This window comes from Capra hircus, chromosome 3, assembly GCF_001704415.2.
Source record: "Capra hircus breed San Clemente chromosome 3, ASM170441v1, whole genome shotgun sequence".
In the NCBI taxonomy this organism is placed as follows: Eukaryota; Metazoa; Chordata; class Mammalia; order Artiodactyla; family Bovidae; genus Capra; species Capra hircus.
The window spans coordinates 85404202-85542405 of NC_030810.1; the positions used below are offsets into that span (position 1 = coordinate 85404202).

The following is a 138204-nucleotide window of genomic DNA, read 5'->3' on the forward strand; positions in this document are numbered from 1 at the left end:
ATGTTTCCTTATAAGAGGATCAAGAGAAATAAGGAAGAGTTTAGCACTATTGGAAAAACAGAAGGGATCTGGTACTCTGAAGGTCTTAACTGGGACAAATGGCCATAATTTAAAAATCATCCTGATGATCACCTAAGCCCCTCCTGTTGCAAGCATCCTATGAATGGGGATTCCATGCCCAAGGCCAAATGCTTTCCTCTTCTTCCTGGTATGTGAGGGTGGATCTCTTGCAGAAGGGTGGGGATAACCAGGAGATGGTTACAGTGGCAACTGCATGCCTGGTTGGGGATGGGTGTGTAAGGGGTGATTCACCAATAGAGTACAACCCAGCCCATCTGAAGGACTTGCCAGTACTAGAGGTGAGAGACTGGGGAGCGTCTGGATATTTTTCTCATCCTTATCCTGAGTGGAGATTCTGCCGAAAAATAGAAACTGTTTCCTCTCCTGAAGCTTTTGCAACTCGGACACTTAGTTTAATTCTTGGAAACTTTTGATTTAAAGACTCTTCAGTCCCCAGAGAATGGAGGAAGACACTGAGGAGGAAGACACAAGCAAGGAGTAAGGTTATGTCCTTCCTGAGTGTAATAGCATCAGTGTTGAGGGAAAGAGCATAAGATGGGTATAAGAAACTTGACTGAAAATAACATGATAGAGTGCTCTGCCTTCAGTTAACATTTGGTTACAGCCAGTGCTTAATGACATCATCTCAGGGGTAATCATACACTTCATTGTCCAGTCAGGATAATTTGAACATGAAAGGAAGCCCTAGTAATATTTACACCCAAATAATAGTTATAAAATTGGGTTTGCCTTAGACCAAGCAGAATGTGTGTGCATGTGTGTGTGTGTGTGTGTGTGTGTGCACGCGCGCGTACAGGCACCATCACTCAGCCATATTTGACTCTTTGCAACCTTATGGCATGGATTGTAGCCCACAAGGCTCCTCTGTCTATGGGAATTTCCAGACAAGAATACTGGAGTGGGTTGCCATTTCCTCCTCCAGGGGATCTTCCTGACCCAGGGATTGAACCTGTGTCTTTTGTGTCTCCTGCTTGGCAGGCAGATTCTTTACCACTGAGCCACCTGGGAAGCCTCTAGTATATCTTAAGTATTAATTTTATCCTAACCAGAATATATGGTCACCTAATTGTTTCTAAGTCCTGTAGTCCATATGGCCCTGTTGGGTGATTGCAGAAAACAAGAAAAAATTTAAAGGTAATATGAACTACAGCATTCTGAATAGATGTACTGAAATAGACCTGTGTACCAAAGCCATAAATTGAGGTTGCTCCAGACCAAATGCTAGGAAGCCAGTTGTTTTCAAGAACTGTTTTAAGAAGTGAGTGTTACCAAATGCATAGGACTTACCAGGATAAACAAAAAATAGTATTCTTTATCTCATAAGGGTCCAATTTAAAAACATGGCCCAAGGGATCTTGGGGCTACTGCTATTTTCTAGAAACTGATAATAAAATGATTAATAACATAAAACATATGAAAGTTTATTTATATGACCTAATTTTATTGGCAAAACCTTGGTGGTTCACGAACAGAACTGCTCTCCATCTGGGAGATATGAGCTTATAGTTACACCATGACAAATACTCGTCCTGCTGGGTCCTCAGTTTAAAAAAAATGTAGGGAATCATAGAGTTGCAGCGGTGATGAAAATAGTTCTGCCACTGCTGTCAGCCCAGGTTCATCAGTGATAGAGAATGAAAAACCTTCAAGTTCAGGGGTCTGAGAGGGAGCAATCAAATCATGACTGTGAGGGTACTGTGGAAAGACAGACAAAAGGAGCAGCCCAGGGACAGGAGCTCCCAGAGGAAACCTGCTGCCCCAGCCCTTCCAGAAGCATTGTGGGGAAAGATTTATGCACATGCATTCAAAGCCTCAGCAAAATTCTAAATCTGAGTTCATGAGCCAGCATTCGCTGACACACCCGCTCGCAAATCTTTTATTTTACACCCTAACTCTATCTTTGAGGGTTTGGAGCTGTGCTTTGTCCAGGTAATTTAAAGGAGAAGAAGCTCAAGGTTTTTACCAACCAGTCTAAGATTGAAACTCAATAGGATGATCATAAATTAACTTTCCTGCTGCCAAGGTGCAGCACAGCTGAGAGTCAGGAATGTGTTTATGGAGTGCTTCTCCGGATGTGGAATGACAACAATCCCCTAATGTCTGTGACCAGTGTCAAACTGGATATTACTGGAAGGTAATTGTGTTAGCCGATCCGTCACGTCCAACTCTTTGCGACTCCATGGACTGTAGCCCACTAGACTCCTCTGTCCATGGAATCCTCCAGGCAAGAATACTAGAATGGGTTGCCATTCCCTTCTCCAGGGGATCTTCCTGACTCAGGGATTGAACCCAGGTTTCCTGCATTACAGGCAGACTCTCTGCCATCTGAGCTTCCAGGGAAGCCCTTACTGGAAGGTGGTAGAGCACAAAAAGGGAAGGCAGAATCCTAAACCGGAGTTAGGACTCTGCTAAGAGTGTATAATGCCAAGTCAAGGAAGCAATTCTTTCCACTTTATGTAAATGGGATGAACTATTGCCTCATTGAGAACAAACGAATAACCTCAGCATAACAAAATACAAAGTGAGGCAGAGGCCGTGGGAGACTGCATCACATACAGAAGCAGGGAAGCATCTCCACAGGGCTTGCTGGTCAACTTCAGCTGAGCAGGTATATCCAGAGCAACAGCAGAAAATGGCACCGGGGATACTATAGACTGAATGTTGGTGACCTCCCAAAATTCCTGTGTTGAAACTTAATCCCGAAAGTGATGGTATTTGTGGGTGAGGCCTTTGGGAAATAATTAGGTTATGAGGGTGGTGCCCTCATGAAAGGGATTAGCCCTCTTACAAAAGAGACCCTAGAAAGCTCCCTTGTCCCTTCTGTTACATCAGGACCCAGTGAAAAGACAACCATCTATGGACAGACACTGAATCTGCCAGCACCTTGATCTTGGACTTCACAGACTCCTGATCTGTGAAAAATAAATTTCTGTTGTTTAAAAGCTACCCAGTATGTGGTACGTTGTTACAGCAGTCTCAAAGGACAAAGACGGAAAATGAGGCACCTGAGCTTGCTGGGTTCCCAAACACCTACCAGTTGTCCCAATGGCTCCATAAACAGATGTGTAAGCTTCTTTCAAGCAGTGGAAATTCAGAAAGAGCAAGAAGGATAAATTTTAAAATATTGTTCCGATGTAGCTTTGTCAATACTGGTTCTACAAATAAGACACTCTTTTCTTTCTTTTTCCTCCTACTTGTGTGATTTCGTAAATGATATTTTTAGTTATGATTTATATTCAAAATAACTCTGTTTTGATTACCCACTATTTCATCTGTTACCAAAACAAAAGCAGAATACAAGCAGTATGTGTGCTGTTAATGCAACAATCTAAAAATATGCAAGTGTAAGGACAAAAACTAAAAAGTAAGATAGACAGAAAGAATTGTTTTGAACACTTAGAGACATATGATATTTAAAACCAAAATTTGTTGTCTTTACACGTTTCTAATCATGAGTTCTGAGTCACTGATATTTCAGAGCAAGTTTTATTCAGAAATCTTTTATCAAAGAATTTAGAAATACTAAATCTTTAGAAAGATTACTTTCTCCAAAAAATGTTAGATTTGGCGAATGATTATATGCTAATATCTTAGTGAGTCCCACCACCCCATCCTCTAAATGTTGGATGCTAGCTTCAAATATGTCAGGAAATAGGATGTACATCTGAGTGAGAAAAAATGATTCTTAAAGGAAATGGGTTTTTTAAATGTGACTCAGTACAATTAATTATTAAATGAAGGGGCAAACCTGTAACTGTGGTCTCATGTCTCCCAGCTTAGCACCATTCCAAACCCCTCCACTGCTTTTCAGCACAACTAAACCCTCTCTTCTTGTGCTGTGGTGGTGTTGTTCAGTAGCTAACTCATGTCCGACTCTTTGAGACCCCATGGACTGCAGCACACCAGGCTTCCTTGTCCTTCACTCTTACTCCCAAAGATGTACAGATTCCTCATTGGACCATGCCAAACCTGATGGTCAGACAGTACATAGGAAGTACTTACGCCTTGCACGATAAGAGATTTCTAGAAATGAGAAATAGTCATTCAACCCTAGTAGACTAAATCAACTGAGAATGAATGAACCATTTTGGATATCCATATCCGTGTACTTAGACATACAGGAATCTTCCAGAGATGATGAACTGGCAAGAAGACTTTCCCTAGAAAAAGTTTGTAATATTTTTCATATTTACATCTATTCATAATATTAGGAACCCAGAGCACTGACCTTATGAGAAGCAACTTACACCATTTCTCACTTTAGCAAATAGTAAGGCATAGAGATTGGGTCAAGAAATAGGACTCCAAGGAATTGTTTTACATCAGTGCAAGCTCAGGGTCTTCAGAGAGCAAGTTATCAGCTGGATGCTGCACTTGGAAGTCTATTGTGAAAGCCAGCCTGAGTCCTAATTATCTTGCCAAATAGAACCACATACTCTTCCCCCAAGACTCTGGGTCCCTCTGCATCTGTTAGTATTTCATATTCAACAAGTTCCTCAAAATCAGGCGTCTAAGACAAATCAATAGATAAATGAACTGTATTTTATTGTATTCAATGCCTGCCACAAACATTTGCCCTTAGGGAAATAAATGAGTGCTCCTGTAGGAACAGAATGCAAGATCCAGTGAAATCAAAGCTGTTTTCCAGGATAGTGAGGGAAAGACCCTGCCTCCTTTCATCACGCAGATGAGGTGTGACCCAGAGAGGCAGCCAGAAGGATGAGGAAACCAAAATGTTTTTACGTTTATGTATAAGTCTACCCAACCTACCTCTCTATCTGAGTATTCTCTTCATCTTTCCTCCCACCCCTTGAAGGATATACCCACAATGTAAAAAGGGACAATGGAAAGAAGTTTGAAATTAATCTTTATTATACACCTATTAAGTGCCAGAAATTTTAATAAGTGCTTCATTCATTTATTCAAAAATATTTTAAAGCATGTTCTAAATGTGGGGCACAGTACTTGATATCAGAGATACCCAAGAAAAAGACACTCACTGGCCTCAAGAAGCCACATTAGAAGACAGACAAATATGCAATTACAGTACAATTAATGGCTGCTTTCTGGAGGTATACGTGAACTATGATGGAAGCATAGTAGGAAGGAAGTACCTATACTTACCCTGGGGAAGTCAGGGAAGACTTCATAAAGGAAGCAGCATTTGAAATGCTATTTAAAGGGTGAGTGGGAGTTTTGTTGAGAACATTGTTTATCAAAATTCTTAAACATCATTCTTACAACCCTGTAGAGTATGTATTTATCATCCCCATTCTTTGAGTGAGGGACCTGAGAAGCAGAGATGTTGTCTAAAGTCCCCCAACTACTAGGTAGCAGAGCTGGGTGAACAAAAAAGTGAAAGTCATGTCTGACTCTTTGCAACCCCATGGACTGTAGCCTGCCAGGCTCCTCTGTCCATGGAATTTCCCAGTCAAGGATACTGGAGTGGGTTGTCATTTCCTTCTCCAGAGGATCTTCCTGACCCGGGGATCAAACCCTGGTCACAGGCAGCCTGCAGAATTTTTACCATTGCAGGCAGATTCTTTACCATCTCAGCCACCAGGGAAGCCCCAGCAGAGTTGGAACTTGAAGCCAAATCCATCTGACATCAAAGTCTACGCTACTTTTAGGGAGAGCACTTCTCTTCAAAGCTATAGTGTCAATGATATGCCCCTGTTGCACTGTTTTTTGTGGGGTTTTTTTTTTTTTGTCATTATTTTCATTTTGCATTTTTTCTCTTTTATAACTGCTCTTGATGTTCATTTTAATCTAATTTTACTTTAAAAGAGTAGAGAAAAGGATGATCACGAGATGTGCTGTGTGGTATTGCTCATCTAAAGCCGATGCATCCTGAAGATGACTTGGGCCCCCTGTCAACCAACCTAGGAATGATCTGGAATGAAGCATCTCACCCAAAAAACTAAGAATATCTGATGGTGTCAAAGAAGGCTTTACTTACTCCATTTTTCTACCTGGGGACTCCCAGTCTGAAAGTTGACTTTATAAGACTACTCCATAAAAATCAAAGAAAATATAAGACATACCCTGTAGCCAGATAAATTTTTCCTACCCTCCCCAAAAATCAGCTTCAAATCTCTTACATAATAATGCAGGGTCTTTAATATAGCAGGCTTAAAAAAAAAAAAAGGCAGTGGTGATATCTGTCAAGTTCTTTCAGTAACTCTTTACATAACTTCTGCTTTGAGGCTAATGATGTCTTAATATCAGTTGCAAGTATTTTTCCAAGTCCAGAATCTTTTAGGATTTCTTTCTCACACTGAGCAGGAACTACTTCAGTAGTCTCTTGTTTTGGAAAATTAAGCTAACCAAATGATTGCAAGAGGCAAGCTTTATCTAAATTCTCATAGAACTATTAAAATAATGAATGCCAAGTCTGCCTCACATGACTGTTATTGAAACTTCAGCCAGAGTATTTCTTTTTTTTTTTTAATTTTTTTTTTTTAATTTTAAAATCTTTAATTCTTACATGCGTTCCCCAACATGAACCCCCCTCCCACCTCCCTCCCCACAACATCTCTCTGGGTCATCCCCATGCACCAGCCCCAAGCATGCTGCACCCTACGTCAGACATGGACTGGCGATTCAATTCTTACATGACAGTATACATGTTAGAATGTTTTCTAGTAGTATACATTTTCTTCATCCCTAATGTGAAAGTCCAACAGGTAGAAAGTAAAGAGAACACTTTCCTATTCATTTACCCAACATAGCTAACTACATGTTGAAGGGGTAATCAGAAGTAGGAATAGAGTGATAAGAGAAGAAATAAATAGCCTAAAGCTGGAGTTCCGCTCCCCCACCCCCTGCACCTCCTCTTCCTTCTCTGCCTCTTCCTCTTACTTCTCTTCCTCTCCTTCTCTTCATCCTCATTCTCTTTCTTCTAGCAACTCTCCTTCTCCTTCTCCTCTGTCTCTTCCTGTTCCTCCTTGAAGTGAAAGTGTTAGTTTCTCAGCTGTGCCCCACTCTCTGTGACCCCATGGACTACAGCCAACCAGGCTCTTCTGTCCATGGGATTTGTCAGGCAATGATGGAGTGGGTTGCTTATTCTCCTATTATTATTTTTCTTCCTCTCTTAATTCCAGCAGTCACATAAGATTGATGTCAACTTGGAGGGAGGACTCCTAGACTATGACTCAATATACAAACCCCTTCTACTTGTGTTAGTCACTCAGTCATGTCTAACTCTTTGCAACCCCATGGACTGTAGCCCACCAGGCTCCTCTGTCCATGGAATTCTCCATGGAGTGGAGAATTCTCTACTGGAGTGGGTTGCCATTCTATTCTCCAGGGTAACTTCCCGACCCAGGGATTGAACCCAGATCTCCCACATTGCAGGCAGATTCTTTATCATCTGAGCCATGTGAGAAGTCTAGTCTAGATATACTACACATAATATAGATGTACCTAGTATTGTATAAATAACGCAAAACTTTCAGTCCATTCTCATGCAGCCTCCAGTCAGCTCTCAGTTCTCATACTCAAGAGCACCCATACTCTGTTGCATCTGCTCCACACTTACTCACACACACTCAAACTCTTCTTATCACTTTGTCACTTAACCTCACAACCCATATTCCTTAGGACAATTTCTAGTTCTTCATTGCAACATTCATACCATATCCTCTCTGCCATCTTTCCCAAACTTTTTTCCAAGGATATATATGCCAGCTGCACTACATTCTGTCCCCCCACCTTGCTGTTATTTATTCATGGCCAGGATCACCAATTTTATTATTATCATGAACAACTTCAACATCCATATGATTATACATCCAACAATTCAGACTCAAAATTTATTAATATTCTTGGTCATCACTAATTCCACTCACATTCTACTTTAAGAACTCACTCTGAAAAATAAGGACACTCTAAACATTGATTCTGAAGCTCTATGGAAAATAAAGTGAACTCTTCTAGTCTATCTCTGTCCTGCCTTTTACAGAAATCAAATGGGATACAAGTTGTCAGAACCTTTATTCAAAGAGTCATGGCCTCAATAGCAATCTCTCTTCCATTAAATTACACAAATAATCACTCCAAGAAGACTCTTCCCTCTCAACAACACAATTTAATCAACCACCAAAGTCCTGCTGACTTTATCTCCTAAATATCTCTTTAGTGTTTTCCTTACTTACCACCCCTACTTTCATAAAATCAGTTTAAGACTTCAGTATCTGTTCACCTCACTATTTTAATAATCTCCTAGTTTGTCTCCTATCTCTAATTTTTCCCTTCAAATCTGTTCTCCAATTCATATGTATCTGAATTGTATATCTGACCATGTAAATCTTTGCCCAACCCTTGCACCAAGAGAAGGAAAAGAATTAAGAAGCATAAGTAATAGCAAGAAAAAGTTACTTATCATTACTTTCAGATGTTATAATTGTCTATCAAGAAAATAAAATCAACTGAAGAACTATTATAACTAATAAGAAAAGTCACAAATGTAAACAGTTTTAAGCATGGGCAGAAATTAATCACTTTCCTACATACTACTAATAGCCAGATAGAAAAATAATGAAAAATAATGGAAAGGAGATATTCACATTAGTAAAATAGATATTGAGACAAAAATGTTGAAAGATAGGTACATATTTATAATTTTTAATTTTTTAATTAAAATTATTTTTAGGATTCAAAATAGAACTACCATATGCTCTGTCAGACATGACTGAGAGACAACTACTGTACTATACTACTATACCATATGATCTAGCAATTCCTTTCCTGAGTATTTATCCAAAGGAAAAAAACACTAATTAGAAAAGATACATGCATCCCAATGTTCACTGCAACATTATTTACAATAGCCAAGATATATAAATAACACAAGTACCCATTAGTAGATGAATGGATAAAGAAGTGATTTATATGTATATTGGACTACTACTCAGCTATGATGAAGAATGAAATCTTGTCTCTTGTGACAATATGGATGGACCTAGAAGGCATTATGCTAAGTGAAATAAGTCACACAGAGAAAGAGGGGGAATTGAGTGAAGGCAGTCTTTAAAACTTTTGAAATAATTTTTTAATAAAAGACATTAGCATCATTTTTATGAAAAATAATTTTTATTTGTGCTACAAAATATAATTTTGACAAAACATGGTCCACTAGAGAAGGGAATGGCAAACCACTTCAGTATTCTTATCTTGAGAACCCCATGAACAGTATGTAAAGGCAAAGAGATTGGACATTGAAAGAGGAACTCCCCAGGTCAGTAGGTGCCCAATATGCCACTGGAGATCAGTGGAGAAATAGCTTCAGAAAGAATGAAGAGACAGAGCCAAAGTAAAAACAACACCCAGCTGTGGATGTGACTGGTGATGGAAGCAAGGTTCGAAGCTATAAGAGCAATATTGCATAGGAACCTGGAATGCTAGGTCCATGAATCAAAGCAAATTGAAAGTGGTCAAACAGGAGATGGTAAGAGTGAAAATCAACATTTTAGGAATTAGCGAACTAAAATGGACTGGAATGGGTGAATTTAACTCAGATGACCATTATATCTACTACTGTGGTCAAGAATCCCTTAGGAGAAATAGAGCAGCCATCACAGTCAACAAGAGTCCAAAATGCAGTTCATGGGTACAATCTCAAAAACAACAGATGATCTCTGTTCGTTTCCAAGGCAAACCATTCAATATCACAGTAATCCAAGTCTATGCCCTGACCTGTAAAGCTGAAGAGGCTGAAGTTGAAGCATTCTATGTAGACCTACAAGATCTTCATTATAGGGGACTGGAATGCAAAAGTAGGAAGTCAAGAAACACCTGGAGTAACAGACAAACTTGGCCTTAGAGTACAGAACGAAGCAGGGCAAAGGCTAATAGAGCTTCACCAAGAGAATGCACTGGTCATAGCAAATACCCCCTTCCAACAACATAAGAAAAGACTCTACACATGGACATCACCAGATGGTCAACACCGAAATCAGATTGATTATATTCTTTGCAGCCAAAGATGGAGAAGCTCTATACAGTCAGCAAAAACAAGACAGGGAGTTGACTGTGGCTCAGATCATGAAATCCTTACTGCCAAACTCAGGCTTAAATAAAAGAAAGTAGGGAAAACCACTAGACCATTTGGGTATTACCTAAATCAAATCCCTTACAATTATACAGTGGAAGTGAGAAATAGATTTAAGGGACAAGATCTGATAGATTGCCTAAGGAACTATGGACAGAGGTCCGTGACATTGTATAGGAGAGAGAGATCGAGATGATCCCCAAGAAAAAGAAATGCAAAAGAGCAAAATGGCTGTCTGAGGAGGCCTTAGAAATAGCTGTACAAACAAGAGAAGCAAACAGCAAAGGAGAAAAGGAAAGATATAACCATTTGAATGCAGAGTTCCAATGAATAGCAAGGAAAGATAAGAAAATCTTCCTCAGTGATTAGTGCAAAGAAATAGAGAAAAACAATAGAATGATAAAGTCTAGAGATCTCTTCAAGAAAATTAGATACCAAGGGAACGTTTCATGCAAAAGATGGACTAAATAAAGGACAGAAATGGTATGGACCTAACAGAAGCAGAAGATATTAAGAAGAGGTGGCAAGAATACACAGAAGAACTATCCAAAAAAGATCTTCATGACCCAAATAATCACAATGGTGTGATCACTCACCTAGAGCCAGACATCCTGGAATGTGAAGTCAAGGGGGCCTTAGGAAGCATCACTATGAACAAAGCTAGTGGAGGTGATGGAACTCCAGTTGAGCTATTTCAAATCCTAAAAGATGATGCTGTGAAAGTGATGCACTCAATATGCCTGGGACTGGAAAAAGGTCAGTTTTCATTCCAATCCCAAAGAAAGGCTATGCCAAAGAATGTTCAAACTACTGCACAATTGCACTCATCTCACATGCTAGTCCATGGGGTCGTGAAGAGTCGGAAACGACTGAGTGACTTCACTTTCAGTTTTCACTTTCATGCATTGAAGAAGGAAATGGCAACCCACTCCAGTGTTCTTGCCTGGAGAATCCCAGGGATGGGGCAGCCTGGTGGGCTGCCGTCTATGGGGTCACACAGAGTCAGACACGACTGAAGCGACTTAGCAGCAGCAGCACACGCTAGTAAAGTAATGCTCAAAATTCCCCAAGCTAGGCTTCAACAATATGTGAACCGTGAATTTCCAGATGTTCAAGTTGGTTTTAGAAAAGGCAGAGGAACCAGTGATCAAATTGCCAACATCTGCTGGATCATCAAAAAAGCAAGAGAGTTCCAGAAAAACGTCTATTTCTGTTTTATTGACATGCCAAAGCCTTTGACTGTGTGGATCACAACAAACTGTGGAAAATTCTGAAACAGATGGGAATGCCAGACCACCTGACCTGCCTCCTGAGAAATCTGTATACAGGTCAAGAAGCAACAGTTAGAACTGGACATGGAACAACAGACTGGTTCCAAATAGGAAAAGGAGTATATCAAGGCTGTATATTGTCACCCTGCTCATTTAACTTATATGCTGAGTACATCATGAGAAATGCTGGGCTGGAACAAAGCACAAGCTGGAATCAAGACTGCCTGGAGAAATATCAATAACCTCAGATATGCAGATGACATGACCCTTATGGCAGAAAGCAAAGGAGACTCTTGATGAAAGTGAAAGAGGAGAGTGAAAAAGCTGGCTTAAAGCTCAACATTCAGAAAACTAAGATCATGGCATCCGGTCCCATCACTTCATGACAAATAGATAGTGGAAACAGTGGCAGACTTTATTTTTGGGGGGCTCCAAAACCACTGCAGATGGTGACTGCAGCCATGAAATTAAAAGACGCTTACTCCTTGGAAGAAAAGTCATGACCAACCTAGACAGTAGAGTAAAAAACAGAGACATTACTTTGCCAACAAATGTCTGTCTAGTCAAAGCTATGGTTTTTCCAGTAGTCATGTATGGATGTGAGAGTTGGACTACAAAGAAAGCTGAGTGCCAAAGAATTGATGCTTTTGAACTGTGGTGTTGGAGAAGACTCTTGAGAGTCCCTTGGACTGCAAGAAGATCCAATGAGTCCATCCTAAAGGAAATCAGTCCAGAATGTTCATTGGAAAGACTGATATCAAAGCTGAAACTCCAAGACTTTGGCCACTTCATGCAAAGAACTGACTCATTTGAAAAGACCCTGATGCTGGGAAAGATTGAGGGCAGGAGGAGAAGGGGATGATGATGAGATGGCTGGATGGCATCACCGACTCAATGGAGATGAGTTTGAGTAAACTCCGGGAGTTGGTGATGGACAGGGAGGCCTGGCTTGCTGCAGTCCATGGGGTCACAAAGAGTCAGACATGACTGAGTGACTGAACTGAACTGAATGAAAAAACATAAATGAAGACCCCAATAGATGGAGATTCAGGTCATGATTCTGGTTAGTGACCTGTGATTTCGTAACAGTTGAATTTACCCCCAGCTTCATCCATAAGTTTAATATAATTCCATCAAAATCCCAATGGGACAGGATTTATATTGGAGATTGCTAGTTTCCCCCCCAACATATGTTCTTTGAACTCTCTTCCTCAGTAATAAAGACTCAAAATATAGGCTGGCACCTGGCCACATAGAACTTCCCAGATAGATCAGTGATAAAGAATCTGCCTGCAGTGCAGGAGACCTGGGTTTGACTCCTAGGTTGGGAAGATCCTCTGAGGAAGGAAATGGCAACTCACTCAAAAAACTAATACAATCCCTCCCTTCAGAAACCCATATCTAACAAGAGACAAACATACAAGCAAATATTTACAACACGGAGTAATAAGACCAAGAAATAAAAAGTATGCAGAGCATTCAAGGGTAGTACCAAGTAGTGGTTAACTCTACTGGGGATCTAGGCTGGGGAGAATTCAGGCAAAACTTGAAAACTTTACAGATATGGTGATGTTGGTTTGGGACACGGATAATTTATCCATTTCAATTACTCAGCCATAAATAGAAATGAATTTGAGCCAGTTCTAGTTGAGGTGGATGAACCTACAGCATATTATACAGAGTGAAGTAAGTCAGAAAGAGAAAAACAAATACCGTATATTAACATGTATACTTGGAATCTAGAAAAACGGTACTGATGAACCTATTTGCAGGACAGGAACAGAAATTCAAACAAAGAGAACAGACTTATGGACACAGCAGGGGAAGGAGAAGGTGAGACAAATTAAGAGAATAGCATTGAAACATATACATTCAGTTCAGTTCAGTTCAGTCGCTAAGTCTTGTCTGACTCCTTGCAACCCCATGTATCGCAGCATGCCAGGCCTCCCTGTCCATCACCACCTCCCTGAGTTCGCTCAGACTCATGCCCATCGAGTCAGTGATGCCATCCAGCCATCTCATCCTCGGTCGTCCCCTTCTCCTCCTGCCCCCAATCCCTCCCAGCATCAGAGTCTTTTCCAATGAGTCAACTCTTCGCATGAGGTGGCCAAAGTACTGGAGTTTCAGCTTTAGCATCATTCCTTCCAAAGAAATCCCAGGGTTTATCTCCTTCAGAATGGACTGGTTGGATCTCCTTGCAGTCCAAAGGACTCTCAAGAGTCTTCTCCCACACCACAGTTCAAAAGCATCAATTCTTCAGTGCTCAGCTTTCTTCACAGTCCAACTCTCATATCCGACTGCTGGAAAAACCATAGCCTTGACTAGATGGACCTTGGTTGGTAAAGTAATGTCTCTGCTTTTGAATATGCTATCTAGGTTGGTCATAACTTTTCTTCCAAGGAGTAAGCATCTTTCAATTTCATGGCTGCAATCACCATCTGCAGTGATTTTGGAGCCCCAAAAAATAAAGTCTGATACTCTTTCCACTGTTTCCCCATCTATTTCCCATGAAGTGATGGGACCAGATGCCATGATCTTAGTTTTCTGTGTGTAAAATAGACAGGTAATGGGAAATTGTTGTAATAGCGCAGGAAGCACAGTGTGGTTCTCTGTGACCCTAGAGGGATGAGATAGGGCTAGAGGGAGGTTCCAGATGGAGGGGACATGTGTATACCTATGGCTGACTCATGGCAGAAACCAATACAACTTTGTAAAGCAATTATCCTCCAATTAAAAGTTAATAACTTTTTTAAAAAAGAAATTTATCCATACCAAGATGAAGAAGTGAAAGTCAAAGTGTTAGTTGCTCAGTCATATCTGAGTCTTTGCAGTTCCATGGACTGTAACCTGCCAGTCTCCTCTGTCCATGGATTCTCCAAGCAAGAATACTGAAGAGGGTTGCCATTCCCTTCTCCAGGGGATCTTCCCAACCCAGGGATCGAACCCACATTTCTTGCATTGCAGGTAGATTCTTTACTGACGAGCCACCAGGGAAGCCTATACCCAGATGGGAAGCACTAAAGTTTTAAAAGGTAGAGCATGGTCAGATTAGAAAGGTCACCCTATGGGGCAAAGTGAAGAAGAAATTTGGGTAGAATATGTCTCACAAGCCAGACAGAAAGACAAATTGACAGACTGGCTTCTTTCTCCATTCCTCATGATGCTTTCTCTTTCCGTGCATACCTTCCACCCCTCACCCACTGGAAGTCCTGAGGGGACCACTGTATATCAGGTTTTTATGGGGAATAAGATTATTCATTTGTTTCTGTGCTTCTAGGTTGTGATTAAGACAAATGGTATAAGTGTGAGAGAAGATACAAGAACAAAAAAATCTTGTCTCGTTAGACAGAGCTATAATTATTGCAGCATTTTCCCAAACGTGACCTTAGTGAAGGGCAGTGGGCAGAGCAGTTCCATGGCCAAATATTTGGAAAATTCTGAATTAAACAAAATAGAAAATATTCACCATTAAGATTTTTGCAGAGCTCTTATTACACTACTTTACATGGTGCCTCTCCAAGAGGGGACAATTTTATAAAATGTTTCCCTAATGGATTTGACCTCAGAACTTTTTCCTGCAAATTATCACTTCCCAAAATAAAACACACTTTGAGAAATGTTGAGGTGAGTTGGAATTTTCTGATGAGGTAGTGATTACCCTTTTGCTGGCGTGTTTTAGAAGAGATTCGCCCTCTTACAGACGGTGTAAAAGGACATTTCTTCACTGAGCGGGGTATTAGATTAAACTACTTCTGAAGTCACTTTCAACTCAACATGCCATCATTCTGTGGCTATTGATGATTTCCTCATGCCTGAAATCTGATATGTTCTACCTCTAATATTTCATTTTATTATTGATTTTTAAAGAGTAAGACGTTTCACCCATTAATTAAATGGTAAATATAACTGGGCAATGATGATTGGATTTTTTTCCCTCAACCTACATAAGGTCATTCAGTCCCAGGATCAGACTACAAGAGTTTTCTTAGGCAAGAAACCTGATCCTCCTCCCACTCCACCCTGAAGAGCAGCCCAGTTCCAACACCATGCTCAATTGCGTGGCTTCCTCTCAGAAATGCATCTACATGACTCATGTAACCTAAGCTACGCCTGATTTTTTCCCCAGGGAAAATAAAAATCAAATACTTTACTGTTTCAAAGGAATGCTGTCACCAATAATGTAAGGAGGGTTGGGAAGGAACAAAGCCAGTCACTGTCTAAGGAGATGCTAGGAGGACACGCCTACCTGTTGCCACTGGAATAAGGAGAGAGGCCCTGTGGAATGGAGTCATTCAGAACGAAAGATGAGGGACAGGAAGAAGGGCAGGAAGAAATTGAGGAAGGAAAATCATTTCTCTGCTGATTGAAGAAACTGCTAGTCTTTCACAATCCTACTCAGTCCAATGATGCTTCAGTCCTTGACACTCTTCCCACTTAACTCAGTTCTGAGTTACACAAGTACATCTGCTTGGCAAAATCTAAATTACAGCCATAACCTTAAGGGAGTCTTTAAATTGTGCCTTTTAGCTTTCTAGCCTCTGCTGCACAGGAACGCATACTACGAGAACATTACAGTGGCCATGGAGAAGGCCAGCACACCCAGCCTCCTCCAGACTCAGAGACACAGCACACCCAGCATCCTCCAGACTCAGAGACACAGCAAACCCAGCATCCTCCAGACTCAGAGACACAGCACACCCAGCATCCTCCAGACTCAGAGACACAGAGACACAGCACACCCAGCATCCTCCAGACTCAGAGACACAGCACACCCAGCATCCTCCAGACTCAGAGACACAGCACACCCAGCATCCTCCAGACTCAGAGACACAGCACACCCAGCATCCTCCAGACTCAGAGACACAGCAAACCCAGCATCCTCCAGACTCAGAGACACAGCAAACCCAGCATCCTCCAGACACAGAGACACAGCAAACCCAGCATCCTCCAGACTCAGAGACACAGCAAACCCAGCATCCTCCAGACTCAGAGACACAGCACACCCAGCATCCTCCAGACTCAGAGACACAGCACACCCAGCATCCTCCAGACTCAGAGACACAGCAACCCAGCATCCTCCAGACTCAGAGACACAGCAAACCCAGCATCCTCCAGACTCAGAGACACAGCACCCAGCCCCAGACACAGGCACAGCCCCAGCATCCTCCAGACTCAGAGACACAGCAACCCACCCCCAGCCACACCCCAGCATCCTCCAGACACAGAGACACAGCAAACCCAGCATCCTCCAGACACAGAGACACAGCAAACCCAGCATCCTCCAGACACAGAGACACAGTACTTCCCTGGTGGCCCAGATGGTAAAGAGTCTGCAGTGCGGGAGACCCAGGCTTGATCCACGGGTTGGGAAGATACCCTGGCGAAGGGAATGGAAACCCAGCCCAGTATTTTTGCCTGGAGAACCCCATGGAAAGAGGAGCCTGGAGGGCTATGGTTCATGGGATCACAGAGAGTCGAACACGACTGAGTGACTAACAACACCCCAAATACAAATAGAGTGAGTTGAGTGGGGTTCAATGACAAGTTATAATCTACTTCAGAAAGCTCCTGGTGATCCATTTACCCTACCAGCCATGAACAGCCAGTCCCACTTAAGGTGAGTCTGAGTAAGGAGGGAAGATGTTTAGCATACATTCTTCCACTTTCCCCTCCCACTCCTGTGGCAGACATTAACAATCAATCCCATCACTTCTGTGTTAAATTTAGACTCAATTTCAAGTGTCTTTTCAGAACAATGCATCAGGCAACTAGTAACATCAATCAGAATTAACAAGAAAGTTGAAAACTGTCATACTTCATCCAATCTTTGTGACATTTTACTTTAAAAAATTTAGGAAACTCCTGATCTATCATCTATTGCCATAAAAATGGTAAGGAAACAAAACAAAAATCTCCCTCAAATCCAGAGATTTAAAGCAACACTCATTTACTCTTGTTAATGCATCTTCATGTTGACTAATCTAGATTAGGCATGATTGGGAAAGCTCTGCTCCCCAGGTCCCTATCCTCCTTGGAACAGTGAGCTAGTCCAGGCATGTTCTTCTCATGGCAATGACAAGGGTATAAGAAGTGCTATGGAAATTCCCTGCCTCGTTTTGGAATGGGTATACTACCACCTCTGTGCACAAGCCATTAAAACAACCAAGTTGAGCCCAAAGTCAGGAGTAGGGAAACAACTTTCAGCCACAATAAGGCTATGGCAAGGGTGTAGAAGCAAGAAGTGGTAAAGAATTGGGTATACAAATGGAATAAGTCACAGGTCCTCATCCAGGATCATTGTCAAAATTACATGTAATCTCTAATTTTTGTCGCCAAGAACTTTGAAAACTTCTTCCCTATGTTGTAAGACACTGGCCTTTGTCAATTAAGAATGTAGATCCACATAGAAGTGCAGATTGATCCTAGAAGCATTAAAGTGAGTGAAATCTACTGGTTGAAGAAGTGATACTCTTAGAACTCGAAGCTACAGTGAGTGATGGTCATATTAAAGTGACTGAGATAAGGGCCATACGTACTTGGAGTAGTTGTATTTGCTGTCAGCAAGGCAGTCACCATAACATCAGAAGCATGCAACAACAATCACTTTCACGTAAAGGCACCAATTTGCTACTATTACTCAGCACTATTTATGCAGGAAATTAATAAGCTTAAATTTGTCATTTTGATAGTCTTAAAAACCAAATAAAACTTACTGGTAATAATAAGTACTAGAGTATATAGGAAGCTGTAAAAAAAATTTTTTTTATGCCATAACTAAAAAAAAAGCTAACAAAAAATGTTTTAACCATATAATATTATGAAAATCATATATTTTAACTATAAGTCTTCATGATAAGCAACTGTATAATTTGATGTTATATATTGTATTTATAATCACTATTTTGATATCAATTAAAAGAAAAATATAAATACATTATGAGAAACCCTGTGGCTCAATGGTAAAGAATCTTCCTGACAGAGCAACAATCAGGAAACACGGTTCTATCCCTATGTTGGAAATATCCCCTGGAGAAGGAAATGACTACCCATTCCAGTATTCTTGGGCTTCCTGGGTGGCAATAATGGTAAAGAACCTGCCTGCCAATGCAGGAGACATAAGTAAATGTAGGTTCAATCCCTGGATCAGGAAAATTCCTTGGAGGAGGGCATGGTGACACACTCCAGTAGTCTTGCCTGGAGAATCGTCTGGACAGTAGAGCCTGGTGGGCTACAGTCCATGGGGTCACAAAGAGTTGAACACAACTGAAGTGACTTAGCAAGCAGGCATAAAAACATTTGTTGGATCCACCAATGGTATAAATGCCTTTGAATAATTTTGCCATCAGTGAGACTAAATTTCACAACACTTGGTGTTCCTAATTCCTTTCAAGACAGCTTAGTCTCAGTACTTTAATTACAGATTATTCTTTCTTCTCTCTTCTTTTATGCTCACATCTATAAGCACTAAAGCCCATGCAGGGTGGGGAGAAGGAGGAGAAAAGATGTTGGTTTTAAAAACTAGTGGCAGAATCCTTATAAGAGAAAAATATATTATATTTATAGCATCTTGATTGGCCTCTGGCTGTAGAAAGATATTCCTTATGAGTGCAGGATGGGCAATAAGTGAAGAAAAAGGATCAAATTGCCCTGTGTAATAAGAAGGTTTTGTGGAAGGGGGAGTTAGGGGTGGAATCTGAAAACAAGGTAGAAACTGAGGGAGAAGCTAAATGAAAATGGTATCAACCAAAAAATAATGCAAGAAGCTGCAAACAGGAAGAGTTTATTTGGGCTCTTACAAACTGCAATTCCAGAGACACAGATTTGGGTTGCCCCCAAAAGAGTGTTCTGAGGAAGAGAAAGACCCAGGGGCTCATAAAGACAAAAAGCCATGGGGATGTTAAGGTGCCCAGTGAGACTTGTGGTTGACTCTGACTTGAGTCAGAAAATATTCATTCCATGGTTGCAAGGATGGTTCAATGTATGCAAGTCAAAGTGAAATACCACATTCATAAAAGGAAAGACAAAACCACATGATCATCTCAATAGACTCAGATAAAGCATTTGACAAAATTCAACATCCATTCATGATAAAATCTCTCACCAAAGTGGGCATAGAGGGACATATGTCAACATAATGAAAGATATTTATGATCAATGCACACCTAAGGTATAATACTCAATCGTGAAAAGCTGAGAGCCTTCCCATGAAAATCTGGAACAAGACATAGATGCACTCTCTCACCACTTCCATTCAACATAGTATGGGAAATCCTAGCAACAGCAATCAAACAAGAAAAAGAAAAATATGGTATCAAAATTGAAAGGGAAGAGATAAAACTGCCAAGATTCATAGATGACATAATATTCTATCTAGAGAACCCTAAAATCTCCACACAAAAACCATTAGAATAGATTAATTCAGCAAGGTAGCAGGACACAAAATTAATATAAAGAAACCTGCTGCATTTCTATATACTAACAATGAAATATCAGAAAGAGAAAAAATTTTTTAAATCATGTTCAAAATTGTGCCAAAAAAAAAAACCTAGGAATAAATTCAACCAAGGAGAAGAAAGACCTATAAGCTGAAAACTGTAAAACACTGATAAAGGAAACTGAAGATGAGTCAAAGAAGTAGAAAGATATCCCATGCTCTTGGATTGGAAGAATGAATATTGCTAAAATGGCTATACCACCCAATGCGATCTACAGATTTAAAGATATCCCTATTAAAATACCCATGACCTTTTTCATATAACTAGAATAATCCTAAAATTTATATGGAATAACAACAACAACAACAACAAAACCAGAATTGCCAAAGCAATACTAGTGGAAAAGAACAAAACTGAAGAAGTAACGTCTCCATACATCAGACAATACCATAAAGCTACAGTAATCCAAAGTGTGGTATTGGCAAACAAACAAACAGATGTATAAATCAATGTAACAGAGCCCAGAAATAAACTCACACTTATGCTCAATTAATCTACAGCAAAGGAGGCAGGAATATGCAATGGAGAGAAGACAGTTTTTCAACAAGTGGTATTGGAAAAGCTGGACAGCTAAATGTAAACCAATGAAATTAGAACACTCCCTTACATCATACTCAAAATGGCTTAAAGATATAAATATGGCACTATACCATAAAGCTCCTAGAAAGGAACATTGGCAAAAAACATTTTCAGATATAAATCATAGCAACATTTTCTTAGATAAGAGTCTTCTAAGGGAAAAGAAATAAAAGCAAATACAAACAAATGGAATCTAGTCAAACCTAAAAGCTTTTGCACAACAAAGAAACCATTAACAAAGCAAAAAGACAAGCAAATGGTAGAAAATATTTGTGAATGATGCAACCACCAAGGGATTTGTTTCCAAAGTATACAAACAGCTCATATAACTCAGTATCAGAAAAATAAACAACTCAATCAAAAAATGGGCCAAAGAAGATATACAACTGGCTAATAAGCATATGAAAAGATGCTCAACATCACTAGTAATAGAGAAATGTAAATCAAAGCCACAATAAGCTATCATTTCACATGGGTCAGAATGACTATCATCAAAAAGGCTACAAATAATAAATGCTGCAGAGAATTCCTGGGTAGTCCAGGGGTTAGGATTCCATGCTTCTACTTCAGGGGGCATGAATTTGATCCCTGGTCTGGGAACTAAGATCCCTCACACCACATGGTGTGGCCAAAATAATAATAATAAATGCTAGAGAGGGTGTGGAGAAAAGGGAGCTCTCCTACACTATTGGTGGGAATGTAAATTGGTGCAGCCACTATGGAAAACAGTATGGAAGTTTCTAAAAAAACTAAAAATAGAGCAATCATTTGATCCAGCAATTTCACTTCTGGGCATGTATCCGTAAAAGACAGAAACTTGGATTTGAAAAGATAATGCACCCCAAAGTTTGTAAAAGCATTATTTACAATATCCAAGACATGACAACAACCCATGTGCCCATCAACAGATAACTGGCTTAAGAAGATGTGGTATACACCCACAGTGGAATATTACTCAGCCATAAAAAAGAATCAAATATTGCCATTTGCAGCAAGATGGATGGACCTAGACACTATTATACTAAGTGAAATAAGTCAGAGAAAGACAAATATGATATCACTTATATGTGTAATATAAAAAATAGTACAAACGAATTTACCTACAAAACAGATATAGACTCACAGACATAGAAAACAAACTTACGGTTACCAAAGGGGAAAGAGGGAAGATAAACTAAGAATATGAGATTAATAGACACAAACCACTCTACATAATAAACAGCAAGGATTTACTGTGTAGCACAAGGAATTATATTCAATATCTGGTAATAACTTGTAATGGAAAATGACCTGAAATAATTTTAATATATTGTTATATTATTTCAGAGTATATATATATATATATATATAACTTAATCACTTTGTCATATACCTGAAACTAATACAATATTGTAAATAACTATACTTCAATTTAAAATAAAAATAAAAATCAATATTTGCCCTTAAGGAATCACAAGTTGTTTTAGGGTAGGGGTCCGGTAAGTAGATAGACTGTCACAAATAAGTTTAGGGTAAGGATCTGATAAATGTCTTGAGTTTCTGGCAAATGTTCCAGATGACTTCATCAGGTCAAAGGTTTGATTCCATCCAGGCTGACACGAGCAAAATTGATGCTTCCTTAATGGCCTCCCAGCGCCATTTTAGATAGCACTCTTAGCAATACTAATTCCATTTTGATTTTCCTTTCATCATAGAGAGAGAAGGCTGGTAAAGTAACAAGAGCCCAGAGAACAGATGGCTGTGTATAAATTCAAGATTGTGGGCATAACTGTGGATCTTGAAGAACAAGTATAGCTAATATCTGTTTCAAAGTGCTTGATGAGCTCTGCTGCAATATCACACAAACCTGACACCAACCTCCACACATCATGAGTAAAACACCTACAATACGTTTCAAAGCAATCAGAGAACTGTTTCCTTCAGGTTAACCAGGAGCAAAGAAAAGGGAATATTCATGAAAGGTGAAACAGAAAGAGGAAGAATTTGTGAGCAGAATATATAAGCAAGAGGTGACTAGGAGAAATGCAAGCAGGGTAACTAGATAAAACAAAAGACACCCAGTCAAATTTTAATTTCAGATCACATTTTATTTTTTTGGTCTAAGGATATCTCAAATATTGCCTGAAACATGTTTATATTTTAAAAAGTAGTATATTGCTAAATGTAGCAAGCCTCTTCCACCCAAGAATCTTTTGATATGTTATAGCAAGCATGTGTTTCTCTCTTTAATTTGAGATGATTAAACATTTCTCCCAACATTCTAGGAGATAGGAGGACCTGAGAAACTCCAGACAAGTGACTAATACATAATGCATCCATTTATCTTACTAGCTAGTAATTGATACTAACCCAGTCGTCTATTTCTCCCGTCTTTTAAGAGTACTTTAAAATGCGGACCGTTGTCCCAGCAACCTCTGGTGCTACAGAGGGAATAAAATGTAAAGACTAGAAGTAGGCTTCCTTTGCTGGCATTATGGACAGATTAGATACTCTGAACAATCTCACAATTGAATTAACTAAAATACAGGATAAAATGTTTTTTAGAATACTTTGAATGCTTCTGAGTCACATTCACAGGAATCTATAGAATCCAGAAATGAAATGAGAGCAGGAACTCCGAGTGGTAAGCAAGTATGGAACTCTGCCTCGACGGTTTGCGCTAATTCTGGAGACACATTCAGTAAATCCGCAGGATGCATGGCAGAAAGGAAAACCCCAGATAATACCCAAGGTAGGGTAGCAAATAGAAGACCTCTGTACCAAGTTGAGATGGCAAATGTCCACACACCCAGGAAAAGAGTAATGAAACCAAACCTCTCTCTGCTGGAAGGAGCAATCTATCTCCACCTGTATGCTGGCTGGAAGAGGAAAAAATTCCACTTAAGATCTCATAACCAGAGGGCTCTCTCTCATGGGTTCACAGTGTAAGTTCACATCAACTCTGTGATCCAAAAATTCAAATTTAAAGTGGCCCCAGGGGAATTCCTGAAAAAGAATGATGGCAGCATCATGAAATTATTGATTCTCTCTGAAACTCACCCTGAAACTAAATTGGACAAGCTAAAGATGCTGGCAAATGCTCACCACCAAAGATTCCCCACCCAAGTGGAAAGCTGGGAAGCAGACCTGAGAATGAGTGTAACTATGAGGAACCCTCATGGGCTACGGATCTTGGTGCAAAAATGACACATTGGGGGTGGAAGAGGACAGTAGTCTCTGTCTTTCAGAATCTCAGATACCCAGGAATTGCCCTCTAGTGTCTCCCACTGACAAAGCCATGAGGAAGCCAGCCGACATGGGAACCCATGAAACAGGGCCTTAGGTGTCAGCTCCCTACATGACAGAGCAAAGCAGCGAAGGGGCAAAGAAAAGGGCCACAAGCAAACATGCAAGCGACCAGTGCAGCCATCCCTTCCCTTGCTGCTGTCATCCTGGCAGCGCCTGTCAAGCAGTGACCATGAGGTGGAAAACCTCTGCCTGTCTACACTGACCTCTCAAAGCTGTGTGCAGCCACCCAACATTTTGAAGTCATTTGGTACTATAGCACAACCCAGGCTTAGCTTGAAAGACACAGAAATTGGTATTCTACCACTTGGAAGGACTCTGCTAATAACAAAAAAACCCTCAATAGGGGACATTGGCTTAGTAATGTCGTTTCCTGAGTAATGTCCTTTTCCAATAGTCATGCATGGATGTGAGAGTTGGCCTAAAAAGAAAGCTGAGCACTGAAGAATTGATGCTTTTGAGCTGTGGTGTTGGAGAAGACTCTTGAGAGTCCCTTGGACTGCAAGGAGTCCATCCTAAAGGAAATCAGTCCTGGGTGTTCATTTGAAGGACTGATGTTGAAGCTGAAACTCCAATACTTTGGCCACCTGATACGAAGAGCTACTCATTTGAAAAGACCCTGATGCTGGGAAAGATTGAGGGCAGGAAGAGAAGGGGACAACAGAGGATGAGATGGTTGAATGGCATTACCGACTTGATGGACATGAGTTTGAGTGGACTCTGGGAGTTGGTGATGGACAGGGAGGCCTGGCGTGCTGCAGTCCATGGGGTGGCAAAGAGCTGGACACACTGAGTGACTGAACTGAACTGAGTAACAGGGAAAGTAATTAGAAACTAGAATGGCAGTCAGTTGCCTACAATAGGAAGCATTTGGTAGAACTGTCACTGAAGTAATCTGGAAGATGTATCTAGTGAATTTATAACCCTAGGGAAAGAGTTCAAAAACCAAAATGTTAGTCATATGTTTTAGTTACAATTGGCTGCATTCAACAAGTTGCCAGGGGGAAGACAGGAGCTCACAGAAATTTGGCAGGTTTGCAGAAAAGGGCAAGAAAGAACAGAGTCCACAAACTGAGGGATTTGTACAGTGTCTCTCAACCTTGGGGTAAGATAACATTCAGGAAGTTTTGGTACAACAAAGGCCAATTAAAACTCAGCTTTGGGGCAAATACCTAGTCAAGGTAGGGACATCTGAATTAGTCATCACTACCATCAAAATGATAGTAGAGGTTGTCAGTAGAGGTTGAATCAGCAGTGTAATAACCAATAAATCCTCTCATTGGAACAATGGCTCAGGGTAAAGATAATGTGCATATCTGGGATTTGGGTCTATTTTTTAAACACAGAATCCAAAAAGAAAATGTGATAAACCGCTTTTTGTAAATTTGAAAACCATATAGAACAAATCAGTTCCTAGGGGGGAAAGTCCTTACCAACAATAACTGAAGAAATAGTAAATCTGAATATTCTTACAATCACCAAATTCACTGGGTCACAAAGGGTAGAACATGACTGAGCGATTAACACAGACACAAAGAAAACTAGATTCAGAGAAATTCACAGTCAAATTCCATCAAATATTCTTATAAAAAGTAATTGTAATCTTACATTAATCCTTCCAAAGCACATTAAAAAAAAATTATTCCCCCTCCACAATTCATATTTGCAGGCTACCATAATTCCATACCTAACCCAGACAAAGACAGTACAAGAAAGGAAGCTGATAGCCAAGTTAAGCTCTACTTAAGAACAAAAGAATATCCTAGGGAAAATATTGTAACCCTGAATCCCAAAATTTATAAAATGATAATGTAACATAATCAAGTTAATTTTCTTCTCAGGAATGAAAGTTTGACCTAAGATTAAATATGATTAACCTAAATATTATTTCAGTAGATTTAAGAAAGGGCTTCCCAAGTAGCTCAAGTGGTCAAGAATTTGCCTGCAATGCCAGAAATCTGGGTTTGACCCCTGGTTCAGGAAGATCCAGCGCGGGCGGCTGCGACGTCCAAGGTCAGGGGCAGAAGCTGGGAGGACCCCATGCCCAAAGGGTGGTGGCCAAGAGGAGCTACCCCGCATCCGAGGCCAGGGGCGGCGGCCAGGAGGAGCAACCCCACATCCAAGGAGCGGTGGCTGTGCGGGCACGGGAGGGCCTAGAGGAGCTATCCCACATTGAAGGTCAGGAAGGGCGGTGGTGAGGAAATACCCTTCGTCCAAGGTAAGGAGCAGCGGCTGCACTTTGCTGGAGTAGCCGTGAAGAGATACCCCACGCCCAAGGTAAGAGAAACCCAAGTAAGACGGTAGGTATTGCAAGAGGGCATCAGAGGGCAGACACACTGAAACCATATTTACAGAAAACTAGTCAATCTAATCACACTAGGACCACAGCCTTGTCTAACTCAATAAAACTAAGCCATGCCCGTGGGGCCACCCAAGACGAGCGGGTCATGGTGGAGAGGTCTGACAGAATGTGTCCTACTGGAGAAGGGAATGGCAAATCACTTCAGTTTTCTTGCCTTGAGAACCCCATGAACAGTATGAAAAGGCAAAATGATAGGACACTGAAAGAGGAACTCCCCAGGTCGGTAGGTGCCCAACACATAACTGGAGATCAGTGGAGAAATAACTCCAGAAAGAATGAAGAGATGGAGCTAAAGCAAAAACAATACCCAGCTGTGGATGTGACTGGTGATAGAAGCAAGGTCCGATGCTGTAAAGAGCAATATTGCATAGGAACCTGGAATGTCAGGTCCATGCTGCTAAGTCGCTTCAGTTGTGTCCAACTCTGTGCGAACGCATAGATGGCAGCCCAACAGGCTCTCCCATCCCTGGGATTCTCCAGGCAAGAATACTGGAATGGGTACATGAATCAAGGCAAATTGGAAGTGGTCAAACAAGAGATGGCAAGAGTGAATGTCGACATTCTAGGAATCAGCAAACTAAAACAGACTGGAATGGGTGAATTTAACTCAGATGACTATTATATCTATTACTGCGGGCAGGAATCCCTTAGAAGAAATGGAGTAGCCATCATGGTCAACAAAAGAGTCCGAAATGCAGTACTTGAATGCAATCTCAAAAATGACAGAATGATCTCTGTTCATTTCCAAGGCAAACCATTCAATATCACGGTAATCCAAGTCTTTGCCCCAACCAGTAATGCTGAAGAAGCTGAAGTTGAACGGTTCTATGAAGATCTACAAGACCTCTTAGAACTAACACCCAAGAAAGATGTTCTTTTCATTATAGGGGACTGGAATGCAAAAGTAGGAAGTCAAGAAACACTTGGAGTAACAGGCAAATTTGGCCTTGGAATGAGGAATGAAGCAGAGCAAAGACTAATAGAGTTTTGCCAAGAAAATGCACTGGTCATAGCAAACACCCTCTTCCAACAACACAAGAGAAGACTCTACACATGGACATCACCAGATGGTCACACCGAAATCAGATTGATTATCTTCTTTGCAGCCAAAGATGGAGAAGCTCTATACAGTCAACAAAAACAAGATCAGGAGCTGACTGTGGCTCAGATCATGAACTCCTTATTGCCAAATTCAGACTGAAATTGAAGAAAGTAGGGAAAACCACTAGACCATTCAGGTATGACCTAAATCAAATCCCTTATGATTATACAGTGGAAGTGAAAAATAGATTTAAGGGCCTAGATCTGATAGATAGAGTGCCTGATGAACTATGGACACAGGTTTGTGACACTGTACAGGAGACAGGGATCAAGACCATCCCCATGGAAAAGAAATGCAAAAAAGCAAAATGGCTGTCTGGGGAGGCCTTACGAATAGCTGTGAAAAGAAGGGAGGTGGAAAACAAAGGAGAAAAGGAAAGATAGAAGCATCTGAATGCAGAGTTCCAAAGAATAGCAAGAAGAGATAAGAAAGCCTTCTTCAGTGATCAATGCAAAGAAATAGAGGAAAACAACAGAATGGGAAAGACTAGAGATCTCTTCAAGAAAATTAGAGATACCAAGGGAACATTTCATGCAAAGACGGGCTCAATAAAGGACAGAAATGGTCTGGACCTAACAGAAGCAGAAGATATTAAGAAGAGGTGGCAAGAATACACAGAAGAACTGTACAAAAAAGATCTTCACGACCCAGATAATCACGATGGTGTGAACACTCATCTAGAGCCAGACATTCTGGAATGTGAAGTCAAGTGGGCCTTAGGAAGCATCACTACGAACAAAGCTAGTGGAGGTGATGGAATTCCAGTTGAGCGATTTCAAATCCTGAAAGATGATGCTGTGAAAGTGCTGCACTCAATATGCCAGCAAATTTGGAAAACTCAGCAGTGGCCACAGGACTGGAAAAGATCAGTTTTCATTCCAATCCCAAAGAAAGGCAGTGCCAAAGAATGCTCAAACTACTGCACAATTGCACTCATTTCACATGCTAGTAAAGTCATGCTCAAAATTCTCCAAGCCAGGCTTCAGCAATACTTGAACAGCGAACTTCCAGATGTTCAAGCTGGTTTTAGAAAAGGCAGAGGAACCAGAGATCAAATTGGCAACATCTGCTGGATCATGGAAAAAGCAAGAGAGTTCCAGAAAAACATCTATTTCTGCTTTATTGACTATGCCAAAGCCTTTGACTGTGTGGATCACAATAAACTGTGGAAAATTCTGAAAGAGATGGGAATACCAGACCACCTGACTTGCCTCTTGAGAAATCTGTCTGCAGGTCAGGAAGCAACAGTTAGAACTGGACATGGAACAACAGACTGGTTCCAAATAGGAAAAAGGAGTCCATCAAGGCTGTATATTGTCACCCTGCTTATTTAACTTCTATGCAGAGTACATCATGAGAAACGCTGGACTGGAAGAAGCACAAGCTGGAATCAAGATTGCCAGGAGAAATCTCAATCACCTCAGATATGCAGATGACACCACCTTTATGGCAGAAAGTGAAGAGTAATTAAAAAGCCTCTTGATGAAAGTGAAAGAGGAGAGTGAAAAAGCTGGCTTAAAGCTCAACATTCAGAAAACGAAGATCATGGCATCCAGTTCCTCGCTTCACGGGAAATAGATGGGGAAACAGTGGAAACAGAGTCAGAGTTTATTTTTTGGGCTCCAAAATCACTGCAGATGGTGACTGCAGCCGTGAAATTAAAAGACGCTTAGTCTTTGGAAGAAAAGTTATGACCAACCTAGATAGCATATTCAAAAGCAGAGACATTACTTTGCCGACTGAGGTCCATCTAGTCAAGGCTATGGTTTTTCCTGTGGTCATGTATAGATGTGAGAGTTGGACTGTGAAGAAGGCTGAGCACCAAAGAATTGATGCTTTTGAAGTGTGGTGTTGGAGAAGACTCTTGAGAGTCCCTTGGACTGCAAGGAGATCCAACCAGTCCATTCTGAAGGAGATCAGCCCTGGGATTTCTTTGGAAGGAATGATGCTAAAGCTGAAACTCCAGTACTCTGGCCACCTCATGTGAAGAGTTGGCTCATTGGAAAAGACTGTGATGCTGGGAGGGATTGGGGGCAGGAGGAGAAGGGGACGACAGAGGATGAGATGTCTGGATGGCGTCACCGACTCGATGGATGTGAGTTTGAGTGAACTCCGGGAGTTGGTGATGGACAGGGAGGCCTGGTGTGCTGTGATTCATGGGGTCACAAAGAGTCGGACACGACTGAAAGACTGAACTGAACTCAGGAAGATCCCCTGGAGAAGGGCATGGCTACCCACACTCCAGTATTCTTGCCTGGAGAATCCCATGGACAGAAGAGCCTGGCAGGCTACAGTCCATGTGGTCACAAAGAGTCAGACACGACTAAGCAGCTTACACTTTTCACTTTCAGATATAAGAATATAATAAAATTCAATTATTTTTGAAAACCTTAAGAAAGTAGAAACAGTCTCTAACTTATTGAAAGGTATCTAAAAATAACCGATCGCCAACCATACTTAAAGCAGTGGTTTCAGGACAAATACTGGGACTTCCCTGGTGGTCCATTGGTTCAGATGCCACACTTCCAGTGGACAGGGCATGGGTTCAATCCCTGCTCAGGAAACTAAGATTCCACGTGCCATGTTGTATGGTCAAAAAAAAAATTTTTTTTAATTTTAAAGAAAGAACAAATACTTAAGATTTCACTTACATGCGAACTCTAAAAGCTAATAAACATAACAAAACAGGAAGAGACTCATAGATACAAAGAAGACATGTGGTCACCAGAGCAGGGATAGTATGGGGATGGACAAAACAGCTGGATTAAGATGTACAAACTTCCAGTTATAGATTAAATAAGTCATGGGGATATAATGCACAACACAGGGAATATGGTTAATAATATTATAACTTTGTATAGTAATAGATGGTAACTAAACTTATTATGGTGATCATTTTGTAATGTAAAGGGACATGAAGTCACTACGCTGTACACCTGAAACTCATACAGTATTGTAAGTCAATTATATGTTAATAAAAACAAATATATAAATAAAGAAAAAAATTTTTTAATGTACTGCTTTCAGCATTTCACTCTCAGTCACTGACTGGCCCAAGACACAGATGCCTATTTACCATAACTTCTATTTAACATTGTACTAGAGATCTTAGACTACAGGTAAGGTAAGAAAAATATTTTTTAAAGGATTTGAAAGCAATAAATAGGCCAATATCTGCATATCATATGACTGTCCACATACAAATTCAAAAACAGCTACAAATCAGTCAAAATCCCATGAAAATGTCAATCACATTGCTCTGCACCCTCAACAACCAGTCAGAAATCATAATTTTTAATAGATACATTTTAATATACTTTTTAAAAAAAATACATTTAGCTAGGGGAAAAACTTAACAAAAGATGTACATCTTTTCATAGAAAAAATGTAAAACTTTATTGCAAGAGCATGAATGATCTAAAGAAATGGAGAGACATACGCTATTCCTAGTGAGAAAGATTTAATATCATACTGAAGATAATTCTTATCAAAATGACCTTTAGAATCACGTATATACTTTACAGATTTCCAAAATATTGTTCACAGAAACATACAAAAGGAAAAGAACTAGGAAGAGTATACTTAAGACAAATTTTTGAGTATCTATGTTTAGGTGGGGCTGAGAAGAGAATTGAATTGGGAAGGTATTTTTCCCAAGGTATTGGAGGCTTCTGAGGTTTTAGTAATGTTCTGTTCCTTAATCCGGGCCATAGATCTGCAGGTATTTCTTATTTTTCATTAAAAGGTACATTTGTGTTTATGCACTTTGACTAAATGTTTCAGAATTCAAAAAAACAAGAATATTTGCTCAAATTGTCCACTAGCCTATCTAGTTCTCTTAAAAACTCCTGATAATGTTAGCCCATTAAACTATGTAAGTACTGAGATTCAGTTGGCTCTAAATCTTGTTCTTCATACCTTTTTCCTTATCTAGTACAGGACCTGGGATGGAAAAATAGCTCCACAAATTATTTTAAATGAGGGAATAAACAAAGCCTCATTAACTCTGTGTAATGGCATGCATCCATCCGAAAGTCAATTATTCTAATCCTGTCAACTATGCTTTGTGTTCACATGTCTCTAAGCCTTGCTGGTGTTCCTATAGTTTCCTGCCCACTGTCTACTGGATTTCCTCTGCTGAAATGCTTGACTCACTTCCTCATATAAGTTTAATGAAGTTGTCAGCAAAGCCCTTTTTCATCAGACAGCCTAACTTGTGTTTCACTTAAGGTCTTATTAGCATGCCTAATTCTACATCCTGAAACAGTTAAATTAACCTTCTAAATTTGTGCACATGGCCTGGCATCACATTTAGTTTGCATCTACACACCAAGGGAAGTTGGGGAACCCAAACCACTTCCTGGGACTTGAGTAGCATGGCAAGAGCACCTGGGGCTTTCCGGGGAGTTCACGAAGAATGGATTCAGGTGGTAGTTGGAGCAATGTAAATTGGGCTTAGCTTTCAGCAGCAAGGCAACCCACTCCAGTATTCTTGCCTGGAGAATCCCGTGGACAGAGGAGCCTGGAGGGCTACAGTCCACGGGGTCGTAAAGAGTGGGACACGACTGAGTAACAAACACACACTCAGCAGCAACAGTGATAAGAGCTCATCTGCTCCAGCCTGTGGCAGCAAACTCCTGAGTCCACCCTGACTGTGTTTCGGGGTTTAGTCCCCATGAAAAGCTTCCACAACACAGGTTATTTCTCCCCAGAAGATTACTACTTTCTTAAAAAGAGACTGATGGTCCTCTGCATACCTCTTAGGGGCTCATGCTCATTAGTGTCTCGAACATGGGGTTTCTTCTGATGACTTTGACAGAATAACACCAAACAACTTGAGGCAGTTGGTTTCATGCCAATATGGGAGAAATTGGGGGCCTGGGGAAGATGAAGCAGAGCTCAAGTATGTCCAGACTAGCCCACTCTCAGGCAGCCAGAGAGACCCCCTGACTCTATCAGAATCTCCTCCTCCTGCTTCTTCTCCCCTCCCTTCCCTGCAGGGTTAAGAACTACCAGTGTAAACTGAGTTCCTGCAATACAACCAAAGCTCCCCATGGAAGAGGTATGGATTAAACTCTAAATGTGATTCTGAGCTAATTCCATATATAAATATAACACATTCAGAGTAGGAAAATAAACTTAACAGAATTCTAGTTCTTGGGTCTCAATTGCTTCCCAAGGTACTTTATGCCCAGAATCACGAACCCGAGGCTACTTCCCACCTCTAACAGCATATCCTCTCAAAAGCACCAGCAGTTTTCAGCCCTAGGGATGGAATGCAGTGATACCATTTTATCTGGCAACCCAAGCTGCCTTCTGGACCTAGAAGATGCATAACTTTGAGCATGTCATGGAAACTTCTTCACTCTCCCTTTTCTCATCTGTAAAGTAAGGATCACACACTACCCTGCCCCCTTTTTGGGTTGTTGATAGGGCAAAGGTTACTACATTTATTAGGTGGTTTGAGAAGAGTGTGTACCCAGTAAACTGCAGCTACCTGACTTAATGGGCTTCCTCAGTGGCTCAAAGAGTAAACAATCAGCCTGCAATGCAGGAGACCCACGTTTGATCCCTGGGTCAGGAAAATCCCTTGGAGAAGGATGTGGCTACTCACTCAAGTATTCTTGTCTGGAAAGTCCTATGGACAGAGGAGTCTGGCAGGCTACAATCCATGGGGTTGCAAAGAGTCGGACACGACTCAGCAACTAACACACACACACACACACACACACACACACACACACCTGACTTAATACTATTATTATTGTTCCATCTCCCTCTTGTGTCGCAGAGATACTCTCTCCCTTCCTTCCCAGAAATGCTCCATGAGACAAAAGCATTGACTGAGTCAGATTGTCCTGGATTCTAGGACTTCTCTTGTGGTTCAGTGGCTAAGACTCTGCACTCCCACAGCAGGGGGTCTGAGTTTGTTCCCTGGTTAGGGAACTAAATCCCACATGCCACAGCTAAGACTTGGCATACCCAAATTAAAAAAAATGTTTTAATGTTCTGGGTTCTAATCACAACTATGCTGATTGACAGAAGTACAACCTTCAGCAAGACCCTTACCTTCTCAAAACCCATTGGGATAATCACCCCTCAAAAACCTCTTACCAGATAATTTCTGGAAATCAGTCAGTTCAATTCTCAGTAAACAATACTCTATTACTGCCTCAGTTTCTCAAAATTGCTAGTATCCCAATACAGATTACCTTAATTTATACAAAAAATTATTAACATATTTAATCTTTAGAATCAGTTATTTGTAAATCAGGAAAAATTTCTCATTTGTGGGAACACTGGAAAGATATTTTTCAATAAGAGGTCTCCCTGCATCTTTGGGGCCTCACTCCACACCCACGTGCTTTAAAGAACAACTTAAGAACTGCACCCAACTTCTAAGAGGAGGCTGACGCCTGCTCTGAACCAAAAAACATTCATGTTCCTGTTCTTAAAAGTGTAGGACAGCATGGGGTGATGAAGCAATTATTTTCTTGATGCAATGCTCTTTTCTTTTTGGTGGGTGTTCCCTCTTCTCTTAATTTGGCAATTTAACATCTTTAATTAAAGATACTTCTGTAACCTAGAACTACTATAACATGTGTATCTACCCTGGGGACACATACGGGTATTGCCAGGGCTCGCTTTGTCTGTTGCCCTCTGCCTAATGGGAAATGGGGTGTGGGAGGGTGTCTTTGAGGCTATGTGTGGGCAGACTGATCTGGCTGAGAACTAGTGACTCTTATAGCACTTTTCCTTCAAGTAAAATTCCTTAACAGTTGTCATAAACTAATTTATGGATTTCTCTCTTTCCTGACCTTACTCCCTATTACCACTCCCAACATACACACACACACACACACACACACATACACACACTGGTTATTACCTCTGTGATGCTTGATTTGCTCACCACAACATATCCAGCACCAAGCACCACACTGTACACATAGTATGAACTTATTAAGTATCTGTTGAATGAATGAGCAAATTTAAAGTTTCCTGTGGAAGTAGATGCTTTATGTACCTCTCTCTTTTGGGATAAATTTCATTTTAGGGTTAGGATTTTAGGGGACAATAGTTCAGAGTCATTGAGGTGAGGGGGAAGTCATCAGACAGCCTTATTTCTGACATAATCAGACTGGAGTATATGGTGTGGATGTGTAACTACATGGACTTTCTAAGGCCTCCAGAATGAAGAGACTTACCAGAGACTTACCCAATCCTCACCTCCAGCTGAACAATCAGAGGCCTTTCTGAATGGATCAGGCCACATGGAGTATGGCAGAAATCAGATTCAGTTTAGTTCAGTTCAGCCGCTCAGTCATGTCTGACTCTTTGTGACCCCATGAATCACAGCACACCAGGCCTCCCTATCCATCAACAACTCCCAGAGTTCATCCAAACCCACGTCCATTGAATTGGTGATGCCATCCAGCCATCTCATCCTCTGTCGTCCCCTTCTCCTGCCCCCAATCCCTCCCAGAATCAGGGTCTTTTCCAATGAGTCAGCTCTTCGCATGAGGTGGCCAAAGTATTGGAGTTTCAGCTTCAGCATCAGTCCTTCCAATGAACACCCAGGACTGATCTCCTTTAGGATGGACTGGCTGGATCTTCTTGCAGTCCGAGGGACTCTCAAGAGTCTTCTCCAACACCACAGTTCAAATGCATCAATTCTTCGGTGCTCAGCCTTCTTCATAATCCAACTCTCACATCCATACATGATCACTGGAAAAACCATAGCCTTGACTAGACAGACCTCTGTTGGCAAAGTAATATCTCTTCTTTTGAATATGCTATCTAGGTTGGTCATAACTTTCCTTCCAAGGAGGAAGTGTCTTTTAATTTCATGGCTGCAATCACCATCTGCAGTGATTTTGGAGCCCCCCAAAATAAAGTCTGACACTGTTTCCACTGTTTCCCCATATATTTCCCATGAACTGATGGGACCAGATGCCATGATCTTCATTTGCTGAATGTTGAGCTTTAAGACAACTTTTTCACTTTCCTCTTTCACTTTCATCAAGAGGCTTTTTAGTTCCTCTTCACTTTGTGCCATAAGGATGGTGTCATCTGCATATCTGAGGTTATTGATGTTTCTCCCAGCAATCTTGATTCCAGCTTGTGCTTCTTCCAGTCCAGCGTTTCTCATGATGTACTCTGCATATAAGTTAAATAAGCAGGGTGACAATATACAGCCTTGACGTCCTCCTTTTCCTATTTGGAACCAGTCTGTTGTTCCATGTCCAGCTCTAACTGTTGCTTCCTGACCTGCATACAGGTTTCTCAAGAGGCAGGTCAGGTGATCTGGTATTCCCATCTCTTTCAGAATTTTTCACAGTTTATTGTGATCCACACAGTCAAAGGCTTTGGCACAGTCAATAAAGCAGAAATAGATGTTTTTCTGGAACTCTCGTGCTTTTTCGATGATCCAGCAGATGTTGGCAATTTGATCTCTAAGCCTACTCTATGGATGAGCAACTCCAAAAGAGTGAAAGTGGAGAAAGGCTGGCTGGGTCCAACATGTTCGTTTCTTTCTGAAGTCAATCAAATAAGTTACTTCCTCCCATTACCCACATGTGGGGAAGAATGAGCTGGGCCATGGACTAAGTACAAGGCCAGATACATCATTTCATCCTGGAAAGACCCACCTCCACCAGATCAGCAATCAGTTAGCCAACAATCTGGTGAACCCCAGGCTGGGGTCATGATGCTTAGCCTAAAAAGGGCCAGCCCTTTTTAGTGTGACGGCTCACTGTCACACTACAGTGTGACAGGTGACCAAGAGAAGGCCCTCCACACCTGGCCTGAGCTGCTGCTGCAGCTGTCAAAACACAAAGAAAATGAGGTTTTCATGTTGTGAACCAGGCTGATACCGTTTACAGTGCCATGGAGACAGAAAGGCACACATACAGAGGGAGCGAGCTTCCAGGCCCCTGTCTAGCCAGGTTGGGAAGTGTCCCCAGGTTCCCAAGTAAATGTCAATGGAGCCACTCACTGGATCAAGTGAAACAGTGGCCCCGGTCTGAAGGTCAAGTTTGTCTAGACCTGAAACCCTTATCCAAGGTCCTGAAGGGCGAGGAGGGAGTAGGCAGGTCCTACATACTTTATAGCAGTCAATCCTCAGCCTCTTTCTCATTTCCCTCCTTCCTTCTGGCACCTCGTCTCCTGCCCAAAGTTCCCAGTATTCTTGCACTTTCAGCTTCCCAGAGGCCACCCAGATCTCTTCTCTCTGGAGTGTCCCCCCCAAATCACAAAATTAAGTCTCTAGTTTTCCCATCATTATTCCTGACCCCACACTCAAGCTGCCTCAAGGAAGCTAAACCAGATAACAGGAAGAAAACATGTCACTGAGTTAATTTACACAAAGGCTCTCCTTTTTTTGTCCAAAACACAACTTAGTAGAATTACATGAGCAGGTGTGTCTTCTCTGAATGTAATTTCTGGGATGTTGCTGCAAATTACAATCCCCTGGAACACTAGCCTTGGGCTGAAGCTGACAGTGAAGACAGCACAATAGAAGGAGAAAGGAATCTGCGGCCTCGATGGCATAACTGAGTTGATGATTGTAACATGCCTGGAGCCTACCATTTTCTTCCTATGGATTTCTTATCATGTAATACAGTAATTTCTTATTATTATATTACTCATGGGTCTGGTGGTAAAAGTAAAGTCTGATGCTATAAAGAACAATATTGCATAGGAACCTGGAATGTTAGATCCATGAATCAAGGTAAGTTGGATGTGATCACGCAGGAGATAGCAAGAGTAAACATCAAATTTTTAGGAATCAGTGACCTAAAATGGATGGGAATGGGTGAATTTAACTCAGATGAGCATTATATCTACCACTGTGGGCAAGAAACCCTTAGAAGAAATGGAGTAACCCTCATAGTCAACCAAAGAGTCTGAAATGCAGTACTTGGGTGCAATCCAAAAAATGATAGAATGATCTTGGTTTCTTTCCAAGGCAAACCACTGAACATCACAGTAATCCAAGTCTATGCCCCAAAAACTAATGCCAAAGAAGCTGAAGTTGAATGGTTCTATGAAGAGCTACAAGACCTTCTAGTACTAACACCAAAAAGACATGTCCTTTTCATCATAGGGAACTGGAATGCAAAAGTAGGAAGTCAAGAGATACCTGGAGTAACAGGCAAGTTTGGCCTTGGAGTGAAAAATGAAGCAAGACAAAGGCTAACAGAGTTTTACAAAGAGAATTCACTGGTCATACCAAACACCCTCTTCCAACAACACGAGAGACAACTCTACACATGGACATCACCAGATGGTCAACACCGAAATGAGATTGATTATATTCTTTGCAGCCAAAGATGGAAAAGCTCTACACAATCAGCAAAAACAAGACTGTGGCTCAGATCATGATTTTGTAAGTCTGCAAAATTCAGGCTTACATTGAAGAAAACCACTTACATAGGGAAAACCACTAGGTCATTCAGGTATGACCTAAATCAAATCTCTTATGGTTACACAGTGGAAGTGACAGATTCAAGAATAATTCAACAAATAGTTCTTCAGAGTGCCTGAAGAATAATGGGTGGAGGTTCATAACACTGTATAAGAGGCAGTGACCAAAAACCATCCCAAAGAAAAAGAAATACAAGAAGGAAAAATGATTGTCTGAGGAGGCCTTATAAATAGCAGAGAAAAGAGAAGCTAAAGGCAAAGAAGAAAAGGAAAGATACATGCATTTGAATGCAGAGTTCCAATGAATAGCAAGAAGAGATAAGATAGGCCCCCTAAGTGATCAACGCAAAGATAGAGGAAAACAATAGAATGGGAAAGACTAGAGATCTCTTCAAGAATATTAGAGTCCTGCAAGGAGGTCCAACCAGTCCAGCCTAAAGGAGATCAGTCCTGGATGTTCACTGGAAGGACTGATGGTAAAGCTGAAACTCCAATACTTTGGCCACCTTATGTGAAGAGTTGACTCATGGAAAAGACCTTGATGCTGGGAGGGATTGGGGGCAGGAGGAGAAGGGGACAACATAGGATGAGATGGCTGGATGGCATCATGGACTAGATGGAAGTGAGTCTGAGTGAACTCCAGGAGTTGGTGATGGACAGGGAGGCCTGGCGTGCTGTGACTTATGGGGTCGCAAAGAATCAGACATGACTGAGCGACTGAACTGAATTGAACTGAAGGAAAGGGAACATTTCATGCAAAGATGGGCACAATAAAGGACAGAAACACTATGGACCTAACAGAAGCAGAAGATATTAAGAAGAGGTGGCAAGAATACACAGAAGAACTGTTCAAAAAAGGTCTTGATGACCCAGTTAACCACAATGGTGTGATCACTCACCTAGAGCCAGACATGCAGGGCTGTGAAGTCATGTGGGCCTTAGGAAGCATTTGTTATGGACAAAGTAAGTGGAAGTGATGGAATTCCAGTTTTGCTATTTCAAATCCTAAATGCTGTGAAAGTGCTGTACTCAATATGCCAGCAAATTTGGAAAATTCAACAGGGTTGGACAGGTCAATTTTTATTCCAATCCCAAAGAAGGGCAATGCCAAAGAATGTTCAAACTATAACACAACTGCATTCATTTCACATGCTGGCAAGATTATGCTTAAACCTTCAAGCTAGACTTCAGCAGTACGTGAACAGAGAACTTCCAGACGTACATGCTAGATTTAGAAAAGGCAGAGGAACCAGAGATTGAAATGCCAACATCTGTTGGATCATACAAAATGAAAGAGAATTCCAGAAAAACATTTACTTCTGCTTCATTGACTACACTAAAGCTTTTGACTGTGTGGATCACAACAAACTGTAGAAAATTCTTCAAGAGATGGGAATACCAGACCGCCTTACCTGCCTTCTGAGAAACCTGTATGCAGGTCAAGAAGCAACAGTTAGAACTGCATGTGGAACAATGGACTGGTTCCAAATTGGGAAAGGAGCACATCAAGGCTGTATATTGCCACCCTGCTTATTTAACTTATATGCAGAGTACATCATGTGAAATGCCAGGCTGGATGAAGCACAAGCTAGAATCAAGACTCCCAGGAGAAATATCAATAACCTCAGATATGCAGATGACACCACCCTTATGGCAGGAAACAAAGAACTAAAGAGCCTCTTGATGAAATTGAAAGAGGAGAGTTAAAAAGCTGGCTTAAAACTCAACATTCAGAAAACTAAGATCATGGCATCTGGTCCCATCACTTCATGGCAAATAGATGCGGAAACAATGTAAACAGTGACAGACTTTATTTTCTTGGGCCCCCAAATCACTGCAGATGGTGACTGCAGCCATGAAATTAAGACAGTTGCTCTTTGGAAGAAAAGCTATGACCAACCTAGATAGCATATTGGAAAGTAGAAACATCACTTTGCCAACATAGGTCCACATAGTTAAAGCTACTTTTCTCCTAGTCACATGCAGATGCAAGAGTTGGACCATGAAGAAAGCTGAGCACCAAAGAATTGATGCTTTCAAACTGTGGTGCTGGAGAAGACTCTTGAGAGTCCCTTGGATTGCAAGGAGATCAAACCAGTCAATCCTAAAGGAAATCAACCCTAAATATTCATTGGAAGGACTGATGTGAAGTTGAAGCTCCAATACTTTGGCTGCATGGTGGAAAGAACTGACTCATTGAAAAAGACACTGATGCTGAGAAAGACTGAGGGCAGGAGGAGAAGGGGGTGACAGAGGATGAGATGGTTGGATGGCATCACCAACTCCATGGACATGAGTTTGAGCAAACAGTAATAGATAGTGAAGGACAGGGAAGCCTGTCATCTTGCAGTCCATGTGGTCACAAAGGAAAACAGATTACTCATTACAAAATTCTCCCAGGATTAGGGGAAGTGTGTAAACTGAGCAAATGTAAGATTAGATTCTGACTTCATTTAAAATTTCAATATTTTATTCATTGTGGTTTTATAGGGAGAGGGTGAGATAAATGGAGAGGGTAGCAAGGATGCATATACAATAACATATGTAAATAGATGGCCAATGGGAATTTGCAGTATGACTCCAGGAACTCAAACTGGGGCTCTGTAAAAGCCTAGAAGGATGGGATTAGATGGTAGGTGGGAGGGAGATTCAGTAGGGAGGGGGACATATGTACACCTATGATTAATTCATGTTGATGTATGACAAATAAAACCAATACTGTAAACCAATCACCAATGAATTAAAAATAAATTAATTAAAAATAGTGGAAATGAAAAAGACAAAATAAATACATTGCATTTGAATGATATTAATCTTTGTTACTGACTTTATTATTTATTTTGGTGCCCTCTCCCAAATCTACACCCAAGGCCAATCCCTCAGTTACTTCACCCCAGTCATAGTCCTGCTATTTCTTTAACATTTTTTTTTGACATGGATTTTTTTTTTTAAGTCTTTACTGAATTTGTTACAGTATTGCTTCTGGTTTATGTGTTGGTTTTTTGGCCACAATGCATATGGGATCTTAGCTCCCCAAACAGGGATCAAACCTTCATCAGTTGCATAGGAAGGCAAAGTCTTAACCAGTGGACCTCCAGGGAAGTCCCAGCCCTGCTACTTTTAGTTGCAATTTTGTTATAGCAAAAAATCATTCTCAGATTGAATAAAAGGGAGGGAGAATTGCATAAAAGTAGGGAAATTGGCTATGGATATGAGGTAAATACTAGAGGAATTCTAACTTCAGTTAGGCCTGGGAAATGCCTACATGCTAACTCTATATTTCAGGAAGGAGAGAGAACAAATACAGGGAGGTGAGAGCCACAGCTTTGCAACCAATACTGCTCACGGCTTAGTCTTGCAGGATGTCTCGAAAAAAGCAGTATGAAACCACTGTGTCTTAGAACTCCTTGGAGGAGGATGGGCAAGCCATCTAAAGGCTGACATTCGCCTTCCTCTCTTCTCCGTCTTGGTAGAAATCCACCTGCTGGAGCTTTGACTCCTTCACCCTCCCTGGTTGTGTGCCCTGCCAGGCAGGCCCTGGAGAAGTCCAAGCCCCCTCCCAGGTCCCATCTAATCAGGGTGCAGGTATGATGGACTTTCCTCAGCCAGTGCCAAGCAAGAACACCTTTGTCTACAGCCTCAGTGGCCACGGCGTTAGGACCGTGAGAGCAGAGAGAGCCATCACCAGGGTCACTCTGGCCAGGAAAACAGGGTCAGTGGCCAGATCCATGCTGGGCCAGAAGCTGGCTCTGGTACAGATCTCCACGTCCCATTTTATACAATTTCCAGAGCATTAAAGCTTAACTATTCTTCAAAGAATAATAAACTATAAAAACACTAGAGGAAAATAAAAGAGCATAGCTATGCTATTTGGGAGTAGCAAAGGCTTTCTTAAGATGCAAAAAAGCAAAATCATAATAAAAAGCACTTTCAATTTAATTGTACTAATAATTAAGCTTTGCCCCCTGGGGGACGCTTGGCAATACATTTTCACTTGCCCAAACTTGGGAAGTCAGGTGGGATAATACTGGCATCTAAATGCATTGAGGCCAGGGCTGCTGCTAAACATCCTACAACGTACAAGACAATGGAGGCTGATCCAGCCCAATCTGCCAATACTGCCAAGGTTGAAAAACCCAACCATAAACAATGTCAACAGACAAGTTAGAGAGAGAGAAAAGCTGTTTGGTATATATAGCCCCAATAAAAGATTAGAGTCTATTATGGAGACTTACAAATCAGTAAGAAAAAGATTGCTCATTGTTTTGATTGGTAAAATTTAAAAAAAAAAGATCCAGAGAGATGACATGGGGTGGGAGGTGGGAGGGGGGTTCAGGATTGGGAACTCATGTACACCCGTGGCTGATTCATGTCAATGTATGGCAAAACCAATACAGTATTGCAAAGCAAAATAAAGTAAAAATAAAAATTAAAAAAATTTAATAGTATCAAGTGGTAATGATAATTTAGGAAACAAGGCCTCTCATATACAGCTGGCAACCATGTGAATAGGTGTAGCTCCCCAGAAGAGAAAGTTATTTTGACAGAATTTTTTTAGATTTGAAATGGTCGTAATCCACCAATGGAGCATCAGTGGAAGTGAGGGTGTACATTTGTAGGTCTGTTCCTGAGAACACAGTGTAAGCTCCTCCAGGCATCTTCCTGACAACGGGATCTGGAGCTATCTCTGACCTAACTTCAACCATGAAGAGAGAAAAAAGAGAAGGGAGGCCTGCTATTGGCTGTGTGGACAAGGCCACCTTGCTACCTGAACTGTTCACCTTGCAGCTATCATGTGAGAGAACATACATGTCTGGTTTTCTTTAATCAGCTATATTTGGGGTCCTCTTTGCTGAAGTAGCTTGCTTTGACCCCACTAATACAGTTGACCCTTGACCAACATAGGGGTTAAATGTGCCCACTCCCCCTGCAGGACCTCACATCCGTGGTTAAACATCCAGAGATGTATGTACATATTTACAGATTCTTTGCCACATATTTAGTGAAAAAAAAATCCACATATGAGTAGACCTGCACAGTTCAAACCCAGATTGTTCAAGAGTCAACTGTACAGTGTGGGTATGTGCAGTATGTGTAAACACAGAGAACGATCTAGAAGACTACACACAAAGCTCACAGTAGTTTCCTCCTAGCTGGGGGATGGGTTTGGGATGAGTGGGCAAAGATTCTGCAATGTTTTTCTTTTAAGTAAGAGAAGGTATTCACATATTATGCATGTTTTAAAATATCTTTTAAAAACAATTGACAAAGATCATGTTTCCCAAACCTATTCAACAAATGGTAATTACTATCAGTAAGAGGCAGGTGCAAGGTAACTGAAAGCATACGCCTTGCTTTCAGGAGACCCACATCTGCAGGTACATTCCAAAGTCGGCTGCCAGACCTTAGTCAAGTTGCTTCATCTCTGAGGCTAAGTTTCTTCAGATACGAAATACGCACAGTAATGCTTCCCTCACATGGCTGTTGTGAAGAATAAAGGAGAGAAAGTATGTAAAATTCTTAGAATGATGCCTGTCATTTGAAAAGCATTCAATAACTGGAAGTAATAATTATTGCTATCATTATTATTAGAATATGTGTGAAAGCCAAACAAAAGCTCTCTTTTTTACTAGAAACATGTTTGTGAGAATAAAAATGAAAGGGTTATATAGCTGGCAAAGAAGGAAAGTAAAAAAATTTACTTTCATTTCACATGCATGTATTAAGCACCTATTATGTGCTAGATAAGCATGACCTAGTCTCCTGCCTCTAAGAAGCTCAGAATCTAGTTGTGGAGACAAGTGAAACTGAACCTGTAGGTACTATGTAGAACCTCTAATCTGTGTAACAAGAGAAACTGGCCATGCCTTCTACAGTTCATGGGAGAGATTGGAACAGAGACAGCTTTCAAAGGGAAGATGATAGAAAACATGAATAGAAATATGAATAAAAGGCAGACAAAGTCAGGATAAGGGCAGTATGGCCAAGTGGAAGCCATATGCAACGAGATGAAAATGGGCACCATCGATGTTTGCCAGAATCCAGACATGGAAGTAGTCACAGGGGTGAGAGAGGAGACTCTAGAGGCATCAGAGGCCCAAACAAACAGGAAGGTCTTGAAATGCCATGTTTAAGACCTGGCAGCCAGGTGGAGGACGGATTTGAAGGGAGTGAAGCTGGGAAGTAGGAGAAAAAGGAGGGAGATATAACTGAAGTTAGAGCAACAAACACGGTAAGAGCAAAAGGGACCCAGAAGAGAGGCTACACTGGAGGCAAAATTCAAAGCAACTAGTGCATTGGACAAAGGGGAAGAGAAAAAGGAAGAAGCTGAGGATGGCCATTAGGTTTCTAGCCAGTGACTGGTCATAGCTCTGAAACGCAGGGTTCAAGCAGTGGTGGAGAGAGCCATGCAGCAGGTCTGTTTACCAGCTTGGCGTAAGAACAAGCCAGTCGATTGCTGGGCTGCAGGTCTGAGGTGTGAATGCCTGGGTGCATTACCAGATCCTGTAGCCTGACACTGGACAAGACAGCTGCTGGCCTCTGCTCTCCACAGAAGCCTCCACCTTGTGGCTCATGACCAAGTGCTCAAATATACCCTCGAATGGCCCAACTCACATCTAAATGCAGAAATGTCTTTCTCAAGCATTTCTGCTTTCATTTAAACCTTATCGGCTGCAAGGGTTGCAGAGACAGAGGGAAATGTGTTATCCTGTATTAGAGTCCCTGGTATGCATGTGCCTAATCTTTAATATATTCAATTAAATCATGAGGAAATAATTATGCAAACCGTAATTTCACCATCCTCAGGGAAATTATTAGTTTATTATTCTTGAGAGGTTTGTATCAGGGCATCTAAATTTTTAGATAAGGAGCTAATTTAATTTTAGTTCCCCTTCTGCTAAGATTTTATCATACTCTGGGGTAATATATACAAAAAAGGGGAAAACGTGTGAGGTCCCTGGGTCAGGAATACTGTGATTATTAATGAACAGAAATTTATCTGTTTTACTTCGTTCTTGTTCAGTCTTTAAGTCGTGTCCAACTCTCTGCAACCCCATGGACTGCAGCTCGCCAGGCCTCCCTATGTCTCCAAAATTCCTTCTTACACACTATCTCATTTATTTGTAAAGATAATATAGGGAAAATTTCAAAAACAAAATACCTAAATTAGACTTGAGTCAAATTTTACATGGGGAAAAGCCTTATTTTACATATATATATAAAACCAAGCATATAACACTTTTGAATTGTAGAGTTCATGGCTGAAAGAGACCATTCCACAGAGCGTCATGCATTTCAAAAGTGAAACGAAAGCTCAGAGCAGGTGGACAGCTTAGTGAAGTTCACACAGTTGGGTCGTCACAAAGAAAAGCCTAGAGCTCAGGACTTCAACCATACATCCAGCAATCTCTCCTCCACCCCACCCTATTGCCCTAACTGACATTTTTCATTCTTTCCAAATGCATGCTTCACTTTTAAAACTGAAAATGTTTCATTATCCCTAGTTGGCCAAACCCATCTCCCTTATTCTGTCTCTACCCACTGGCTTGAACCTCTGCTCTCTGCTGGGTTTTCTCAAGTTCATAAACTTATCACGCTTTCAAAACAAAACAGTATCCCTCTAATCCTGCCTCCCCCTCAAGTTCCTCCCTCCCTACTCCTCCCTTCACAGGCCAGCTTTCTGAGCAAATGTCCACCCTCGGGTTCTCCTCTTCCTCCCCCCAGTCATTCCTCCATGGCCACCTGGAGCCTGCTGCTGCCACTCCTGGGAACTCCTCTCACTGCAGGCACTTGGGACCTCAGTCCTGGCAATGCCCAAGGACCTGTCCGTGCTGGGCTTCCTGCTGCATGTGATGGTGATGTCTTCCCTTGTGACACTCTCTCATCCCAGGTTCTATGATGCCAGCTCTTTGGTGCTTCCTTCTTCCTCAGTCTCATCACGGCCAGTCTGCCTTTATGAGTAGGCAGGGTGGTGAGGCATGGGTGAGTGGATCTGGCAAGGGATGGAGGGGAGACACAACCACCCTCACACACAGCTTTTCTTGACATCCTGCATCCACCACCCCAAGTCAGTAGTCCTGCCTTGCCTTCCTTCACGTATTCTTCATTTAACATCTGTCGAGCACCAACCGTGTGGCAAATAATGTTCTTGACCCTGGGGATGCAGACATGGAAGACGAGAGTGTAGTCTCTCTGCCTTCAGTTTGTGAGTGAGACAGTGTTAGTTGCTCAGTCGTGTCCGACTCTTTGCGACTCTATGGACTGTAGCCCACCAGGCTCTTCTGTCCATGGAATTCTCCAGGTAAGAATACTGGAGTGGGTTGCCGTTTCCTTCTCCAGGGGATCTTCCCAACCCAGGGATCGAACCCACATCTTTCGCACTGGCAGGCGGATTCTCTACCACGGAGCCTCTAGAGAAGCCTTCAGTCTGTACCAGCCACCAATTCACTCCCCTCCTACCCAACCACCCTCTGCAAAGATTTGGTAGGTCCCGTTACTCCCTTCTGATGGAATTCCTCCAATGGGTCTCTTTTTAAACACAACTCCTCAGAATGACACATAGCTGGTTGGGTTTAATCTGTCTAGCTATTATCTCCAGTAAACGCTCCAGGCACATAGAACAACTCACAATTCCCCAAACACACCATTTCATGCTTATATGTCTTTACACTAGCTCTCCCCTCCCTCTCTCTGAAACACCCCTACTTATCTTCCCTGTGTGGCAAAATTCTCATCTTTCAAAGACTGAGCAAAAACGTCATCTCCCCTAAGATGCCTTGTCAACACCCCATCTGTTGTTCCCACTGTACATTGTACAAACTCGTTACAGCACTTATCACTTTAAATTGAAATTGTTTTTTCATGTCAGCCTTTTCAATAGGCTGAGAGCTCTAAGAACAAAAGCTACACATTATTTATTTTCACACATGTCTAATGCCTAGCATAGTCCCTGGTATGCTGTTACTAGCGCAGACATCAATAAAAACGTGCTGAATTAATTCTCTATTTTCAGTGGTACCACAAATCCTCGGTGCTCGGGCTTTCCATCAGCATTTAATATGTCCTGGGTTGATTGCATGCTCTTTACCATTGTCTTCATCTCACTGCTTCCTTTTGTGCTATTTATGTACTTCAAGAGGAAACGGCAAAACCTGACCTCTTTTCTTATCCCTCAGGCTCTTCTTCTTTATTAAATTGAAACCAAAAATATGAAACCATGAAAGACTTTTGGCTCAAGCCCCTCCTCCTGTAGATAGCAATAAGGACAGATTTCCTTTCACTGGATGTATTTCTTCATAAAGGAAGAAAAATTAAGTTCACGGAAACAGTACCTACAGCCAGAGGTAATTCAACAACAAACGAATGAGATATTACATAACAAAACAGCTTAATTGGCTGTTCTTGATTTAAAAGGCAAAGCCTCTATAGTTTACAGTATTTAATTTCCTTTCATTCTTTCTAATTTTGTCATTGTGCAGTAATTACTGCATATCCCTCTTTGAAAACCCTGCCTTCCGCTCATCTTATTCCTTGTAAATGAACCATGCCCACACACACTAGACCTCATTGGGATTGAATTAAAAAGTCACCGCAAGAAAAAGCAGGTCATTGCTCTGCCTGCAGGATGCTCACTGCTCCCCCGCCCACTTGTGCCTCCTATTTTGTCTCCTACCATCATAATGCCTACATCTGGGGTTTGTACCACGGCCCCATACTTTCTTAGCATCGTGAATCGATGATTTTGCTTGGATGAGCTATCTCTCTCCGTGATCGCCACCAAGCGGTCCCCTGCCTCAGGCCACAGAGGAGGACCCCTGGAAGAACAAGCTTCAAGGAGCACTTCCCCCCACAGCTGGGCACGGAGACCGACAGGTGTCATTTCTGAGCACAGTCCTATCTCCACACTTTTCAAATTCTCCCTTTCATCAGCTTCCTGAAATCTTTAGCCTCATACAGGTCTAACGTCACCCTCAGTCTCTCCCTTCCTCTCCTCTCCTGCGCCCATGAGGACACACCCCTTGCCCTCCACTAAGTGAAAGGTGGGATGTGTGTGCTCCTCACTGTCCACTTCAACTTCTAGACCATTCCCCACATGGGCATCTCTCGTGAGACCCCATCCCACCAAAGGCTCTGCCATGACCACTTATTCCCTTGGGAGTCAACACTTTTCTCTCTTTCCTCGCCACGTGCTCTTGTTCACTGAAGACTTTAGGTAGCTGGGACACAAGAAATTGTCAGCTCCGCAGGCTGGTTCTCTGTCAGACTGATAACTCAAAATCTCTGTTTGACCCACCCTCTCTCGATTTATATATCAATCATTCCCACAACTTTGTTCTTCGAGTTCACCAGGACCTCCGGGCTGTCAACCCCCGCACTGCTCTGTGCGCCCATCTCCTGCTTTCCCCTTGCTCTGCTCTGACTCCGCGACCCTGACGTCCTCAACTCCCTCTCCAGTATCCGCAATTCCTTTCTGGTCTGTGCGTTCACGGCACCTACTCAATTAACCAAGCTATCTGCTGTCTTGGTGCTTACATCAGGGACATCAATACCAGAGGAAATCAAGTGTGGGAGGACAGGGTTTTCTTATCTTCTTCCTCTTCTTGCCCAAGCGGCCTTCATGGAGGGAAAGCTCTCCGCCCCTCCTCAGGCCTCACCTTCCCTGGCATCCGAGGCTGCCCATGTCTCAGATTTTCCTCCAGTCTCACTGCCTCTCCTTCTCATCACCTGGACTGCTTCCTCTTCATCTCTCTGAACTCTTACTAGAGGCTTCAGTCTTCAGCCCTTGTCTTCTCCTCCTTATCTGTCCTCATTTCTGTAACTATCTGATCTGGCTTTAAATACCACCAGGATGCTGATGACTCCCGAAAGTCTAAGTCTGTGTCCCCTGAATTCCAGATATGCCTTCTTGAATTTTACCTTGGATATCTCATAGGAATCTCAAATGTCAAATGCTCCAAATCCAATTCTCCACCTTCCCACCCAGTCCGCCTCTTGGTGTGAACATACTCTTCCCATCTCAATAAAAGGCAACTTCACTGTCCTATGTTTCTTGGTTCAAAAACTTAGTCATCCTGTACTCAACAACTACTTTTAAACCCCTATCTTATCTGTCAACAAATCCAGTCAGCCCTCTGTCCCGTTCTCCTCTGTGTAGGAGGCTGGAGAACATTACTCTTTACCCATAGGTCTCTCATCTCAATTAATAACGTCCTTTATACGCAGTCATCAGAAGGAAACCAGTCTGCAGTGGTTCTCAGACTTGACTGCGCTCTGGAATCATCGAGAATGGGGGAGGGATGAGGCTTTAAAAAACACTGGTGCCTGTGTTTCACCTCCAGGGATTCTCATTTAATTGGTCTGGGGGGTATGGCCCTAGACTTTTAAATACCACTCCCTGGCCCTCCTACCCAGCCGAGTTTTAAGGCTTAAAGAGAGAGCGAGGGAGAGAGACCTGGTGAAAATCATTAGTACTAATCAAGTACTATTTAATTTAATTGTACTATTTTATTATTTAAATGTCAAGTAGATTTCAGAATCAGTGTCATACTAAAAACAATATTCCCCAAGTAAAATAAATAATAATAATAAAAACTGGGAATCTATATCAATATGTTCTATTCTTCTTGAACAAGCCTTGTGGCAATCATTTATAATCTTTTCTTTCTCATTTTTTTGTAAGAATCTGTTTTATTAGTTCTAAACCCTGATCATTTGAAGAGAAAATTTAACCCTTGGCTAAAAATTGATCGGAATATCACCAGGTCTCAGCTCCAGATTCTTTCTGCGTTTCCTTTTCAAGCACCGACATTTTTTCAAATTTTGAGGGAAATGAGCTGAAAAACTCATCTCAATTCTAGGCAGGGTGAAAGACTAACAATTTAACAAGGCCAGTTTTATTACCTTGATTTTCTTTTTCAATTCTCAAGCACTTTCCTCCAAAGCCATTAGGTTGTGCAGTGACCAGCTTGCAGTTTTTTAGTAAATTAACAAACAGGGAGAAAGTGATAACTGAGAATTTTAAAAATCATAGGGAAAAACAGCTCAAAGAGTGGTAGGTGAGAGGAAGGAGGCAGGAAGAGGCAAAGGAGGTGGGGCCAGTACTTTTCAGTTCCTGTTATCAGTGGGATATGGGAAACAGGTGAGCAGCTGGTGGACGCTGTGAAGGGGGCCCATCATCACATCAGAACTGAGTATTTCTGCTCCGCATCCTAATCTCTGTTTTTCTCTGGTCAAAATTTATGTTTGTTAGGGTCTGTGCAATAAAGTGTCTGCAGTTATATTTCCCCTAAGAAATTCCCTATGGATGTCAGAACTGTATATTGAACAAATGTTTATATTTATATAGTTGCATACCATTGAAATACAAATTTAGCATTAAAAAACTCCTGTTTACTAGAATTGAAGGATACTTTAGATTAATCCAATAATACAGATTGAATTGTCTAATGGTAATATTAAATCCTTCCCATGATGCTAATTATTCCAGAGATTTATCAGAGCAAGCTTGTCTTAATCTGAAACCTAAACTGTATTTCTTTTAAAATACATCAACCAAAGGGCAATTAAGGAAAACAGCTTCTTGTTTAAAAACAAACAAAACCACCCAAAGGAGAATGGGGCAAAACTCAAATCTGTGGTGCATTTTACTTGTTTGTTTTATTTTATTTTTATACTTATGTTAACTCCCTTGTACTTCAAACTTGAATTATGAATACACTTCTTGAAATATTTTAAGCAAATGAAAAAATATTCATCACACTATGAAAACAAATGTTCCAAACTATCTTCTAAGGTCACAATTTTCATACTGGAACATTTAAATATAACTGTGTATGAGAAGTAATGCTGTTTTTTTTTTCAATCGCTTCTAATTTGACTTGCAAAACATGGAATTTTTCTATTTTTGAAAAATTGCCTAAAAAAAAGTAAACAAGCCTTTCTCTTCAATGCTACACATAAATGAACTTCTTTGTCACCTTCTCTCCTGGAATGGTAACAAACCGAACCTACCTCCCCTCCTTTAAACAAGGCAATGATGGTTTGTGCAGGAAATTCAAATGTGGCCTGAAGCAGCTCAGTGATTTTCCAGTTGCAGGCAAAGGGAGAGAAAGCTGAGAGGCTCCAGGTACCTGCAGGTCTGCAGAGCTGGGAGAAGTCTGCCACCCGGTGGAGAATTGAGGCCATTACACTTATTATTATATCATGGAATGGTATAATACTGTAATAGTTTGGTGCTGGGACTTTTGGGGCATCAAGAATGGCTTCCCTGGGGTCTCAGGTGGCAAAGAATCTGCCTGCAGTGCAGGAGACCCGGGTTCTATCCTTGGGTAGGGAAGATCCCCTGGAGAAGGGAATGGCTACCCATTCCAGTATTTTTGCCCTGAAAATTCCATGAACAGAGGAGCCTGGCAGGCTACAGTCCACGGGGTCACAAAGAGTCGCACACGAATGAGCAACTAATACACACACGAACTGCTTCTACAGCGTCCTGGGTCATAGGTTCCATTGGACACATGGTGTACTATTAGGAGAATGCCAACAAGACGCAATATGCAAACCCCAGACACAAAATGTTCCTTCCTGTAAACGACAACTACACAGCAGTTCCCTCTACAAGCACATAAAGTAGTGCCTTTAGGTAAAGTACTGAGTGTTTTAAATATTTAACAAATCCCACCTAATTTCTACAGCGATTATTAACTGTGTGACTTTTCCTCGGGATCTGCTGTCTTCCACGAAACCAGTCCCTGGGGCCAAAAAGGTTGGAGACCATTGCTCTCTAAGATGATTTTCAGACACCACCCCATCCTGCAGTCTCCTGCCTCTCAACTTCTGATTGTATTTGCTTTCTCAGTCACATAGTCCTGTACTAAGTCCTGGGAATTCAGGTTAGTTTTAAAAGTGCAATTATGTGACTGCACAGTATTTTTCACTGCATGCCTAGTGTTCACTGTAAGTTCCTTTTTATTCAGTCTTCCTCATTTGTCCTGAAGTTTCTGTCTTTCAGGGTTCTTGCATTTTTGCCTCTATTTCCTAATGATGTTTTTCCTTAACCTCTTTGACTCATCAGGGATCAGGGGTTCTGTTGAGACCCCTTTCTCCTGCATAGAGTTTCTCTGCAGCGCCTTCCATGGTGATGCTCCAATCTGGAGTCCTTCTCTCTGTGTCTGTGGCCAGCCTCAGACTCCCTGACGCTGCTTTCCCTGGTTGGATCCACTGTTGACAATATCCTGTTCTTTTTTGCCTGGTATATTTACTCCCTTACTTGGTTATATCCTAAGAAAGAATGTGTGGGAAGTAAACTTCCTTTCACTTTGGAAATTTATTGTTCTCCTCTTCAGTTTAGTGAACAGTTGTATTGCTTTAGATTTTCAATTATCATTTTCCTACTTTTTAGGGATACAGCTGCAAAGTCTGATGCATTTTGGTTCTGTTCCTTTGCAGATGGAGGTGTTTCCTTCTCCATTTTGGAACCTATTCAGATCTTTTCTCATTTTCCTTGGTGTTCTGAACTTTGCAATGGCAGGTCTAGGTGTGTGTGTGTGTTTGTATGTGTGTATCGTGCTAGGCATTTGAACTGTGGTGTTGGAGAAGACTCTCGAGAGTCTCTTGGACTGCAAGGAGATCCAACCAATCCATTCGGAAGGAGATCAGCCCTGGGATTTCTTTGGAAGGAATGATGCTAAAGCTGAAACTCCAGGACTTTGGCCACCTCATGCGAAGAGTTGACTCATTGGAAAAGACTCTGATGCTGGGAGGGATTGGGGGCAGGAGGAGAAGGGGACGACAGAGGGTGAGATGGCTGGATGGCATCACGGACTCGATGGACGTGAGTCTGAGTGAACTCCGGGAGTTGGTGATGGACAGGGAGGCCTGGCATGCTGTGATTCATGGGGTCACAAAGAGTCCGACACGACTGAGCAACTGAACTGAACTGATCGTGCTAGGCAGCAGCTACCAAAGAGGCTTCCAAAGGCAGAGGGAGGAAAAGAAATACCCTGGCTTCCCCCTTCCTCTGCCCTCCAGTCTCCTGCCAGTGCCCCCACTGGCCAGCTCGACCTGGGAGCAAGTAGTCATACCCAGGAATATAGAGCAAGGAAGGGGAAGGGCAAGGAATAAATCTGAAGGCAGAAAGGCCCAGGATCAGGACAATTAAGATGACAAAATGCCATACAGAACACAATCTCATTTTGTTTTTTATGGTTTTAAAGGTTATAAAAGTCAAACATACTAGCCGTACAAATTCAAACAATAAGCTGGTCTACATTAAATAGTGAAAGTCTCATGCACAGCCCACCCAGGATACTCCCTGCCCCAGAGAATAACACTGTTTCAATAGAGATCCTTATCTGTGCCTTTCCAAGCTTTATAAACACGTGCACATGTGATATGTACATAACACATGCTATTTCTTTTACAACCCCTTTGCTCAGATCTGTTAGGCTGAGTAAATTCTCAGGTTTTTTTTTGGTCTTCTCTAAGTAGATTAGAAATAATACAGCAATTTTACAGTTTTGATTCAATATCCCAATGAAATATTCTATATAAAATATGTGTATATATAAAATATAATGTGTCTCCATTACTTGGCCTAAGATTTAACAGTATTGCTGAAGTATCCACAATGTCCCCTAAATCATAATCCCCTTCCACCCACCAACAAGCACTAATCTGAATGTTGCTTTTCTTAAAACTATAATTTTAAACTATATATTACCTTAAATACTCTACTGGTAACTCAATGTGCTGAGTTTTTTAAACATATATGAAAGGCGATATACTATAAATATTCTTATGCAACTTGCATTTTTTACTCAAAATTATGGCTTTTGTTAGATTCACACATATTGCTATGAAACTACAAAATATTATCAAGAAAAATTTTTTTTAATTTATAAATGGAGAGAGATACCTTTTTCATGGGTCAGAAAGATGTCACTTCTCCCCAGATTAATCTACAGATTTAAGGTAATGCCAGTTAAATTTCCAACAGGCTTTATTGTACACATTGACAAGCTGATTCCAAAATTCATATGGAAATGCAAAGGACCTAGAGTATCCAAAACAACTTTGAAAAAGAAGAATGAAGTTGGATAATTTACAGTACTTGATTTCAAGACTTACAAAGCCACAGTAATGAAGACAGTGTGGCATTAAAACACACAAGCAGATGAACAAAACAGAACAGGGTCCAGCAATTGACCCACGTATCTATGGATAACCAACTTTCAACAAAGGTACAAAGATGACTCAGTAGATAAACAATAGTCGTTTCAACAAAGCGTACCAGAACCATCGAATATTCATACACAAAAGCTTGAACTTCGATCCACATCTTGCATCATACACAGAAATTAACTCAAAGCTGATCATAGACCTAACTTCAAAATCTTTAAATTACAAAACTTCTAGGAGAAAATGTTCTTAAAATTTTAAGAAAATCTTAAAATCTAAGAAATTTTTCTTGGATATAATACTATGATTCAAAAAGAACAATTGATAAATTGGACTACATCAAAACTAAAAACTGCTCTTCAAAGACATAACTAACAGGAGAGAGAGACAAGCACCAGATTGAGAGAGAATATTTTCAAAGTATATACACTATAAAGGACTTTCTATGCCAGGCTGGATGAATTCCAAACCACAATCAAGTTTGCCGGGAGAAATATCAATAAGCTCAGATATGCAAATGACACCACTCTAACGGCAAATAAGGAACTAAAGAGCCTCTTGATGAAGGTGAAAAAAAAGAGTGAAAAAGCTGGCTTGAAACTCAACATTCAAAAAATGAAGATCATGACATCCGGTCCTATCATTTTTTGGCAAACAGAAGAAGAAAAGTGGACATGGTGACAGATTTTATTTTCTTGGGTTCCAAAGTCACTGTGGATGGGGACTGCAGCCATGAAATTAAAAGATGCTTGCTGCTTGGAAGGAAAGCTATGACAAACCTAGACAGCATATTAAAAAGTAGAGATATCACCTTGCTGACAAAGATCCATAAGGTCAAAGATATGGTTTATCCCGTAGTCATGTATGGATGTGAGAATTGGTCCGCAGAAAAGGCTGAACACCAAAAAATTGATGCTTTAGAACTGTAGTGCTGGAGAAGACTCTTTAGAGTCCCTTGGCCTGCAAGGAGATCAAACTAGTCAATTCTAAAGGAAATCAACCCAGAATATTTATCGAAAGGACTGCTGCTGAAACTGAAGCTCCAATACTTTGGGTACCAGATGTGAAGAACTAACTCATTGGAAAAGACCCTGATGCTGGGAAAGATTGAAGGCAAAAAGAGAAGGCAGTGGCAGAGGATAAGATGGTTGGATGGCATCACTGATTCAATGGACATGAATTTGAGCAAACTCCGGGAAATGGTGAAGGACAGGGAAGCCTGGCATGCTGCAGTCCAAGGGGTCACAAAGAGTCAGACACTACTTTGCAACTGAACAACAACAATGAGCAATTATCATAGTGAAAATAAGGCTGTTGGTTCAAATCTCACCTTAAGCGCATGTCCATAGATCTGTACTGAACCAACCTCTCCAGGTCTTTCTTCCCGCCCTTCTTGACCAAGAGGAACTCCACTGCTGGGTGTTCTGAGAGGGGGAGGGGAATATCTCACCAGCAGTCATCATCTGATTATTAGTTAATTAAGCTGAAACTCCAGTACTTTGGCCACCTCAAGCGAAAAGTTGACTCATTGGAAAAGACTTTGATGCTGGGAGGGATTGGGGGCAGGAGGAGAAGGGGACGACAGAGGATGAGATGGCTGGATGGCATCACTGACTCGATGGACGTGAGTCTGAGTGAGAGTTGGGAGTTGGTGATGGACAGGGAGGCCTGGCGTGCTGCAACTCATGGGGTCACAAAGAGTCGGACACGATTGAGCAACTGAACCGAACTGAACTGTGCCATAAAAAAATAGAAAGAATTTTGGTGAATCGATGTATGTCTCATGATGTTGTCAATCTTTGTGCTGGTTGCTTTGTAAGAACAATCAGGGAATTATTAATGCCTGGTAGAAATAGGAGCATTTCCCATAATCTGGTCAGAATTCCCTAAAACAATAGCTGTACATTTTTACTAGTCAAAGATGACAAATACACAAAAGAGCCAAACTTTCAAACTATAGCAAAATTCTTCAATTGTTTACTTTCTTCTTGCCTTGATATAGTTTTATTATCTTATGGATGATTTTCTCTTATTTGTCCAGGAGGGACATCTTTATAAAGAGTAAAGAGGGAGAAAACAAAATCAGAGGGGGAACAAATCACGAGTGGATGGACTTTAAAGCCCAGCACAGCCTCCTTGTTTTCTTGCAGATCCTTCTACTGCAAGAGCCTCGAGCCCCTGAGTCATTATTATCACCTGTAAGTCTACACTTGCACCCTATCACCCATGTCTTCTGAAGGCTTACACTCATATTCCCTAAATCATCCAGAAACGAAACAGATTTAGAAACAGTTCTAACTCTGAAGAATTTTATCATCCTTTTCCACATTACAATTAATTTTACCCTCTACTTTCCATCACCTCCTAAGCCATTGAAAAGTATCAACTCTGAATTATACTATTGACTTTTCATTCAGGACACTGTTTACTGAACCACCTGGCCATGAAGTTGCATTGCCACTTACCAGTAACATTCTGGGGATATAGAGATTCGGTAGGCAAAGGATGTGTTGTTTCAAGTGAGCAGAGCCCACCACTCTGTGGCACAATGACACTCATTCCTGAGACACAGAGTACAAGGGGTAGGAGGCAGTTAGAGAGCCTACGGTAAAATAACCGAGAGATTAATATATATTCATTTTCCCCTGTATGTTCCCCTTCATCTCATTTCAGACAAGGAATTCAGGCTTTAGTATCACCTCCCCTCAGTGATTTTTAAAAATGGAAAACAGAAGTCACTTTCAATCAGAGGCTCTTCTGTCTTGCAAGTTACCTGCAGATAAGATGCCAGGAGTCCCAGGGGATGAGCAGATAGGTGCCTTTAAGAGCAAAGAGACAAAGGGTCAAACCCAGGGACTTAGAAGGAGATAAAGGTTGGTGGATCCCAAGGTAATGAGAGAATCACATTCAACTCCTCAGCCTTGCAGAATGCAAAGGCCAGACCCCAGGCTCAGATGTCCCATGTCTTACCAACTACTACCATGCCAAGCCCAGCACAGCCTCTGGATCCAAGGGACCATGCAGGCTGCAACAAAGGGCCCCTTAGCAGCAACTGGTGGGGCCAACTGGAGGGCCAAGATCCCAGGTCACTGGCACAACACTGAGTAGTACAGAGCTTCCAGCTGGATTTAAGCTAATTTAAAATAACTTCAGAAATGTCACGTGTTTTTTTTTTTTCACATGTCAGTTGCCACCCCAAGATTCACAAATGGACTCCCTGTGGAGGCTGAGTGATGCATATTTGCGGCTGACACTGATCACAGGTGCTGGGATTGAAGCCAATTCATCCTAAACTCATGGTTGTGACTGCACTGTGTGGAACGGTGTGTAGAGATGAGTGTAAACGCTTCAAAAACACACCGATTAGCAAACACCAAGGATTTGCGATAAGTTTCAGTTTGAAAGAGTACTTTAGAATGCTTTAGAATCCCTGGCCCTCTTTTAAGTGTAACAAAATACCAATCATGTCTTTGGTTGCTATTATCTTCACTTCAAGAAAGTAATTCAAAGCAGGACAATATCAACTAACAAAAAATAAAAGGATTGCTTGCAATATTGTACAGCTTGTACAAATTATAAGCAAATCCTGGGCAGATACAAGGTGGTCAGAGAAGGGAGTGAGCACAACATAGCCATGTGTGTTTGCTAAGTGCTAAGATTCAAGTTCTCTAACTCTTAGAAAACCATCTAGAAAGATTTTAGGGTCTCTAGTTTCTCTTTTTAAAAAATCAAAATCCTCCCTGGAGAGGTAAGGCAGAGAGTAGCCAACAGACCCACCACCTGGGACAGCAGTTGCGGGGAAAATCATTCTGTGTGTGATGGACACGATGGTTACAAGAGTGCAGGTGTTTTCCAGTGATGCTTCCAATAATGAGACTCCTACCCCTAGAGGAAAGACATCTGAAACGTGGTTATGAAGCATCACCATGGAACTGCGGTCACTGCAGTACTGGAAATGCTAAGCCGACTGGCCTCCCTCCAGCCCTCTGTGGCTCCACCACTTACTACTCGCCCTTCTGCTCCCCTCACTCCAGCTACTCTGGCCTCCTGGATGTTCTCCTCCAACCTGGGCCTTTTCCTGCGTTCACTCTGCCTGGAGTGCCCTTCCTGGACAGACATCAGTGTGGCCCATTCCCGTGCCCCCTTCAGCCCTTTACTCAAACAGCACCTTCTGAGCAAGCTCTTCTCTACCTAAAATCACCACCTCAGCCTCAGCCCTGCCTTCTGCACTTACCACCATCTGACATATGACGTATTTTACTTACTTTGTTGTCTGTCTCCACTAGATAATCTCCATTAGGCAAGGTATAAAGTCCTGTTTAGTGCTGTGACCTCAGTCCCAAAAAGTGTCTGGCATACAGTAGGCAGTTAACAAACACTCCTCGAAAGCATCAAAGAGCAGGTGAATGTTGATGGAATAAAAGACAAGGGGCCCCGGCCTGGAGCACTACCGCTTTCCCAGCAAACAGTGCTGCAGTGGCTGTGGCCGGGCATCTGAATATAGGGCTGTGGAGCCCAGTGACAACCAGAGAACAGGCAAATTAGCAGACAAACAAACAAAACAAGCAAAAAGCAAAAACAAAAAAAACACATACACAGAAAGTTGTGAATAGGTGTCTTCAATTGTGGTCAGAGGGCAGCAGCAGGCTCAGACCTAGGCAGCTTGGACCTCGGCACAGCTCTGTCCTGCAAGGAAGCAGGAGGGCAGAGGCTCTGTGCAGGGTGTGCTGTCCCAGACAATGGTCTAAACAAGTTCAGCCTGCTCTGTGCATCTCTCAAGTGGGACATGTGGCAAAGGAGGTGAAGGGGGGTTGTCGGTCACTCCCCTCTACACCTAATTATTCCTTGGTGCTCTTCACAAAACAGAGAAATTCCACGAGAGCAAAAGAACCAGGAATATTCTTATTTGGGGATAGGGAAACCATGCCACGATTTTATACAAGGGACCTGATGTAAAGCTCAAAGTACAAAATAGTCAAAATTACAATGTCTGTTCCAATGAAACTTACCCTCTGGATGGGGATACAAGACAAACAGGTAAGAAAAAAACTGGTGGCATTTTTCTAAGAAAGGGTCCCTGAGAGTCAAAGATGGCTAAGGGGTTTTTCCAGGAGGCTGGGGAGCATTCAGGTTGGAACACAGAATTTCTTTGCAGTCTTATATTTTATCTTTTTAAGCAAAATTTGCTTAATTACTTACCAGTAAACTTACTTGGGGGCTTCCCTGATGGTTCAGACAGTAAAGAAGCTACCTGCAATGCAGGGGACCTGGGTTCGATCCCTGGGTCGGGAAGATCCCCTGGAGAAGGGGATGGCTACCCACTCCAGTATTCTTGCCTGGAGAACTCCATGGACAGAGGAGCCTGGTTGGGTACATTCCATGGGGTTGCAAAGAGTTGGACACAACCGAGCGACTAACACACACACAAACATACCTAGTTTTGTTTCCCACAACTTCAAGACAAACTGATACTCCACCAAGTGCACCAAGAAGACTGTGACTTCAGATTCTCCTTGGCATTGTGATCCCCAGGCAGGTATGTATTAGCTGTTTAGTCATACCAGACTCTTTGTGACCCCATGGACTGCAGCCTGCCAGGCTCCTCTGTCCATGGAATTCTCCAGGCAAGAACACTGGAGTGGGTAGCCATTCCCTTTTCTAGGGAGCTTTCCAACCTAGCAATCAAACCCAGGTCTCCTGCATTGCAGGCAAATTCTTTTACCATCTGAGCCACCAGGGAATCCTGTGACCCCCAAGGGTATCACCCTTATGGGTAAATGCGGAATTTGGACATCACAAAAAACATCATCTTATACCAAAATGTATCACAGATTTAACAATTGTTGCAGCTGTTCAGAAAAGGGCAAAATATTTGGAAAGACTATAATAAGTCTTACCCAATAATACTATAAACATTATTCAAACTGCTGCCAGTGATATAAACTATATAACAGCCATTTTTTTGGTCTCAGTTACACTATTTTTTTTAATGAGGAAACAAGACATTTCAAAAACAAACATATATGTATTTTTAATTATAAATGTAAAGCAAATATGCAGTAATGCCAGAAATAAACTATTCTTGACTCTGGGCTCTTTTCAAAAAATACAAGATTTTTTTCAAAAGATACAAGATACACAGATAAATCACATTCATACCTTACAAATGTTAAATAGAAAACAATTTAAATTCATAATGAACAATGAATTTTTTCAGTAGCCTGAAATTTTACTCATCCTATAATTTTATGAGTGAAAAAAAGAGCTAATATAGTACCTTAATATTATCATTTATGCATTACTCAAAAGTACAAACACCCTGAAGACAGAGTTTCACACTTATTATACGTATTATAAAAACATTGAGATATTTATCAGGCATAACAAATATAATGAAAACTATATGTTAGGATATGTTTCACAAACACAAGTTCAACATTTCTCTTTGGTTTAGAAAACATGAGAGGTAGGTTCAAATAAAGTAAATGCCTACTATGTCACCAGATTTTCATTAAAATGTTGACAATTTATGACAGAAATTGCTAGAAATCAAACTTGAGTTTAAGAATTACACTGAAAAGTGATAAGAATAATTTCAACTACTAAATAGTTGTCTAAGGCCTAATCACACAAATCAGAAAAGACAGTTGATTATAAAAATGGCTTCAGTAAAATAAAATCATGCTCTCGCTCCATTTTAAGTTTTCTAAATCAAAACATGTTCCTAAAACTGGGGGCGAGAGAAAATATGAATGTACTTGTTTATACACTGGGCCTTTCATTTCATTATAGGTCCCAAATATGCAGAATTAATATATACTATTTTTAATACATACTATTCTGCTAGGTTTGCACTGCCCAAGTTGAGAATTGCAGGGTCAAATAAATGGTGAGAGGGTAAAGAGAATGCCATTCACCCATGATCAACCTATTTCATGTAATTAAGAAATTTCAGATAACCAGGAATGGCCTCCAGAAGCCTTCTTGGTGAAAACAGGAGTTTGATTCAAGTAGGAGACAAAGGACAAACAGAAGAGAGGTGATCTTTAGAGACTGATATAAGTAAAGGAGTTTTGTTTCCTGATGCTTTTCAAAACAATGATAATAAACAATCTCTCAAATAAGTTGCCTTGTGTGGGCAATTTACCAGTGATATGCTAATAATCAGTGTGTTGTCCTGAAAACCAAACAATAGTACAAGCAAAATGGAGAAGTGGTCACTGAAATAAATATTATTTTGTCACTCCTCTTTACACAAAAATTATATGAGTGGACTAGGGTATTCACATGCCTTGAAATTCTGCCATTTAACGTTCATTCTTATTCTGCTTAAAGAAAGAATATAAATTCTATACCTATTTGGCTGCTGTAAGGTATGTTTTCATGCAATGATTCTCCATTAATGATCCTACAAGGAAATTTTAAGAAATTCAAAATATATGAACAATTTAAGTTTCCAAGTTTTCTGATCATTTTGTTTTTAAGAAAATGATATTTAAGTATAAAGGAACTGGTATAAACTTGAACCAACCAAAATAAAGATGAAAGATTTAAAATTCTAGCACACAAATTTAGTTCAAGCAAGTACATTTCTTCAGATTTAGGATTCTGGGCAGAGATTGTAGAAAGAACTAATAAGAAAAGATAAACTATAATTTTGTGGCCTTCTCAGGACTGTATGAGCTTATCAAAACTATGATTTTTTTATATATTTCTGAATATATAAAATTGAGTCCAAATGTCTGAAATTATTAATATGCTCTTCCTTTTTGTAAAAAAAATAAATAAATAAAGCTTCTTTTTGCCATAGATTTGCTTCAATTCTAGGAGAAAATGTCACTCTGGAGACAGTTGAAAGTTTCAGTAATCATGCTAAAGCAAAAAATTCAACATGTCATTTCTGAGTTATTCCTAGAGTTTGTTTCATATTTTCATAAACCACATAACTGATGCCTACAGCAGGGAGCACCTTCATAAAGTTTGGGGTGATGCCTCTGTAAAGTCCTGGTAGTCCTTCTTTAGAAATTATTCGTCGAAAGAGCCCAACCATGTTCAGCTGTGGGCTTCTTTCTATCATGGCTAGAAAATTTAAAAAAAAAGAAAAGAAATCAGGCTAATTTAATATTCACACATTTTATTATGACTATATGCAATTATGATTCAGAATGATACTCTAGAATACAATAAACAGATAAAATTTATTCCAAGGGTCCTCAAAAAGTGTCCCTTTATATAATTCTCCCTGGATAGCACCTAAGAGTGAGTGCTCTGGTAAGAATAACAATGGTACTATCACTTTGTGTTAGATGTTGGGTTAATTACTTGATATACCAATCCTCCAAGGTAAGAGTTATTATATCCATTTAGTAAGTAAGGAATCTTAGAAAGATAGAGAAACTTGTCTCAACACACTTAGCCAGCAAGTAGGAGAGCTGACAGCTGATGGTCTTTCTCCTCTGTAAATGGAATGAAAACTGTACAGTGTTGTAAGAATCAGTAACAACTATGTAAATCAGCTGGCATTTGTCAAATTCTCAGTAAATGGAGAGTTTTTATTATTATAGGACCTAACACTTTTGAACTGTGATTCCTCCCCACTGTGACACTGTCTCCTTGGCTTTGATTATACCATGCCTCCTGGATCTCCTGTCATCTCACTAATTGTTCTCTTTGTTCACAATTTGCTGACTAGAATTCGCCTGCTAATCCAGGAGATGCAAGAGATGCAGGTTTGATCCTGGGTTGGGAAGAATCCCCCTGGAGAAGGAAATGGCAACTCACTCCAGTATTCTTGCCTAGAGAATCCCATGGACAGAAGAGTCTGGCGTCCATCCATGGTGTCACAAAGAATCAGATACGACCAAGCACACATGCATGAATGCATTGCATTGCTATATTAAATAGCATGAATTCCGTGCCTCTCTTTTCGTTTCATCCCTAGCCTATCTCATCCACTATCATTTCTTTAAACAGTACGCCCTAAACATCCGCACCTCTATCTGCAACCTCTCTTCCAAGCACCAACCACACATCCCCCAACCAAGCAGTCAATCATTAATTAATTTCCAATGCAGATGATCTGTAAATACAATGTAAAGAGCGGACTGCATGGCACATTCCCATTCTACTTTTTGGAACTTTCTGGAGTTTGGGAGTTTTTCCCCTGAGTATTTTCAATCCACGGTAGGTTGAATCCTCAGATGCAGAGCCCACGAATGGGGACAGCCAACTGTACTCTTAAAACATGCATTCTCAACATAAGCATGAAAATCTTACTCTATCTGTGCAGAAACCACAGATACACATTCAGTATATGCATAGTGTATCTGTGCCATTAAGATTTCATGAAGAAGAACTGATTTAGAAAAGAATTTCTAAAAAGCTTCCCTAGGGAGGCAATAACATAAAAAAATGGTTAAGAAATATTATCTTAAAACCACACTCTGCTGTCTTAGTGGAACTTGAGAGTTCCAGAAGCACGTTATTGATGCTATACTTTTAAAAAAGTGTCCTGCTTTCATTCAAAACTCACCTTGAGCCTGCATGCGTGTTCTCACCAAAGCCAAGGGGTAGCTGGCCAGCTGACCACAGGTACTGGATAAGGCACCACAACCCAGCAACACCATGACTCCAGGGTTCACAGAGTCTTTGGCAAAATTATCTAGCCAATGAGACTTTAGGAGCTGCCAGAGAAACAGAAAAGAAAAATAATAAACAGCTACTTACAACTGCTTGCACTCAACAGGGACATTCCCACAGCAGCTCTCATCCTGGTAGAATCAGCAGGCTACACTTCTGCAACGCTGGGCAACCTGTTCCCAGGAGCAGCAGCCACTGCAGAGGCAGCAGCTCTGTAGAGAAGCAAGGAAGCCACCAGGGATTCAAAATACCAACAACTTGCACTGGGTGCTCCCTTCCTTCTGAGTAAATGTGAGGATCAATCGCATACCAGTGTAGGATCTAAACAATATTTCCTACAGTATCAATGAAAATAACATAATACTATGAAGTACATCTGATTTTTTACTTTATACATATGTTATTTCATTCAGTTCTTCTACAAAAGCTCTACAAAAGGTGGAGCTATTCTTTTGATTTTAGAAATGTGACTCAGTGGAGTGTTTTTTAAACAAGGGTGTAGAATCAAGTGTACTGATCCCCAGGCCACACTTTTTCCCTGTTATCCTGGCTCCCTGTACTTCCATGAGCAGGCCATAATTGAGAGAAACTATATAAAATATATATGCTAATTTACTTTTTAAATAAAAATATCTTAAGTATTAAAATACATGCTAATATATGGGAGAAATCATGCACTACTTTAAATATTTTAATGAAAAATTTAATTGCATACTTGGACCTCACAATTATATAACACAAATAGCTTTATATATTTGGGAGCAAAAATTACATTTAAGCGTTTATTTAATATTCACTTAGTACTATAATATATGACAATAAATAGAGTAGGGTATAAAGATAGCCATGTCTGAACTGCAGAAATAAAAGAAGTGATTGACTAGAAACTAATCAACTGTTTACACTGTGAAGACTAGAACAGGAGGAAAACAGAGAGGAAAACATACTCTTGGAACAATTAAAGTTCTATAAAATATATATGATCTTGCAGTCTTTTCTGTTTATTCCATAATCCATTTTCTTCTCATGCTAAGGGCCATTATCATTCCCTATCTCTCAGGTCACACTATATTTTTAAACTTTTTTACTTATTTATTTTTATTTCTTTCTGTCTGTCTCTCCTTCATTAGCTCTGTACCCCTCAAAATTTTATCACCTTATGAAGATTCTCTGGCAACATCAGGGTCATAACAGGGTCCTGATTCAATAGGACTAGTATCTTTATAAAAAGAAAACACCAGAGAATTCACTCACTCACTCTCTCTCCCTCTGGGAACATGGCAAGAAGACAGCAGTCCGCAAGCCAGTTAGACAGCCTCCCCACAAACCAAATCAGCCAGAACCTTGATCTTAGATTTCTAGCCTCCAGAACTGTGAAAAAGTAATTTCTGTTGTTTAAACCCACCCAGTCTCTGGGGGTTTTTTGTTTTGTTTTTTTGTTTTTTCTGTGTTTTTTTTTTTTTTTTTTTTTTTTTTTTGCCATCCCATACAGCTTGTGAGATCTTAGTTCCCCAATCAGGGATTGAACCTGGGGCCCTGGGCAGTGAGAGCGCAGAGTCCCAACCACTGGAACACCTCAGAATTCTTGGTATCTAGTATTTTGTTATGGCAGTCCAAACAAACTAGCACACTACCCAAAGCAATCTACATATTCAATGCAATCACTATTCAAATTTCAATCATACTATTTGAAGAAATAAAAAAGAAAAATTCTAAAACCCAAATGGAATCTCAAGGGTCCCCAGCTAGCCAAAATAACCTTGAAAAAGAACAAAGTTGGAGGCCTCACACTTCCTGATTTCAATATATACTACAAAGCAACAGTAATCAAAATAGTGCCATGCTGGCATAAAGATGGATACATAGATCAATTGAACAAAATAGAGAGCCCAGAAATAACTTCTCCACATTGGGCAAGACAGTCTCTTCTCAAATGGGAAAACTGGATATCCACAAGCAGAAAAATAAAGTTGGACCCTTATCTTACAACATACACAAAAAACTAACTCAAAATAAATTAAAGGTCTAAATATAAGACATAATAGTATACAATTCCTAGGAGAAAACTCAGGGTAATAAAAGCTTTAGGACATTGGATTTGGCAACAATTTCTTGGATATGATACTAAAAGTACAGGCAACAAAAGCAAAAATAGACAAATGGATTTCATCAACTTAAAAACTTCTGCACAGCAAAGGGAATGAGAGAGAGAAAAAGGCAACCTACGGAATAGGAGAATATATTTGCAAACCATATATCTGATAAGTAGTTAATATCCAAAATATATAAAGAACTTCTAAAACTAAACAACAACAATTTTAAAAACCTAATTAAAAACTGGGCAAAAGACTTGAATAGACATTTCTCCAAAAAAATAAATAGATGGACAACAAGCACATTAAAAGATCCTCAACATCACTCATCATCAGAGAAATGCAGGTCAAAAGCACAATGAGATATTGTTTCACAACTGTTGGGATGGATACTATCAAAAAACCAGAAACTAACAATCATTAGTGAGGATGTAGAAAAGTATACTGTTAATGGGAATGAAAAAGGGTGCAGTGGCCACAGGACTGGAAAAGGTCAGTTTTCATTCCAATACCAAAGAATGGCAATGCCAAAGAATGTTCAAACTACTGCACAGTTGCACTCATCTCACGTGCTAGCAAAGTAATGATCAAAATTCTCCAAGCTAGGCTTCAACAGTACATGAACCAAGAAAATCCCAATGTACAAGCTGGATTTAGAGAAGGCAGAGGAACCAGAGATCAAATTGCCAACATCCATTGGATCATCAAAAAAGCAAGATAATTCCAGAAAAACATCTATTTCTGCTTCATTGACTACAGTAATGCCTTTGACTGTGTGAATCACAACAAATTGTGGAAAATTCTTCAAGAGACGGGAATATCAGACTACTTTAACTGCTTCCTGAGAAATCTATATGCAGGTCAAGAAGCAACAGTTAGAACTGGACATGGAACAATGGACTGGTTCCAAATTGGGAAAGGAGTACATCAAGGCTGTATATTGTCAACCTGCTTATTTAACTTATATGCAGAGTGCATCAATGTGAACTGCTGGGTTGGATGAAGCACAAGCTGGAATCAAGACTGCCAGGAAGAATAGCAATAACCTCAGATATGCAGATGATACCACCCTTATGGCTGAAAGCAAAGAGGAACTAAAGAGCCTCTCAATGAAGGTGAAAGAGGAGAGTGAAAAAGCTGGCTTAAAACTCAACATTCTAAAAACTAAGATCATGGTATCTGGTCCCATCACTTCATGGCAAATAGATGGGGAAACAATGGAAACAGTGACAGACTTTATTTTCTTGGGCTCCAAAATTACTGAAGATGGTGACTGTAGCCATGAAATTAAAAGATGCCTGCTCCTTGGAAGAAAAGCTTTGACCAATCTAGACAGCATATTGAAAAGAAGAGATATTATTTAGCTGACAAAGGTCCATTTAGTCAAAGCTATGGTTTTTCAAGTAGTCATATATGGATGTGAGAGTTGGACCACTAAGAAAGCTGAGTGTGAAAGAATTGGTGCTTTTGAACTGTGGTCTTTTGAACTCTTGAGAGTCCCTTGGAGTGCAAGGAGATCCAACCAGTCAATTTAAGGAAATCAGTCCTAAATATTCATTGGAAGGACTGATGCTGAAGCTGAAACTCCAATACTTTCACCACCTGATGCGAATAACTGACTCACTGGAAAAGACCCTTATTCTGGGAAAGACTGAAGGCAGGAGAAGGGGATAACAAAGGATGAGATTGTTGGATGGCATCACTGACTCCATGGAAATGAGTTTGGGCAAGCTCCAGGAGTTGCTGATGGACAGGGAAGCCTGGTGTGCTGCAGTTCATGGGGTCCCAAAAAGTCAGACAAGACTGAGTGACTGAACTGACAAAAAGCTTAACATGGAATTACTCCATGACCCAGCAATTCTACTGGTAGGTATACACCCAAACGAACTGAAATCGGGGACTTGAAGAGATATTTGTATCCCTTTTTCTCAAAAGGGGAAATTATCTTTGAAATTAATTCAACCCCTCAACAATGGGTGGCATTCCAAGTTCCTCAACCTTGTCAGCAGTTTTTGCCCTTAAGACAAGCTCAGAAGGTAACAAAAACTTGAAACTCAAAAAAGTCCCTGAGAGACTTGGCAAAATCCACAACCCACACTGGGCAGATTCATCTGAGTCCCCCAGTTCAAATTCAAATAGACCATGGTAAGCCTGTTCCTAACATCAAACAATGTCCTTTAAGTCCTGAGGCCTTAGCAAGAATTTAACCAATCGTACATGAATATAAGACATAAGACCTCATAGTTCCCTGCACTAGTCTCTGAAATATACCCATTCTCCCTATTTAAAAATCCCACAAAGAAGAATGGAGATTTGCCCAAGATTTGAGAGCTATTCATAACACTGTCATTAATTGCTATCCAGTTGCCCTTGATTTTCATGCTCTTTTAATGGCAATTCCTACAGAGAGTAGTTTTTCACCATAATTGATCTCTGTAGCACCTTTTTCAGCATCTCTGTGGATTGTGAAAGTCAAATGTTATGTGCTTTCATGTGGGAAGGACAATACACTTGGACATGTCAGAAGTCTAGACTGAAAGCCCTACTTTTTACAGATACTAAAAGCAGATTTAGCATCTGTCATTTTTCCATAAGTGCCCACCCTTTGCAATATATTGATGACCTTCTCATCTTCTCTTCCAAGGAAGCAAGTGAGCAAGTCAGCATCATCTCCTCAAGCTGTTAGCAACTGAAGGTCATGAAGGTCTCCAAAGAGAAATTACAACTTGTTCAAACACAGGTCAAATACCTAGGATGCCTGATCTCAGATTAAGGACTCCTTTTAGACCCTGCTAGGATTCAAAGTGTCTTAAATTTCCCACAGCCACAGACCAAAAGACAACTTTAAAACATCTGGAGGGGGCGGTCCTAAGATGGCAGAGGAATAGGATAGGGAGACCACTTTCTCCTCCACAAATTCATCAAAAGATCATTTCAACACTGAGCAAATTCCACAAAAAAACTTCTGAATGCTGGCGGAGGACACCAGACATCCAGAAAGGCAGCCCATTCTCTTCGAAATGAGGTATGTCAAAATATAAAAGAAAAAGTGAAAGTGACATCGCTCATTCGTGTCCGACTCTTTGTGACCCCATGGACACAAGGCTCCTCCGTCCATGGGATTCTCTAGGCAAGAGTACTGGAGTGGGTTGCCATTTCCTTCTCCAAGGAATCTTCCCAACCCAGGGATCAAATCCAGGTCTCCCGCATTGTAGACAGATGCTTTACCATCTGAGCCACCAGGGAAGTCCATACAAGATAAAAAGAGAGACAAAAGAGTTAGGGATAGAGACCTGACCTAGGGAGGGAGTTGTGAAGGAGGAGAAGTTTCCAAACACCAGGAAACCCTCTCACTGGCAGGTCTGTGGGGAATTTTGGAATCTCAGAGGGCAGCATAAATGGGAAGAAAAAAAAAAAGCCACAGGTTATATGCCTAACCACAACTCCCAGCACAGAAGTAGCTCAGACGCTCGCATTCACCAGCAGTAAATGAGGTCTGAACAGGGAGGCACGGGCTGCATTGCTTAGGGCAAGGACTGGGCTGAATGCCCTGAGGACAATCTGAGGGAGCTAATGTGAGATAGCAACCCAAACTGTGGGATAGCCAGAGAGAGAGAGAAAAGAGAGAGAGAGAGAGAATTTTCCCATGAAAAGCTATAACCTAAGGCACTGCCGGGCCAGCTCACAGAACAAAGAACTAAGCGGATATCAGAGGACAGCTAGCCAGGTGCGGACCAGCCCATCCCACACTCGAGGCAGAGAGGCAGGCAGGTGACACCCAGAGCCAGAAGGCGAGGGGCAATCTCAGCCCCAGGGACAGCATCCTCTACCAAACTGCGATCAGGCTCCCAGTTGCTAACCAAGTCTTCCTGGGATCCTGGATGATTGATATCTGCCAGGAGGGCCACAGCAGAGATCAGCTCCCCAGAGGAGACACACAGCACACCTGAGATGATGCCCCCACTGCACACCCAAGAAACCAAACGGCTGGGACCAGGGAGGTGATAAGATGCACCTCCCACCTGGGGAGAGTGTGCTCACCAAGCACCTGGTCGCCTGAGCTGGTTGCACCTGGGAAGGGCAAAACTCAGGCCCAAACAAGTCTGTGCCTTTGTGGAGTACCCAAGAACCTGAACCTGAGCAGCTTAGACCTGGGAAGTGCACGCAACCCAGGGCCTGCTTTAGACAGTTCCCCTGCAGAGCAACCTGAAGCCTGAGCAGTACAGACTGGGAAAGCACACATACCATGAGCAGGGGCCAAGCCAGTATGACCCAGACACTGAGAGCACTCCTCACACATGCCAGTGGTATTTGTTTGCAGTATTTCTCCCTCCCAACAGCACGACTGAACAAGTGAGCCTAAATAAGTGACCACCTTCGCCACCTTGTGTCAGGGTGGAAATCAGACACTGTAGAGACTTGCAAATGGAGGAAGCCAAAATAAACAAAGAAGAGGGAACCACTTTGGAAGTGACAGGTGCAACAGATTAAAACTCTGTAGTTAGCACCGACTACATTGGAAAGGGCCTATAGACCTGGAGAAGTATAACTTGGAACAAGGAACTATCTGAAACTGAACTGACCCCACACTGCCCTCAACAGCTCCAGAGAAATTCCTAGATATATTTTATTATTATCATTAAAAAAATTTTTTTTTAATTTTTAAGATCATTATTACTGCTTTAATTTTACTTTTATAACCTACTATTACCTTGCAAAAAAAAGACCCTACTTTAAAGCAAATTTCATTTTTAATAATTTTTGTGATTTTTGCTTTGTTTTTTTAATATTGTAGTTTTGAGAGTCTAACCTCTACTCTAGATTTTTAATCATTGCTTTTTGGTATTGGTTATCAATTTTGTACCTTTAAGAATCCAGTCTTCAGTACCCATTTTTACTTAGGAGTGTGATTACTGGCTTAATTGCCCTCTCCCTCTTTTGACTCACTGTTTTCTCCCCCAGGTCATCTCTACCTCCTCCCTCCCCCTTCTCTTCTCTACCCAACTCTATGAATCTCTTTGGGTATTCTGGGCTGTGGAGAACACTTAGAAAACTGATGATGGGCTAGATCTGTCTCTCTCCTTTTGATCCCTCTCTTCTCCTCCTGGCCACCTCTATCTCCTTCCTCCTTCTTCTCTTCTCTGTGTAACTCTGTGAACCTCTCTGAGTGCACATAGGGAATTGATTAATGACTAGCTTGCTGTCTCCCCTTTTGATTCCCCCTCTTCTCCTTCAGATCACCTCTATCTCCCTCCTTCCTCTTCTCTTCTCCATGTAACTCTGTGAACCTTTCTGGGTGTACCTCACTGTGGAGAATCTTTTCTCAATTAACCTAGATGTTTCATCATCAGTGCATTACGGATAGAGAAGTCTTGAGGCTACTGTAAGAATAAGATTGAAAACCAGAGGCTGGAGGCTTAAATCCAAAGCTTTAGAACACCAGAAAACTCCTGACTCCAGGGAATATTAATTGACAAGAGCTCATCCAAAAGCCTCCATACCTACACTGAAACCAAGCTCCACCCAAGAGCCAACAAGTTTCAGAGAAAGACATACCAAGCTAATCTGCAATAACACAGGAACATAACCCTAAGCATTAAAATACAGGGGGCCAAAAGTCACACCAAACCCATAGACACCTCAAAGCTCACTACTGGACACTTCATTGCATTCTAGAGAAAAGCCATCCAGCTCCACCCACCAGAACACTGACTCAAGCTTCCCTAACCAAGAAACCTTGACAAGCCACTCGTCCAACCCCACCCACAGGGAGGAACCTCCACAGTAAAGAGGAACCACAAACTTCCAGCATTCAGAAAGGCCACCCAAACACAGCAATCTAAACAAGATGAAAGGGCAGAGAAATATTCAGCAGGTAAGAGAACAGATAAATGCCCACCAAACCAAACAAAAGAGGAGGAGATAGGGAGTTTAAATGTAAAAAAAATCAGAATAATGATAGTAAAAATGATAGAAAATCTTGAAAACAAAATGGATTTACAGATAAATAGTCTGGAGACAAGAACTGAGAAGATGCAAGAACTGTTTAAAAAGGAACTAGAAGAAATTTAAAAATGAGTCAATCAATAATGAATAATGCAATAAATGAGATCAAAAACACTCTGGAGGGAACCAACAGTAGAATAACAGGCAGAAGATAGGATAAGTGAAGTGGAAGATAGAATAGTGGAAATAAATGAAGCAGAGAGGAAAAAAGAATTAAAAGAAATGAGGACAACCTCAGAGACCTCTGGGACAATGTTAAATGCCTCAACATGCGAATCATAGAAGTCCCAGAAGAAGAAGACAAAAAGAAAGGCCATGAGAAAATACTTGAGGAGATAATAGTTGAAAACTTCCCTAAAATGGGGAAGGAAATAGCCACCCAAGTCCAAGAAAGCCAGAGAGTCCCAAATAGGATAAACTCTAGGCAAAACACCCCAAGACATGTATTAATCAAATTAACAAAGATCAAACACAAAGAACAAATATTAAAAGCAGCAAGGGAAAAACAGCAAATAACACACAAGGGGATTCCCATAAGGATAACAGCTGATCTTTCAATAGAAATTCTTCAGGCCAGAAGGAAATGGCATGACATACTTAAAGTGATGAAAGAGAAAAGCCTACAACCCAGATTACTGTACCCAGCAAGGATCTCATTCAAATATGAAGGAGAAATCAAAAGCTTTACAGACAAGCAAGAGCTGAGAGAATTCAGCACAACTAAGCCAGCTCATCAACAAATGGTAAAGGATCTTCTCTAGACAGAAAACACAGAAAAGGTGTATAAAATCGAACCCAAAATAACAAAGTAAATGGCAATGGGATCACAGTTATCAATAATAACCTTAAATGTAAATAGGTTGAATGCTCCAACCAAAAGAAAAAGACTGGCTGAATGGATACAAAAACAAGACCCCGATATATGCTGTCTACAAGAGACCCACCTCAAACCTAGGGACACATACAGACTGAAAGTGAAAGGCTGGAAAAATATATTTCATGAAAATGGAGACCAAAAGAAAGCAGGATTAGCAATACTCAGATAAAATAAACTTTGAAATAAAGGCTGTGACAGGAGATAAGGAAAGATCGATCCAAGAAAAAGATACAACAATTATAAATATATAGGCACCCAACATAGGAGCACTGCAGTATGTAAGGCAAATGCTAACAAGCATGAAAGGGGAAATTAACAATAACACAATAATAGTGGGAGACTTTAACACCCACTCACACCTATGGATAGATCAACTAAACAGAAAATTAACAAGGAAACACAAACTTTAAATGATACAATGAACCAGTTAGACCTAATTGATATCTATAGGCCATTTCACCCCAAAACAATGAATTTCACATTTTTCTCAAGTGCACACAGAACCTTCTCCAGGGTAGATCACATCCTGGGCCATAAATCCAGCCTTGGTAAATTCAAAAAAACTGAAATAATTCCAAGCATCTTTTCTGATCACAATGCTGTAAGATTAGATGTCAACTACAAGAAAAAAATTATTAAAAACACAACATATGGAGGCTAAACAACACACTTCTGAAAGACCAACAAGTCACAGAATCAAAATATGCATAGAAATGAATGAAAATGAAAACACAACAACCCAAAACCTATAAGATTTAGTAAAAGCAGTGCTAAGGGGAAGGTTCATAGCAATACAAGCTTATCTCAAGAAACAAGAGAAAAACCAAATAAATAGCCTAACTCTACACTAAAGCAACTATAAAGGAAGAAATGAAGAACCCCAGGGTTAACAGAAGGAAAGAAATCATAAAAATTAGAGCAGAAATAAATGAAAAAGAAACAAAGGAGACCATAGCAAAAATCAACAAAGTTAAAAGCTGGTTCTTTGAGAAGATAAATAAAAGAGACAAACCAGTAGCCAGACTCATCAAGAAACAAAGGGAGAAGAATCAAATCAGCTAAATTAGAAATGAAAACGCAGAAATCACAACAGACAACACAGAAATACAAAGGATCATAAGAGACTACTATCAGCAACTATATGTCAATAAAATGGACAGCTTGGAGGAAATGGACAAATTCTTACAAAAGTATAACTTTCCAAAACTGAACCAGGAAGAAATAGAAAATCTTAACAGACCCATCACAAGCATGGAAATCAAAACTAATCAGAAATCTTCCAGCAAACAAAGCCTAGGACCAGATGGCTTCATAGCTGAATTCTACCAAAAATTTAGAGAAAAGCTAACACCTATCCTATTCAAACTCTTCCAGAAAATTGCAGAGGAAGGTAAACTCCCAAACTCATTCTATGAGGCCACCATCACCCTAATACCAAAACCTGACAAAGATGCCACGAAATAAGAAAACTACAGGCCAATATCACTGGTGAACACAGACGCAAAAATCCTTAACAAAATTCTAGCAAACAGAATCCAACAACATATTAAAAAGATCATACATCATGACCAAGTGATCTTTATCCCAGGGATGCAAGGATTCTTTAATATCCACAAATCAATCAACGTAGTTCACCACATTAACTAACTGAAAATAAAAACCATGTGAGTATCTCAATAGATGCAGAGAAGGCCTTTGACAAAATTCAACATCCATTTATGATAAAAACCCTCCAGAAAGCAGGCATAGAAGGAACATACCTCAACATAATAAAAGCCATATAGGATAAACCCACAGGAAACATTATCCTCAATGGTAAAAAATTGAAAGCATTTCCCCTAAAATCAGGAACAAGACAAGGGTGCCCACTCTCACCACTACTATTCAACATAGTTTTGGAAGTTTTGGCCACAGCAATCAGAGCAGAAAAAGAAATAAAAGGAATCCAGACTGGAAAAGAAGCAAAACTCTCACTGTTTGCAGATGACATGATACTCCACATAGAAAACCCTAAAGACTCCACCAGAAAATTACTAGAGCTAATAAATGAATATAGTAAAGTTGCAGGATTTAAAAGTAACACACAGAAATCTCTTGTATTCCTATACACTAACAGTGAAAAAACAGAAAGAGAAATTAAGGAAACAATTCCATTCACCATTGCAATGAAAAGAATAAAACACTCAGGAATAAATCTACATAAAGAAACAAAAGATCTATAATAGAAAACTATAAAACACTGATGAAAGAAATCAAAGAGGACACTAATAGATGGAGAAATAAACCATGTTCATGGATTGGAAGAATCAATATAGTGAAAATGAATATACTACCCAAAGAAATTTATAGATTCAATGCAATCCCTATCAAGCTATCAATGGTATTTTTCACAGAACTAGAACAAATAATTTCACAATTTGTATGGAAATACAAAAAACCTCAAATAGCCAAAGCAATCTTGAGAAAGAAGAATGGAACTGGAGGAATCAACCTGCCTGACTTCAGGCTCTACTACAAAGCTACAGTCATCAAAACAGTATGGTACTGGCACAAAGACAGAAATATAGATCAATGGAACAAAAAATAGAAAGCCCAGAGATAATTCCACACACCTATGGACATCTTATCTTTGACAAAGGAGCCAAGAATATACAATGGACAAAAGACAATCTCTTTAACAAGTGGTGCTGGAAAAACTGGTCAACCACTTGTAAAAGAATGAAACTAGAACACTTTCTAACACCATACACAAAAATGAACTCAAAATGGATTAAAGATCTAAATGTAAGACCAGAAACTATAAAACTCTTAGAGGAAAACATAGGCAAAACACTCTCTGATATAAATCACAGCAGGATCCTCTATGACCACCTCCCAGAGTAACGGCAGTAAAAGCAAAAATAAACAAATGGGACCTAATTAAACTTAAAAGCTTTTTCACAACGAAGGAAGCTATAAGCAAGGTGAAAAGATAGCCTTCAGAATGGAGAAAATAACAGCAAACGAGCAACTGACAACAAATTAATCTCAAAAATATACAAGCAACTCCTACACTCACTTCGAGAAAGATAAACGACCCAATCAAAAAATGGGCCAAGGAACTAAACAGACATTTCTCCAAAGAAGACATACAGATGGCTAACAAGCACATGAAAAGACGCTCAACATCACTCATTATCAGAGACATGCAAATCAAAACCACAATGAGGTACCATCTCATGCCAGTCAGAATGGCTGCTCTCAAAAAGTCTACAAACAATAAATGCTGGAGAAGGTGTGGAGAAAAAGGAACCCTTTTACACTGTTGGTGAGAATGCAAACTATTACAGCCACTATGGAGAACAGTGTGGAAATTCCTTTAAAAACTGGAAATAGAACTGCCATATGACCCAGCAATCCTACTGCTGGGCATACACACTCAGGAAACCATAACTGAAAGAGACACGTGTACCCCAATGTTCATCACAGCACTATTTACAATAGCCAGGACACAGAAGCAACCTAGAAGTCCATCAGCAGACAAATGGATAAGAAAGCTGTGGTACATATCACAATGGAATATTACTCAGACATTAAAAAGAATGCATTTGAATCAGTTCTGATGAAGTGGGTGAAACTGGAGACTATTATACAGAGTGAAGTAAGTCAGAAAGAAAAACACCAATACAGTATACTAACACATATATATGGAATTTAGAAAGATGGTAACAATTACCCTATACGTGAGACAGCAAAAGAGACACAGATGTAAAGAACAGTCTTTTGGACTCTGTGGGAGAGGGCGAGGGTGAGATGATTTGAAAGAATAGCATTGAAACATGTATATTATCATATGTGAAACAGACTGCCAGTCCAGGTTTGATGCATGAAACAGGGTGCTTGGGGCTGTTGCACTGGGATGACCCTGAGGGATGGGATGGGGAGGGAGGTGGTAGGGGGTTCAGGATGGGGGACACATGTACACCCATGGCTGATTCATGTCAATGTATGGCAAAATGCACCACAATATTGTAAAGTCACTAGCCTTCAATCAAAATAGATTAATTAATTTAAAAAATAAAGTCCACCAGCCTAAAATAAATAAATAAAACATCTTGAGCTGATCAAACACTTTTAGTTGCCCAGCCTCTTTATTCATTGCTCAAAGCTCAAAGGCAAGATCCTTTAGAGTAGGAAGAAGACATCTTTATGGCTCCAGAACCTAAGAAGTGGAGCTATTGTCTCCTGCTTTAGGACATTCTAATTATCAGCTTCCCCTTTTCTACCTCATGTTCAAGAGCAGAGAAATGCATTAGGATTGCTTACCCAAAGGCACAGAAGTCAACACCAATCCCTTGGCTATGACACTCAACAGTTGGACCTGTGGCCAGAGGTCTGCCTCCATGCATAACAGCTATTTCAGAAGCAGCAGCCCTTACAACATAACTGAGGAAATGGTTACAGTCTCTCCACTTATCATCTATGTTCCCCCATGCAACAGGAGGCTTGCTCAATTCTCATCACACTCAATACCTTTCTGCAAGCCGTCTTACCCCATATGAAATATTACTAACTTGTGACATAAGCCTTTCCTGCTACAACAAGCTCAACCTTGCAACTCTTCTCCCTTTACATAGTGGCAAAACTACTCATTACTGTCTGCTCCTAACTGGTCAGTTATTAACCCTTAGCAGTGACTTACAACTTCCTTATGAGTCACCAAATCTGCCCAAGAGTCATTTCCTGAATATCTCCCTGTTGCTCAAATGTGGTCTAACCCTATGACACTGACTCTCTGAAATAAGCATTGGAGATTAAAAATTCTCCCAACAAGGAACATGATCTTATGGCACAGGTCCATCCCAGAGATATGGGACAAAGTAAACCTCTAAATTGTTTGGCAATGCTTTTAGAGAATTATCTTGATCCAAAGGGCAATATGTGAAATAAAATGGAGTCATTTATGCCAAGGGCTTTTAAAATGAAGCCAAAAGGCCATTCAAGAGTTAGACCTTATGTACGTCTCACCAGGTGGAACCATGAACTTAAGAACTGGCCAACACCACAGATAGTCCAAGGACTCTGCAAGAACACTGACAACTTGTCACAGTAACGAATTCTTATCTCCCTCCAGTGATGGCCTTAGCCATCAATCATGTTTAGCCAACTAAATTCTGCCTTCAGCTCCCTCTAAAATTCTTTGTAATGAAAATCTCCCTTCTTTGCCATTAAAAACCCCTTTTACTCCCCAGCAGGCAATGTTGATATTGCTACCCAAATCTGGGTACACTGAATTGCAATTCTTTGATCCCAAATAAATGATTTGTGTTTGATTATTTCCTGCTAGGTTTCTTCAGGCTGGCAAGTACAAAGAATAAATCTGTGCTACTCACACATCAGTCTCCTGGCTTTATCAAAATGAAATTTTTACAAACCAAAGAAAATATGCCATTTTTGCTTATTATCTCTCTCTTTAAAAGCCCTAGTATCATCTTCCAAGCTGAACAACTACATCTGTAATAATTTTTTTAAAGTATAACTAATTTACAATGTTGTGTTAGCTTCAGGTATACAGCAAAGTGATTCAGTTATACAGTCTTTTTTTCAGATTCTTTTCCATTATAGGTTATTACAAGACATTGAATATAGTTTCCTGTGGTATACAGTAGCTCAGTGGTAAAGAATTCACCTGCCAATGCAGGAGGCACAGGTTTGATCCCTGGATTGGGAAGATCCCCTGGAGAAGGAAGTGGCAACCTATTCCAGTGTTCTTGCCTGGGAAATCCCATGGGTAGAGGAGCCTGGCAGGCTAAAGTCCACTGGGTCGCAAACAATCAGACACTACTTAGCAACTAAACAAAACAAGGTCCATCCATCTTGCTGCAAATGACATTATTTCATTTTTTATGGCTGAGTTTCCACTGTGTATAAATACATATTCTTTATCCATTCATCTGTCGATGGACCTTAGGTAGCTTGCATGTCTTGGCTAAATAGTGCTGATATGAACACTGAGGTGCATGTATCTTTTCATATTAAAGTTTTCCCTGGATACACACCCAGGAATGGAACTGCAGAAGCATATGGTAGCTGTATTTTTAGTTTTTTTAAAGGAATTTTTATACTGTTTTCCATAATGGTTGTACCAACTAACATTCCTACCAACAGTGTACAAGGATTCCCTTTTTTCCACACTGTATCCAGCATTTGTTATTTTTAGACTTTTTAATGATGGCCAACTGACTGCTGTGAGATGATGCTTCACTGTAGCTTTGATCAGCACTTTCCCGATAATTAGTGATATTGAGCATATTTTCATGTGCCTGTTGGCCATCTATATGTCTTCTTGGGAGAATCGTTTGTTTAGGCCTTTTGCTGATTTTGTGATTGGGTTGTTTCTTGATATTAAGCTGTTTGTGAATTTCGGAAATTAACCCCTCACTGGTAGCACTGTTTGCAAATATTCTATCCTAGCCTACATGCAGTCTTTTCATGTTGTTTATGGCTTCCTTGGTTGTGCAAAAGCTTTTTAAGTTTAATTAGGTTTCATTTGTTTATTTTTGTTTTTATTTCCTTTACTCTAGGAGATGGGTCCAAAAAAATATTTCTGTGATTTATGTTGAAGAGTTGTTCTGCCTATGTTTTCCTCCAGGAGTTTTATGGTATCCAGCCTTAGCACTTTAATCTATTTTTATTTTATTTTTGTATATGGTATTAGAGAATTAAACAACTATATCTGAATGTGAGTCTATTATCTTCATTAATAAAAATAATTAACAGGGAAATCTAACACAAAAGATCACAGGCATATGGGGTCTCAGAAAGATTAAAGAATACACCTTGAATCTACTTTCGTTTACAAACTGTTTCCTGACAGACATGTACTTCTCTATATAAAGTCAAATTCTAACAATGAGAACTACTTAACTATATTGTTGGATTCAAAAGATTGCTACAAACTCACCTCATATACAGCAAGATCTATACCTGCATAAGGTATGATGCCTAATAAATTGGGAACATAACCTTTGTAGAAAGCTCCCATGCCTTCATATTTCAAAATCTTCTTGGCACAATCAAACATTCCAGAGTATTGTCCAGTTTTGCCTACAGCCAGCCTGGTTTTCAGAACCTGGTTATGAAAGAATATAACAAATACTATTATTAACACCAATGCTATCATCATAGAATTTGAAAGAAGTAATTTTACAGAGAACAAATACCTAGCATATACTGTCACTCAAATGACTGTCCAATTTGTTGATGTGTAAGAAACTCTTACACAGTATCTCTCTTGAGGGTCTAAGCTCAGAGTCAAGAAGATGCTTTAATTGTAAAAAGAATCTGAATTAGGGCAGTGGCAGAGGAAACAGAAGGTAATCTATTGATATCTTAACAAAACTGTGACAAATTAGATATGGAGGGTGGGGGAAGGATGACTCAAGAGTTTCTAGCATGGAACTCAGGATGTGGCCAGCAGGATAGAGGGAAGGTGATGCTATTAACTGAGGTGGAGGATGTAAGAGGAAGCTTAGATATTAATTAGGATATCTTTTGAGGGGTGTGTGGAGTAATATGAACAATAATATTAAGATGCTTGAAAGGAAAGCTATATTAACATACATACCATAAAGATGAAAATTAAAGGTATTTCTTAGGTCTTTTCAGTTATTAAAAAACCCTTTGTCATATCAATAAAGATATCTACATCTATAATATTATTTTTACCCTAAAGGAGGAGTTGGTGAACTTTTTCTATAAAGTGAATATTTTAGTTTCTGCAGGACTAAAATACCAGGTCTCTTTTGCAAATTCTTTGGTTTTGTATTGTGTTGTTTTGTTTTTTAAACCACTTTTGAAAGGTAAAAATGCAAAAACCAAAAAAGAAAGGCTGTACAAAATAGTTCACAGATCCATGGTTTGCTAATCTATGCTCTAATGGAAGGATGTCCAGTTAGGATTACCATCACCTAATCTAATTCTAAGGTTCCATTATAAAATTTATGGTATAGAAACTCTTTAGAGAGAATTGGGTGTTCTAATTCTTATTAACACTATTGCAACCAGCCTTCAAGATAAAGCCCAACTCTCCCAGCCTCCTAGTATTTATACCATGTGTATCCCCTTCCACAGTCTATCAGGGGCAGTCTGTGCAACCTACAAAGTAGAGCAGATGTGACCAAAGAGTGCAATTTCCATCTTGGGTGTTCTCTTGAATAACTGCTTTGGAAAAAAATACAGCTACAATGTTAGGAGGATACACACGCATCCTATGGAGAGGCCCATGCAATAAGGAAAAGATATCTTCAACCAATAGCTATGGAGCCCTGGCAATACACACATGAATAAACTTAAGAGGAAGTCCATCCCCCATTGATACCTGCAGGGACTGCAGCCTTGGCTGACACCCTGACTGCAGGTTGTGAGAAATCCTGAACCAGAGGCCAGATTACTGACCCACAGAAACTGTGAGATGATAAATATGTTTTAAACTATTAATTTTGGGATAACCTATTATGCAGCAATAGATAAAAATACAAACACCACTAATACAACAGACTTCATTATAGTATTTACCTCCATAGGATAAATAAAAGTCTGTGCAGTTGCTCCAGCCATGGAACCAGATACAAATCTCTCAAAGGTTCCTATTTTCTGTCCATCCTCAGTAAGCAACTTCTTGTACTGTATAAATGAAGTTTTAAATGTGCACATTAATATTGCTATAGAATGAACTGTGTTCTTCCCCCATTTCTCCCTCCCACCCGCCCCCGCCCCACCCCAGATTCATATTTTGAAACTGCATTAACCTCCAATGCATGGTATCTGGAGACGGGGCCTTTGGGAGAAATTATGGTCTGATCATGAGATTGGGCCCTCATGACAGGGTTAGTGTTCTTATAAGAGACATCAGAGTTCTCTTTACTTTTCTCCCACATACATGTTCAATCTCATCCTCCTTCCCTCCCCTTCACTTTTCTCTGCCTCTTCCTTTCTCTCTATCTCCCCCCTCACCCAACACGCATGCACCAAGGAAAGGCCATGTGAACAGATAGTGAAAGGGTGGCCATCTGCAAGCCAAAATGACAGCCCTCACCAGAAACCAAAGCACCTTGATGACAGATTCCCCAGCTCTAGAACCATGAGAGAAAAACTTCCATTCTTTAAACCACCCAGCGTATGGTGTTCTGTTACGGCAGCCCAAGCTAAGACAATACCAAAATACAAATCAGCTCCTAGAAATCAATTAATTGACAATGCGATGTTTCTCAAAATGCACACACTGCATTAACAGTATCTAACAGAAAAGCAAGGCTTGAATGCTAATAGACTCATTTACTGGAGAGTGATTTTCAAGTTAGAATTCCACAAAACACAGATGGTCCACAGAGGTGACCCTGTAGCTCCTTTGCTGAAACAGAATCACAGCATTCTTCTCCAGATGCACAGGTTAATAAAGTGCTCACAGCTTTTAGATACTGTCCCCATGGTTTTCACCAGTACAAATAAATCAGAAACAAACACATAATAAAACAACTTAGAAAAACAGTTTTTGTAGATAATACATATGATTACACTAACAAAACAACCCCAGACCCCTTGGCCCACCAGTACTAAAAGCAAGTGACAAGGCTGATCTGGCCACAGCTAGAAGTCTGGCACAAGTGCAGCCAAAGTACCGATGGGGCAGGATGTTAATATAATGGGCTCCAAAGGCAGGCAGACCTGAAATGGAACCCCAGAACTATATGGCTCTGAGTAAGTTCACAAACATACCCAAAATGCAGGTGCCTCATCTGTGACAACAAGACCTATACCAAACGGGCTTGATGAAAGTGTTATTAGGTAATACACATAACACAGTTAGCACAGTGCTGGGCAAATGTTCAATAAACGTTGTTGTTGTTATTATTATTATCATTATCATCTGTATACAGCTTGGCGAGAAAACCTCTGCCCAAATTAGACTGTGGTTAGAAGCCAAGCAAATCAGATTCTTTCTCCTAGAATTGTGACATGGGTCTATAGGTGTAATTAGGCACTGATACCAGAGGGAGAAACGGACAAAGTGACAAAGCAGCAGACACACGGAGAAGGGACAGGTCAGCGAGGTTCCACTTCTGCACTCCCTAAGGCTCCTCCCCTTAATGCCCCAGGCATCCCCACAGCGACCCCTACCCCCACCCCACCCCCACCTGGCTTTCCTGAGCCAGCCAGAGTTCAATTCCTTAAAATCAGAAGAAGTTAGTGCAAAATTACAGGAATACTTTGTCCTAGTAAAGTTGTGCTTCTCTGCTCATGATGAAAATTGAATACAATTTCAAAAAGTTCCCCAAATGGCAGATATCTGTCTCCCCCAAAAGTCAATGTTTCTATGGGCTCTATTTCTTGAACTACATCATAATGTTAATAACCAAAACTCCTCTTCTGCATAGGCCCTATTAATTTTCCTGTATGTTAGATCATCACAATCATTAAATACAATTTATCGAAAGCCATCCTGCATGTGAATAGGAACCTTGAAGACATATCTTTTACATACTGTACCCCAACCCAAAGCACCCATCAAAAGTACTCAGTAAATACTTAGTGACTGGTAGAAATAAACATTTTAAGAGTATGGGTTTGGGACTTTTGCACCCCAAAACATACCATGCACAAAGGGAAGAGTTGAGGACAGAGATACAGGGTCAGGCAAAGTGACAAGGGCTTAACCCTGTGTCACCAAGCTTTGTTTCTACCCCAGGGATGGGTGTCAGGTGAAAGAGGCTTTAAGAGGCTTGCTCAAGGCCACAGAATTTGACTTTTTCAAAGGAGGTTTAGATGGGCTCTCAAAGCCATTGAAAACCTTTTCAGGATTTCAATTTCTTTCCTTTCTTTCTTCCAATTTGTTTTTCTTTCCATCCACCCCATCCATGTCAACTCTCTCTCCCTTTGTTAGAATATCTATTTCAACCTTCTCCATTCCATTCTCCTCCAGCTTCCAGTACCACTTCCTCCCTTATTCTAAAACAAAAAAAAAGAAAAGTCCTTTCTTGGGAACTCAAGGAAGAACAAAGAGGCCAACAGGCAAGGATATTTTGGTATTTCTGTCCACTTCCCACAAAATCACCCACATTCACTTCTTCCTAAGCTGACATGACAAGAGTTCTCCATGCAGTCAAATGGCAAATCCTGTCACAGTCTGGATAACATTTCTTCCTCTGCCCTTCCACTCCCTACCCCACACACATACTTGGCCTGAATACTTACAATACTTGTCTAACTCTCTCACTTATATTTTTTGACTTCCTTCTTTGTACTGACATGCTTCCTTCAGCCAGAGGCATGCCATGAGAACAAAATATCAAAACCCAGCACCCTTCCATTCTGCCACTCTCTCCCTTGTCTTTTCTCCTTCCTTTCATTGAAGGTAAATTCCTAACAAAGGTGTCTACTGTCCAGTTTTCTTTGCCTCCCATTCCCTTTAGCTCATCTCAATTGGTTTCTCACCTCATTACTTCTCTGAAACATTTATACCAAGTTTTCCTAGCCCTGAGGTGATAAATCCTAAAAGATAAAACTTTTTATCATATTTCCTACCCTTCATGAAAGTCTCTTCTTCCTCTGACTTCTAGGCCATCACTTTCTATGGATTCCTTTCCGTCCCCTTGGCTGCTCCGTCTCAGTCTCCTTTGCAGGTTTCTCCTTCTACTTCTCCCTGGGCCTATCCCCAGAACTCGTCACATTCTATAAGTCTGTGGAGGAGCTGGAAGGCTTTGAGCAAATACTGAAAATGTATTTGCTCCACTCATGACGAAGCTTGGAAGCTGGAACGAGCTTAACAAAGGGTTATGATCGTTCACCGAGTGCCTGAGGCTGGGAATGGATAACGAAGGGTTATACACCCAGCCTTGAGGCGTTCGAAGGCTTCCTTCTGACCACCTGTTTCTGAGAGCAAGGACTGTTGTTTCACGATAAGACTCCCTTTAGAGTTTCGCCAAAGCTATGTTATGTCTTGGGCAATGGGAACTGTATTTTATGCTTGAATGCTTTAGTGTTTATCTGGAATGGCTACGTGCAAGTCTGCCTTATGCTCTATTCCCTGAGAATTATAAAACTGCACAGTTAGATAATAAACTTTGTCAGTCCACTAGAGGCTGTCCCTGAGTGTCCTTTTCAGAGTGCGGTTCTCGGAGCCTTATAAAGTCTTGAGTGATCCATTCCAAAGCCTTCACCTCAATGACAGCCTATCAGAGATCAAAGGTCCTATGGTCTACTCCTTCTACATGTTACAGAAAGAGCTCAAACCCAGCCTGTGCAAAATCAACCTGTCATTTGATCTCAAAATTGATTCTTCTTTTCGTCTTTTCTGTGTATTTGGTTGCTCAAGTTAGAAATCAGAAATCATTCTTGATTCTTCTTTTTCACCTCCACATCCACTCAGTGAGTTCTGTTATTTCTGTTTCCCCAAATATTTTTCAGTTCACATCAGTTTTTCCCCAATCACTGCAGCCACTGCCCTATACTGACACTCATCATTTCCTACCTGAATCCCTGAATTATTTCCTTACATAGTCTTCCTGCCTCCAATGGAGCCTCACTCTCTTCCAACACCTCTCTACTTCCCAGGTTGACATTAAATACAAATATACTCCTTCTACTTCCCTACATAGGACATTTCAATAATGTCCTCCCCACATTCAGGATAAAATCCAGACTCCCATCACATCTGGCTCCTGCCTATCTGTCCAGCCTGTTTTCATCATCATCTTCCTGGACATACACTCCATGACACTTGAGCCCAGTGAAACTTTAGCTTCCTTAGTGAATGATGCTCTCCTGTGCCTACATTTCTGTCCACAGGCTGCCACTTCTGTTCAAAATACCTTTCCCTTCATCTTAATGAACTTAAGACTGAGGGCAACCTTGGGCTCCAAACCCAGCTCTGGCAGTTCTTTGTTTTCATTCACTCAACAGGGATTTTCCGGAACTGGAACATACAACTGAAAACAAATACTGCCTAAGGAAGCTCACAGTCCTGAATTCAGTACTGAATTCTGATGAAAGTGCTAACAGAGGAAAACAAAGGGAAGGTTTCCTAGAGGAAATCACTCTCCAGTATAAGTGCTGAAGCATGTTTACCACCATAAGACCTAGAGAAAGAGGAATGGGATGTGTGCGTGTGTGTCTGTGTGTGTCTGTCTGTGTGACTAGAGTGGGGGTGGTGGAGGGATGACTGTGAAGTACCCCTGGGATATCTAGGTGGAGATGCACAGATATGCAGTGCACAGGTGGATGGGTAGGTACCAAGATGAATAGAAAAATGCTAGAAGGGAAGGCACTTAGAATACAGATGGCAGCTGAAACCATGAGAACACACCACCACACTGCCTCCCTGATCCTGATAAAACTGCACTGTTACACCAGTGAGAACCAAAATGGACCACCACTTTATCCTCTGTTGATGTGTTTAAGAGATCTACCTACCAGGCTGACACTATCCTTGTCTTCATTTTTCTAAACTGTTAGTTTTTCAATGAAACAAAACCTATTTGAATCCAGAAGGGAGCTAGCTAGGTACTCTGGGAAATTTGAGAATAATAGTTATCCCAAAGTAGTTTACAATTCATTGGGAAAAAGAAAGGGTTTTCTATTATCCAGTGGAAAACTGAATATTCCATAATATAGTATTCTAAGGAAGTCAGGCAGGTGAGGCATCAGTTTTGGTTGGGATGCTTAGGAAATGCTTCTAATAGGAAGCTGGACTTAACAGAGCCCTGAATAAACAGACCTACACCAGGGAGAAAAAATAAACAGGTAAAACAGGCCCCAGAGACTACCACAAGGACACTGCATCACCTTGTGAAGAGAGCTGTCTCCTGATCTAAGAAAAGTTATCATGCAGAAATTAGAATACTGTGAAGAGCATCCAGAAAGGAGTCTGGCTGGATGGAAGCAGAGGATGCCTGTTGGTGGTGTCCAAGGTGAAAATTAGCCAAGTAGCATAAAGTGTAATACACATAACTGCTTACACTAATACAAACTTCCACAAACATTGACTTCCTGCCTATGGAATAATGGTTTTATTAATATACTTCAACATTTGTTTTAGGTTCTGGCTTTCCTATCATAAAATCCAGTATGTGGTCAGAATAACCTACAGGTATCTAAAACGTAAGCACTAAAATCCAGTATGTGGTCAGAATAACCTACAGGTATCTAAAACGTAAGCACTAACTCATGATTTCATAGAGGGAAAATATCCTTCCCAATGACAGGCTGTAATTTAAGTCATAGAGGCTAGATTTTTTTCAATTTTTTTCTTTGCTTCTCTATTCTTTTAAGCCAAGAAAAGACTCCTCTAGACTTTGTAATCTTCTCAAGAGTATTCTGTTCAAGAAAAAAAAAAAAACTAAACACTCTCAAAAATCTATTTGAAATAATACAACATATAAGGTGGAATTAAATTTCAAGGTTCTTATCTATGGTTAACAATGACAAAATAAATCATGGAAAGAATAATTTTGTGCATGCTTAACTAGACAACTCTGCTACTGACCATAAAGAGAAGCCAATTCTAAAATCCACTAGCGTATTTCCTCTTAACATCAAATTAACAGAAAGGTTAATTCAGAAGTAAATCACATTCATTCATTTACTCATTACTCACTCATTCAACACTTATTGAAGACTTATCACATGCCAGGCTCTGTCCATGTGCTGGAGTGCATGGAGAAGCAGCCAAGCCCCCAACAGATGGAGCTTTCATTCTAAATTCAACTCAGTTTTATAGCAATGTCAGATTACGCAAAGGATCTGAACTTAAAAGTTTTCCTTCCAAATTCTGGATGGGGACACTTTCATAAAAACTTATGTTCATGTGCAACTTCTATTCTGAATCCAAAATGAGTAAGCTAAAATCTTACATTTCCTTTAAGAGCTACTTAGAAAACACAAAAACCTTTCTGATATAAGTAATATGAAATTCAGAATCCCAGAATTTAGTGCGGAATCTCTAAATTAATCTAATCTCCTGTAACAGAAATTCTTCATAGAGTATGTGTGGAAAATTATCAGGTATTAAAATAAATAATCTAAAATGCATCATATTTTAATTGTTATTGAATCAGTTTGACTCCTACTTATTAACAAATTCCATAGGTGATAACTATTACCTGTTCATAGGCCCAGAACTTAACAGCTGTCTCAGGAGCAATTTTAATGACGTTTGTACCATTTCCTCTCCAAAGCGAGCGGATACCTCCTTCTTTCACCATCTGCCGAAAGCCGCCATATATATTCATTTTCGCTGATTTTGATCCATGGACCTAAAAATAAAGCAAAATGATATAAAATACTGGTGAGATGTTATCATTACTATTTCTAAAGCAGCAATACAGCCACTCTCTTTCCTTCAATACTGTTTATTACTACAAAAAGATGTATTTGAAAATATAGAAGGTTAAGAAAATATATGATGGGAAGAACTATTACCACCATTGTAGGAGCCTGACTCTAAGAAAAATTGATATCCTCATTTTGGGAAAGCAGAGAAGACATGATCGAAATTAAAATCATGAACAACACCCATAAGATAAAATGAACCAACTTAATACTTATTAGGCTATGAAACACCCTTTGGCATATGAGCAAGTTCAATGTAAGAAAAATTAGAAAAATATAGTGAAGGCAATATATTATTCCTCCTCCCTGAGAAATAAGACAGACATGAAATATAAATGGGACTGAAAACAATTTGGATATTATGTTTATCAGAACCATAGAGACTAGGATATACATAGCCTGACACCAAAAATAAATTCTATGGCTTATCTTGAGGTATCATGTGTGAACTCTGGACCCAGTGAGTATCGATAAATTACCTGACTCATAATACCAATGTCATAGTTGTTTAAATAAACTAGACCTTATGCTTGCCTCTATCTAAAACTGATTACATATAATAAACCCCAAATAAAGAAGTCAGCTATTCTTTTTTGTTTTTATTTTGTACTGGGATATAGCCAATTAACAATGTTGTGATAGTTTCAGGTGAACAGCAAAAGGAATCAGCCATATATTCACATGTATCCATTCTCCTCCAAGTTCCCCTCCCATCCAGGCTTCTACATAACATTGAGCAGTTCCATGTGCTACCAGGGGCAGTAGGTCCTCCCTTGCTATCCATTTTAAATATAGCAGTGCGCCACATGTCCATCCTAAGCTCCCTAACAATCCCTTCCCTCTGGCAACCATAAGTTTGTTCTCTAAGCCTGTGAATCTCTTCCTGTTTTGTAAGCAAGTTCATTGTACCATTTCTTTTTAGATTCCACATTTAAGGGAAGTCATACAATATTTCTCCTTCTCTGTCAAAAGTCAGCTATTCTTCTGATTGTTTCAGCTTACACAAAATGAGTCACTACTACATTAAAAAAAAATAATAATAAGATCAGAGGAGCTTCTTGGGGCTGGTGCATGGGGATGACCCAGAGAGATGTTGTGGGGAGGGAGGTGGGAGGGGGGTTCATGTTTGGGAACGCATGTAAGAATTAAAGATTTTAAAATTAAAAAAAAAAAAAAAAGTTAGCCATGAGGGCAGTATGTGATGTAGTCACAATAAAAACCTTCAACATCAAAGACTTAGGTGAGCTTCCTTGACTGGTGTGCAACTCTGTGCATGCTGTCACAGGCTGATGCCAAGAAATAACACACCGTGACTCTTCGGGGAGAAAACAACAGAAATTCTGCATTTGACTATTCCATGGACTCAGCCCTATGCTCTTTGCTCCTTGGTTGATTTTAATCTGTATCTTTAGTTCTAAAAAACCATAACCATAAGTATAAAAGCTTAAAGTGAGTTCTGTGAATTACTGAATCTGAAGGTACTTTGAGAAACTTCCTGAACTTGTAGGAAATAAAGTCAAAATATATCCATTTTATTTTAAATAAACTGCACAGTAAAATATGACAAAGGAAAGATGAATGCTTATTCAAAATTTCTCAGTCAATTTACTACCATTCCTAAAAACAAAAATACAAGCCAATTCTCTCTCCTTTCTCTTTAAAGCAGTATCATTACCCCTAAATATATTTTGAGATGTAGATATATTCTAGATGAATTCTAGAATTCTAGTTGAAAATATTGTCAGAAATCATTCTGTACAGAAATCTGAGGACAAATACAAAAGTATTGACCACAGGAATAATAACACAATTTTCAAAAACCTTCTTAAAGCAACTACTATATTCTAGTGGGATGTTCCAGCCTACTAGGCATTTTCCCATAACTTACATTGTTGAATGTTTTTACCACTCTTGTTAGATAGTCTTGCTCCCATTCTAGAATGAAAGAAAATGGAGCCTCAGGGGTTTCATGCAGTATGAGAAATATAGTCAAAAACACTCCATTCCTTGTCTAATTTGTTGTGAAGGAAAAGTTATTCAACTCTCTGAGCCAGGTAATATGAGGATAAAATCCCCTGGCTGCATTATTAGAAGATTAAATGGGTTACTACAACGAAGACCAAATATTAATCCTTTCCTTTTCTTCTTTCTTTCCACTCTGACCAGCCAAGGTTACATTGCTAGTAAATAGCAAAGTCAATCTATAAAACCAGGTCCTTTCTACTAACCTCAGATTTAGAATAACTTTTTAAATTACATCTTTGTTCCAACAGTCTAGATTTCAGTAAAAACCCTCTTTTAAGAAAGTACATAAAATAGAAGGAAAATATAAGTAGTTTAAGGAGAGTACTACAACAATGGCTAGAGATTTTCCTTTCTAATTAAACATTTGAATAGGCACAGGATGCCAAGATTAAAAGTTCATCAAACACATGTTCATCACACCTTCCTGGAGAAGGAAATGGCAACCCATTCCAGTATTCTTACATGGCAAATCCCATGGACAGAGGAGTCTTGCAGGCTATAGTCCATAGAGTCACAAAGACTCAGACACGACTGAGTGACTGAGCACATACCTATGTACCAACAGCTTAAAGTAAATACTTACATGGACTGAATTTAGGATTAATAGCAATAAAAATGAGACTCCTTTTTAAAGGTATGATTATTACTGAGATATCTTTTATCTTTTTTCAAAGTACCACATTTCTCACTATTTCAGAATATTTTGTTCACATTTAGACACACGGTCGTAAAGCTCACCTGCATCATGACTTTCAGTCGATCCAGAGGGGCCGTGCTTGTCCGAGAGACGGCCCCGGCAACACCTCCTGCCAAAAGCTGCCTCCACCACTGTCCCGACTTTTTTTCATCTTCTGTGAATTCATCTGGAATAGTTAAACTATCTCCGATGTCAATACCCTGTTAAAATGGAAGAAAAATCCCCAGGCTCCTTCAATTAAAGATAGATCATTCCAAAAGGTTTGTTTCTTTTAGAGAATTACGTGTTATTTTATAAAGATCAGTTTCAACCCTTAGAAAGTATTATACTGAACCAATCTGAGCATTTATGATTATAAACAGCCTATTTACACTAAATAAAGTACAGTATCAGTCCACAAGAAAAGAAAATTAACAGTAATTATAAATTTACAATACCAACTATTACAAATTTTCTTAACAGATTCAGGATAACTTTTCTAGGTCTCAGTTAGAATGAAAGAGCAGTGTTTTATCAGATGTAGAGAATCTTACTAGCTATAGAAAGAATTATTTTGTCAGTTCTTCAAAGATACTCCTTTTATCTCAAAATTATATCTACATTATATTTTATATCATGATATGTGCACTAAATATATAAATGAAAATTAAATTAAAACTGTAATGTGAATGCCCCTAAACTTATTTCCTGTATATAAATATTTTTATAAATCTAACTTGCCATTTAAAAATTTAGCTAACAGGGAGGTACTGTTTAAAATTATCTACCTTTCAATCTATTCTAAACATTACAGTGGATAACAAATATAACTTGACAGAAACAAAATCATATAATAATATTTTTACAGCTTTATTATCTAAATGGTTCTAGTATAAAAGATTTTATAAGTAAGAGTGTCAGGGTTAGAAGCTATGCTATAATAGAAGCCCTCTACTTCATTTTTACTATCAAAAAATGGATATATGGTTATAGCCTCAACTATTAACTATCTCCAAAGATAAAATAATAATTTGATTATGTAAATATGATTTCACATAAGCATACATAAATTTTATCAAGGCAAATGAACTACTAATATAGTATTATTTATACTCAGAGTTGAAAAGGCATCATTTTCTGTTGTTCAGTCGCTAAGTCATGTCTGACTCTGCACCGCATGGACTGCAGCACACCAGGTCCCGCTGTCCTTCACTATCTTCTGGAGTTTGCTCAAACTCATGTCCACTGAGTCAGTGATGCTATCTACCATCTCATCCTCTGCCAGCATTTGTCACCATTCATTTTACAATTTTCTAGGTAAGGTTAGGCATTGTTACTAGTGGCAATGTGAATGCTAGGCTTCATTTAGTACATTTAAAATGTACTAAAAACCAGGAATAAGTATAGAAGTCAAGCCTATTAGAAAAATTAAAATTCTCTCAAAGAGTTTCCATTGTTTCCAGGAACAGATTGCACACTGAAATGAATTTTTATTTAGGTCAAGATATTTCAGCAGGATATTAATGGAATTTAATTAAAATGGGAAAGTTTTGAGGAATAGAGAGAGATAGGTGTACAGTGCTGAGCAGATGAGCCAAACATTTATTTAATTTACAATGATTATTATGATAGATGCTTTATTCCAGAGATAAATCTGAACAAGCAAGTTTCAGAAGGGATCTTTGGCCATATCAACCATAAGGCACTGAGATTATCTCAGTGATATATTATCTGTACAAAGTAACAGCCTGTAACCTTTACCCTTCCCTAGGCAGAATCCACAGAGTCAAAGGCTTTGGTATAGTCCATAAAGCAGAAATACATGTTTTTTTGGAACTCTCTTGCTTTTTCCATGATCCAGCGGATGTTGGCAATTTGATCTCTGGTTCCTCTGCCTTTTCTAAAACCAGCTTGAACATCAGGAAGTTCACGGTTCACATATTGCTAAAGCCTGGCTTGGAGAATTTTAAGCATTACTTGACTAGCGTGTGAGATGAGTACAATTGTGTGGTAGTTTGAGCATTCTTTGGCATTGCCTTTCTTTGGGATTGGAATGAAAACTGACCTTTTCCAGTCCTGTGGCCAGTGCTGAGTTTTCCAAATTTGCTGGCAAATTGAGGGCAGCACTTTCACAGCATCATCTTTCAGGATTTGAAACAGCTCAACTGGAATTCCATCACCTTCACGACCTTTGTTCATAGTGATGCCTCCTAAAGCCCACTTGACTTCACATTCCAGGATATCTGGCTCTAGGTGAGTGATCACGCCATCGTGATTATCTGGGTTGTGGAGATCTTTTTTGTACAGTTCTTCTGTGTATTCTTGCCATCTCTTCTTAATACCTTCTGCTTCTGTTAGGTCCATATCATTTCTGTCCTTTATCGAGCCCATCTTTGCATGAAATGTTCCCTTGGTATCTCTAATTTTCTTGAAGAGATCTCTAGTCTTTCCCATTCTATTGTTTTCCTCTATTTTTTTGCATTGATCGCTGGGGAAGGCTTTCTTATCTCTTCTTGCTATTCTTTGGAACTCTGCATTCAGATGCTTATGTCTTTCCTTTTCTCCTTTGCTTTTCACTTCTCTTCTTTTCAAAGCTATTTGTAAGGCCTCCTCAGACAGCCATTTTGCTTTTTTGCATTTCTTTTCAATGGGGATGGTCTTGATCCCTGTCTCCTATACAAAGTCACGAACCTCTGTCCATAGTTCATCAGGCACTCTGTCTATCAGATCTAGTCCCTTAAATCTATTTCTCACTTCCACTGTATAATCATAAGGTATTTGATTTAAGTCATACCTGAATGGTCTAATGGTTTTCCCTACTTTCTTCAGTTTAAGTCTGAATTTGGCAATAAGGAGTTCATGATCTGAGCCACAGTCAGCTCCCAGTCTTGTTTTTGCTGACTGTATAGAAACCTATCAGTTTCTATATGCTGTATATACATATACACACATATATATATATATATAAAACCTATGCTGACTCTTGAGAAATCTATATGCAGGTCAGGAAGCAACAGTTAGAACTGGACATGGAACAGCACACTGGTTCCAAATAAGAAAAGGAGTATGTCAAGGCTGTATATTGTCACCCTGCTTATTTAACTTCTATGCAGAGTACATCATGAGAAACGCTGGACTAGAAGAAGCACAAGCTGGAATCAAGATTGCCGGGGGAAATCTCAATAACTTCAGATATGCAGATGACACCACCCTTATGGCAGAAAGTGAAGAGGAACTAAAAAGCCTCTTGATGAAAGTGAAAGAGGAGAGCGAAAAAGCTGGCTTAAAGCTCAACATTCAGAAAACTAAGATCATGGCATCTAGTCTCACTTCAGGGTAAATAGATGGAGAAACAGTGGAAACAGTATCAGACTTTATTTTTGGGGCTCCAAAATCACTGCAGATGGTGACTGCAGCCATGAAATTAAAAGATGCTTACTCCTTGAAGGAAAGTTATGACCAACCTAGATAGCATATTGATAAGCAGAGATATTACTTTGCCAACAAAGGTCCGTCTAGTCAAGGCTATGGTTTTTCCAGTGGTCATGTATGGATGTGACAGTTGGACTGTGAAGAAAGCTGAGTGCCGAAGATTTGATGCTTTTGAACTGTGGTGTTGGAGAAGACTCTTGAGAGTCCCTGGGACTGCAAGGAGATCCAACCAGTCCACTCTAAAGGAGATCAGTCCTGGGTGTTCGTTGGAAGGACTGATGCTGAAGCTGAAACTCCAATACTTTGGCCACCTCATGTGAAGAGTTGATTCATTGGAAAAGACCCTGATGCTGTGAGGGATTGGGCGCAGGAAGAGAAGGGGATGACAGAGGATAAGATAGCTGGATGGCATCACCAACTCAATGGGCATGGTTTGGGGTGGAGTCCGGGAGTAGGTGATAGACTGGGAGGCCTGGCGTGCTGCAATTCATGGGGTCGCAAAGAGTCGGACACAACTGAGTGACTGAACTGTACTGAACTGAACGCAGAATCCTTAAATGCCTATAAAAGCTGAGCAGCTCATCTTCACAAGATTTCTGGAAGGCAGTAGCTCTTCCAAGTTTTGTGAATGGCAAACATAGGAACTACATCTGCAATCTTTATGAAGTCTTAGTTGTTTTTTGTTTTTTTTTTTTTAAAGATATTCAGTCCTGTCTGACTTTTTGTGACCCCATGGACTGTAGCCTACCAGGCTCCTCCATCCATGGGATTTTCTAGGCAAGAGTACTGGAGTGGGTTGCCATTTCCTCCTCCAGGGGATCTCCGACCCAGAGATCGAGCCCAGGTCTCCCGCGTTGTAGGCAGATGATTTACTGTCTGAGCCACCAGGGAAGTCCCCACACCTAACAGAGTACGTAGAATTCTTATAAGTCAATGAGCTAGCTACAGAGACTTAGGCACCTGACTCACAAGTGTTGCAGAGTACTCCTGGATGATAACTATACCAATGGTTTACAGCTCCAAATAATTGACAATTAATACATAAAATGGACTCACAGTAGAATGTTTCCAGAAACGGATGATTTCCTCAATATCTGTAACGGGGTTAAATAAGAAGTAGTCTCGCCATTCATTCCAGTCCACTGTCATTGTCCCATCGGCATCAATGCTGAAAACAAAATGAAGCTGGTTAAAAAATAAAATATAATTTTTAAATAAATTATTTAAAATTAATTTACGGCCATGTTGCAGAATGACAATTTTTCTTCCAACTTAATATTCTTCTAAGGTTTTTGGAAATGGCAAATGGCAACAAGCATTTGATGATCTGTTAGTTTTAACCATTTTAAATAAAAAGGATTCCAAATTTATAGATCTCACTAAAAGCTACTTTTGGTGCTCCATCAAACTCCAAGTCAATGAGCTAACAAAGATAAAATTGGGGGGTAGCCCATGGATGATTCATGTGACTATATGGCAAAAACCACCACAATATTGTAATTAGCATCCAATTAAAATAAATTTTCAAAAATTAAAAAAAAAATTGGGGGGTAGTAATGAATAAACTAATGATTCATTTTTCTTACACTGGCTCAGGAAGATAGTTCTTAATGTTCTATTTTAACATTTGGATGTAAATTTGGAATATGCTCAATATACGCTATCAATTTCCTTCTCCAGTTTTCTCTATGCTAAGAAACTAGCAGTGATTATATATTTAAAAAATCTATTGTAAAGCAACCATCCATCATTTAAAAAGAAACAGAATTTTTAAAAAGTCAAACTTGGTGATTCGGCCTTTTGAGTCTTAAGAAATCCTAGTACCTTATCTTCAATATTTATAGTTAATATATTGTAGCTTTGAATATTTTTCATTAACTTTTTGCTTGTTTTAGAAGTTTCTTGGCAATAATGTCATTTGTACCTGTTTTTTTTCCCCTAAAAGTGACTCTAAACCGCCCAGGATTTTGACTGTTTTGTTCACTTCTGTGAGACCCTGGACATAAAGTGGTCAGCAAAAAGAATGTGCTCAATTATTTGTTTAATTAATGAATATCTCTGAAAAAAAGCCTAAGCATCCCCTCCTTTTTTTATTTATTCTATGAATTGTGTGAAAGTGATGCATAAAGACATCAGACAAATAAAATTCTATTTTCATATATTTTTGATATTTCCCAGCTCCATTTTTAACTTTGATCTACATACATGAAATTACACTTAAATTTTCATTTGTTCTAGCACACAGGTATTAACATTTCATATTTGCCTAAGTCCTAGTTACTACTGATGTTTATAACATTATTCAGGGTTGCCATATTTATTACTCTACTTTTAGTGCTATTTTCCATTTTAATGCAATTGCTTATTATCTGATCCTACCCCTCAACGCTCTACATGCAAACATCCTCTACAAGGCAAGGATGTTTGTTTATTTTATTCACTGATACGGCCAAAGTGTCCAAAACAGTGCCTGGCACAGAGCAAATTACTAACTAAATGAATAAATGAATTTCAAACTCTAGCTTACAGCCACAGAACCCTCAGTGTCAACAAACTTAAAATAGTCCCATGGTGGGTTTAAACTGTATTTCTCTTCAAATTACTAATGCAGTTGACCAATTTATCCTATTCACCTGCTCTTCATTTTTTTCTTCTTGTGAAATGCTTGTTCATATCTTTTGCCCATTTTTCTAATGGGCTGTGTCTTTTTCTTAAATGTATATAGTTTTTATATAATTGATTTAATCCTTCAAGTTATAAATTAGCAAGTACTTTGTCTTTTCACTTTATTTATAGTATCCATGAATTATTGTTGCTGTTCAGTCGCTAAATTTATGTCCAATTCTTTGTGACCCCATGGACTGTGGCATGCCAGGCTCCTCTGTCCTCCACTATCTCCCAGAGTTTGCTCAAATTAATGTCCATTGAGTCAGTGATGCTCTCTAACCATCTCATCCTCTGCCACCCCCTTTTCCTTTGCCTTCACTCTTTCCCAGCATCATGGTCTTTTCAAATAAGTCAGCTTTTTGCAACAGGTGGCCAAAATATTGGATCTTCAGTTTCAGCATCAGTCCTTCTAATGACTATTCAGGGTTGATTTCCTTTAGGATTGATTGGTCTGATCTCCTAGATGCTTTTAATTTTAATATAGCTGAATTTATCAATCTTTTCATTTATGGCTATTGACTTCCGTGTTTTTCAAAATAAACTCTTCCCTATACTGATATATAGACATCTGCTTATTTTTCCCTTAGAGGTATTACACATTTAGTTTGATTTTTTTTTTAATTGAAATATAGTTGATTTACAATATTATGCTAGTTTCAGGTATACAGCAGAGACTCACTTATATATATTTCAGATTATTTTCTGTTACAGGTTATTATAAGATACTGAATATAGTTCCCTGTGGTATACAGTAAATCCTGTTGCTTATCTATTTTATGTTCAGTAGTTTGTATCTGTTAATCCCATACTCCTAATTTATCCCTCCCCTTATCCTTTCCCCTTTGGTAACCAAAATTTGCCTTCTGTTTCTGTGATTTCTATGCATGGCGTAAGGCAGGTATCCAACTGTATTTCTGTCTGCATGGATAACCAGAAGCACCAGTACCATTTATTGCATAGTCTCTTCTTTTCAAAGGGATTTGCAAAGCTACTTCTCTCATGTGACAAATTCCAAACATGGATGTGTCTGTTACGGGGTGGTGGGGGGGGGGTAAGTTCCATTTGCCAGTTTGTCTATCTGTGTAGCAACACCACTCACTATATCTTAATTATAGGTTATAACAACTCTTGATAATCTGATGGAGCAGGCCCCCAACTCCTTATGGCTCTCCAAGAATGTCTTGGTTATTGCTGGATCTGTACAGTTTCATTTTTCTCTGGAAATACTTCCTGGTCCAAATGCTGGGGCAAAGAGAACAATTGAGAGGATAGTTCAGGATTGGGAGAAAGCAAGTAGGAATGGTGAAAGAATCAAGAGAAGATTGATGAACTGGTGGAAATGAAGGGGCCAGAGGTCTGTAAGTCAAAATGCAAGTACCAGAGGAGCAAGACAGTGTAGAATCTAGAGGAAGAAGGGTCATAAGGTAGGATACAGGTATTTAAGACTTCGGAGGAGGAGCAGCTTCAAGTTATGATACAATTGGAGAGAGAGTGGGCTACCGAAGCAAAATGGAATAAAAGGCTCAGGTGTTGGGGAAAGTGAGGAACATTAATGCTAGAAAGTAAGGGGAACCACCAGCATGAATACTGCAGCTTCCTAGGACTTTGGACAAAGAGAAAATGACGATTTGACAAGTGCCAATGTCCTCAATAGATGTAGAGAGGGAACTAGAGGTAAGGAAATGAGAGGAAAGATGGATGAAGATGACAGCCTAAAAGGAAAGTGGCTTTTTTACTTGGGGGCAGAAGATAAAGATACATGGAGCATACATATTTGGGAGAGACACCTATTTCAGCTACTCCCTACCATATCTTCTATGGAAAAAGGAGAACTAGGAGGCTATATTTCAATAGGCTGTGGTTCCTGTCTCATACTCTGATGATTCAGCCACAGCTGTTTCAAACAGCACCTTTCACATTTCTTTACCATGAATTCAGTCTTGGAAACGGTAAGAGACAGTGAAATGGCAGAAAAGAAATTGACATTTGGAGGTATATGAGTCACACTGATGGCTGAGCCCTCAAGGGGAAATCTGTGATTTATACTACTGAAAACACAACTGTGAGATAATAGAAAATGTATAATTTGGTCTCTGTTCACTGATTCTGCCTCAGAGTTCCTATAGCCCTTCTACTTTATAAGTGATATAAGCTCTAGGGCATCTCTTGTTCTAATGAGGTAACTCTGGCTGGACACCTGGATGAGGAATGGTCATCAGAAAAACTAAGCCATGATCAGAAGCTTGGAATTTTCAGCCCCTTCCTCCCAAACCCAGCCCCTAACTGATCATGCCTATGCAAAGAAGCCTCCATAAAAATCCCAACAGTATAGGATTCAGGGAGCTTCTGGTTAATAAACACATCCACACACCAGCAGGGTGATATATCCCAACTCCCGTGCTCAGGACCCTCCCAGACCTCCTCTTGTGTGTATCTTTTTATTGGCTGTTCACCTGTATCCTTTATAATATTCTTTCATAAACTGATAAACACAAGTACACATTTCCCCAAGTTCTGTGAACCCGTCTGGCAAGTAACTGAACCCAGTGGGGAGAAGGTCATGGGAGCCTCTGATCTGTAGCCAAGTCAGGCAGAATATGTGGGTAACCTAGGGGCCTCCTACTCCTTGTGACTGGCATCTGAAGTGGAGAGCAGTCTTGTGAAACTGAGCCCTGAACTTGTGGGATCTGACACTACCTCCAGGTCGACAATCTTAGAACTGAATTACACAGTATGACATCCAGCTGGCATCACTGAGAAGTGCCTGTTGTGGGGGGGAAACCCACATATTTGGTGACCAGAAGCTTCAGAAGTAAAGTGTTTTGTGGAGTAACAAAGAAGTCTCGTAAAAGGGAAAATTGAGCTTCTTTTCTAATCCAAACATATTCTAAAATTTGTACTGAAAAAGTATAAATGCTAATAATATTAGTAATGCCTAACAGTGCAAAAGAATATACATTAGCCACTGGGGAAACAAAAACACCATGACATACCACTTCATAACCACATACCCATGGTTAAAATCAAAAGACGGAAAATAACATCAGGGAAGATGTGGAGAAATTCAGGCCCTCCACACACTGCTGCTGGGATTGTAAAACAGTGCAATCACTACGGAAAGCAGTCTGTCGGTTCTTCAAGCAGTTGAACACAGAGTTACCATATGACCCAGCGATTCTTCACTAGGTATATACCCAAGAGAATTATAAACAAGTTCACATAAAACTGTGTGCACAAATATTCATAGCAGCAATATTCATGATAGCTGAATATTGGAAGCAACAAATATTGGAAGTGGAAGCAACCCAAATGTCCATCTGTTGATGAATGGATAAATCAAGTGTAATATATACATAAAATGGAATATAACTTGGTCTAAAAAAGGAAGGAAGTAGTGATGCATGCTACAATATGGATGAAGCTTGAAAACACGCTAAGTGAAGAAAGCTAGACACAAATGCCACATGCTGAATGATTCCATTTTTTTATGAATGTCCAGAACAGACAAAGTAGATCAGTGGCTGCTGGGAGCTTGCAGGGTGAGGAGTAAGGAATGACTGCTAGTGAATACAGAGTTATTCTGGGGGTTGATGAAAATGTTCCAAAATTAGATAACGGTGATGGTTGCACAACTCCCTGAAAATAGTAAAAACCAGTGACCTGCAAACTTTAAAAGAATGAATTTTTTGTATGTAAACTACTTATCAATAAGGTTGTCATAAAATATTTATATATACAATCATATAGTGTCATTTAAAAATCCACCCTCTATATTACCTGTGATATATTCTGCAGCTTAGGCTAGAATTTGCATTGGTCCTAAAGCTACCAAAAGGAATATAGGAATAGGATTTCTGGCCAGCAAATCAGAGAAATACTCTCAGTTTCCTGGAAAAATGTGGCTTTGGGGAAGAATATTGCATACCCCATATTCCACTTTCAAAATGCTATTTAAGGGCCTTCCCTGGTGGTCCAGTGGTTAGGACTCCATACTTCCACTGCAAGAGGCACGGGTTGGATCCCTGATTGGGAAACCACACACCACACAGCGAGGCCAAAAATTAAAATTTTAAAACTGCTGTTTATCTCCTTTTCATGTTTTAGCTTTACATTTCCTCAGGAAAGCCTTTCCAATCCAATGTTAACAAAAGTGACGCCAATGCATAGCTCTGAGATTTGGGCCTTCCTATTAAGCAGCTGCTTGCAGAGGAAATTCTGAATAGACAGAAGGGAGGAAAATGCTACAGATACAAAAGGAGATAAACATGACAATAAAGCCATTTGGAAGAAACTTTTTAGGTACTGTTGAAGACTGAAAACACTGACAAGAATACTAATATAATGTAACTATCCTTTTCTATTTTCTGTTACACTTTTTTTTAATTGGTCCCTGTACTGTATTTGTAACAAAAAAGCCTTCAAGGACACTTAGACTTCAGAAATTATCACTCTATCCTGTGAAATAACATACTAAATCTGACTGCCCTGGGCAATAATGTTCAAACTGTACCTCTATTTTCTGAAAGAAATAGGTATTTCTTTTTATGTGTGTTGGGGGGATATTTTCTCTTTTTTTCTTTTTTTTTTAAATCAAGGTACAACTGATTTATAATATATCAGTTCCAGGTGTACAACAGTGATTCAAAATTTTTATAGACTATACTCCACTTACAGTGATCATAAAATATTGGCTTTATTCCCTGTGCTGCACAATATATCCTTGAAGCCTATTTATTTTACACATAGTACTTTGCACCTCGTCTCCCTATCTTGCCCTCTCCACTTTCATCTCCTGATTAGTAACCACTGGTTTGTTCACTATATCTATGAGTCTGTTTCACTAGTCTGTTCACTAGTTCTTTAGATTCCACATACAAGTGATAATCTACAGTATTTATCTGTCTTTGTCTGACTTATTTTACTAAACATAATCCCTCTAAGTCCATCCATGTTGTTGCAAATGGGAAAACTTCATCCTTTCTTATGGCTGAGTAACATTCCATTGTATATATCTACCATGTCTTCTTTACCCATTCATCTGTTGATGGCCACTTAGGTTGCTTCTTTTTGACTATTGTAAATGGTGCTGCTATGAATTCTGGGTGCATGCATCTTTTGAAATAGTCTTTTTTTTTTTTTTTTTTTTTGGATATATACCCAGAGTGAAATTGCTGGATCAAATAGTTCTATTTTTAGTTTTTTGAGGAACCTGCATACTGTGTTCCACAGTGGCTGCATCAAGTTACATTCCCACCAACAAAGTACAAGGGTTCCCTTTTCTCCATGTCCTCATCAGCATTCTTTATTTGTGGTCTTTTTGATGACGGTCATTCTCACAGGTGTGAGGTGCTATCTCACTGTAGTTCTGACTTGCACTTCTTTGATGATTAGCAATGTTGAGCACTTTTTCATGCTCCTGTTGGCCACCTGTATATCTTTCTTGGAAAAATGTCTGTTCAGTTTTTCTGCCATTTTTTTATTCGACTTGTTTGTTCTTTTGAAATCAGTTTCTCTGTCAGTCAGTGAGGAGACCTTTGGGATTTCTCTCTTATCCAGTCATGTCACGCATAAGATAAAGAAGTGATGAATCTGCTTGACTCCTCATCTTGAAACAATGAGTTCTACTGTCACATTAGAAACCAAATAGGAAACAAGATAGCACTAAAACTTTTAGGCTCCTTCTGTAGAGATTTAGCACCTTCCTGTCATTCCACCAGTCTTGGAGCCTTGAGAGAGTTTTCTCATTCCTACACTTAAGGTGCATGAGCACACACAAAATGAAAAGGGAGAAAAGCAGGAAAAGATATTGTGAGGAATGATAAGGTGCAGAGAATTGTTTTAAGCCATGCTTACAAATGCAGATCTCTAACACAGGATATTAAAATTTAAAAAAAAAAAAACAGTTGTCAATACATGAAGAACTTACCTTTGAAGAATCAATTCTGCTTGTTGTTCAGAAATAGTTAGACCTAGTATCTGGAGAGACTGGACAATTTCAGAAGCCTCAATTTTTCCTTTAAAAAATAAAAATTATAAACTCAGAAGTGACAAGGACCTTAGAAATATGACTTTCAAATCCCTTACTTTATAAGGGAAAGCCTTGAACTGATTAAGGTAGTATTATGAATTTAGATGAGTTACAGATTTGCTTAAATACATACTGCAACACCAACTCAAATTTTAACAAATATATTAAATAAGTACACATATATTATTTCATTCAAAAATCATAACAGCCTTGTAGGTAAATAATGATTCCATCGAAAGAAGAGACTGAGCTTACATGGCCCTACAAAGAAACCACATTAAGAAGCAACAGAATTGAAGTACAAATCAAGACACTCAAATTTTGAAGTAAATTCAGTTAAGGTAGGATCTCTTAAATATAAAGTATGCATTTATTAAATGATGAAGCATTTATTATGCATAAAGATGTATTGCACTGAGTTAAAAGAAAGTAGAAAAATGACTAAATGAAGCCAAAGAGTGTGAAATATTCTTTTGAGAGATCTGGCAATAAAAATGAAGAAAGCAGGGATAGCAGGATGATGGAAGAAGGAAAATTATGATGATGAGAGCAATTAGAGCATGCTGTGGAAAGGAGAAACAGAGAAGAAGAAAGAGAAAATACAAGCAGTAAATTGTAAGACTGCATTTCCCTGAAGCAGTTCACAGACTCATGATGATCCTAAGACTAGTATGAATAGAAAAGGATGAAACAAAACAAGAGATGGTCTGATGCCAAACCAGGATTAGTAGCAAAGTTCTCCAGGAAAAGAGGAAGACAAAAATTACTGTTAGTGGTGAGAGGAAAAGACTGCATTTAAGAGAAGGACTTTGAAGGGATGACAGGACTGGGAGAGAACTTTCTAGGGAGAAGAAAGGAGCAGCATGAGAATCTGGATAGCTAGAGGCTTTCAGAAACAGCCAGCCTTTTCAGCAATGAAAGTCTTCAAACACCGTTCTGAATAATCACCTTTATAATTGCCCTCCCAAAGAAATACAGTTGATTTTCATTATTCAAGCTGGTTACTTCCTATAAGGTCACTGTGAACACAGAATTAAGGGAAACGGAACCATTGTTCCTAAGGGAAATATGGGGTTAGGTTCCTGTAAGCCTCTCATTTTCTCATCAATTTTCTCATCAACTGATTAATACAAAAACTTGTTTGCTGTGTGTTTCTGTTTAAATTCACCTTGATATATATATATATATATATACACACATACTAACCTATATATATATATGTTATTCACATATTAAGTTATATATATACATATATATATATATATAAAAGTTAAGGCTGACTCATCAACAGTGAGCTCATGGTCAACAGCACTACAACTCTTGTCTGAGTAAAGTGTTTTGACACATATATTTTTCTCCAAAGACACTTCGCCCTCCCACATTTAGGAATGCACATCAACATTTCAGCACTGCTCTTGGCAGCCATTGTAAATAGTGAAATCATCAACAAAAAAACACAAAAATGCAAAAGACATGGCACCAAATAGGCTGCAGAAGGACTTATTTACGGTACAAAAGCTACAACAGGGAAGCAGAGCATCACCTTATTCTGTCTCAGCTAGAAATGTGCTCACCAAGCAAATGAAGCTTGTGGCTTTGCTATGCAAATCCATGAATGACTGCAAAAGCACTGTAAGTATAATTTGGGGGTTACTTCTGGAGTTAAATTTTATCAAGTAGACAAATTCTCAAATACAGAATTCATGAATAATTAGGATAGATTATATATGCTTTCCTTTGTTGTTGGTTAATCGCTAACTTGTGTCTAACTCGTTTGCAAGCCAATGGACTACAGCCTGCCAGATTCCCCTGTCCATGGATTTCCCAGGCAAGAATGCTGGAGTGGGTTGCCATTGCCTTCTCCAGGGAATCTTCCCAACCCAGGGATCAAACTCATGTCTCCTGTACTGGCCGGCAAATTCTTTATCAGTGAGCCACCAGGGAAGTCCCAGTTTCCTTCATGAAAGTCTAATAAACACAAATATGAACCTATAATGAGAAAGTGTTTTTAAATATACAAACAAGATAAATTGAGAGGAAACTGTTTGATCTACTACAAATGTATCGTAAGTTTCACCTTTAATACAACATTGTAAGTCAACTATACTTCAATTAAAAAATAAAATAGAAACACTTCACCTTTATTTCTTCTGGTTCATTTAGAACTTTCTGAAATTAACCATTGATGTGTGCATACCATACGCACTGGATGATCAGCCTCTGCTTATCTGGAGATGATCCTTAGTTAGCTTCATCTCCAGGAACTGCCTGACCTAACACTATATGGACAGTCTTGGGATGAAAGTTTGCAGGAAGAAACTAAGTTGACTGTAAGAATTGAATTTTGCTGTAAGATTAGACTAAGGTAGAGTTGGGGCATACAATGTAAGGTTTATGGGTGCTAATAAATGTTCTAACAGTACTACTTTCCACCACAAACTCAGTTCTTCCTAGCTGAGAGTCACAGATTTGAACAATCATCAAAACCATTCAAAGGATTTAGTTGTTTGTTTGAAAGAACTTGCCTTGAATCTAACTAAAGTTAAGGTTCAGTATAAACCAGGGCTTCGCTGGTGGCTCAGTTGATAAAGAATCCACCTGCAACGCAGTAAACACCGGTTCGATTCCTGGGTGGGGAAGATCTGCTGGAGAAGAAATAGGCTCCCCTCTCCAGTATTCTTGTGCTTCCCTTTTGGCTCAGCTGGCAAAGAATCTGCCTGCAATGCAGGAGACCTGGGTTCGATCCCTGGGTTTGGAAGACCCCTGGAGAAGGGAACAGCTACCCACTCCAGTATTCTGACCTGGAGAATTCCATGGACTCTATAGTCCATAGGGTCGCAAAGAATCGGACTTGATTGAGTGACTCACTTCTGGCTTCCCTGGTGGCTCAGCTGGTAAAGAATCCACCTGCAATGCAGGAGACCTGGGTTCGATCCCTGGGTTGGGAAGATCCTCTGGAGAAGGGAACAGCTATGCACTCCAGTATTCTTGCCTGGAGAATCCCATGGACAACGGAGACTGGTGGGCTACAGTCCCTGGGGTTGCAAAGAGTTAGACACGACTGAGAGACTTACACACACATAGTTGATGGGGTTGCAAAGAGTCGTACACAACCGAGAGACTTCCACTTTCACTTTTCAGCAAACTATAACCTTCTGGCCAAATAAGGCCAGTTTCCTGCTTTTACAAATAAAGTTTTATTGGTACACAGCTATGCCCACTCATTTACATATTATGTAGGCTGTTTCTGCAGGGTGACAACAGAGATGAGTGCCTGCAACTGAGATCATATGGCTCACTAGGCTAAATATTTCCTATCTGGCCTTTTATTAAAAGAAAAAAAAAAAAGTTTGCCTACCCTGGTATGAACCATATTTTCTGTTTATTTGTTTAACTTGTTTCTTGAATAATAAATCTGTGAATGGAATGGCCTCAACCACTTATGCATGGGGAGGGGTCTGAAGCTACATTATATATTTTTAAAATAAACTCCCTCTTCTTATCAAAGGTTGCCTCTGGTGATAAGGGTTTGATAGCTGCTTCCTTTCTCCTACTGTGGCCCTTGCTTTTTGCTCTACATGACTGGGACTCTAACTCCAAGCTATTAATAAATAGAAAAACCATAATCCCAATCAGAAGGTATATATTTAAATATCTGTCTGCTATTTTCTTTTCTAACTTTCATAATCAGAGAGTATCTCTCTGATCACAGGTAATTCTTTCAAAAAGACTTATCAAATATAAGATAATCTGAAAGTCATTTAAAGTTTAGAATATAAAACACTTGTGAAAGTGAAGTCACTCAGTCATGTCCAACTCTTTGCAACCCTGTGGACTGTAGCCCACTGGGCTCTTCCATCCATGGGATTCTCCAGGCAAGAATACTGGAGTGGGTTGCCATTTCCTTCTCCGGGGAAAACACTTGTGCTTAGTATGAATAAAAATAAATCTCTCTTGCTCAGAGAGCAAGAAAACATAATTGTTATTTTTTAACCATAACTTTAAGTCAAATCAGTATAAGGTTCCATAATTAATATTTTACAAAAGGCCCTACTCACAGTTTATGATTCATTGGACAAAATTACATATAACTTTTCCCCACTAAAAACATTCTATATAAAAATCATATACTAAGGAAAACAAATATTAACACAAGCAATAATTATCATCTTAAAAAGACAGACTAAAATATACATTCTTTTAGACTTTTGGAAGCATAGAAGTGCTTCTTCATAGCTGTTGATGAACAGAAAATAAAGACAAACCATCATTATTTTTGTCCAAACTCTTAAATGCCAATTTCATTTTTTTCTCATGGTCTTTAAGGTACTTCATAAATTCTTCAAAATCCAGCTTCCCATCTTTGTTGACATCACCAGTAGTGAAAATTTTCTATAAAAAAGAAAAAAATTAGAGATATTTTATATGGGTTAAAAATACAGAATTTTTTGTCCAAAAACTTTAAGCAAATTGGCTATTTTCCTATTAAGAAATGTATTTTATAAATTCTAAGATAGAAGACAAAATCTTGACCTAAATTTAAATGTTTAAAACAGTCTTTTCCCCTTTGAGTTTCCAAAATTACATGACCTCTTCCTAAAGATGATCCTTATAAAAAGCTGTCATATCAAATTGTCTCTCTCTATCAAGAAAAATCATTTGTTTTGAGAAATATTATTTCAGAAACAATAATATACATACACACACTCTCTCTCTCTCTCTCTATATATATATATATAATGTTCAGTTCAGTTCAGTCGCTCAGTTATGTCCGACTATTTACGACCCCATGAATCTCAGCATGCCAGGCCTCCCTGTCCATCACCAACTCCTGGAGTTTACCCAAACTCATGTTCATAGAGTCGGTGATGCCATCCAGCCATCTCATCTTCTGTCGTCCCCTTCTCCTCCTGCCCCCAGTCTCTCCCAGCATCAGGGTCTTTTCCAATGTATATGGATACAATAATAAAATATGTATACTATGTATATAATTGTATGAATACAACACAAGATGGATACTATATATTCACATATAATACTATAATATGTATACACATAACACTATATATGGACACACATATATACAAAAGATAAATGTATACCAGTAATGTAGGGTTAGGTTAACATGTTTTTTTTTTAATCTTATAATTTACCACAGTAACAGAATAAAAAAGTCATATGATCACCCCAGTAAATGTAGAAAACTTTTTGATGGATTCTACATCAATATGACTAAAAATTCTGAGCAAACTAAAAACTCTGAGTAGTGCTTCCTCAAACTAATAAAGTATATCTACAAAGAATTCTGGTCTTTTTTGTTTAAACTAGTATCAGTAGAATTCTCTTATCTGCAACCTAAATAGTCTTGATTCAAATGCCACCAATCATTACATTTTAAAAGCAAATACATTTTATTGTCATTAAAAATAATTATTAATCTTTAATTACTTTCAAAATTAGATTAAGGATGATCTTCATCTAGAAATTATTTTCTGATTACTCAATACATACACTGAGATTTGCACTTGTGTCTTGGCTCAAAGGCAGGAAGAAGAGTGAGAAACTTTATAGTAGGAAAAAAGGAGTTTCCCAGTGTGCCCTGACTGGAGACTGCTGGCCTGGGAAAACTGGATTTAAGTGGGTCACCCTGTGTGATTGGTTGGGGGACATATTTAGCTCTTTCTGGTTGGTCCTAAATTGGAAGCAGGGACAAAAATAGGGGAATCTGTCAGTGATCAATCAATTCCTGGCCATTTGGGGCTGTTACCGAAGTCATTGTTTAGCTTCTTGGACTGTCACCAGAGATAGCATTCCCTGAAATAAAAGGTTTTGTGTGGTTACTGTATTGCTGTAAAGGGCAATATTGCATAGGAACCTGGAATGTGAGGTCCATGAATCAGGGCAAATTGGAAGTGAAAAAACAGGAGATGGCAAGAGTGAACATTGACATTTTAGGAATCAGTGAACTAAAATGGACTGCACTGGGTGAATTTAACTCAGATGAGCATTATATATACTACTATGGGCAAGAATGCCTTAGAAGAAATGTATTAACCATCATAGTCAACAAAAGGGTCTGAAATGCAGTACTTAGATTCAGTCTCAAAAATGCCAAAAATGATCTCTGCTTGTTTTCAAGGCAAGCCATTCAATATCATGGTAATCCAAGTCTATGCCCCGACCAGTAATGCTGAAAAGCTGAAGTTGAACAGTTCTATGAAGACCTACAATACCTTCTAGAATTAACACCAAAAAAAGATGTCCTTTTCATTATAGGGGACTGGAATGCAAATGCAGGAGTCAAGAAACACCTGGAGTAACAGGCAAATTTGGCCTTGGAATATGGAATGAAGCAGGGCAAAGGCTAATAGAGTTCTGCTAAGAGAACTCACTGGTCATAGCAAACACCCTCTTCCAACAACACAAGAGAAGACTCTACACATGGACATCACCAGATGGTCAATACTGAAATCAGATAGATTTCACATCTATCAGAAAGATAGATTCATTGCAGCCAAAGATGGAGAAGCTCTATATAGTCAGCAAAAACAACACCGGGAGCTGACTGTGGCTGTGGCTCAAATCATGAACTCCTTAGAACTCACTAGACCATTCAGGTATGACCTAAATCAAATCCCTAACGGTTATACATTGGAAGTGAGAAACAGATTTAAGGGACTAGATCTGATAGACAGAGTACCTGATGAACTACGGACAGAGGTTCGTGACATTGTAGAAGAGACAGAGAGCAAGACCACCCCCAAGAAAAAGAAATGCAAAGAAAGCAAAATGGCTGTCTGAGGGGGCCTTACAAATAGCTGTGAAAACAAGAGAAGCAAAAACCAAAGGAGAAAAGGAAAGATATACCCATCTGAATGCAGAGTTCCAAAGAATAGCATGAAGAGATTAAAAAAACCTTCCTCAGAGATCAGTGAAAAGAAATAGAGGAAAACAAGAGAATGGGAATGACTAGAGATCTCTTCAAGAAAATTAGAGATACCAAGGGAACATTTCATGCAAAGATGGGCTCAATAAAAGACAGAAATGGTATGGACCTAACAGAAGCAGATATTAAGAAGAGGTGGAAAGAATACACAGAAGAACTGTACAAAAAAGATCTTCACAATCCAGAATCATGATGGTGTGATCACTCACCTAGAGCCAGACATCCTGGAATGTGAAGTCAAGTGGGCCTTAGAAAGCATCACTATGAACAAAGCTGGTGGAGGTGATGGAATTCCATGTGAGCTATTTCAAATCCTGAAAGATGATGCTGTGAAAGTGCTGCAGTCAACATGCCAGCAAATGTGGAAAACTCAGCAGTGGCCACAGGACTGGAAAAGGTCAGTTTTCATTCCAATCCCAAAGAAAGGCAATGCCAAAGAATGCTCAAACTACCACACAATTGCACTCATCTCACACACTAGTACAGTAATGCTCAAAATTATCCAAGCCAGGCTCAACAATATGTGAACTGTGAACTTCCAGGTGTCCAAGCTGGATTTAGAAAAGGCAGAGAAACCAGAGATCAAATTGCCAAAATCTGCTGGATCATTGAAAAAGCAAGAGAGTTTCAGAAAAGCATCTATTTCTGCTTTATTGACTATGCCAAAGCCTTTGACTGTGTGGATCACAATAAACTGTGGAAAATTCTGAAAGAGATGGGAATACCAGACCACCTGACCTGCCTCTTGAGAAACCTGTATGCAGGTCAGGAAGCAACAGTTAGAACTGGACATGGAACAACAGACTGGTTCCAAACAGGAAAAGGAGTACGTCAAGGCTGTACATTGCCACCCTGCTTATTTAACTTATATGCACAGTACATCATGAGAAACACTGGGCTGGATGAAGCACAAGCTGGATTCAAGATTGCCAGGAGAAATATCAATCACCTCAGATATGCAGATGACACCACCCTTATGACAGAAAGCAAAGAAGAACTAAAGAGCCTTTTGATGAAAGTGAAAGAGGAGAGTGAAAGAGTTGGCTTAAAGTTCAATATTCAGAAAACGAAGATCATGGCATCTAGTCCCATCACTTCATGGGAAATAGATGGGGAAACAGTGGAAACAGTGGCAGACTTTATTTTGGGGGCTCCAAAATCACTGCAGATGGTGATTGTAGCCATGAAATTAAAAGACGCTTACTCCTTGGAAGTAAAGTTATGACCAACCTAGATAGCATATTAAAAAGCAGAGTCATTACTTTGCCAACAAAGGTCCGTCCAGTCAAGGCTATGATTTTTCTAGTAGTCATGTAGGGACATGAGAGTTGGACTATAAAGAAAGCTGATCGCCGAAGAGTTTATGCTTCTGAATGGTAGTGTTGGAGAAGACTCTTGAGAGTCCCTTGACTGCAAGGAGATCCAACCTGTCCATTCTAAAGGAAATCAGTCCTGAATGTTCATTGGAAGGACTGCTGTTGAAGCTGAAACTCTAATACTTTGGCCACCTGATGCGAAGAGCTGACTCAGTTGAAAAGACCCTGATGCTGGGAAAGATTGAAGGCGAGAGAAGGGCACAACAGAGGATGAGATGGTTGGATGGCATCACTGACTCAATGGACATGAGTTTGAGTAAACTCTGGGAGGTGGTGATGGATAGGGAGGCCTGGCGTGCTGCAGTCCACAGGGTCGTTAAGAGTCGGACACGACTGAGTGACTGAACTGAACTGAACTGATGTGGTTACTGCAGAGTCCACTGGAGTTTTGATACGTAAGCCCTCATCAGCAACAAAAAGCCTTTTTATATGGCTCACACCATCTATTACCAAGAACAACAACAAACAAACAAACAAAATTTTTGTTTTGATAAAGAAGTAAAGTGTTTCAAAGACTGAACCAGTTTATGGCATAATCTAGAATTTCTTATGAAAGGTTAGTTTATTCCTAATAAATAAATAAAAGTCACACTTGAAAATCTAAGTACAAGAGACGCTTTAAAAAAGCATTAAGGGCAATAGGTTTAAAAAGAAAAACATAAAAATCCAAGTGCAATTTACAGAGAGAATATTTTCGACTGGCCTGGTCTATAGACAACATGCAGTCCAGGCCTCTGATGTTACAAATGGAGAAATCAAGACACAGTGCTAGGCATATAATATGTGCTCAAAATACAACTGATCCATGACTGAATGGATGATTAAAATATAGACTTCCAAAGTTCACACAGCTTATTAGAAGAAGAGTTTTATCAAATCTTAACATGACAGAACTCAACTGACAGTTTTTTGAGCATGAAGTGCTAATTTTTCAAATGAATTTGCCAATCTTTACCTCTCATGGATCTCCCAGTCTTCTGAGTTAAACATCCAAAGAGCAAATATTATTGGAAAAAAATAATTATACTCAATAATAACTTCCAAACAGAAAATTACTTGGAAATATCAAAAATGCATGTGGCATCACATACTGAGAAGGATCCTCTAACCTAGGTTGCTGGGGAAAAGATCTGCAAAGCAAACAATGCCCAAGCTCATTTTTAAAAGTCTGATGATTACAGCAAGTTATAAGGACATATTGGCTTGGGTGAGACCCCAAGACTACAAGCCATTCAGACTGATTGTCCTCCTTCAAAGTCCAATATTAGAGAAGTTTCAACTACCACACAACTCTCAAAACACACACATAGTGATTATGCCAGTTCCCTAAAGAGAGGAGGGAGCATTCTTGGGCTTGATGCTCATAGGCTACTAATAACAGGTGAGTACCTTGAACAAGGTGACTCCAAAAACCAGTCTGCATCCAATATCTTGAGAGTAATTTGAATTCAGAAGCCCGAGTTCATCTCTAGTTAGTTATTTTGTCTCAGGCCTTGCCTTGAAGTCTTTTTCCTTCCCTGGATACTTCTGGAACACTTAATAATGATTAGTTATTGTATTCCTTACTATATTCCTAAATTATCATATCAGAGCCAGGGAGGAAACTGAGAAAAATGCTTGAGAAGACTATTAGTACAATTGTTATTCTTCCTACAGTAACGTTGGTAATTGACCTGAAAACTACACTGGCAGCCCAGATCAAGTTTAGGAACCTGTAAATTTGACCGTAGGTTTCTCTGCCCAAGGCTCCGGCCAGAACTCTCAGCCCCAACATCTCTCCGATCACAGCCCCTCTGAAGCCCACCTTCTCTCCATCCTGAACGACCCCTACACCCTGCAGGCCTTCCTGAAGCTCAAAGATGTCCAGGGTCCCGTCTTCATTATGGTCTAGGTGAGAAAACAGTTTTTCATAGGAGGCGTCCATCTGGGATGTCTCTGGCGAGAGAAGCGACTAGAGTGGTCCACGCTGTGACCCTGTGAGTCTCGAGGTGAATGTGAAAGGCAAGATGGCAATCTCTGCCCACCGCAGGCCGGGTTGGAAGAGACCTGAAGCAGCAGCTGTCTCTCTGCTACCAAAGCCCTTCTGCCAGGTACAGAACAGGAAGGCGACCGTGCAGGCAACGGCTCCAGAGCAGAGGCACACGGTGCACGCGGCGTTGGGGGCCAGATCTGGCGTGCGAGGTCGCTGAGTTCCCGCCCCACCCCTGATCATCCAATCAGAAAGCCTGTTTCCACCTCACTCCAGGAAGTCTTTTCTCCAGAAGCTTCCTGAAAGACTTCTGCACAGGTCTGTCTCTAGAGGTAGAACTTCTTTTTAGAGAAAAGTGGGTAGGGGAATTTTGAGACATGGACTGTGGAGTCGTAATGACTAGTGGTGTTGGTCCACCTTTTTTTTCTTTTTTTTAAGTTGTTTAATCACACTTTTTAAGACTTCTTCTAAGGTTAAGGAACTTGGGAATCCTTGTAACAATGCTAGGACCTGAATGAAAATTTGCCAGCACGGGCCTTTCCTTCTGTGATCATCCCCACACCCCTAGCCAGGTCATTATCTTCACTGGGTTTCTGCAGTGGCTCCAGAACAAATATGAAATTCTTTGAGCTGCTTACCTTCTAGCTCTTGGTAATCCTCTCAGCTGTAAGAGTCCTATGCCTCTTATGATTCTAAGTCTCTCCTGAGAAAGTTACAGTAAGAGAAGAGTTTGTGCCTGTGAATACATGGCAGGCAACTCAAGTTTTAAAATTGTCCATGACTTCAGAGGCCAGCTGAACACAACTGTTAGATCAGTTAGCTGTGAACATGGGTACAGGAATATCTTCATATGCTACACAGTCTGCCCCATTTCCCCTTCCCCTATTAATAAAAGAATTACTACTAAATGGTGCCATGATTTAAGGAGAAATAAAAAATAATCTGTAAAAATCTGTATAAAAAAAGTCAAGATCTTCCTTTTTTCATTATATTGCCTTATTCATTCTAAATCTAGATTTGTTTGTTTGTTTGTTTGGTCCTATACTATTACAAAGCTTTCCAAGCCTAAATTGAATCAACATAAGAACTTCCAGGTAAAATTGCTGACTCTTCATCAGTTTATTTTTCTGATTTCCATTTCAGTAAATTAAAATGCAGATCATTTCTTCTCCTCTTTGATGTTCTGAAATTTTTTTCCTCAGAGTATCTCAAATGATATCCAAATATTAATATCCTTTTAGAATGTTTTAATGTGGCTTTTGATGAAAAACAAGGAGGAGGAGGAAGGGCAGAAGGAAGAAAAGGAGAGGGAGGAGGGGAGGGGAAGGGGGAAAGAGAGGAGGGATATTCTAAGGAAAAAAAAAGCAGACAGAATTACTAGATTCTTGTGGGAATATTAGCAATAACTACTGTATTTCCTTGTTTCTCATACTACCTTCTACAAACAATTCCTGAACCCTAGAAGAACTTAATGTGAATTTTATCTCTTCTAAAACATTAATTGCATAATGAGGCAATTTGGAAACATGTAAAGGCAGGGTCAATCAGAAGAAGAAACTGTAGTGCATTCACTTCTGGCCTGTGTGTCAGGCACTGTGCCCGGGGGCTCACTGGAAGGACTGATGCTGAAGCTGAAACTCCAGTACTTTGGCCACCTCATGCGAAGAGTTGACTCATTGGAAAAGACCCTGATGCTGGGAGGGATTGGGGGCAGGAGGAGAAGGGGACTACAGAGGATGAGATGGCTGGATGGCATCACTGACTCAATGGACGTGAGTTTGAGTGAACTCCGGGAGTTGGTGATGGACAGGGAGGCCTGGCGTGCTGTGATTCATGGGGTCACAAAGAGTCAGACACGACTGAGCGACTGAACTGAACTGAACTGATGCTACAAGGGTAGGCAAGAAACAACTAAAAGAGCTATTCACCAAGAAGATATAACAGTGCTAAATCTGAATTCACCAGTAGTACAGTCCACCGCTGCTAAGTCACTTCAGTCGTGTCCGACTCTGTGCGACCCCATAGACAGCAGCCCACCAGGCTCCCCCGTCCCTGGGATTCTCCCGGCAAGAACACTGGAGTGGGTGTACAGTCCACTATATAGTCTATTTTTAAACTATAAAAGGGGGAAAATGACAAAATTATAAAGTTGGCAAATCTACAGTTACAGAGATTCTGACACTTCTTTTTAATAGTGACTATAAAAACAGTATTAGATATTTAAAGCCTATAATTAGTTGATTGTTTATTAGGTACCAGGTATTATTCTAAGTATTTAACATATTTTAATTCATTTATACTTCACAATAACTCTATGAAATAAGTACTGATATCACCTCTGTCACAGATGTGGAAACTGAGGCTAGGGAGATTTTAAAATTTGCCCCAAAGTTACCAAGTAAGTAGCACAATCGTGATTTAAACCCAGATAGTTTGGCTAGACTTTTCTTACAAGTTCATCTATGTGTGCAAAAAGATGTTTGTCTAGCAAAACTATGGAAACAAAAGATCGGTGGTTGGGGGTGGGAATGAATAGGCAGAGCACAGAGGACTTTTAGGGCAGTAATAGCACTCTATATATATTATAATAATGAATGCATGTCATTATACATTTGTCCAAACCCATAGAATATACAATACCAAGAGTGAACCCTAAAGTAAGCTATGAACTTAAAGTGATAATGATGTGTCAATGTAGGTTCATCCTTGGTAAAAAAAAAAAAAAAAAAAAAAGTACCACTCTGTGGGGGAGGCTTATGTATGTGATGTCTAGGGGCAGAGGGTGTATGGGAAATCTCTGTACCTTCCTCTCAATTTTGTTGTAAACCAAAAACTGCTCTAAAAAATACTTTTATATGTTTATCTTATCTTATACAGCATTTCGGAGAAGGCAATGGCACCCCACTCCAGTACTCTTGCCTGGAAAATCCCATGGACAGGGGAGCCTGGTAGGCTGCAGTCCATGGGGTCGCTAAGAGCCAGGCACAACTGAAGCGACTTAGCAGCAGCAGCATACAGCATTTCTGCGCATCTTACAACAGGAGAACTTTTGGTTTTCTGTCCTATATATGCTGGAAATAAAACCATTAACAACTGCTTTACAGTTGAATATTTAATTGATTAATTTTTAATAACCAACTTTTAATTATTTCAAATGAGCCACTGCCTTGTTTAGGGTATTTCAAATCACAAGCCTTAAATCTTTTTGTATCACTCTGCTTAGATCATGAGACATGATCCTCATCTTCAGGATGTTTGGTATTAGTGGAGGACACAGTCAATAAATAAAAATACCTTTTGGAGAGACCAGTGATGAACTTGTCTATAGAGGGTGGTCCGGAAAAGCTCATCCCAGAGAGATGATATTTAATTTTTTTTTAATCCTCTATTTTTTCCTAATCATAAAAATAATAATGTATGATCATTTTAAAAAACTGAAATAATACAAAAATTATGAAGAAGAAAGTAAAAAGGTAATTTAACTCCTACCATCCAAAAGCAATCATTATTACACTTTTATTGAAGAATCAAAAAAGAGTACTGAAAATAGTTAATATCTGGCGTGAGCACAGATAGTGATAGTATATATATATGTATGTATGTGTAAAATATATTTTATGTATATATATAAGATACATATATTATGTATGTGACAAATACATGCCATCCTGTTATATACGTTTGCATACACACAGTTTTATACAACTTATTTTATAATATATTCTTATAGAAATTTTAGAAAACTGAAGACATTTTTTATTCCTGAATTCCCTCTTTTTCTTAAGCAGTCTTGCCAGAGGTTTTATTTATTCATACTTTCAAAGAACCAACAAAGAAAGCATATATTTTGAAATTTAAAGCACACATTTAAATAATTCATGGGTCAGGGATGAAATCATATTGGACATTAGAAAACACTGGGAGCTAAGTTATGACAAAAATACAAACTTATGGGATGAGACGAAAAAAGTGATCAAAGGGATATTGTAGCTCAAAATGGGCTTCCCTGGTGGCTCAGATGGTAAAGAATCTGCCTGCAATGCAGGAGACCCAGGTTCGACCCCTGGGTCAGGACGATTCCCTGGAGAAGGGAATAGCAACCCACTCCTGTATTCTTGCTTGGAGAATTCCATGGACAGAGGAGCCTGGCCGGCTACAGTCCATGGCGTCACAAAGAGTCAGTTACTGAATCAAACATTCAACTCAAGAAATCAGAAAAGGGGCAAATGAGTAAACCTAAAGAAAGTAGAAAGAAATAAACAAAAGCTAATGGGAGAAAATTTGAAAACATACAATCAGCAAAAAATACCAAAGTTGGCCACGACAGGAGAAGGACTGGCAATAAAAAAAGATCTGGTGAGATTGAAGGTGGGAGGAAGAAGAAAACAACTAGAGATACAGTCAGAACTTCTTTAAAACCGTAAGTGAGTATAAGTATTATGAACCTTAGACAAAATGGGCAGTTTCCTAAAAGTTGTAGCTTACTAAATCTGACTCAAGAAGAAACAGCCACTTGAAGAGACCTGTAACTACTACAGGCATTGGATGAGTAGCTTAAAATACTACTATAAAACAGTTGTCGGCTCTCAGAACGTATTCACTTTCCCTCTCGGGATAGAGAATGCCAAAGTGTCCTCTCACGTTTCAGAGGGGCTGGAGAGGTTCCAAATATCTCCGCCCTGCTTATAGGAGCTGCTCCCAGGCTCACAATTATGACTCAGAGAAGCCGAAATTGCTCAGACGACGGGCCAACCCTTTAGGTCAACTTGTGGACTTTGGGTATTAAGAATGTCTTAAACAATGGAATGTTGCCTCTCCTCCTCAACGGGAAGTTGGGAGGGAAATACGATGGTTTTTCAAACAGTTCTAAAACTGCAAATTGTCTGGTGTAAGAAAGCAGCTTCGAAGAGAGATACAAAATGTGAGCCTTTTTACACAACTTGGAGCCACTGAAGTGTGAGAGCTAAAAAAAAAAAAAAAAAAAAAATTCATTAAATGTTTGCAGAGGCTGAGAGCTACAAAAAGGGAGTGGAGGGGTACCAAAAGTCCTGGGAGGATTTTTAACTGTTAGCGAGCTAGAGCACTGCCGCACTCATTTTTCTGGAAAAACACCAGTAGCCTTTCAGATCTCGACGAGCATCCGTTCCGGAGTACCTGGCCGCGGTCCCCATCCCCGAGCTTCTGAACCATTCGCGGGCTGGCCGCCTCAAGTTTGGCCTCTTCCTGCAGAGCAGCGGGCCGCCGCCCTAGTCCTGGAGCACCCAGAGTCCCTGCAGCCCTCCCGGCCCTCGGGCCGCGCCCCGCAGGGACCCACCTCCTCGGCGTCCTGGCCCAGGGGGATGCCCAAGCTTTTGAGCCCCTCCTGCAGCTCGCTGATGTCCACCACGCCGTCCCCGTTGCGGTCCAGTTTCTGAAAGAGGGTCTCGTAGCGCGTCGGCGGCTCCACGTCCTGGCAGGCCGCCGTGGGCAGCACGAAGCCCCGCAGCCAGCGCAGCATGGTCCCGGAGGTGCTGGCCCGCCCAGCCGAGGGAGCTCAGGGGGGGCAAGGCCTGGCGGCTAAGGGACTGCCACTTGCAGTCCGACGAGCCGAGACCCTACGAGCCGCCTCGGCGCACAGGGAGTGGCCGCTCTCGCTGCGGCTCTGGGAGGAGCTCGCTGGCGCCGGCCTCCCCGAGAAGCGCGGGGGACGGGCCAGGCGCAGCCTGGGACGGGCAGGAAGTGCAAAGGCTGCGGGGTGGGGCCCGGGAGGGGCACTGGGACCCGGTGAGTGAGCGCTGCTCCATCTGAGTGGAGCAGCCGGAGATGCCCCAGAGACTGTGGGGTTCTGCGTCAGCCTGTTAAAGAGGGGCGAGGGTGTGCGTGCGTCGGGGTTGGGAGTGGGGGGGCAGCCTGACGCTCAGGTTACTTAACTTCAAGCCCTCCCTCCCTTCACGGTTTGTAGCCCTGGTGAACTGCCCAGAAATAGTTCTCTCCGCAGGGAAATTGGGCCTTCTCCGGCTTTGTTTCGCACACATCTCTTTTTTCCCTGCATCTCCACAGATCCAGTCTCTGGATCTGTTTTCCGTTCACAGAAATGAGAGAGTTGGGTGGCCGTACACCTGGGATGGGAATTAAGCTTTAAAACGCAGAGGAGTTAAATCTGAAAGCAATTTAAAAAATGAAAAGGAACACCTAAAACTAATACAGGGTTGTATAATTGTAGCTCAATAGAAGTGGGCTTGGGGGTGGAGGAGACTACTATTTCGCAGAAAAAGTCAGCATCCATCCAGGTGGATGGGGCTACTTCGATCTACAGCTTAGTGTGATCTGCCTGATGAGTTTTAGACTCTTAGCACATATCAGAAAAACTTCAGGCCGCTCCTCCTCAAGATGGATGCTGCTACAAGGCTTGGGATTACTGCTCAGGAAATTCAGAACTCTCACTGCATAACATGGGGTAAGCGAAGGAACGGTGGACTTACAGAGAAAATACCAGGCAGGGTCCTAATCTTTCAGCTGAAATGTGAAATCGGAGATGTGTCATAAGCTCCCTGGGTAGCCTCTCATCAGTAAAACAAGAGTATGAGTATCTGCCTCTTAACAGGGTTGTATACTGTATGTGAAAGATACTAACACTCTCAAGTACCACCAGTCAGGTGAAATATTAATTTAGTAGTGCTCTGTTCATCCACAGCTGCTTATAACAACTATCACTGGGTTCCTATTATCTGCAGGAGATACAGATCTGTACTTATAAATAAGGATCTGCCCACATCTTTTGAATTATTAAACAAAGACTAGTTGCAGCTAGTTAATTAGTCCAGAGTAACTACTAAACAAAACCCAGAAACTCAGACCTTGAATTTACTTCCCCTCATACTATTTTGTATATTTAAGACATATGCAAATCTAGAATTTGTAAACTGAGGGCTGCCTCTTTAGTTACAATCATCTTGAAACCCATTTATTTGCTTTTTTTTTACTCTCAATTTCCAGTTTTGTTAATCAATAACCTCAGATATGCAGATGACGCCACCCTTATGGCAGAAAGTAAAGAGGAACTAAAAAGTCTCTTGATGAAAGTGAAAGAGGAGAGTGAAAAAGTTGGCTTAAAGCTCAACATTCAGAAAACGAAGATCATGGCATCCAGTCCCATCACTTCATGGGAAATAGATGGGGAAAGAGTGGAAACAGTGGCTGACTTTATTTTGCTTGGCTCCAAAATCACTGCAGATGGTGATTGCAGCCGTGAAATTAAAAGACGCTTACTCCTTGGAAGTAAAGTTATGACCAACCTAGATAGCATATTCAAAAGCAGAGACATTACTTTGCCAACAAAGGTCCATCTACTTAAGGCTATGGTTTTTCCAGTGGCACGTATGGATGTGAGAGCTGGACTGTGAAGAAAGCTGAGCGCCAAAGAATTCATGCTTTTGAACTGTGGTGTTGGAGAAGACTCTTGAGAGTCCCTTGGACTGCAAGGAGATCCAACCAGTCCATTCTAAAGGAGATCAGTCCTGGGTGTGCATTGGAAGGACTGATACTAAAGCTGAAACTCCAGTACTTTGGCCACCTCATGCAAAGAGTTGACTCGTTGGAAAAGACCCTGATGCTGGGAAAGATTGAGGGCGGGAGGAGAAGGGGACGACAGAGGATGAGATGGCTGGATGGCATCACCAACTCAACGGACATGAGTTTAGGTGAACTCTGGGAGTTGGTGATAGACAGGGAGGCCTGGCGTGCTGCAGTTCATGGGGTCGCAGAAAGTCAGAAACGACTGAGCGGCTGAACTGAACTGATCCTCTTCCTTTGGAAAGGTCCTTAAACATCCTCAAATTTTCTACCCATCCTTGAAAAATCTCTGTTAATCCCTACTATGAACACTCTGTAATTGAAGAGAAGCTCCTTGAAATGGTCGTCTCAGACTCTAATTTTTTTTTTTTTCCTTCTTCTTTTTCTTGTAGTAAATAGAGGAATTACTTGTCAACATTTTGACTGACAGAGAAAGACAAATATCATTCATTAATGCATATATATGGAATCTCAAAAGATAGAACCTATCATCCTATATTCAGGGCAGCAAAGGAGACAGAGACACAAAGAACACACTTTTGGACACAGTGGGAGGAGAGGGCGGGATAATTTGAGAGAACAGCATTGAATCATATACACTGCTGTGTGTAAAAGAGATAGCCAGTGGGAGTTCGATGCGTGACGCAGCGAACCCAAAGTCAGTGCTCTGTAGCAGCCTGGAGGGATGGGGTGGGGAGGGAAGTGGGAGGGGACACGTGGATGCCTATGGCTGACTCATGTTGAGGTATACCAGAGGCCATCACAAAGTACTGGAGTAACTATCCTCCAATTAAAATAAATAATTTAAAATTTTTAACTTAACTGACAAACTTATGTTTGCACAAAACTTGTACAAGAATGTTCATAGCTGCTTTCTTCATAATTACCAAAACCCATAAATAAGCAAAAAGTTCTTAAATGGGTGAATGGTAGATAAGCAACCTATGTCGCATTCCTACAATGGAATACTACTCAGCAATAAAAAGGAATGGACTGATGCATGCAGCCATACATTACACGACATCCTAGAAAAGGGAAAACTATAGTGACAAAACAGATCAGTGGTTATCAGGTGCTGAGGAGCTGGGGGGAGTGATGGAACTGTTCTATGTTTTGATTACAGCTGTGTTTACACAACTGTATGAGCTTGTTAAAATGCACAGCACTATGTACTAAAATGGTTTAATTTTACTCTGTGGAAACATATATCAATAAATCTGACTTTTTAAATATGCAGATGACACCACACTTATGGCAGAAAGCAAAGAACTAAAGAGCCTCTTGATCCCACAAGAGTTGGATCACCTTAGTGACTAAACAAGAATAACTTTAACTAGCAGAGATTTTCAAACTTTAACATGTGAAAGATGACCTGGGGCTCAGTGTAAGTGCAACTCTTATATAGCAGACCTGGGGAACTTCCAGATGTTCAAGCTGGTTTTACAAAAGGCAGAGGAACCAGAGATCAAATTGCCAACAACTGCTGGATCATCAAAAACACAAGAAAGTTCCAGAAAAATATCTACTTCTGCTTTATTGACTATGCCAAAGCCTTATGACTGCGAGAATCACAACAAATTGTGGAAAATTCTTAAAGAGATGGGAATACCTGACCACCTGACCTGCCTCTTGAGAAATCTGTATGCAGGTCAGGAAGCAACAGTTAGAACTGGACATGGAACAAGAGACTGGCTCCAAATCGGGAAAGGAGCATGTCAAGGCTGTATATTGTTACCCTACTCATTTAACTTATATGAAGAGTACATTGTAAGAAATGCTGGACTGGATGAAGCACAGGCTTGAGTTAAGATTGCTGGGAGAAATATCAATAACCTCAGATATGCAGATGACACTACCCTTATGGCAGAAAGCAAAGAAGAACTAAAGAGCCTCTTGATGAAAGTGATACAAGAGATGAAAAAGTTGGCTTAAAGCTCAACATTCAGAAAACTAAGATCATGGCATCTGGTCTCATCACTTCACGGCAAATAGATGGGAAAACAGTGATAGACTCTATTTTCCTGGGCTCCAAAATCACTGTAGATGGTGACTGCAGCCATGAAATTAAAAGACGCCTGCTCCTTAGAAGAACAGTTATGACCAACCTAGACAGCATAGTAAAAAGCAGAGACATTACTTTGCCAAGCCAAAGCTATCGTTTTTCCAGTGGTCATGTATGGATGTGAGAGTTGGACTATAAAGAAAGCTGAGCACCAAAGAATCGATGCTTTTGAACTGAGGTGCTGGCTAATCTCCTTGGAATGCAAGGAGATCTAACCAGTCCATCCTAAAGGAAATCAGTCCTGAATATTCACTGGAAGGACTGGTGCTGAATCTGAAACTCCAATACTTTGGCCACCTGAAGCGAAGAACTGACTCATTGGAAAAGACCCTGATGCTGGGAAAGACTGAAGGCAGGAGGAGAAGGGGACAACAGAGGATGGCATGGTTGGACAGCATCACCGACTCAACGGACATGAGTTTGACACCTACTCTGGGAGTTGATGATGGACAGGGAGGCCTGGCGTGCTGCAGTCCATGGTGTCCCAAAGAGTTAGACGTGACTGAGCGACTGAACTGAACTGAACTGAACTGAACGATAGCAACTTTCTATGTGAGAAAAGAAAATGTTACATAGATATTTACACATCTGCATGAGGCAGGGCATCCCTACCCACTTGTATGTTGTTGCTAATTGCCAAAGACTAGTGTTTCTACAGAGGCCAAGAGCAGAAACCCTGAACTCATTCACTTGCTTAGCGCAATTTATTTCTGTAGTCAGGACAGGAGCCTGGGTTCAGCCTAGTTCAACTTGCTTCTGTTTTCCCTGACATCTAGCCTTCTCATGTGCTACTATCTTCCATCACAACCTTTTAACTTAAACAGTTTCACCTACTTTGGTCTTCAAAAACCTCTTTCAATATCTACTTTGAATACCATATAGTTAAGGGGTTCTGCTTGAATAACCAGTTGAGATTTTCATATTTTTTGCTGGTAAATAATCTTACTCTTAAAAAAAAAAAAAAAACAAAAAAACCTACTGGAGTACTTAGTTCCAATAAGACCAAAGTTTCAGCTGGTCCACAAAGCTCTGATCATATTTCAAACCCTGATCATTGCTGTTTCAAATTTAAGTGTTCACAAAGTGGGATAACTAAGAGTTTGAGAGTGTGTGTGTGTGTGCATCAGTCCTGTCCGACTCTTTGGGACCCCATAGACTGTAGCCTGCCAGGCTGTCCATGGGGTTTTCCAGGAAAGAATACTGGCGTGGGTTGCCATTTCCTTCTCCAGGTGATCTTCCTGTTGGCTTAGCATAAAGTTATCACCATCACTGGAAAGACAGTTTTATCATACAGTGAGTTTTAAATTTCAATGTTCTAGTAGTCTGTAGGAGACAATAATCATTTTACGTTTTGACTCATTTATCACAATAAAATAAGTGAATATTCTCCCCACATTTTCCAAGGCATCTAAGAGACAGAATCCAGAAAAGAAGGTGAATTCTGATCTTACTCAGCCTGTCCACTATCCCCAACCCTTCAAAAGGTAAATGCAGACAATTCTCAATCACAGAAACACGGCACTTAATTACTGAAAAACTACCATTGTTATTAAATCATGTAAATAATTGTCACTTCAAACCAGTTGTGTCAAATTCAAAATGGATTCAAAGCCACATATCTATCTCAGAACTTTGAAAATATTTCAGTCTGAGCACAGACTTTCTTCATTTTGTGATCATTTGTGTAAATTTTGTTCTGAAGACTGATAGATTAAAAATACAAGAAAAAAACTGGGCATCTATTGAAGAATCAATAAACATTGAAATTGTATCAATATTCTATACTTATATTTTTGTATGTAAAGCCTCCATTTCCTGCCCTCCCTCTCTCCCTTCCTTCTGGAATCACCAGTTAAAAGCTATTAGGCAGGCTTGAGAAAAGCTGCCCAGCATGGGTCAAAACTCAAGGAAAAAAGGTAGCTAAGCAGGGAAGTAGCCTAATGTTTGTGAGACTGATTACATACAAAAGGATAGGGCAAATAATTGAGTATACTGACTTCTTGTTGTCAGAGAAGTGAGTTACAAATATGCCAGGAGAAAGCTAGAATGAATCCTACAGAGTTGAATTTGAATTAGTGGTATTGGTGTGAATTCAGTTTTAAATATTTTTAGATACAGAAATACAGAGGTGGACTCTGTACTCATGGAACATACAGTTTATTCAAGGCAGACAGAAAATAAATTAATCATACCTCCAGGATAACTTTAACTAGAAGAAATTTGGGTCATATAATAACAATAAAACTAAGAATCTACAAAGCAATAAAAATTTGCTTGTTGTACAACAGAAACTAATACAACATTGTAAAGCAATTATCCTCCAATTTTTTTAAAAAAAGCCTACAATAAACCATAATGGGAAATAATATTTGTGTATAATGGAATGACTTTGCTGTACAATAGGGATTAACAACATTGTAACTGAATTATACTTCAATAAAAATAAAAAATTCGCTCTTCTAACATTCATTTTAACAGTTTCACAGTGCATAGAGAAATTTCAAATGCACATTTTTTTTTATTTTAAAGGGTTCATCACTCATATTTAAAATGAGACTTTTTGCTTTATTTCTTTCATATATTTTTGCTATGTATACTCAAAAACTAAATGTCTTTTACATTGTTTTGCAATAAGACCTTCAAACTCATGATCACTTGTTTCTTTGTAATAATGTGACTGAACCTGTATCTTTGTAAAAGTTTGATAGTTTGAGAGCAATTCAATTTGCAGAAAGTCCATCTTTTTAGTACATTTTAGTGTACTAAATGTACATTTAGTACATTTTAGTGTTATTTTCCTTTTGATGGAAAATGATCCACTATTGAAAAAATGTCCACAATGTAATGTTGCTACCAGCTCAGCAGAGGGTGCTCCAACTTACAGGTGAAGAACAGCTTTAGGATATATATTAATAGTAAAAACAGATGGTAATGCAGGCAGCAGAACAAAGGAAAGAAGGAAGATTAGTAGGTCTTTATTTTTTAGTCATCAATATAGTTATGGATTCCTAAAATATACCAATAAAAAAATACAGAACTAAGATATTATTTAAGACCTGGGTAAAATATTTTTTTCTTTTAAAAAAAAAATATTCTCTGTCCATCTTCATTCACTATGTGCTCCAGTAAAACTAAAGGAATGCTTTATATTAAAACCCATTACGTTTGTTTCTTTTAAGTGTAATATATTTACTTTAAAAATATTTTATATATTGCAAAAACAATCTATTACATCAACATCCTTCCATCAATAACAAAATAAGTTTCCTTTGGAGTCAGAAACTTTATGATCACTGTGAATGATTTCTCAGTGACTCAGTCATCTATTTAAGCCCTGAAGGATATAATGTAACTTTGTGCTGTGGCTGGTTGGGGTTGGGGGGGGGAGGAAGTGGGGAACAATGGTTAAAGTTCATTTAGTAACCCTTGAAACCTTCTGTTGTCAAAATGTTACACTTTTTAAAGTTGTTATAGTGTTGATTCTTCTTCATTATTGTTGTTGATTTTAATTAACCTTCCCTTTTCATGTCTTTGGGCTTCCCTAGCAGCTCAGCTGTAAAGGATCCTCCTGCAATGCGGGAGACCTCATTTCTATCCCTGGGCCAGAAAGATTCCCTGAAGAAGAGAACAGCTAACCACTCCAGTATTCTGATCTGGAGAATTTCATGGACTGTGTAGGACATGGGATCGCAAAGAGTCCGACAGGACTGAGCAACTTTCACATTCATGTCTTTAAAAGTCTTCTGGATGTTGACTCTGTATAAGGCACTATATTACATGTGTGTGAACACAGTCAATTTATGGTCATACCCTAATTCTGTATTTTTTATTTTCAAAGAAAAACACTTGAAGAAACTTAGTAGGCTATACAGAGAAAGTGTTTGGAGAGTCCAGGTGCCAGAAACCCAGACTGACTGATTTATGCAAGAAGTGGAGGACTGCAGCTGGAACTCAGGTAGACTAAGAACCATGGGGACTTCCCTGTAGTCCAGCGGCTAAGATTCTGCACTCCCACTGCAAAGGTTTGAGTCCTTGTTGGGGAACTAAGATCCCACATGCTCAGAGACATGACCAAAAAAATAAAAGCAAATTGAAGCAAGAATCATGAACTGGAACAGCCTCAAGATTCTACATCTTGTGTCTCTGCTCCCATCTGTGCTCCTGCTTCTGTCTTCTCCCACAATGCAAATCCCTTTTCTTTACATAGTAGGAAACATAGTTGTAATATCTCCCAGTTTCATATCTGACTACCTCAGGCACCAGAGACAGCCTTTTGAAACACTTTTTCTGGCACTACGTTTCCAAATCCTCTTGGACTCTTCAGCTTAGGTTAGGTGGCAACCCACTCCAGTTCTCTTGCCTGGAGGATCCCATGGACAGAGACGCCTGGTGGGGTCCATGGGGTAAGTAAGTCCATGGGGGTCCCGAAGAGTCAGACACAACTGAGTGACTTCACTTTCACTTTTCACTTTCATGCATTGGAGAAGGAAATGGCAACCCACTCCAGTGTTCTTGCCTGGAGAATCCTAGGAAAGGGAGAGCCTGTTGGGCTGCCATCTATAGGGTTGCACAGAGTTGGACATGACTGAAGCACCTTAGCATGAGCAAATAACAATGTCCATGGGCCAGGATTATAGCCGTGCATTGCAGTTCCCAATGAATCCAAATAAGAAAGGGGAGAAGTGCATTTTGTGGAAGAGTATATAGATGTACAAATAGATTTTTCTTATTAAATATATTGGGTTTCAGTATACCAGATTATGTGTAATTTGTCAAATGTTCAAAGGTTAGTTCCATTTGAAAACAATTCAGGAAAACTTAAGCATCTATGAAATGGACTTAGTTCAGTTTAGTTCAGTCGCTCAGATGTGTCCAACTCTTTGTGACCCCATGAACCGCAGCATGCCAGGCCTCCCTGTCCATCACCAACTCCCAGAGTTCACCCAAACCCATGTCCATTGAGTTGGTGATGCCATCCAATCATCTCATGCTCTGTCATCCCCTTCTCCTCCTACGCTCAATCTTTCCCAGCATCAGGGTCTTTTCCAGTGAGTCAACTCTTTGCATGAGGTGGCCAAAGTATTAGAGTCTCAGCTTCAGCATCAGTTCTTCCAATGAACACCCAGGACTGATCTCCTTTAGGATGGACTGGTTGGATCTCCTTGCAGTCCAAAGGACTCTCAAGAGTCTTCTCCAGCACTACAGTTCAAAAGCATCAATTCTTTGTGCTAAGCTTTTTTCACAGTCCAACTCTCACATCCATACATGATCACTGGAAAAACCACAACTTTGACTAGACAGACCTTTGTTGGCAAAGTAATGTCTCCGCTTTTGAATACGCTGTCTAGGTTGGACATGACTTTCTTTCCAAGGAGTAAGCATCTTTTAATTTCATGGCTGCAATCACCATCTGCAGTGATTTGGAGCCCCAAAAAATAAAGTCACTCACTGTTTCCACTGTTTCCCCATCTATTTCCCATGAAGTGATGGGACTAGATGCCATGATCTTAGTTTTCTGAATGTTGAGCTTTAAGCCAACGTTTTCACTCTCCTCTTTCACTTTCATCAAGAGGCTCTTTAGTTCTTCTTTGCTTTCTGCCATAAGGGTGGTGTCATCTGCATATCTGAGGTTATTGATATTTCTCCCGGCAATCTTGATTCCAGCTTGTGCTTCCTCCAGCCCAGCGTTTCTCATGATGTACTGCATAAGTTAAATAGGCAGGGTGACAATATACAGCCTTGACTCCTTTTCCTATTTGGAACCAGTCTGTTGTTCCATGTCCAGTTCTAACTGTTGCTTCCTGATCTGCATATAGGTTTCTCAAGAGGCAGGTCAAGTGGTCTGGTATTCTCATCTCTTTCAGAATTTTCCACAGTGTATTATGATCCACACAGTCAAAGGCTTTGGCATAGTCAATAAGAAATAGATGTTTTTCTGGAACTCTCTTGCTTTTTCGATGATCCAGTGGATGTTGGCAATTTGATCTCTGGTTCCTCTGCCTTTTCTAAAACCAGCTTGAACATCTGGAAGTTCATGGTTCACGTATTGCTGAAGCCTGGCTTGGAGAATTTTGAGCATTACTTTACTAGCGTGTGAGATGAATGCAATTGTGCGGTAGTTTGAGCATTCTTTGGCATTGCCTTTCTTTGGGATTGGAATGAAAACTGACCTTTTCCAGTCCTTGGCCACTGCTGAGTTTTCCAAATTTGCTGACATATTGAGTGCAGCACTTTCACAGCATCATCTTTTAAGATTTGAAATAGCTCAACTGGAATTCCATCCCCTCCACTAGCTTTGTTTGTAGTGATACTTCCTAAGGCCCCTTTGACTTCACATTCCAAGATGTCTGACTCTAGGTGAGTGATCACACCATTGTAATTAACTGGGTTATGAAGATCTTCTTTTGTACACTTCTGTGTATTCTTGCCACCTCTTCTTAATATCTTCTGCTTCTGTTAGGTCCATACCATTTCTGTCCTTGATTGAGCCCGTCTTTGCATGAAATGTTCCCTTGGTATCTCTAATTTTCTTGAAGACATCTCTAGTCTTTCCCATTCTATTGTTTTCCTTTATTTCTTTGCATTGATCATTGAGAAAGGCTTTCTTATCTCTCCTTGCTATTCTTTGGATCTCTGCACTCACATTGAATCAAAGCAATGGCAAAATGGGATTCAATTAACAAAAACCAAATTAATAAGCAACCTTGTAGGGACATAAATTTTATATAAAGTAAAGTAGAATTAACAGGCTGTAAAATAGAAATTTAGCTAAGATACCAAGACAACATATATCCTAAGACAAAATGAGATGCAGGGCCATCAAAGCAGAATTTTCAAAGGACTTGTAGTAGAAAGTCAGTTTTGTGGCCCTTGAACCCCTCACCCATATTGAGAATAAAAGAGGTTGGGTTGGGATTAGAAGAAGCTATGTAGAGAGAGCTGCTACTGTACTCTGATTATCCCCTTCCACTCACCCCCACCTCCTACCCAGGGAAAAGGGTACCTGTCTCTCACCTGCAGCCTAGGGCAAGGAACTTCAGTGAGATTACCTGAAAAGTTTCGTATAAAAATCTTATGGTTTTTAAGACACAGTGACCTGGTGTCTGATTCATGCTTAGGAAAGCTGTGCTAACCATTCTCACAATAAAGTGAAAGAGAAGCTGTGCCTTAGGCAAGTTACACCCTCAGAGTGTGTTGAAACAAAGAATGTGTGACTATTTCTCTTGTACCAGAAGTGGGCTGTGAAAAGAGAACCAAGGTGGAGTTGTCTTAGATCTTGTCTGAAAGGACTAAAGGGCTGTTTGAGGAGATTAACTTCAGCAGGGGGAAAAAAAAATGGTGGAGGCACCATCAGATATCTAGAGACTGAAGAAGGAGACATAAGTGACCAGCATGATATCCAACAAGAAACTACAGAAGAGAGTTTCCTAGTAACCAGGTGGGTCTACAAAGAACCCACAAAAGAGCTTCACAAGATATCAGGGCAGAAAACTCAAGTGCTGCTCACCATGGTCTTAGGTAAGAACTGGCCTGCTGGCCCTTTCCTCACCTCTCTATTCTGCTGGGACTCTGATGGTGTTGGCAAGCTAGAGAAAATGAATCCTAGATGAGAAAAAAACAAGAAGCCAAAAACGCCTCTCTCTCATCACAGGCCTTTTGTCTGTGGCAGGTCTGAGCAGAGGTAGAGAAAGAAATTTTAGTTTAAATCAAGATTGAAGTTTTGATGACTGTGCTAGGCCAGACATTTTATTAATTGAAAGTGATAAGAAAAGTTGTGAGATTTGCCCTGAAGTTCATCTAGAGCAAACAAAGAACCAGCCTCACAAAATGAGTTCAAAGAGACTCCGGGAAAAGTCACAAAGGCCTTTACATCACACAAGTTACAGTTGTTCCCATACCTAAAATACTCAGCTACAATACCATCTCATACCTGTTAGAATGGCTGTTAACAAAAAGACAAGAATAACAAGTGTTGGTGAGGATGTGAAGAAAAGGGAACCCTCATGCACTATTAGTGGGAATGTAAACCAGTGTAGCCAATGAGGAAAACAGTATGGGGATTAGTCCAAAAACTAACAATAGAACCACCATATGACCTACTTGGGGCTTCCTAGGTGGTGCAGTGGTAAAGAATCCACCTACTAATGCAGAAGGTGCAAAAGACACAGGTTCAATCTCTGGGTCGGGAATATCCCCTAGAGTGAGAAAGGGCAACCTGCTCCAGTATTCTTGCCTGGACAATTCCATGGACAGAGGAGCCTGGCTGGGCTACAGTCTATGGGGTCACAAAGAGGCGGACATTACTGGGCAACTGAGCGTGACCCAGTTAACCCACTTTTGGATTTTTATCCAAAGGAAATAAAACCCTAATCTAAAAAGATATATGCACAGTGAGCTCCAACAGTCATCTTGAAATTGGTCATGTGGTGGTCTGATCAGCATCATCTTGACTGTTTTAAGCATTAGTTAATCTTCATTTCTAGGGCTGATTTTTCCTACTTTCTTGAGGCCAGTTCTTGGAACTATGCAAGCTGGAGCAGCTTATCTCATGGCTACAGTCTGGTTATCATACAGTTAGCTTTTTCACTCTGGTTATAGTAACTGCAAGACAACTCAGGAATGTGCATCAGACACTGTTATTTGTGTCCTTCAGGGAGGAAATAAAGATTCTGTGATGCTGTTGTCCTGATCATTAACTGCCTGAGCACTTGTTTTGTGTGTGAGAGAGAGAGAGACTAAGAGGAGTCCTGGGCGACTACAGATTTTTTTACAAAGAGGCAGGCGACATAGAGGGGCTTTCATACCTCGGAGGGCCCTGCACAGTCTTGCTTGGTTTCAAAATGAATTGAGGCAGCTGTTAGAGAAACATCCTAAATTCTAGACACTTTACATATATAATTCTTATTTAAGTCCTATAACAATCCTCCAAGGTAGGAATTAATAACCCCTCTTTTTTTTCACATATATGATGCCTATCAAGAAGACTGGGTGACTTTCTCAAAAAACAGAGTCATGATACATATTCATGTTTATCTGGTCCCAACAAACACATCCTTTCTAAAGGTCACATTAGTTCCTGTTTCTGAAATCTTTAAATTCCAGATAATTTATCAAAAATCTCTGAGCTCTAGTTTCTTTGTGGACAAGATTGGATTAAAAATGCCTGCTCTCCTTCCTTCTAAGGATAGTGGAAGAATCATGAGATAATATATTATATATTATAATGAGGAAAGGAACAATACCTTATTGTTCCTTCCTCTGCAGACAGATTTATATTGGAGGTAATCATATGAGGGGATTATGAATATAATCATAAATTGCTTGGGATATACTATACTAAAAGTCATTATATCTTCTCTGAAAAACATTTAGAAATGGAAATGCTTGCCTTAAATATGTTTACTGGTCCATGAACATAAAAAACAAAAGTAGAGAAAGGAAATAATTTCTTTTTCACTTGTTCACTGAAACAAAAAATGTATTTGGATTATGCAAGTCATTGCTGCTGCTGCTTCTAAGTTGCTTCAGTCGTGTCCGACTCTGTGCGGCCCATAGATGGCAGCCCACCAGGCTCCCCAGTCCCTGGGATTCTCCAGGCAAGAACACTGGAGTGGGTTGCCATTTCCTTCTCCAATGCATGAAAGTGAAAAGTCAAAGTGAAGTCGCTCAGTCATGCCCGACTCTTAATGACCCCATGGACTGTAACCCACCAGGCTCCTCCATCCGTGGGATTTTCCAGGCAAGAGTACTGGAGTGGGGTGCCACTGCCTTCTCTGATGCAAGTCATTACCAATCTAATAATTATCTTGGCTGCAGTAACCCAGACTGTACATGAAGGACGTGGAGGAAGGCTGGCCACTATGTGCACCTGTTTGAATTTTCTTTGGGCAAATTAGTTAAGCCTCAGAATAACTTCCTGTTGCCTACACAACATCCTGCATAGACTTCCTTATAGGCTTTTGAGATATGTCAGGGTGAGTAACTAAATAACATTGTAAACAACACTTGAACTTTCAGTGAGGCATTACCATCCTCTCCCTAGGAAAACAAAGGTTATTTATGAGAAAGAGAGGATGACTAAGAAAATTGACTATTATAAAATTACTTAAGTTTTTTCAAATGCATTAAAATATGCCTATTTTAGTTACCTTTTTATTCTGTTTAAATGCAAAGGCATTTAATCTTAAATGCAAGGCTTCATTAGCCACCTGTGTTATACTAACATTTTTTTCAACCATTTAAAAATTCTCTCCTTTATACCAATTTCTTTTGCTATTTTTAACTTACCTATATAATTTCATTTCTGATCACAAAATGATACATGTTTATTGTATGGAAAATACAGAAAAATCACAGAAGGAACGAAGCATGATGTCACTATCCAAAGGTTTAACTTAGATGTGAACTTCCTCCCTCCCCTGTCTTTTGTATAACTGCTTTACTGCATATTCCTATTTTTCATTAAAGTAATCTCAGATTACATATTACTATTTTCAATACTGCTTTTCCTAGTTCATACAGTACAGCCATTTTTCCATGTCATTAACACTCCTATATCATTATATCAAATAACTGTTTGATACTGTATCATGTTATATTTAAATATTTTGTTAAACATATCATTATTACAATTCTCTGCTATTATAAACAATGAAAAATATAAACTCTCTAAAAGATAAATCTTAACCTTTTTCCCTCTCTCTTCCTCTACTGCTTTTTTTGGCATTACATGACTATTTCCTACATAAAATGGCCACATCTTAAGAGGGTGTTGGCTCTATAAAGGGTTTTTATTTCATTAATTCACCAAATACTCAACAAGAAGCTTATATTGATAGGCTATATTGCTTTAACAATATAGACCCAAAAGTGTAACCATCTAAAAGTAACTATTTCTCACTCACATAATAGTACTACACAGGTGTTTCCGGTCACAGTTAGCTCTCCTCCATGCAGCTTCAGGAAATCTAATTTCAGTCTTAGAAACAGTACTTATCATTTCCACTCACATTCCATTGGAAAGAACTTCACCATATGTCTACCCTGACTACCACGGATGCTGAGAAATCTTTAGGTGTATTTCAAGGAAGAAAGGGAGATTGCATATTTTTTGGACACCCAGCCATCTCTAAATTAGGAAATATTTTTCTGTGGGTAGTTCAATATTCTGGAATTAACTCCCTAATTTACAAGCAAAAATCTTAAGAAGCTTTATTTTTAAAGAATTAAGCTATATATATACTTTCACAAAAGAAAAATTAAAGCAGGCTACAGTGTCACAATGCCTTAAAATTTTTTTATAGACCCACAAAATTTACAGTAGGCTTTTCTTTCCACGATCACCTGTAGGAGCTATTCCACTAAAGTCTTTATATTACCTTGCGCTTCATAGTACGTCTGCTGCACCACTATTTCTTGATATTCTTAATCTATCCTCCCCTGAGGTGGTTATTGAGGTCATTATACTCATATGGTCCTTCCCTCAACATAATCTGTGATTTTCCTATGGCAGTGTTCTACTGGTCTGATTTTTCCGGTAATAAGATAAAATTTTATGTTTTCACATAGCCCTGTGTCTTCCTTAACCAGACTTTTTTTCAGTCATTCACAGAACCCATAGCTTTTATAAAAGGGACTTTTAAAAATTGTTTCCTTCCTGATATTTTCAGTGATTATAGTTACTTTAAAGGAGATATAGCAGATGTCAGGGCATAAATTAATTCCTTCCTCTTAAGGCTTTTCTTCTCTGATTATAGATCCACTACCTTGGCTAAGAAAAATCTCTGGTGAGGCTGGTGGAAGTATGAAATTTAATGGAACAACATTACACTTCTTAAAGCTCAGTTGCTACTCTATACAACAAGGAAAGTCAACTACACTAATTGATTACAGGAAAATCACATCAATGACAGTTTTCACTTGTCCTTCTAGTAATAGGTCTGAGAATTCAAGCGTATTCAGGAGTTTCTAACTCCCCCTGTTCAGTTCAGTTCAGTAGCTCAGTTGTGTCTGACTCTTTGCAACCCTACGGACTATAGCATACCAGGCCTCCCTGTCTATCACCAATGCCCAGAGTTTACTCAAACTCATGTCCATTGAGTTGGTGATGCCATCCAACCATCTCATCTTCTGTTGTCCCCTTCTCCTCCTTCCTTCAATCTTTCCCAGCATCAGAGTCTTTTCAAATGAGTCAGTTCTTCACATCAGGTGGCCAAAGTACTGGAGTTTCAGCTTCAACATCAGTCCTTCCAATGAATATTCAGGACTGATCTCCTTTAGGATGGACTGGCTGGATCTCCTTGCAGTCCGAGGGACTCTCAAGAGTCTTCTCCAACACCACAGTTCAAAAGCATCAATTCTTCGGTGCTCAGCTTTCTTTATAGTCCAACTCTCACATCCATACATGACTACAGGAAAAACCATAGCTTTGACTAGATAGAACTTTGCTGGCAAAGCAATGTCTCTGCTTTTGAATATGCTATCTAGGTTGGTCATAACTTTTCTTCCAAGGAGTAAGCGTCTTTTAATTTCATGGCTGCAGTCACCATCTGCAATGATTTTGGAGCCCCCCAAAATGAAGTCTCTCACTGTTTCCACTGTTTCCCCATCTATTTCCCATGAAGTGATGGGACCAGATGCCATGATCTTAGTTTTCTGAGTGTTGAGCTTTAAGCCAACTTTTTCACTCTCTTCTTCCACTTTCATCAAGAGGCTCTTTAGTTTTTCTTTGCTTTCTGCCATAAGGGTAGTGTCATCTGCATATCTGAGGTTATTGATATTTCTCCCAGCAATCTTGATTCCAGCTTGTACTTCATCCAGCCCAGTATTTCTCATGATGTATTCTGCATAAAGGTTAAATAAGCAGGGTGACAATATACAGCCTTGACGTACTCCTTTCCTAGTTTGGAATCAGTCTGTTGTTCCATGCCCAGTTTTAACTATTGCTTCCTGACCTGCATACAGATTTCTCAAGAGGCAGGTCAGGTGGTCTGGTATTCCCATCTCTTTAAGAATTTTTCACAGTTTATTGTGGTACACATAGTCAAAGGTTTTGGCATAGTCAATAAAGCAGAAATAGTTGTTTTTCTGGAACTCTCTTGTGTTTTTGATAATTCAATGGATGTTGGCAATTTGATCTCTGGTTCCTCTGCCTTTTCTAAATCCAGCTTGAACATCTGGAAGTTCACAGTTCACGTGTTGAAAACTCCCTCTGTAGTTTATCATTAATATCCCATCATCAATATTAATGTAATTAACAACATCATCATAACAATCATCTACTGGGCAGAAAATCAAATTATCTAGTAAAAATATTTCACACAAACCCTATGACAAGTGAAACAGTGTCATTAGCTCTTCCTTTAAATAGCTAATGCATGTGTGCATTCCCCTTTACCTTCAATTTTTCTGAGTGAGCAAGGAGAGGGAAGCCATCAGAGCTTAAAGTATGAGATTAACTCAGTATGTGTTCAATGAGAGCAATACCACCTCCTAGGAAGCAACTTGAAAATTTATGAAAGAATTTTAAAATTATTTTTAATAAAAAAAAATTTTGGAATAGTTTTAGATGTACAGGAAATTTGTGATAATACAAAGAATACTGAGGTATCTCATGCCCAGTTTCCTCCTGTTATTAACATTTGTAATTAGTAAGGTACATTTGTCACAAAGAAGCAATATTGCTAAATTATTAACTAAAACCCACACTTTATTCAGATTTCTTTGTATTTAACCTACTGCCCCTTTTATTTTCCAGGATCCCACCCAAGACACCACATTCAATCTAGTCATCATGTCTCCTTAATTTCCTATTGGCTTGGCTACGATGGTTCTCAGATTTTCCTTGTTTTTGATGATCTTGAAAAACTTTGATGACAGTTTTATGGAGTACTAATCAAAGAATTTTGTAAACTCTCTCTCAATTTAGATTCTTCTGATGTCTTTCTCATAATTATGGGGTTTTGGGAGGAAGACACAGAGGTAAATTGCCATTCTCATCACACGGTATTGGTAGTACATATTCTCAGTATAACTTAGCTGATCCTGACTTTGACTAGCTGGCTGAGGCAATGTTTGTCAGATTTCTCCAATTAATCTAAGTAACTTTTTCCCCTTCCATATTACACTCTTTGAAAGTCCTTATGCATAGCCCACACCTAATGAATGGGGAGTTGAGGAAGAAGCATCTATATAAATTATTTGGAATTCTTCCGCAAAGAAGAGTTGTCTCTTCTCTCCCATTTATTTTCAATTATTAATTTACATTAATGTGGACTCATGAATATTTTATGTTGGATTATAATGCCATACTACTTCATTCTGTTGCAAATTTCTCCAGCTTTGGTGAAACGGAGCTCTTCCTGTGGGCTCCCGTGCCCCATCAACAAATCTCCTTCAGTGTGTGCACATGTGTGGGTTTGACTTTTTGTTTTATTTGGTTTTGTGAGTACCTCCTTACTTTTTTGGCACTACAAGATGCTTCAGGGTAATCACAGGTACTTACTTCCCCATTCCCAGAACCAGTTATTTCCTGGAGTCCTGCTTCCTTATTGGAGAATGGTATTAGAAACCAAGATTTGGGCATAAGATGTGCTCACTGCTACAGGGGTGTTGTTTCCCTGGGGCAATTTCAGCTGATGATGCAAAGAAATATAGGTGTGTATGCTGTGAATACTGCTAACTACAAATGTCCTCTATATGTAACTATCTGTATCTATATTAAGATAAATATGAGTTCTCACTGATGTTTCCAACAGTAGTCCTTAACACATAGAATAGGGCCTCCTGCTCTTGTTTATCTCTAACCTTCCACTCCAACAGTGAGAAAGGTGGCTCCCATCATCTGCCAACATGTACTTAACTCTCAAATTTCAGTATACATGTATGCTTGTGTTAGTTGCTCAGTCATGTCCTACTCTTTGCAATCCCATGGACTGTAGCCCGCCAGGGTCCTCTGTTCATGGAATTCTCCAGGCAAGAGTACTGGAGTGGGTTGCCATTCTATTCTCCAGGGGATCTTCCAGACCCAGGGATCAAACCTGGGTCTCCCACATTGCAGGCAGATTCTTTACCATCTGAGTTACCAGGGAAGCCCATACATATATAGTGGTTTCAGAATTGTTAAACTGTACCTCGTGGGAAGCAACTTTTATCAACTATAGCGTAATGCTCGTGTGCAGTTCTTTTTGCCTTTAGTCTTAACAGACTTGTGGAAGCACATTTTGATGGTCATAATCTTTGTAGGGGTGGCTCTGACATTTATGAGGGAGAACTCAGGAATGCTAAATGTCCTGGAATGTGATGCACAATTCTGTACAAAATATTGCATACATGACTTAAACATCCCACTGGCCATTTGTGCAAGTAAAACCTGTTTATTATCTATTTTTACACTGTTTTAATTTTCATTAAACAGTTCAAGAAAGTAGGTATCATGTAAAGCAAGGGAAAAATCACATTTCTTTTGTTCAGAATGTTTCCAAGTAAACATTTATCATTTGGGAAAATAATGTCACTGATGGTAACACTGCATGTGGTGGCAAAGCTGCCAAAGCAACTTCTCTGCACCTGTTGTTGTCACGTTTGTATAATTCTATGTGTGTATACAAACATGCTTATTTATCCTTTATTTTAAATGTCAAATACAAGGAAAAACTGTCTA

The 138204-nt window shown here is 39.9% G+C and overlaps 1 protein-coding gene across 1 annotated transcript; it reads right to left on the reverse strand.

Annotated features, from left to right (window-relative positions):
• SLC25A24 (solute carrier family 25 member 24) lies at positions 59836-118718 on the reverse strand. The gene is made up of 10 exons (XM_018045838.1): positions 118245-118718; positions 106905-107031; positions 102538-102625; positions 95001-95112; positions 90575-90733; positions 87583-87735; positions 81002-81109; positions 79389-79556; positions 63363-63513; positions 59836-61909 (listed from the first exon to the last, which is right to left on the reverse strand). The coding sequence occupies exons 1-10, from the start codon at positions 118425-118427 to the stop codon at positions 61725-61727; spliced, it is 1434 nt and encodes a 477-aa protein (XP_017901327.1). The 5' UTR covers positions 118428-118718; the 3' UTR covers positions 59836-61724.

What these genes read in the sequence shown, in the direction of transcription:
- SLC25A24 (XM_018045838.1), bottom strand. Translation starts at nt 118,427, where the DNA reads ATGCTGCGCTGGCTGCGGGGCTTCGTGCTGCCCACGGCGGCCTGCCAG. An exon ending in GACTGAAAGTCATGATGCAG is followed by an intron (nt 87,736 to 90,574) that starts GTGAGCTTTACG and finishes CTTTATTTTTAG; the next exon opens with GTCCATGGATCAAAATCAGC. An exon ending in AACACGCATGCAGGCTCAAG is followed by an intron (nt 61,910 to 63,362) that starts GTGAGTTTTGAA and finishes TAAATTTTCTAG; the next exon opens with CCATGATAGAAAGAAGCCCA.